Source organism: Phasianus colchicus, chromosome 4 (genome assembly GCF_987193195.1).
Source record: "Phasianus colchicus chromosome 4, bPhaCol1.hap1.1, whole genome shotgun sequence".
NCBI classification, from domain to species: Eukaryota; Metazoa; Chordata; class Aves; order Galliformes; family Phasianidae; genus Phasianus; species Phasianus colchicus.
In genome coordinates this window covers 54,476,667-54,620,845 of record NC_143439.1, presented here as the reverse complement: position 1 = coordinate 54,620,845, position 144,179 = coordinate 54,476,667, and the positions used below count along the sequence as shown (strand labels likewise).

Genomic DNA, 144,179 nt, shown 5'->3' with positions numbered 1-144,179 from the left:
GCACTCACACTGACAAACTCCTGAGGCTACTGAAAGCACTGATACGACTTTAATGTGAGTGGCGCATACTTTAATCTTGTTCCTACTTCCAACTGACCTTCAGGAGTGAAAAAAAAACAAATTAAAATCTTACATCTTCTCAGCACCAGTTTAGGTATTTGATCATCGTGCAAGGACACAATGTCAAAATAATATTGCTGCTTGATGGTGCTACTGTTTACTTAGCCTGTCTGGAGGTGTACCACCTGGAGCTCTACCGCTCCCCTCATTTCTCTTACCCTCTTCTCTACAAATAACCAAAAAGGCCGAGTTCTCAGGAAGGGCATTTGCAGTCTCTCCAAGGTTTCAAATTCTACTTATCTGCTTCAGAAGACATTCAGACGCAAATGTTAACAGGCAAGGTAGCACATAGAAGGGAGCTTGTGTGTGTTTTTTCTGAGATCAATGAAGATTTCTCTGAAAATATTGAAGTTTATGCTTAAATGAGTTAAAGCAGAAGTATTCTGACTTGATCAGTGACAGATGCTTTCTTTATAGCAGGGGCTTAGCAGACCAGTGTGAGAATCATTGCCATGTTAGGTGTTCTTCCCTATGACAAGGCAGAAGTTGTATAAGAGTCAAAATGTAAGCAGCTTAAAAATGAGATTCTTTTTCTATAAATAATCTTGAGAGAAGTGTACATGTTTCCTGATGGTTAATGCTTAATTTTCAATAGGCTTAATGCTACCATGAAATCCTGTTTTCCGCCAGATAATTATGCATTTGCTTAGAGTTAGATAAATCTTACCAAGACTGCTGAATGACATCACTTGGCCAAAGGAGCCGACACATGTTGGCTGTGCTATTGTTGTACTTGGTGAAAGGGACCAGCTTGCTGTAAATTGGGTATGGCGACATGATGGTAAAAGAAACACACCAGGTAGCAGCAATCACTTTCAAGGCGTGGGATTTTGTCTGCCAGACCCTGGACTGAAGAGGTTTGCAAATGGCACTGTACCGCTCCAAAGAGATGGCAACCAGGTTGAATGTAGATACGCTTACAGAGATCCCTGCATGTAGAAAACAAAGTAAAAGGTTATTCTTGTGTTTAAAATGCTTCTGCTGTTTTCAAATAATCTTGCTAACTTTCTATATAAAAGTAGAGAAAACACAAATACAGCAAGCTAGTCTTAAGCGAAATTATTTATAAATAACATGCTGATTAAATTAGTGAAGAGTGCATAGAAATTGGGTCTAGGTCTCCATGCCGACTCTCCTGCTCATTGCTCTAGTGCCAGCAATCCAAGAGAAAAGATTCATTCATTCAAACCATGAAATTCTGAAAACAGAAGCAAGGCACTTTTCCTTCTAATTCTTTTTCCTACTGTGTGGTTTATGCACCAGAGTTTCATTTGTGATGATCAATTGTGTTTCATTTCAAATCAGCATTTGAAATAGAGGGATTTTGCTGATGCTCTTTTAACAGAGTGCTGCAGTCCCTATTCTATTGCTTTAATTTTTTATTTGTCCTGCTAGCTTGGTGATCTGATTTCCTCATTCAACTGAATTAAATATTTCCATTTTAAAAAATTAGATGCTAATGGAGTTAAAAAAGTAGAAGAATCTTTATCCTTCAAGTATCCTTAATTTCACTTGCTCACACATTATGAAATATAATGCAGTGGTCTGTATTTCTGTCACTGAAGCATCTCAGTTTACTACTGCAGGATTATAGATATTTTTGCTTGATTTTACAACAATTCTTTCAGTATGTGAACTTTAATTTTTATGAATGCTCTGATGTCAGTCAAAATGTAAAATACTGGTGTCTTAATGTTTTGCTTTACACAAATCATATGTAATTGAATATGTCTTCTTACATCTTACAATTGAAGACTGAGAGCATACATGATAGAATGGTTGTCAGTGCCTATTTATCAATAGAAGCCTCTTAACCTGAGTTGCTAAAGGGAAATATCCATGTTCTGATTCTTAAAATAAGACACCTTCATAGCTGAGACGTGCAGAATCAGAAATATTTCATTGGATTTTTATAAACTTATAAATTGTGAAATAAGAGAAAGATGACATTGCTTAGGTAAATTTTTACGACGTTTATGGCAGTAATTCATTATAACTGTTTAAACACAGCCTTTAGTTGTACTGGTTTTATCTACAAAAAGATGTTGATTTCCCATTCCCAGTTTAGGTGCATACTTTCACATTACATAAAAGTTCTCAAGGGCGTAAGTTAAAGGTGCACAGTGCAGACTTTTTGAAACTCCTGGCTCAGCCTCCACAAACAAAAGGGGTACAGCACAGCATACAGTGGTGTGACTTCCTGAAGTCAGTCTGTAAGAGCTGCATCTGTACAGCCTGCACGTTGTGGTCTACTGCTGACCTCAGATCTGACCTGATCTGTTCTTACAAAGCCCTTGCTGTAAAATCCAGTTCTGCAAATAGTACCTACTTCTGCTTCTGACTATTTTTGTCCTTTCATGTACCACTGCTAACAAAAGATCTGTGTAGTGAGGACTATACAGACCGTCCTTTCTGATGGATGATCTGGACACTGCTAATAGTTCTGTCAGTGGTAGGTAAGCAACTGTATGTGCCAGGTTCCTCGTTAAAGATTATTTGTACAAAACACTTCTCACTTCACCTGATACGGTAAAACACTTCTGTGTGCAGTTAAAATTAACCGAGTATCTCTGTGTTTTGCTGGAAACCAGATCTATAAATATCTGCCCTATGGAGTTGTTTCTTGATGATTTTGGTAGCTGTTCAATGGCAAATAGAAGAAATAGATAGAAAGGTCTTTAATGACCTTCTCACATATCCCAGTAGTTAATATTCAAAACAAGAGTAAACTTCCAAGACTTACCCATGAAGTAAGTGGCAGTTTTGCAAACAGTGCTCCCAAAAATAAAATCTTTCAGCAGGTTGGGAATAAGGGTGAATGGCATGCAGAAGAGGCAGAGCATTAGGTCACTGACTGCCAGGGACAGCAGAAATGTGTTGGTGACTGTTCTCATCTGTTTGTTTCTTATCAGCACAGTGATGACCAGAATGTTCCCCAAAACACTGAGCAGAAATATCAAACAGTACAGCAGGATCCGGATTATCTGATGCAAATCTGAAAATAATCACAGAGAGAAATCAGGTATGAATTATACAGATCATAGACTATTATATGATTCATTCTTTAATCAGTAGGTAAACCCTTTCAAAAGCCTGCCTGGTTTTAGTCTTGCTGAGGTTTATACCTTTTTACCAATCAGTGGAACTTCTGAAATTCTTAAATGTATTTTGATCTACCTCAATTGAATAACTTTAAGATAGGACACATACAGTGCACTTCTGAAGAAAAATACAACTTTTGAAAAGCATGTTCTGTTCAAACTGCTTAATGTGCACTGCTCATTCACCACAGAAATTCCTCCTTTCTTGTGAAAGCATGAAATTATACAGCGATCAAAAACATTTTATTGCAGTGATGATTATTTCAATCCCATAGTGTTTTAATTTCATATTTAATATCTTTTACATATGATGTCAGACCACATAACTTCAGTGCTACGGATTTTCTCAGAGTCAAAATTGTGTTTCTCCATGTCCCTCATAGAGCTGTTTACATTTTGTACCCAATATTCCTACTGTCATTTTTCCATTCTAACTCAGTTTTGTTCCATCTGGATGTTTATCTTGGAAAACCAATACATACTGAAATCTTTTCTGCCTGTTTCTCATCCTAACTTATCAGCAAGTAGTTGATTTTGCATTCCCCCACAGAAAAAGCCTCTGGCTGTTTCACTCCGTGCTCGCTTCCAGCTAGAACTCAAACTGCCTGAAAGATCTATTTTCTATACCTACCTTTAGAAGAGTAAGGTGGATCATCCACACAGTAAAAAGTCTCATTTTCCAAGAGGATATCACACAGCAAAGCAGTGATATTGGTACTGTTCTCAAGGAAGCTAGCATCAACTATTTCCATCCTTCAGGATCCACAGGTTAGCTGCTATGAAGAAGGCTGGTTTGTAACTATCTGCCCATTCTTTCAGTGAACAGATATCTTCTGAATGAAGTCTTCAAGAGGAATATGAGAGAGGCAGAGGTGCAAGTAAGCTCTTTTACCGTCCGTCAGGAACACTCTGGTCAGGCTGAAAAAGATTTATGCCATACGAGGCAGTTTAGAAAAGCAGGGCAGGCACGCAGACATACATTCACACATATGCACACATGCACACATCCCCTCCTGTACTTTTTTAGATCCACCCTCTTCTGTTACTGGCCTACTGTTGGGATTATAAACAGACTAGAAAAAGATTACAGTGTTAACCCCTTGCAAGGTTGCTTCTGCTCACGTCTCTGCAATATTTCTCAGAGGGAGGTTGCTGTGCCACAGCCAATAAATCACAACCGGTGAATGATGAGAGTGATAAATCCGTCTCTCAACCAACACCACTTAAAATGTCCAGAGGAACTAAATAAACAGGCACAGAAAGGAAAAACAACAAGTTTTTGCATGCCTTACATGAAAGTGATTTTTTCTTCACATTTTTCAGAACAAACTGAAGACTGGGTATGTAACTGACTCAGGAAAACAGGAGCTGTTACATCTATCTCATTTAGCAAAGCGCTAACTTTATACCGAAGATTTTCGTGTCCCTGATCCAAAGCCCAGTAAGGCCACAAATGCCAGTGTTCTTGGATTGAACTCTATGGACATAACCCATTAGAGCTGTTGGCTAATATAAGCAGAAGCCTAGACATATTTTCAGTGCAAGGGCTTCTATTTGAATTGTAAACTCGAGCTGATAAAATACTGCACATTAGTTACGCATTAGTGCAAAATGTAACCTTGACTGTTTAAAAGAAGCCCTTTCCTCTCAGTTCTGCTTTGTGAATACGTAAACACTATCCTCTCTGGTGCTCCACAATGTCCTGGACTTTCAGCCTAGCAGTGGATTTAAGATTTCTTTTTAAATACACAGGACAATAATAGGTTCCTAATAGCAGGTTCCTAACCCCTTTAAGTTGATATACAATGACTGAAAGTCCTGGATTTCTTCTCCACCCTCTCCGACTTTGGCTTACAGTGCCATATCTGGAAGGGTTATGCAGGAGAGTAGATTGAAAAGTTCTGATTTCTAAATTATCTTTTCTGTAGCAATTTTATTATAGTAATTTCCTTTACATACTCTTGCAGTTGTATTGTTGTTGGTTTTTTTTGTTTGGTTTGGTTTTAATCTGAGACAAAACAGGATCAAACTTGCAGACAGGGTGTGCAAAATGTCTCATCAGAAGGAAACATTCAGTCCAGTAGAATTCATTTCCAGCCTCAAAGGTATATCACACAGGTAGGAAATTAATCCTACTTTTATCTTTCTACTTGTTGCTTTCAAAAAATTATATTGAAGAAATAAAAGTTGAATTTTGTCTCCATTTTTGCAATAATTGACCACTAAGCTTGAACTTTAAGTGCTGAACTCTTTGAAAAATCTTGCTTTCTTTTAGCTGCCTAATTCAGCTTTAATTTTTTTGTATATTTTAAGGACTGCATTGATGGATGCTATTAACCAACCACTCTCTTAAATGACAGATTTGCCTATTTAATTAAACACAGATTTCTTTTTTCAGATTTAGTTTTGAATTACAGCTCAGATTATTTTGAATAACAGTTCAGATTTGTTTTGAATTGTTCCAGTATTTCAAAGTATTATAATATCCAAACATCTGAGTGGCAGGTAAGGCAGGCACTGATTTGGTGGTGGTAATCCACAGGAAAAGCCCTGGATGCTTTCTGGAAAGGACTTCTGGATTTAGATTGCTTTCTCACTCCTCAGAGACAGCAAGATGCAGAAATTCTAGTCTAAGTTGCCAAAACTTCTGGTTAACAACTTCTCTTTCCTTTGAAAATTACTTCCTATAGAAGGAAAATCAATAACAAAACAAACTCAAACCAAATTTTGTAGCACATATCTGCCTTCCTAAGATGTGCCTTGCTTTCAGTATCTGTATCTGAGTCATTTCATTTAAGTTTTTAAATTTTAGAGCAGTCATAAGGCAGCATTCAGTCAGAATGATTTTGAGCTCTCTCATTTTTTCTGTCTGAGACCTTTGCATGTCAAAAGAAGCTATTATAATTATTTTCAATTATTATAATACTCTGACCTGCTGCAAACCACAGGCTGGGTAATTGTGTTTAGCAATTCCTTTACTGAATTAAATAACCTGTAATGGAGTTAGAGTCCTTCTGTAAGCAAGATGTCAAATTGTTGTTCTGGGCTTATTTTTAATGTGGAAAAGATCTTTCTGGTTTCCTGGCACCTTCTATTAGATCTGTGTTAGAGAAATGATTGGATGTGTTTTCAGTTTCGTTTGTGTTGACTGGTATTAGCAGTATTTCCTTCATTACTTTTTCCCAGATGTATTGCTGCTTGGAGTTGGATTCTTTCTCAATTCATTTTTCATCTACAGCTTTTATACTGGTTATACCACTGTACTTTTGGGGTTAGTTGCTGGTGTTCTGTTGAGTTATACATTGTTTTTTCCCTGTGCCTTGAGGAAGCAGCGGTGTATTAAATAGAAAGATGATGTTTTCTTTATGTTGTTAGATATAGACTGAGACTGAGAACTTATCGTCTGCTGGGCTTCCAGATTTGCTGGACTAGATTTCCAAGCGTCATCTACGAAGAATCCAGGGAAGAATAGGATTGAGTTGTCTCTCAGTGCATCATTACAGCGAATTACCATTCTGAGCCAACTTCTCCATAGCTGTCATGACTTTACCATGTCTGAAGAACGTGAGGTTAGTTATTCATTCCTTGTGTATAAGCTGTTTCATAGCTTCCCTGAGCACTGTGGCCCAGATCTAAACCTTTTCTACTTCATGTACAGTTTTTCATGGATGCTAACATATGATGATAAACCAAGGATTTTAATAATGAAATATTGAATTTTTGTGGGTTTTTTTTTTTTTTTTTCTTTCTCTGTTCCTTTCCTGATAATTCCTGTAATCCTATTTGCCTTTTTTATAACTACTGAAAATTGAACTGATGTTTACATGGAAGAATAATATTGTAACTACAGCAATCTCTTTCCTGCATAGTGATAACTAGCTTAGAGCTCTACAATATTCATGAAGAATTATGTTTGTTTTCTACATTGCAGTGATTTTTATTCTCCCTGCTTTATCAGAAAGAGCTTCCTGCATCTCTTCATAGTCAGCTTTTGCTTCTTCTCTCCTTGACTGATCTAGCATCAGCAGAAAACTCTTTCATCTCACTCTTTTTTCCTTTTTTTTGTGGTACATTTCTAAAAGTGGTGAATGGCTGAGGCAAGGCTTCCTATGGGGCTTCATTCATAATTCCTTTTCACATCTATTTTTTATGTTGTTCCCTGTTTCACTCTGACACAATGGCCTCCTACTTGTCTATGATGTCTCTTTACTACTGAAATACCACTTCCATGATTCTCCTGGTTCTTTCTGGCATCCAAATCCATGCCAGGTTTGATCCTTCAGCATAGATTAGTATTTCAAGACTATTTGCAAACACTGATTGCTGCATACGTTGAATTATCCAGGGCTTGAGAAACTCCTGCTGGAGAAGCAATGAAGATACAAACCCAGAAGTAATACAGCAGCTTAGTAACATGGGTTATGCCCTTAGCACAATGTAGACAATGTTCCACATTAAGGAAACAAAACACAAAGCCTGAAGCATTCATGAAAGTTAGGACTGCCATTTAAAAACTCTGTAGTGTAGACCAGGTGTTCAGAGGTGTATGTGTTGCTACAGTACCCACTAGATTTATTTCTGTGGATGCCAGGTTTATAAACTGGCTCTTCATCTCAAAGGTTTTCACTGTAACTCTGTTTGAATATTGGCATTATGTTTGCAAGAGGTCATATTTAATAATTTTACTATTTCCTTTAGAACTTCTGGATGAATACCATCTGGTCCTGGACTGAGCTGGATTCAGTATCTGATGGCTAAATTGCCAGACTAAATGAGTAAGAATTTGCTATAAACTCAACTCCCTTTTTGGAGTTGATTTCTGCATAAGACATACTAAAATCAAATGTTTTTGTTTTTCTAGGCATTTTTTGCATAGATTTACTCAAATGTACAGCCAACAGTTTCAATATTTGGACAGTTTTAAGTTGCATTTTGAACATAATTTCTCTCTAATACATTTGACTAATTGCATGATGATAGATCAGTCTGTCTCCGGCTGATCAGTACCATTTCATTGTCTCCCTACAAGCTTTAAGAAAGATAAAGGAAACTGTTTCAGTGAAATGCTTGCTAATCATGAATGTTATTTTATTATTTAGGAGAGACAAAACTTAAATGGTTGTTCTATCGTACCATTATTTGGGATGCTGGGAATTTTAGGCAAGAAATTCCTTAGAGTAGGCTGCCTTATTAACTACACTGATTTATTAATAAAATTGGCTTTGATAATTAAGAAATAATTTAGGTATCATAGCAGCATAATGAATCTCTGCAGGTAGTCTAAAGAAATGTATACAATGTTTTTCCCAATATTTGAAGTAGAGAAGGCCTGATTACTCCGACAACAAAAGGACCTGTTTGGTTTTTTTTTTAATTTTAATTATATATTTTTTTCTGCTATGTCACATGATGAACACACTAGTTTAGCAGCCAAAACAGGTAGTGTGTTCTATCATTTCCTGCTATGTGTACCATACTTTTCTTGTCCAAAATCAAACAGCATCAATTTACATTTTCCTCACAGGTTTTCTTGAAGGATAAGCATCTGTTTTCTTCATTGATTTACCAAAGACCTTTTCTTATTCTAAACAGAAAGTCTACTTCTAAAATTATGAATTTGGAAAAGCTTAGCTCTATCTTCTATGGTACCCACAAACAGTTTTGGGTTTGTTGCCAGGTCTTTCATTTGTCTTGGTAAATGAAATAAGATAAATGAATTAGAAGAAATACATATGGAAAGTCACTGTCTAGTTCTGTGCTCAGAAGAGTTATGCTGGCGTAAGGCTATTGATTCTGTGAAATTACTCTCACAAACTACAAGGAGATTTGAATAAGGCCACACTTTTGGAGAACTCATGAAATTCTCAGAAACACATCTATTTTATAACATTTATTTAAAGTATATTACATTCAGGTAGGCTTTTTTTCAAGGTGATCTGACCTTAAGCCCCATTAGGTTTTTGGAATAACTGCCGTCAAGACCAGTTTATTTAATCATCCAAACTTACCAATGTAAAGGTGAAAAACAAGCATGATGACACCTACAAGGTAATGATACAACAGTTCTTGTCAGTACTAAACTCCCTAATAAATCTCAAAAGCAGAATAGACTATTGAAAAAAAACCCTATGTGTAACAATCAAGAACTGTAGTCTTTAATTCTCCCGTGAAGACCCATAATAGTCATTATTTTTCTACTGCTAATATTTTTTGTTAGTAGAACTTAAAGAAAGGTACGAAAAAGGTTATTTATTTTAACTACAGTCACTAAGATTTTCAATTTAGAGACAAAAATTGAAGCCTAGGAATGTGAAGTGATTTGGCACAGGTCACTCAATGGACCAGTGTAAGTGTTTATAAAAGAAAATAATCTCTTCAGGCTCTTTATGGCCTTCCCCTGGATCTGCTCTAGCAGCTCTATGTCTTTCTTGTGCTGGGGGCACCATGCCTGGATGCAGTAGTCCAGATAGGGCCTCATAAGGGCAGAGCAGAAGGGGACAATCAACTCCTTCACCTTGCTGGCCACCTCTCTCTTGATGCAATCCAGTTGGCCTTATGGGCTGCAAGCACACGTTACAGGCTCATATCCAGCTTTTCATGGAATCATAACATCATAGAATTGCTCAGGTTGGAAAAGACCTTATCATCGAGTCCAACCACAACCTAACCATACCACCCTAAGAATCCTCCTCTAAATCATGTCCCTGAGCACCACATCCGAACTGTTTTTAAACACATCCCTGGGTAGCCTATTCCAGTGCTTAACAACACTTTCAGTAAAGAAGTGTTTCCTGATATCCAACCTAAACCTACCCTGACACAACTTAAGGCTGTTTCCTTGTCCTGTCACCTGTCACCAGTGACAAGAGACCAACCCCACTCTCACTGTAAGCACCTTTCAGATATTGGAAGACAGCAATAAGGTCTCCCCTCAGCCTCCTTTTCCCCAGACTGAACAGCCCCAGATCCTTCAGTTGCTCCTCGTAAGGGCATATTTTCCAAGCCCTTCACAAGCCTTGTTGCCCTTTTTGGACCTGCTCCAGCACCTCAATGTCCTTTCTGTACTGAAATGCCCAAAACTGAACACAGTACTTGAGGTGAGGCCTTAACAATGCCCAGTACAGGGGCAGGATTACTTCCCTAGTCTGGCTCACCACACCATTCCTGATACAAGCCAGGATGCCACTGGCCTTCTTGGCCACCTGGGCACCTGAATATGCTAGATCATATTCAGCCAACTGTCCCTCAGTACACCAAGGTCCCTTTCCATCAGGCAGCTTTCCAGCCACTAAAGACATCCACCAGACCCCAGAAGTCTTTCTCCACGGGGCTCCTCTAAGTTCTTCTGCCAGTTTGTACTCACAGGTGGGATTGCCCCAGGGTAACAGAGGTGTGTTCAGCCTTGGGAAAAGAAGACTGAGGAGGGATCTGATTAGTGTTTATAAATACCTAAAGGGAGGTAGGAGGCAAATGCATGAGGCCAGGCTCTTCTTGGTGGTGCTTAGAGATAAGAATCACCAACCCTGTAGGTATTCAAGGAACGTAAGAGGTTGTGTTGAGGGACGTGTTTCACTGAGAACTATTGGTGACAGGCAATTGGTTGGACAGTTGGAATGGATGATCTTGTAGGTCTTTTCCAACCTTTGTGATTCTATGATTCTATGAAAACCTGAACATAAGGAAGTTCCATAGAACATGCAAAAGAACTTCTTTGTGGTAAGGGTGATGGAACACTGGAACAGGTTGCACAGAGAGGTTGTGGAGTCTCCTCCTATGGAGACATTCAAGACCCATCTGGACACCTACCCATGAGATCTATTTTAGGGAACCTGCTTTAGCAGGGGGATTGGACTTGGTGATCTCTTAAGGTCCCTTTCACCCCCTGCAATACTGGTTCTGTGAGTTTGTGTCCCGACCCAAGTACACCTTACACTTGGCCTTGTTGACCTTCTAAAAATGTTAGGGGATGTGTGTCTCATTTAGAAGGCCTTTTTACTATTACTACTGGTTACAACATAGATAAAACATCAATAAATTCCTACCAGCAATCTCCAAAAGAAATAAAATAATCTCCTTGAAAGAATCCAAGTAGAATTTTTGATTGAATAAAAACAAAAGACTATATGATGTTCAGAATTTTGCTGTTTTTCCGTTGTCCTGATTTTGCATGGAAGGATTGGAAGGGTACTGAGATTGTGAGATAATGGACTGTGCTGCTCAAGTTCCAGGACTCCTAGGATGAAAGTGTGATTTTAAGTCAGATTTGTGGCTGGGTATTTTGCTGTACACAATTAAGTATTCTGTTGTTTGACTCTTGCTCTTTATATTGTGATAATCTCCAGGCCCTATTTATTTATTTATTTATTTATTTATTTATTTATTGCTACACTGAAACTCTGCTAGCTAGCAGTTTAGACTAATTATTGAACCAAGTAAGAGGAGGTACAGGGAGACCTTCATGAGAGAAGAGAACTTGCAGAAGTTGAAGTTCTGCTATTGGTCTTAACTTGTGGAATTTTTATATTTATTTGCAAATCAGCCAAATTATCTTTGCATTTTGGACTGCAGTCAGTTATTTATTTATTTATTTATTTTTGAGAAACAGAGTAACGATGTCAAATACTTGGATTTATTAAAACTATTATACTGAGCTTTCTTGGTAGCATTTGATAATATTTCCATAGAAAGTCACTTCAAATGTTATTCAAACACTGAAAATAAATAGCTGTTTCCAGAGTTCCACCACATATGGGCTGCTGCAAGATAGAATTATTGATCTTGCCATGCTTTTTCTATGTAATTCTTAAGAACACACACTCCAAGGAACAATTGCTTTAACAAGTTTGGACTATTTGCTTATGTTTATACAATATTACATTGTGCAGGGAGTTAATGTGACAGAAAGTATGTAAGTTTTAAATTCATTTTAATTGTTCAGTCTTTGCTTACATTACAAAACTGTTTAAAACTGCTAAGGAGAACATTCAACTCTCAAAAGAAGGAATAGGCAAAACCCTGAGAACAAATTCTGCTCAGAATTCTCTACATTCAATTTTTATTACAGCCAGCCTCAGTTAGTTTGGATGCTATGTTATTTCCCAGATATCCAGGGGCTTACAAAAAAGGCAAATATATTGGAAGTTGGATCTTTGGGATGTAATCATTGTATATGAAAACGATACACTTAGTTGATGTATTGTCAATTTTGCTTTTACAAACATTTGAGAATTTGTAACTAATGTGGATGATTACTTTAATAGTTCGTGCCCCTGAAGTCATTATCTTACATATGCAATTTCATGCATACCGGTTTCATCCTTTCTGTAATCACCGTCATTGATGATAAGCATTCTTAGCACAAACAAAGCAGTGTAAATGCAGTGGCTACTGCATTGTTTCTTGGATACCTAATTTCTTCTCGGTATTTTCCCTTTATTCTGTAGCATTCATTTTTTAGTCTTGTAATGTGGGGAAATAAATGAGGAAGGAAAAGTATTTCTGATGAAGCCATTAAAAAAGCTCAGTTACAATTAGTGTTTCATTTTACAACCTCTGTTTCTTTAAGTTTCTTGAAGCAAGTAAAGCTTCTTTTAAACATTATAAGTATTATGCCAGTAACGCGCTCCCAGATTCTATTCACGCTCACTCTGTCTTTAAATCTGGTGTGTATGTATTTGCTCAAACCACAACTGTACAGTGTTCTTACCTATTTATATTTTGTTTGCAGTTCAGTGAAGAAAGCCAGAACTGTCAACTTCAATTTCATACCTTGTAAAGAGAGACCTCCTCAAAGTCTCACCTAATTCTTAGTAATTACTCATGAAAGTTGTTAATAGAAGTCAAATGAGAATGCTCTGGCAAAAGAAAGAGGAAAGCATAATTTATTTTATTAAATACTAAAAGTAATTATTTCATGCTGAAAAATCTTGTTCACAAGATATTATTTAGAGACTGCAGGAAATTTCAGATTAGATCATGTGAGAGATATTAAAATCAAATCTAAAAAAACAGATCATAATATAAAATTCTGAATACATTTTGATTTTCTGTTTTAAGTAGGAGTAAACCATAGATCATGCTTTTGTCATGGATGTGTTAGGGTTTTGGTAGCCTTGAACTACCATATAACAATGCCAAAGTAAAGTGTTTTTTTAAGTAACCACAAGACTATCAAATGTATACATTTATATAAATGTATGCATTTATATAAACATATATAGAGCAGGTTTGGGATGAGGTATATATATTTGAGATGTGTGAATATATGTAAATACATACATTCTCTCCTCCAAATCGCTTACTATATCTGCTTTGTAGGCTATTCTAAGTCTTTGTGCCATGCCTATTCTCATTGTAAACCTTTACAGATAGACTTGCAGGAAAATATTAACTAAGTTTTGAAAGTATCTTCCTTAAATAATTGGTGTCCTCTCCCTTTATTATTTCTCTACATGTCAGTACATATGTGGGGAGAAGGACATCTCACTGATCTAAATCCTCAGAATGCTGCCTTTATTGTACATCTAATTTAACTTAAATGAAAAACTTTGTATGCGAATGTTGAAAAAAACCCAAGAAGGAATTTTTCTGCTGCATTTTAAATAACTACACACTATCCAGCAGAAATGTATCCTGCTGCAGGTCCCTGTAGGTACAAATCCAAGTGCAATTTCAGACAAAGACCAGAATTTTTTATCCACGTGGGTTACTAGCTTGTGTCTACATTCAAAGTGTGGAGCAACTTTTGTCCCATCTGCTCTGGAAAATATGTCCATTGGTAAACAGTGGGTAGGCAAGTTGGCTGCAGGGATTCTTCTGATGAAGAACCAAAGCAATTAAAGATAAAAAAAATTAGAGAGAACAGGCAGGCATCTGAGGAAGATGGACTATGGCAATATTCAGGGGTGTCAATTCCTGGAGCTGGATCAGGGAAAATCTGGCTGTAAAACTCTCTTTGCCTTAGCTGTCTAGTAACTATACCACAGTTATCCTTCTGACAGTATATATTCCTCCAATTAGACTCTTATATTATTACTTACTCATGTCCATGATTGGCAAGCTCAGCTATAGCAAATCTGTATATTTTCCTGAACTGTTTTATCATTTTCTCTTCTCTTCTCTTCTCTTCTCTTCTCTTCTCTTCTCTTCTCTTCTCTTCTCTTCTCTTCTCTTCTCTTCTCTTCTCTTCTCTTCTCTTCTCTTCTCTTTTCTCTTTTGTTTTCAGTGGGCAGAACTTTACCTGAAATCACGTTGCCTAGATTTTTTTATGCTTCACTGATCTGGATACAGTATTTGCCATTTTTGCATTACGGAGATTTGTATAAAAATTTATATTTGAGGAGTTAATGAGAACAAGGAGGTAGTCTGCAATTCAGTGGCTTTGCATATAGCATGCAGAACTGTCTTACACACACTTGCACTTTCACCTGCCCATTCTACTTTTCTTAGGTGCTTGCCTTGAATTTTTGTGCACATTCTTATTTTGAACTTACTTCCACGGTAAAAGCAGTAAAAGTAGTCTACCTAGTTGTGTTTTGTGCCTACTCAACTGATAGGCATAATAGGCAGCACAATATTTAAACTTTTCATACAGTTTTCTGCTATAATCTATTCCTGTATGTAAATGGAGAAACTGTGTTTAGAAATCAGGACTCCATTTTACATTTTGACTTAACCTCTTCTGGTCTAATACAGGACAATCCCAAGTATTTTAGTGTAAGATTCTTCAGGTCCCTGACACTGTCTGTGATCTATCAGACAAGGCTCTATTCCATAGTTGGTTAAGATATTTATTCAGTGTGCTGTGCTTCTTCTCAATGGTAGAAAGCATTTGTCTGTACAAAGAGAAGCATCATCAGTAGAGACAAAAGTATGAGAAACTATGAGAAACTTAGGACTGTTCTGCTTGCCGTGTTCAGTTCATTCAGTGTTTCCACCAGGTAATTTATCTTACTGGCACTTCTGGCTGTGTTTTTAACAGAGCAGCCATCAGGTTAAGGAAGCAGAAATCAAGAAGAAGGATATCTGAAAAATGTTAGCAAGGGAAATAAGGATCCCTGTGAGCCAGAGTGTTCTTTTTAATGATTACTGTATCTGTTTTTTTTCCAACCCTACACTAACCAACTGAAAAGAACTACAGAACCCTACAGGAGCTTTCTTATCCTCTTGGTTTATTCTTCACTTCTGAATCTTCTATTTGAAAATATAACAAAGTATCCAATCAGCTTACTAATCCTTCCTATTAATAATTAAGAACTTAGAAAGAAGATAAATTACCTTTAATTTTCATAAAATCTTAATTAGAGGAATATAAAAAAACTACCAATTACCAATTACTTGGATACTATTGGTATCCAAGAAGAGATCCTTGTCCTGTCTCTGAAGTTTATGGCTCTGCTCCTTAGTGATTTAGATATCTTGCCAAAACCAAATCCAAGCCCTGCTTGTGTTTATATCATGCGGTCTCACTGAAATCAATAGGTTTGAAAAGGCAACACAAAATCTTACAGTACCATACCTATGTACTAATAAACTGTGGCCTGAATATGTCAGTTGAGAAACTCCTGCGAGAGAGTTTAATGCATTTCTTACTTTCTGCCCTAGTGTTTACAGAACCTTAAAAGAAATGTCTAAACTAAAGGTACATGCATAGTGGGGAAATGCATGTGAGTATTGAAGAATGTCTTTTAAAAGGTTTGCCTGCATACAATCATTGTGTAAATTTCCAGACAGGCTTACTGACAGTTGAACATATAGGTTATAATTAAAATACATGTATGAAGTGCATATACTATGATGTTCATAGACTGTCATTTAGAATGTTTTTTTTTCTTCAAAGTTGTCTTTGACGAATAGGATCAATTTCTTTTGTAAGCTTATGAAATCCTGCATCAAATACAAACAATTGTATTTTAAAAGTCTTGTTAAGTGTGCACATGGCTTTTTAAGAACCAGAAAATGCAGAAAGAGGCTAGGTTGCTTCATTAATAACAAAACACATGGAAAACAAACTGAAATTAATAGCACTAGAAAAATTATGGACTTTGTGCAGGTTTTAAATGGCTAAAAACTGACAGTTACTATTATGACAGCAATGCCATTAAAAAGTGCCAGCAAAAGATGCTATGACCTGAGATACATAATCCTCTGGAGGAAGGATTAAACCTACATAAAGGCAAGGTCTGGTAGGAAATCACCTAAAATCAAGAGCTGAAGCAATGTGATACTCCTAAAGCTGGACTGATAATTCTTGATGTCATTGGCAGTCAAGTCTAGCTCTCAAGTTCAGCCATGTATTAGATAAAATATATTACTTTTCATGAACAATAGTCTGCAATAAGAGATGTTTTCTGCTCTTATAAGTGAAGACACATCTAGGCTTCCCACATTCTTCAGATTGCATCTGTGGTATTTGGGCAAAAAAAAATGTCATTACTCCACAGGGACTGATTATTTTAAAAAATTATTGAAACTTGTCAAAATGTACTGCCATTTTGGGGGCAGCAATTTAAATAAAGCTTAAAATTGATGAGAATGTGTCACTGACAGAAATTTCATTTTCCTTGCATTTGTAGTTTTTGTTAAATTTCTCTTTTATCAGCTATAAGGGATATATCCTGGTTCTGATTGCATAAGAAAACCAGTGGATGTTGGACCATAACTGAGATTAAAGCTTAACTTGCAATAGTCCAATATAAAGAGTGAGCACACCGAGTGAAGGACTGAATGTTATACTCTGAAACAACCTGTATGAATGAGAAACCCAGGGAGTAGCAACTTGAACTTGACACTTTCAACTCACAAGCAAATTTCTGCTAGCATTAAGGGCATGATGGCACTTCAAAAGAGATTAGACATCTAATTCCACAAAAAAACTTCTTAGCAACTCTCTGACAGTAGTGGCAAACCTCCTGTACCCCTTAGGTTAGGGATCACAGGAGACCTGTATCATTCAAACTATCTATTAAAAATGATTTTAAATAATAATAATTAAAATAATTAAATAATTAAAAAACAACAGAAAATAGAAATGCTTGAAGGCAACTCATGCATTCTTTTACTCTCACATGCCTTCCTCTTTGTGCTATTGGTGGTAAAACTATGCAGTTATGAAAGTTGCAGTTTGACTAAATTACAATCGTAGTGAGTGTTCATAAATTGGTGGTAGAAGCACGAAAACTAAAAGGAAATATACATACTAGAAAAAGGATGGATTGGGAAAAGTAAAAAATAAAAATAAAAAATGCAGCACTGAAAGTTTGGTGTTTCTTTGAGCAGTCTTGTCTTGATCTTTTCTTCTGAGTGGGTCAAGAAACAGTGATGTCACCATAGTGAGTGTAGCTCCCCCAGACAGCATTATCCCACTGTTACTCAGGAAAAAGCAAATCTCATCTACAGTAGCAAATGCTGCAGACTTTTAGAAGTGCAGCACGTGGGCTCTTGTCCATCGCTGGCAGAAATGCAAAGCTAATGGTGCTATTGTGCTCTTTGTATCTGTTGTAGTTTCTATGGAAACAAATAGGAGGCAACCTACATACATTCCTGGAAAGAAAGCACTCTTCAGAATTACGAGGAAGCATTAAAATGTACATTGTTTCATGTGGCCTAAAAAATGACAGTTTGTCATGTATGATTTAGTTCCCCTCCTTCTCTCAAAATAAACCCCAGTGGGAAAAGAGGGAGAGACTATGGATGAAATATTTTAGCTACTGACTTTGCAATTTTTACTTTCCCTTGCCAAATTCTTGATGTTTTCCAGACCTGCACTGGCAGATAAATACAAGCCAGTTGGGATACTAGTATCAGTTACAGCAAACTGTAGTAACTTAGTACAAAGCACAGTAAAGAAAGATGTATTAAATTATAGAGCAGTGAAACTGTACTGGAGGTGAGAAATGATGGTGAAGTTAGTGTTCAGGGTGTAGGACAAGGATGAAGAGGAGAAAGACCACAAAAACCAACCAACCAAAAGACCAAACCAAAAGAAAACAAACAAACAAACAAAGAAAAACAAACAAACAAAACAAGAAAACAGACACAACAGACCTGCCAAAACCAGCACCCTACCTTTGGTATGTGGCATTGCACATCATAAAACAATTCTATGTTGACTGTACTGCAGTTGCTTACTTCAAATTTAAAAGCAAATCACAATGAAAAAGCAGGAATGGCCCAATACTTAACACATCGACAAAGTTAAACTAGTTGTGTCATCTAGTGGAGATGGGTAAGGGGAATGCCATTCATGATGGGATTTCTGCCAACGACTGTTATTCAAGTGATATTTTTTAACAATGACCCTATATTTCTCAAGCTGCTATGCTTAAGCTCCTTGTAAGGAAACAAAAAAGAAGCAAGCACTTAAGCATGAGATTTCTTAACTGGATATGGTAAAGATGCACACAAAGCTGTTAAGAGCACTCAGAGAGATGCTGTAGAAATAATCTCTTCATATTCCCTTGCTTTCTAGCTCTGACTGGCATTCATAAGAAACAATTTTCCTACTCATACTAGAGACGTAACTGGCAGGAGAAAAAACAATACATAGGAGGAAGGAAAATAGATTGGAAATAGCTGTGAAAAACAAGGAATAGATAGTGACAGCCGTGGGAGCGAAGGTGACAAAGACTGGTTTAGAGTGGAGGTTGCCAACTGTAGAAAATCATTCATTTACAGCTGCGCATTATGCCAGGCAAGGGAGTAAGGCTTCCTTACACAATAATTGCACCTGCAGTGTAAAAGCCTGGACTTATAGGTATTGATCTCTGGAGCTTAATAGCACAAGTGCGGTGCTTTTTTTCTTGTACCTCTCTAAGCAGATGTTCCTACAGAAATAAATGATCCTCCTCAACAACAACAAATTTCTCCAAGTAAACCCTTCACAGAATTTTAGTCTAAACTAGCATCCAAAACTATTACACTTTATATTCTTGTTCAGTTGGAAGTGTAGGCCAGTATCCTGTTAACTCCCCAAACAAGGAGAAAAACAAATGTGATTACTGTTGCCATTAACTTTGCATATGTTTGGAGCAAAGAACTGATAGAAAATCTAATGTAAAATAGAAGAATTCAAGGCACTGGTAGACAGCTAGGCATATGATTTCCCTGTCTCTCTGTGAACTGGTGAGAGAATTGCCCTTAGCATTTCAATTTAGCAGTTGGTTATGGAACTTTCATCTCTGGCCTTCTAGTAGTGTATTCCTTTAAACTTCATTTCATCTAGAAAAGCTTTCAGAGAAGTCAAAAGAGGTTGCAGAGGGATGAGTTCAGATGTGTTTTTATACCTGTTGTTACATCTACTGATTTTTTCTCATCAGCAAGGTAACTGATTACAATTATCTTCGATTACAATTACAATTATCTTCATTTCCTTGCTTCTGCTTTGCTCACTTGCAAGGCTCACAGCAATGAAAAGGTTACCCTGATATTTCAGAATGTTACAAAATTCTGTGTTTTAGAGGGATATAGTCATCTTCAGAGCTGAAAATGAATACTGATTATTGACTCTGGAAGTCAATCTTCAGCTATTCCATGTTAACTCCTAGAAGTCTCTTAGATTGCTGATTAATGATTCTGGGGTTTTCTAAATTAATATTTTGACTTAGTAAATTAGGTTACCAAGCGAGAATTTGATTACATGGTGATGTACATAGGAATAGATTTTCCCAGAAGGGCTAAGTGGGCTAAACTCCTTGCATTCACACCAGCCATTCTGATGCACCTGGTGCTACACAGCTGTTCTGTTTAAATGAAGGCTGTATTGGCTCCTGGTACTGAGCTTCAATTACAGAGCACACAGGGGCAAAATATCCAAGATTGCAATAAAGCTTTACTGGAGCACATGTCTACTACCTCATATCATCCCCCATGAAGCACACATAAAAAAAAAAAAGGTTTGCTGAGGTTACTTTTCATACTATCAGTATATGGTATGAAAATATAGCATAGAATATTGAAAATAGACCTCAGGCATGTGACAGTAGCATTTTAAGCTCTCTCTCAAGCTTTACGGGTGTGAATCCACACTAGTGACAAGACACTTAAATCACAGCTGAAGTTTCTTTTTCAAGCTAATCTTTCTGACTGCTCTGACACGGGTTGGAAGCTGTGTCAGTTCCAGCTGAGAAACAGTTCAAGAGGATTCTGCCCTGAAGCTGCTGATAGAATCACTGGCTGAATTAGAAAGCTTGGTCCCTTCCAGTGCAAAGGCAAACGTTAATTAAGCCTTAAATAACGATGACAAAAACGCTGTGTTAAGTGACTATTGAGCCAGCTGTGAAATGCTTACAGCCAGTCCCCCAGGCCTGTTGGATGGTGACTACTGAGCAGCAGCAGCTACACATGCTGCCACCAGCCCACCTTAACTGGAGGGCCACTCAGGTATGCACATAAGGCTAAGGTGTTCACGCTGGCTGCAGGAATGAGGCCAAAGCTCAGCTGCAGCACCCAGTGTGAGGTGGCTCACATACCCAAGTACAGGTTAGGGGCTGACCTACTGGAAAGGAGCTCTGCAGAGAAGGACCTGGGCGTCCAAGTGATCACTAGATTGGCCATGAGCCAGCAGTGTGCCCTTGTGGCCAATGATATAAGGCCGATGATATCCTGGGGTGCGTTAAAATAGAGCATGGCCAGCAGGTTAAGAGGAGGTGATCCCCCCCTCTATTCTGCCCTGGTGAGGCTGCATCTGGAGCACAGTGTCCAGCTGTGGGCTCCTCAGTTCAAGAAAGACAATACTTTAGGAGAGTATAGCAGAGATGTTGAGGAACCTGGTGCATCTCCCTTATGAGGGAATGCTGAGAGACCTGGGACTGTTTGGCTGGGAGAAGACTGAGGGGGATCTCATCAGTGCTTCATAGAATTACAGGATGGGTTGAAAGGGACCTTTAAAATCATCCAACCCACCTGCTACAGGTAGGGACAACAGACAACTCCCTCTAGACCAGGTTGCTCAAAGCCCATCCACCCTGGCTTTGTAAACATCTAAATCACGGAGTTGAGTGGATGGTGATGGACTCTCTCCAGCGGTGTGCAGCAACAGAACAAGGGGCAGCCTACTGCAGGGAACCTGTTTTAGCAGGAGGTTGGACTTGATGATCCCCATAGGTGCCTTCCAACACTTGTGATTCTGTGACTTGGCTGGGGGCTGACCCGTGAGCCCTGGTGATGTTGCCCAGAGAAGCTGTAGGTGCCCCATCCCTGGAGGCGTTCAGGGCCAGACTGGATGAGCAGCCTGACCTGCTGGGTGCCAGCCCCACTCGCAGCACGGCCTTGGAATTGGATGTTTTTCATGTATTTGAAGCCCCTTTCAACCTAAACCGTTCCACGATTCTACAATTCTGCAAAATCCCTGGATCTGCTCACAGACTTTCCCATACTTCCGATTTATCTCCAATTGGGTCGTATTAGAAGGTGTCACTTAGGAAACACGTGCAGGATCGCGTTTCTCACTGCTGGACCAGAGGCACCCACCAGGGCTCGGCGGCAGCCCATGCCCGGGGCAGGGCGCTGAGCGGCTCGGCGGCCGCCACGTCCCCGCCAGCCGCGTCGGTCGGGGCGGAACCCTTCAGCGTGGCGCCGCTTTCCGCCCGGCCGCCGCCGCGCGGTTGCCCGGTAACGTCGGCGCGGGCGGGGCGCGGCGCTGCAGGGAGAGCGGCCCGGTGCGGAGGCTCGGCGGCACCGTGATGCTGGAGCAGGACGGCGGGCTCTCCCTCACCATAGCGCGGATCGTGCAGCGGCTGAAGGGCTCCAGCCTCCACTCCCAGCTGGAGCGACAGGCCCGGGTGAGCCCCGCACCCAGGCCCGGCTCCCTCTCCCCGCCTCGCCGCTTTGTTCCCGGCGTTGTGTCCCTGCTCCGCGCGGTCCCGGGGCCTCCCGCCATCCTTCCCCGCTTGTCCGGTCGCTGTTTATCGTTCCTCCCTCTGAGGCCGGAGGATTTCGCAGGCAACGTGCGGCTGCCTTCTGCCCATCTCGCCCGCTCCGATAGTGAACGGCTTTGGGTTGTAATCCGCGATTTGCGGAGCTTTGTGCCCCTCCGCTGCCTTCCTCCGAAGTGCCCTCTGGGGAGACGGGGCTTTGGTGAAAGGAAGTGAAAATAAATGGAAAGTGCACGCGAAAGTTCGTGTTGTAGCTGGGAAAGCAGTTGTTGTATTTAGCAACTGGTCTGCGCATGAGACCTCGGCTTCTCATGTTCCAGATGCACTCCTTCAGATTAAATTTGTTTCTGTTTCCATGACTGTAATGCCGTGGTATTGGTGCTGTACAGCCGTTGTAGTGCTTTACTGAACTCTTTGGGGTTTGATTTCATGGAATTTTGGATTTCATAGAATTTTGGGTTTTATTTAATGTTTCATAAACAATGTGTGAAGTTGTAGAGATTTGGTTCTGGGCAGAGCGCCCATTGTTTGCCTTAAATTTGTTTGGTTTTGAAATGAAGCATGGTTTTCTTCTCTGAACGTCCCTAAGGCTTTCTCCAGCAGGAGACATCACAGAATCATAGAATGGCCTGGATTCGAAAGGGCCACAATGATCATCCAGTTTCAACCTCGTGCTATGTGCAGGGTCGCCAACCCCAGACCAGGCTGCCCAGAGCCACATCCAGCCTGGCCTTGAATGCCTCCAGGGATGGGGCATCCACAGCCTCCTTGGGCAGCCTGTGCCAGTGCGTTACTACCCTCTGAGTGCCTTCTTTGTTTCTTTTGTTGTTAGAAGCACCTGCCAATTTGGTCCTTAATACAGCTTTAAATGCATTGTCTGCTGTGCTCTTGTTAAGTGGCAGCTCTCCAAATTCAGCATCCTAAACAGTGGGCCTGACATGGCATGTAGAGAATGAAGGGATTTCAGAACAGGAATCTCTTCTAACGACTCCATTACTGATGACAATAAAACTCATGTTCACCTCTGCTTTTGTTCTCTTGCCCTCTGACTCCTGGAGGCCTCGTTGACAGCCTTCAGTACCTACACATCTGTTTTGACAAGAAGGCTCAGTGTGTCTGGGACTTGGTGGGTGGTTATGGTATGCAGTATCTGCAGGCAGCCTGAGAACTTTATCAGTGCCCTTATCAGGACAGTTAGATGTCTGAGTCTCATTCCTCAAAAATATCCAGCATCTCTGAAAACATGAGTCACAATGGAACACAAGGTTTATTTTAATACCACTAGATATTTTTAAGATGTCTTGTAAACGTTATTTTAGCTGTTTTGTAAATTGATCTCTTCTTTAGAGTCTATGAAGGAGAACTCAGAATGAACAGTCTCTTTCACCTGTTAATAATTTTGAGCAAAACACAATTTCCTGATGTTATTTGTGAGAGATGATAGAAGAGTCCTGTGGTTATGAATTGATCCCACCAGTGCTCTGTTTGACGCAGCCTGCACCCATGTCAGGGGCTGTGATGCACCATGTCTTTAAAATAAGTTTAGTGTGGGTGCAAAATGATCTACTGTCACAGTTCTCATCAGATAATCACACTTTTGTCCTGAGAAATGGAGTCGTGTGCTTGTTAATGAAGACTGGAAAATGAAATGTTTGGTTGATTCCATAGGATGAGTTTTAATGTTGCTAGTGTGTCTATAGTTAATGCAACGACATGAATACAGAAAAAAAGTGAGCATGCTTTTTCACTCTATGCTCATTTAGAAGCCTTGCAGCCTTCCTCTGGACCTGCTCCAGGTGCTCTGCATCCATCCTGTAGTGCAGGCCCAAGGCTTGGGCACAGTATTCTGGATGGAGCCTTACAAGGTCTGAGTAGAGGGAGACAATCACCTTCCTCTCTCTGCTAGCCACACTTCTTTGGATGCAGCGCAGGGTACCATTGGCTCCTGTGCATCAGGACTCCCAGGTATGCTCTCAAGGAGCTCTGCTGTCTGTACAGATATCTGGGGTTGCCCTGACCCAAACATAACACCTTATACTTGACTTTGTTGAACCTCAAGCTTCTCAAGCTTGTCCCGGTCCTTCTGAATGGCATTCCTTCCATCTGTTGTATCAACTGCACCACTCAGGCTGGTGTCACCAGCAGACTTGCTGAAGGTTTACTAAATCTCACTGTGTCATTGATAAATATGTTGGAGAGCACCAGACCCAAGACAGGCCCTGGGGGACTCCATTTGTGACCTTCCCTTTCTGAAATGCTTTTAAGGTAAAATGTGTGGGTGGCTAGAAAAACTGAGATGTGGAAATCTTCAGGCAGGAAATTTAGTTTGAGATCAAATGGAATGATTCAGAGATCTGACATCACCTTTTAAATATGGTATATGAATAAATATGAATGTTTAAGAGAATATTAAAATTTTTTCTTTCTTTTAGATCTCTAACAGAAATCTGTCAGACTCAGACTTGCCAGGTGACCAGGGGCAAATGACACGTAAAGCTTTTTTTTTTTAACTAAAAGTAAACTAAAATAAAAGCCCTAGTATTTTTTTTTCCTAAAGAACTTTTCTAAAACAGTAGATGAGAATAAAATGAAACAAAGGTTCTAAATTAAGTTCTGTGAAGCAAGCAATACTCACAAAACAAGGAATCCATCCTGACATTTTCTGTGTAGACATTTCCAGATTTGTTTTTCTTGTAGGATGCTGGTGGTGGGTGTACTTGAAGGAGAGCTTGTAGCAGATCAAGGCAATGCTGACTAAATAAGCTGAAAGATGAAACTGGAGTGTAAAAGTCAGCCCAGACACCCTCACCCCAGTCTGGTAACTCAGATGTGTAGGGTGGAGGGAAGAGGGAACACATCTGGGATGTGGTAAAAGGTTTCAAGAGCTGCCTGAAGGTATCAGTAAGGTATGGCAAGGAGCTAAGCTGGAATACAGGATCGGAATGGCTGTCCAGAAAAGAGAACACCATCAGCACTCTTGGAGCAGACAGTAACTACTTCCAAAAGATCTAAAGGATCTATTGATCTGATTGAGAGGTAGTGACATTCATAAGGCTTCGAATGGTGGAGGGAAGAGAGGAGCACTGGGAGTGATGCCTCTTGCAGTTGGGATGCTGCCTGAGTGCTTTGAGAGGGAGTGTGTGAACTTTTTAGATTAATTCATCTGGTGTAAAAGTTTGCAAGATATCTGAAGGTATTATTTCATGACTTTTTTTTTTTTTCTAACATTAAAAAAGAGAAATTGATAATGATTCTTACTTAAGTAAAAGATCAAATTAAGAAAGAAAATGTTTCTGTGAATGCAGTATTTATTTAATAAAACTTAGCAAGTAAATATAGGCTCGTGAGTTGTCATGGATAACAAATGATTCCTTTTTGTGCACTGTATTTGACAAATGACTTGCTATCCCCTTTTGATAGATCCTGTCTTTGGTCTAATTGGTCCAACAGTAACATTGCAGTATCATTAATTTTAAATTGAATGCAATTATGAATACTGTGAACAGATTGTGGAGTTCAGAAACAATGCCAGTGATTCAGGTTTAACTCACAGATTTATTTATTGATTTTTTTTAGTAATATGAATTAAATATATTTTAACTTGTGTTTTATTTGAAGTACTAGATTTATATTGAAATGAAACAGAAAAACTTGAATAGTGCATTTTTGATGTTTAATTGATGTGTTTTGTGTATCTTGTGGGAGAATATAATGTTTGAAACTGTTTATTTCAGTAAGATGCAATTAGAAGCTGTCTGTTTCAACTGTTAAATTTTTGATGTTTTAATTTGTTTAAGAAAGCTCATAATCCTTTCAGCCTTAATTTAGCTACAGTAGAAATATGCAAGTGTAGGAAAGATGTTAGTGTATTCAGGGTTTTATACTTACTGAAGTTGGCTTAATTATGCTCAGAATTATCCTCCTTTTGGTTACAGAAGTGTGTAAAATAAATCCAGAATCACTCCCTTAAATGTGTAGGATTTTTAGGTGTTTAGAGAGTGTTTATACTGGAGTTGCTGCAGTTGTAATTGAAATGATTTTGATCAAGTCAACTTGATCCTAATTGAATCATTTATGGTGATGACTGCCGACATCTTAGCAGGATACTGTACCGAAGTCAAAGCTGTGCATGGAATGTAAACACAAAGGATTGCTAATGGTACCTGAGCCACTTGTAAAAAGTTTTGGCAAAATTTTTAAAGTCCAAAAGTTATGCTTTCTCTTCTGTACGGCTGAAGGACAAGAAGGTGCTGACAAGTGCTCTATTGATGGTTTTAGGAAGGAATGTCCAACAGTCAGTTGGCTCTTGATTTACAAGGAGTGGACAAAGGCTGTTGATGAAGGTGAACACCCAGCCCTTGAGCCCTGCTGTCCTATCCATAAAAATATGCACAATGCCAGTTAGACTGGAAAGGACACCAGCAGGCGTGAACATTGTTAAAAAATAATTTGTTATTGTTTGCTAAAATATGCTGTGTTTATCCCTGTCTCAGGATTCAGCCTTGGCCTGGCTGAGCCCATGAGTAGCATCATTTCTTCCCTGGCCTGGCTGCCATTCTTTACCTTCCATTGCTCCTTTTCCTTTACTCTGCCTGTTATGATCTTCCTGATAGATTAAAAAGAAGAAAAAGATAGATGCTCATTCATCAATACGTGTATATTAAAATTGGAGAGTCTGTCTGCTTCTTTGTACCTTGCATTTTGATCATGCAGGAAATTAATTCAATTCATCAGTATGTCTCATCAAGGTGTGGGGTTCTTTTTCCCCAGTAAGCCACAGTCGGCATTTTTATCAGTGTATATCATAGTAATGCTTTCAATATAAGAAAATGTTGTCAATGTGTTTTTCGTGCTACCAAAAAAAAAAAAAAAAAAAAACAAAAAAAACCAACCAAACAAAAAACATAGTGGACAAAAATGCAAATGAAATTTGGGCACTACATTATATCAAGCAGTTCAAAACAAAACCTACTAGAATACCTTGATGTTTCTTGCAGCAAGAATTAACAACTAGTAAGAAAAGTAATAGAAGTAACTTGTAATCACAGAAATGGTTTGGGTTGGAAGGGACCTTAAAGAGCACATAGCTCCAGTCCTCCTGCCTTGGGCAGTGGAGTCAGAGTAGTTATCCAAACATGAAATTCAAGTCTATGGGAGACCCAGTCTACTAATTTTGGAAGATCATCTCTGTCTCTGACTCTTTAATGCCCATAAACACCCATATAAAATCAAAAGATGAAACAATTCAGAGGGGATTTCCTTTATCCTATCCAAATGAGTCTTTTCTTTGGCAATATTATACAGCCCTTGGATGTATTCTGCAGTGTTACAGCTGGCTGCAGCCACAAGCTGGACTGTCTGCCAGATTCTTGTGTTTTGGGTATTAAATAGATCTGCAATCTCATGTATAATAAAAGAAGTCCTTAGCAACAGCAGTGTCTTTGGCTCTGTAGCAATTTTCTACACCTTGTGGTTTGTCCTTATTGATCATCTTTCTGTTTCAAAAAGCATGCCTATGCTCTCTTTGCTATTGCAGTAATGTACCAAATATTAAAGACTTCAATATCTGTAGTAAAGGGACTTAAAAGGAGAATTGCTGATGCTAAGTAGCCTTTTCATTTTTCAGTCGTTCCCCCCTTTTTACAGGGAAAAATAGAAATATTTTTAAAAAATGTGCATTGTGAACATATGTAGACCAACTCTTAGCAAGCTGTGCTGCACAGTAGATGAGCTTTTCTATGTATATGTATAAACTGTAAAACAGATGACAAGGATGCAGAGTTTGTTAGCTGAGTGTGATGGAACAAAAGCTTGCCATGCTGTCAGCAGTGTTGTCTGTGCTGACACACTTGCATGGGCATGAAAGCCTATTAGCAGCATGAGTTATCATAATAGACAGCAGCTGATATGTCTCCAACATATTGCTGAGTAGCTTTTGCTAAGCAGTATCCTGCATTTCTGGGGAGCTGAGGTGGCTGTGTGCTTCTAACATGCCTTGCTCTGGCATGGCTGGGAGGTAAGCTTCACATATCTCCCAGTGTTATTTTCAGGTCAGCAGCCAAGATTGCCATTCTGCAATCCTCTGTCTTTATCCTCTAGTGCTTATCAGCTGTTACCACATTTTGTGTTTGAAAATTACACATTAAAGCCACTTCAAGAAAATCCTGAGTTTTAGATTGTTGTTCTTTTGGAACTTTTTGGTCTCTTTGTTTTGTCCCCTTGGTTTTGCTGTAGAAGGAGGTACCGTAGCAGCAGCTCATGCTGTTGCTGAAGAATCTACAGCAGGATTATAAAGCTAATTGTTGCCCAGCTGACATCTGTCAAATGCACTTCATTGCACATTCCTGTATATACCTTGTAATGACAGCTGCAGAGGTGAATGTTTGGTCCAGTTTTTATTTGAAATTTGAAGATGGCACCTCTTATCTGATGGGTGAACTGTGGGAAGTTTGATTGGAAGCTGCAGAACATTTTCAATTTGATCATGTCAATGACCAATCCTTTAATGTGTAGAACCTGGCATTTGTGCAAACCGTGTAGGGTACTTAGGAATAGTAAACATGTATGTCACAGATAGTCCTTCTCCCTTTACCTGCATACAGCTTTTATCACAGACATAAAAACAAAGATATTGACTTAGGAAAAAGTTGGCTGATTTATTTTATTATTATTTTTTGACTGTAACAACTACCTTCAAGTTACTAGGAAGTAATTTACTGTATGTATGTAAAGTTAAGCTTGTATGTTTCTTATTTTATAACTAAATACACGCTTTCTTTATAACAAGTGTTTGATGCTCATTTATTTATTTATTTATTTATTTATTTATTTATTTATTTGCCATTAGATTAGCCTACACAACCCAGAAATTAAACTGGAATCACTAAAAGAAGATATTAAGGATTTTCTGAAGACATCAGGTTTGTATTACTTCAGATAGTTAAGATGTGAAATTGTTGGCAGTTCAACATGGTGATGGTGTTAATTCTGGATTGTGTGAGTCATTGTGAAAATATACACACAATAGTAGGTGAGAACTTTATTAAATTATTAAACAGGATAGAGAAAATAAACAGGGAAAATGTTCTTGTATTATGGCAGCATATGAACACGTGATGCAGAAATATGATATTGCAGTTTTACAGGACACTGGTAATGTATCCTTTTTATGAAAATTATGAATGAAACAAGTTCAGGCCATTTGGTAATTAGCATTTGTGGAGGTCCTCTTTGAAATTTTACCCTTTGGTAAATTTCTATTGGAAGTTGTAGGCTATATTACTCTATAATGTGAAGATTTGATTATAAGTGATGTAGGTTTGTAATCACCAGGAACACTTATAGTTGTTTTGAAAATATGATGGTTTCAGAGAAATAGCTTATAATTGTTTAACCAAAGCTGTATCATAATTATTTGAACAGCAGATGGAAATAAAGGATATTCAACCTTTTTTTGCAGACTTTAACTTGTAGTTTTACGTACCTTTATTAGGTTAAGGTGTCTCCCTCTCTTCCTGTCTGTCCAGTACATAGACATGAATTGAGACAGGACAGAAAACTCTAGCAACTCTAAAGTAATCTCTGATTCATGTTCCATAAGTATTAATTTCTTAAAGTTGTCTAACGTTTTTTGTTTGTTTGTTTGTTTTATTTTGTTTTTTAACAGGTTGGGAAAAGAAGCTTCAGAATGCTGTTTATAGTGAACTCAATGTGTGAGTTTAATTAGTGTGTTAATTTATTAAGTTCTATTTGCATGATTTCCTTTTCATTCCTTTGTATATAAAGGTGTGTGATGTGTTGCTGTTGTGTGCAGTCTGCCATATCAAGGATGCTTGCTTTATTTCTGTTTGTAAAGTGTCATTTCTTTCTCATCCTAGTAAAAATGCTGGACTCAGATGTATTTTCCCATACTTCTAAACATTACTTTAATAATTTTTTTGTTGTTTTACTTCCAGAAGTACCAAAATTCATAATGTAATTCTGTTGTAGCTGAGGTAGTTATTGCAAATGAATTATAAATTATTTTCAGATGTTTATAACAGCATTATGTGTTCAAATACCTTTAAGATTTTACATCTCTAGACATAGCAAATCAATGTCATCACATTTGTTATAGTTATAAATACAGTGAAATTTGAGAAATTTTCACTTTATTATTGTGTAGCTCACTTTGAATTAAACTTCTGGGAAGTACAAGTGCCTTTTACACTCTGGCAAGGCACAAAGGCAAATTAATTGATACACACAGCCCAACCTGCAATTATCTGATAAAAATTTTTAATGCAAACATACTCCTGCTAATTTAACTAAGCTTTTTATACTTAATAGTTTTGAATAGTCTGTCTTCAGAGTACAAGGGTCTTGGTTCAGCAAAGTACTGCTATGTGTTACCAGTTAAAATAATTCAAAAAAATACTACTTGTTTTTATTTTTGATAATCATATGCTGTGTTTTTATTAGTGTTCTCATGAAAGAAATTATGTTTAGGTTTACAAATAATTAATAAAGCAAAATAAAAATATGAACACTTAAAGTCTACTGTATTTTCTTCAAGGTTTCCTTCACCGTGTCATCCTGCAGCACCTCCTGAGCATATGAAAGAACCTTTGGCTTATATGAGGAAAGCACAGGTTGGTTGTTATCAATTTTACAGTTCTTATTATATCTTTGGTTAGACTATTTCAAATTTCTTTTAATTTTATTAATCCAATTTTAATTTGCAATTTCTGGGGTTTATACCTTAGGAAAAATAAAGATTTGTAATTGTATGTGTGTAGAGTTTAATAATAATGTTGTATATATAACATATTACATACATACCATAAATGCTCAAGTAATTCTCCTGCTATGGAAGAAGTGGCAGGTGGATGAATATTTTGAACAGAGATTACATGAGGCATATAAGGAAGGAGAGTTTATTTCTGTTGGGAAAAAGATATGTAGATATGGGTCATTTCACTTAGGGTTACAAAAATATTTTGAAGAGATATAGGTAGGCAATTTGGCAATGAAAGACAACAAGCTGCATAGATAATGAGAGCAGAAAGAAGAGAGATCTTCAATAATTGGAAATTGGAAGGGAAGGGTAAAGCTTTAGAGCTAAGGAGCTTAAGGAATATTGAGGGGGAGAATAAGAAATAGGACTATAAAGGATTGAACAAGGATTTTGGTATTGGGGAAGAATATTTCTACTTCATTGGATTTTTTCATCTCTGCATGCTATTTGAAATAAAATTTTGCATGAACCTTTTGCGTTTTTTTTTCCTTTCCATTTTTAAGAATATGATCCAACCAGAATATCAGAGATAAAGGTAAAATTGTATTTAACGCAGCTGTGTGTGGAAATATATTCTTTTACAAGCTATTCAACAAACTGTGTTACTTTTTCAGTCATATTGTTGCTTGTTGCAGTAAGTCTTACTGTGCTGCACTGCATTTTCTGTCTTTAGCATGTGGGTATAAAGATTGTATTAAACAAATTTTCTACTGTGATGTGGAATGTAATGCCACAATTTACTGTCTGAAAATAATCACTCATATCAATGAATGCTGACATGAAAAACACACAAATACATAAACACGTATATAAGTACTTGTGTGTTTGTCTGAACCAGTTTAATTAACTATTATTTCATAAAAGAGTATATAGTGCTTAGCACAATATTTTTGATACTGTGTGGTAAGGATGGTTTTTCTAATCGTTTAGGAAAGATAAGGAGAAGTTCTGTGTTTGTTCATTTCAAAGTTTCACTTACCTAGTTCAAAGAGTATCATGCATATTTGTTTTCAAATTCTTTCTTGAAATACAAATAGTTTTTGCAGGGAAATATTGATAAGTGGTGATGGTTAGAAAGCTGCATGAGAGTGTGGCTAGGGGATTAACAAGACATTATCCAAACAAACTGATGTGTGTGTGAGCATTTGATTTTTGAGATGCACTCATTTATCACTGTTGGTAAAAGGCCCATGAGAAAACAAGGGCAAACAGCTTAATTGAATCTTGGCTAGGTTTTGTTAATCTTTTGAATAAAGACCAGTAAACAATGTAAAAAGTTTATGAGGTCAATGTTTCCATGATTTTGTTTATTTAAAATATTTGAGAGTAGCTAAAGTGCAATTATTCAGATTGCTGATGTCTGCTAGAAGTAAACCAAAAGTGGAAACTTACTGATTTATTTCCACCAGGTATCAGAAATCTAATGAATATTTTGAAGGTAGAAGGCTGTTTTTGTTTTATTTGTAGGTGGATATTTTTGCTTTTATTTCTCTTTTAGCATCACAACAGTTGGAGAAGAATGTTTTGATACTATCAACAATATTTGTCCTAATAGAAAAATGGTTTCTGTGTACATTTTATTTGATTTTTATTATGCACAGGCATGGCTTAGGATGCTTTTTCCATTGTTATGAGTACACTGGCATTTTCTTTATCCTTTTCTATCTTAATTTTGTTCTACTTCAGAATTCTGGGAAGAAGGGTAATACTCTGAAAACCATATTATTTTGATATCACTTATTGGAATGACTTTGAATGAATCACTAATTAAAACTATATTTGCTTTTTTTTTTTTTTTTTTTTTTTACAACAGATATTAAACTGTTCGTGATTAACCCTTTTTCTTCTCAGATTGGTTATGTTTTCTGATTTTTAGCTGGCAGTCTCAAATTTATGTACCGTATTCTTTTCATTATATCAAAATAACAGATTTCTAGGGAATGAGAGAGCACTCATATCAATGAGTAATAGTGCTGTAAATCAGTCATGCAGTTGTGGCATTGTTCAGTGTAGAAAAAGTACTGCAATTAATAGTTATGTTTTTGAATATTAATGTAAACATGCTGCATGTTTTCTAATTGTGTGTGCTGTAGCTGGAGAGCTGTTCCTGCAGTTGAATTAAGGTAGATCATTAGGTTCAGCTTCATCATGCAGTCTTTGATTAGGTCTTTCCTAAACAAAAGCCCTTTTTCATTTCGGTTTCTTGAAAATTGACAGATGCAATATCTGTCAATCCTGTCAAACCTCTCTTAAAAGCATCAGATAATTTCACACTCTGGTGTTCTCTGTGCTAATTGGTCTGGTTACAGTTTGAGAGGATTAGGTCACCTACTTCCACTTTGCTAAACAGGAGAATTATTACTTATGCATCTTAATGCAGATTAGGCATTATTACTAAATGCTAGGATTTAAAAATTGAAGACTTTGCTAATTTGCTTTGCTGCCCAGCATGCATTGGTTTGAGTTGAAAAATCCTTAAATCTGTTAGATTTCTTTATTTTGATATCTGCATTTTGATGAGGCAAAATGATGCAAGCCTTAGCAGCTCTTCAGTTCTCTCTGAGTTCAGCTTTTTCTTGATTAAGGAGAATTTCTGCAAACAATGATATATAATTCAAGTGGGTGATGTAAAGATATAAGGACAAATAGAGATAAAGATAAGAATAAGTAGCTGAGTGCAAAGAAATGTTAGGAATTGTTTCTGACATCTCCCATGAAACTATATTCTGGTTTTGTCCTATATTGATCTTACAAAGCTCATAGCAAGCTAATAGATTACTAACACTATACTACACTATAGATTACTAACACGCTACACCTTCAATGCAATAACTCTACTCATCTCTGGCTGGGCAGTTGACTGTCACACCAAGAGTATCAGCCTCCATTGCTCTTTGGAATGAGCTAATGCACAGTCTTGCAAAGCTGTCTCACTGCTCTGTGGTTTTTTTGTGTCTTTTATATCTTGGCATATTGTATTTTTTAAGTTTTGATCTTTATTGTTTCACTTGATGTTTTTTTTTAACTAACACCTCTGTATTCTTTGCTTCCATTTGCTTGTATGGTTTAGTAGTCTATGTGTTTTTTCTCACTTCTCATTTCTTCCAGCAACAAAACCACCATCTCCAGCAAAATAGAGTACTGTAAATGCTTTGTTCCTCCATGAGCGAATAAATAGTTTGGTATCATGCTATTGTGTAATTGTAGCATTTTGAAGGCGTTTGGGTGCAGTAATACAATGAAATAACAAATATTACACAGAATTTTATAAAAATTACTACAATCAGGTGAATATTTTTTGCAGCCACTACTCAACCTGTTTTGTTTATAGAAGAGAAGGTAAAGGGATTACTTGATTTTGGGAAGAAAAGTTACTGATAAAAGATAACTATTGTGTTTGATAGAAAACGTCATAAAATCTTGTAAATGGAAGCTAAAATGAAGCAATTATAAGCAAGACATAATCTTTTTTTTTTTTTTAACTTTTTTTTTTTTTTCCTTAAGAGAACATTTGAACTTCTGCCCTTCCCTTCATTTGCTTCCTGTCTAATAAACTGCAGCCCATTTTGGACAGAAATGGAGCTTAAATGGTTAGATGGTATCTAACTGTTGTCAAGTTTGTGCCTAGAGCTAATTACAAATAATAAATAGAGTTAAATGAAATTAACAGTAGTCCTTACATTCATTTGGTTGAAGCTTGACTCATCATCTGCAGAAAATGAAATTAAATATAAAACCCACCAGTGCAGCTGTAATCATGGAAGCAAAATCCAAAGCCAGTTGACTAGGAAGTCAGTACTAGTTGGCATTAATTCCAGGGGAATTATCCACAGATCAGGCCACAGAAGTGAGCCTGACATCTAATGCAATAGTCAGAAAAATCTGATTGTTCTTTAAGCTGTCCATTTGCTCTTGTGGAATTTGTCATCTGTTGATGTATAAAGAAGTACTTGGCATATGTCATAAATCAGTGACTGTGAAATGTGTGCTTTTTAGAGATCTAAAATTTGAGGAGTTCGTTTTTCTGGTTCTTTATTGTGACGTAGATGATGAAATCTGTTTCCTCTTTGTTTCTATTTAAGCAACCATGTAAACTTTCCCTTAATGCTTCTGCAAGTGTCAGTGGTTTTTGTTATCATTTCTTTATATATGAGTTTAGAAAGCTGCTTATTCTCAGACAAGGCAAAATTGAAGAAGAAAAAAATTACATAATTTAATTTTTTTGTGTGTTTCAGGGAAGCTGGGAGAAGCGAATTCTAAAAAGTCTAAATAGTATGTGCACAGAACTCAGTATCCCACTAGCACAGAAGGTAATGTATTAAGAACTTTCTGTTGCCAAACTGACATATTTTTTCTTGAAACTAAGCCTGCTCTTGCATTTTTTGTAGTGTTCGTTTTACACTTGGTTATCAAGAGCTGCAGGACTGCTCTCCAAAATATTTTAGTACAGAATACAGAATAATTCTCTTTGAGCTGAACTTGATAAGATGGCAGTCTATAGGAGGATCTTCCTCTGCTGTTGCAGGAATTAATCTCTTGAGGGAGCAACATGTTGGAGAGCTAATTGCTATGTTCATTGCTTTTAACAGAATGTTTTTGTGTGCAGACACAGCTATATAACTTACAGCTGCACAGCCTTTGGATAATGTGAATGTATTTTGTTTGCTGGATCATATGTGCCCAACCTGCTGGTTGTATGGGTTTCCTCCCCCCCCTTTTTTTTTTTTAAATGATTTTCATAAAAAACATAAAGTTTGAATACTTATATAATTTAACTGTATTATATATTTTGTATGTGGTCCAAGACAATTCCTCTTCACTCAGTGTGACTCAGGTAAATCAAAGAGTTTGACACCCTTGCAACTGGTACTTAGGAGAGAAAGATACTGACACATCATTACTGGTTCTCTTTGACAATCTGCATTTGTTTCATTATTTATTTATAAGCTTTAATTTTAAAGACCACAGATCAGGATAATAATGTTAGAATGTTTCATTCTTTATTTATTTTCCTGTTACAATATATAGAATTTTTGATACAATAGATAGTACTTTGGTTTTCTCTACACTAGGTTCATCATCAGTGACAAAAATGCACTTGGTTTTGCTTTTCATGACTGTGCCACAGATGGGAGTTTGAGGACAAAGTCCAGAAGCTCCAGCTCTAGCTCAGTAATATGAATCTGACCACCAAATAGCCTAAAATTCATTAGTAAATCCATAAAACTGTTTAATTTCCACCTTTCCTTTTTTTCCTTGAACTGGAGCCTGAGACCTTATACACTTGTTAGCTTGGGATTAGTTTTTAGCAAAGGAATTTTTTGTTGCTAGTGCAGCCTGTTTTTAAAGGTGTAATATTCATTTATATATTTGAAATAGGCATGCTTTTACTCATTTTGTTAAAAAAAGAAGAGTTTCTTTCTTGGTGACTTTCAGAGGCCTGCAAGTGAGCAGAAAGAGCTGCTTAATAAATGGAATGAAATGGGAACTGATGAACCAGGTAAGATCAACTAAATTCACATGCATTAATTTTTTGTCCGTTAATAAGTCAAATACACATTATTTATCAACCAGAGATTAATATAATTAATTAATTATTAATAATTATTATAACAGTATTATATTATTAATAAAATATATTTAATTAATATAATCATTTCAAGGTAAACAGATTTCAGTCTTTTTTTCTAATTTATAATGTTTAACTGTGCGTAAGTATTCATATTATTGTCGGTTTATTTCAAGTTACTGTGCTAATTTTGAGTCAACACTGGAAGTTTATGGTATAATACTCCTGATTCCAATGGTTTAGAGATTTATACAGCAAAGACATGGCTCTTTTTAGTGTAAAATCAGGCTAAGAGGAAGAAAATATTCAGAGCTATGGATAATTAAGCTCAGACATTTTGCTAACAAAAGATAAAAATAACACCTGCACAGAATAGTCATGTTAACATTTGAGAGAGCAAGGCTAACCAAGTTAATTCACACCCAGGTTCCTCAGAAGAAATTATTTTGCAAAGGTAATGGTTTGTATCTCATGGAGTACTACCTACACAACAACAAATACACTTCATGGGTTGTTGATGACTAGTCCTACTTTTCATTTTACTAAAGCAAATTTCATTCAATAATCTACAGTGTTTTAAAAAATCTTTAAAGAATATCGTATCACTTTCATGTCTGAAAGTGGTTCAGTGTAAAAGCTTATGTGAAAGCAGTAAAAAGTTTTCTGAGACTAATGTTCACTTAAATACTTGGGATTTAGAAAGCCAAGGCACTGACTGATAGGATAATCTTGGAGAATATACAATAGTGCTAAGCATGATATTTGGGATGATGATGATGTTATTTTAATCTTAGTTGTAAGACATTATTGAAATTGCTACATTGTGTTATGTGTATGAGAAAATTGCATGTGTTTTTCATCTTTTAGTTTTAAGATACCATAATTGAAATCTTATTTCAGATCTAAGTCTCTTCAGGCCTGTTTATGCACCTAAAGATTTTCTTGAGGTAAGAATTCATGAAACAACTCAGCAATTGAATTGCATCCATTACAGGTTTTTTATGTGAGGTGGAAGAAGTGTTTTTTAAGTCTCAGAGAGACAAGTAAGCAGTACAATTTGCTATTATTCTAAAGAAGCCCAATTGGTATGATAGAGATGATTGTCCATGGAGTGAAACAATAGAAAGCTCATACACAGTATTTGCAGAACCTTAGATTTTTATTTTCTGAGTGATTGTCCATACACATATTTACACTCAGACTAAGTACTAGTACTGTAGACTACCAGGGTCCCAGAACAGTCTGTGAGGGCAACCCACACAAATCCCCTGCACTTGTGGATAGCATTTACAAACCTCTCTCTCCTACAAGGTCCTTCTCTCAATCAGATTAGCCTTTGCACTTTCTCCAGGTCTTTTTAAGACAGTGTCTGATTTCACTATTAATTAAGGTTAACATATTTTATGTGTGGCTCTAAAGGCACGTGGACACTTGTTTGTTAATTTACTCTAAGGATAGGACTAAAAAAGTGAAAATGCTTGTCACATACGTGCATGCACTTTGTATTTTCTTATTGCCAATGGGCCTTTAAGAATTCTAAAGTAGATTATTGAACTGTTCTTCTGTACCTTCTGTACCTAATGGTAATTTCTTATGTTATCCAGCACTTGTAGAAGTGATGGAGATATTCTTAAATCTTTTAACTGCTGCAATTCTAGTTCAGCAACAATAGAAAGACCAATGGTGAACAACAGTCTCTCAAAAAAGAATGAGCTGTGTTGACATGAACAGGTTGCAGTGCAGTAGAAGTGCATTTGTGGAGTGGAAGAGTTGGTGCAGCATTCACAGTGTGGATTTTTAGGGGTTTTACTTTAGTTAAATGCCAGTCTGACTGCTTCGACTGCCTGCCAGTCTATGACCAGAATGCATCAAATGTGCTAAAGGTACATCTTGGTTGTGATATTAACCAAGCACAGTAGTTGAGAGAGGTCCAGAGATTCTCTGTGAAGTCTCACTCTTGTTCTGAGAAAAGTTGGCCATGTAGGTACATCTACAGCAGGAGCTCATGCGTATGTCAGATAACTGGACAAGGCAGACAGTTAACCTGCAAAAATGATGATTCTGTAGTGATTAATACATTTCTAATATGTTTGCACTGGTATTTCAGACAAATTGGCATTTATAACAAGTGAAAATGGACACATTTTATGATTCCAGGTGTTGTTTACAAAACAAAATGCTGTTCTCTTTTTTTTTTTTTTTGATGGCTGTAGTTTTAAATTATATTTGTGACCTTCTGTTTCTCCGAAGAATAACCTGATTGAAGCTAACTTTTCCTCTGAAAGTAATTCCCCAACTTTATAAATGTTAATTAATTATAAATGTTAAATTGCAGTATATGAAGCTGCTAGACTGATTGGTGTTTGAAATTTTAGGTCACCTAGGATTGTGAAAAATCAAATATTAAATAGAAATGTTTGGAGTTGAGAGGCTTTGGTTTATAATCAGAAAAAATCATTACAAAAAAAAAGAGATAACATGATTGTCAAGGCTTTAAAATCAGAAATGATGGTACTACCCATCATTTTGCATGGTTCAAGTGTAGAATGTATGTATAAAACAGAACTTACTTTACCAGCTATATTTATAATAGGAATGGCCAACAGAGCAATAAATTTGCTGTCATCAACAGTACATAACGACACAGTAGGAGGTTTGGGATTAAAATATGATGGAAAATAAAATTTATGAAATCCTCAGTTGTATATCCTACCAGTCATACAGGAATCACATCATCAACAACATGACAGAATAGATTTTTAGAGTTCATATGATCTCCTCTTTTAGTCACATCAATCTAGATCAATCAGAGATTAATGTATTTTAATGTTTGAAATGATTCATTGTAAGTTTAGTGGAATGTCTTTTGTAGTGGTAGAAAAGACTGATTGTATTAATTATGAATTGCTTAATGCTTATCAATTGTAAATACATTTCTGAATCCTACAATAAACTTTATATTCACTTTATTACTTTTCTGAAGAGCTCCTCTTTTCAAGTTACTCATGTCAGAAAATTTTAATTAAACAAATTTTAATTTATTCTGTTTTCCATCACTGTACTAACAGTCAAGTTGTACGTTTAATCTTGAATCTGTAAACAAATCCATTTTCATTTTAGACTTATCTAGTGACTTTCTAGGTCACTTTTTTTTTTCCCTAATACTGTTTTCTTTCCAGAATTTTGAGTTTGTTTCATTAATCTTTTAATTTACAAGTCTGATGGTGAATTTTCATGGTATTAGAATATTTAAGACTGAGAATTGTAGAAATAGAATGTTGCAGAATTTCATAAAAGCTGGAAATTTACATTTGAAGGAATCTTTGCCAGCTTAACATTATAATATTAAAACATATATAATAAGAGGATATGTCAGATGAAATTATTTTCTATATTCTAGTTATTTACCTTGACATTAAGTTCTTCTCTTTTAAATTTTATCCTTACTTCAGATTTTTAATTTTGTAAAATATAAAATAATAAAAAATAATAATAAATAGTAGATAATAAATAAATAATAATAATAATAAAACTTAAATGGAAAAAAGTATTTGGAGGTTTTGTTATTTAGTAAGAAAATATTTTAATAGCAAATTGTACATCATTTTGATTAAGCACTATGTAGGATTTCCAGTGTAAAAGCATGAATAAAGATTCTTTCAGAAAAGCAGTAGTGCTGTAGAATATCCTGGATATTGTAGCCATCAGAAAGCTTCAAATAGCTTTGAGAAGGAAGCTAATTTTAGTGAAGAAATTTGTATGTAGCCAGCTCTTTGTCTCATTTATCAAAAATGCTTTCTGCTTTTTTATTTCATAAGTTGAGCTTACTTTTTGAAGTGGAGTATGTTTCTTCCCTGCAAAAGTTGGCTTCTTTTTTGTTTTGAAAATGTAGATAGTTTGATAATTTGGGCCTGTACATGTAGTAGCTGTGGGAAATGGTTTTATGCCAAAGGTACAGTTTGCAGTATTGATTTTGGGAACAGTTCTGAATGTAAATTTCCAAGTATGTGCAAGGAATGACGGAGCTATTGTGTTTAAGGTACTGATGAATCTTCGAAACCCAAATTATGAAAATGGAGAACAGCCTAGTTTCAGAAATCATCTGGGGCTAATTCAAGTTCCTCTAAACGTTAAAGATATTCCAGAATTGGTAAGTATATTCTTTCTTAACAATAAGTTTCTATAAAAGTAATTTTGCCTTGGTGATGAATAAGAACCTATACAATAATAGAGTATATTAAAATTGAGATAAGTTTTTCCTTTTGTAAATGAAAATCAACATGAACATAAAGTGGATCACTAGTTAAAATAAAACATAGAAAAGTTTTATGATAAGACATTCTTATTGGCAAAGAAAACACTTAAATGCTAAATTGTCAGTCAATTAGGAAATTTTCATTTTGTGCCACGCAGCTCTTGATTTGAAATATATGCTCATGCATGTTTTCTTAATTTTTTTTTAATGGAAAAGAAAAAAAGTCTAGCTATCCAATTTATTTTTGTCTCTGTTTTATTTGAGCTGCACAAGATCAGTTAACCTGACAATCAATTTCTGATTTTCTTCTTAAATTAATTTTCAATCCTGTTATAATTTCAGACTGTAAATGAAAGGAATTTGAATATAGGTCTTATTGCTGGACGACAGGAAAACTATTCTTAATGCCCCACTGATGAGGTTTGTCAGGATTTTGTGCCGATAGAAAAACTTTCATCTGGGTTGAGAAACAGCTCGGAATTAGAGATCATTAACCTAATAGTTTATTTTTCACTTTATTACATCCTGGTATAGCTCATAGGCATCTTGAAAACTGAAATTAGAGTAAGGATTGATGTGAGATTTTTCTCCTTTTAAAAACCTGAGCTCTTATTTCATAAATATGCATTTAAAAGAAATACATTTTGTGGAGAAAATGTTTGCATTTAGACTTCGAGAAGAATTCTTGTGATTTAGGGAATTAAACGCTGTTGATTTCCTTTTTATGGTTTTGTTTCTTTTCAGAAAGAAGACTTCAGTGAACTAGACTTAAACATAGGACAACTGGGTATTGATGATTCAGCACAAGTGCCTCCTGGTTAGCTAATGCTGTGCTTCACTCATTTAATTAGAACACTAATGCATAGAATACTGTACAAATATCAAATAATCTGTGTATTTCTTTCACAAGAAACCATATATGTTTGTTATGTTTGTAGTAATTTTCTTGGTAAAAAGTAGCTAAAATAGACAGCATTTCAAATACTGAGGGTCAGATTTAAAGAGATATAAAATAGTGAGCTTCACTTGAAAATAAGTTTATTTCAGGTATTTGAACACTAGAGAAAAAAATTGCCTGTTACCAAAAATACAGAAAATACTGAAAAATCTTGTCAAACCTGTAGTGTGACACTGTTAATATATGCACATATAAATGTCTTCTATTATTTTTCCTTGTACACAGTTATTCCAGTAGAACCAAGCATTAAAATGGTGTTTCACACAAAAATGAAAAAGACTATATTATGAAGTTATTTTTCTTTTAAAATGGAAATTTACCTAATTAAAAGTCTTAGTTCCTGTAGCACAGTGCAGCTTCTGTATTTTTGTCTCTCTGACCAGAAGTTGTTTAGTATTATTCCTTGAAAAAGAACATTGATGCTGATGCAATTTAATTTTAGTGCCTTCACATTCAGCTGATTTTTTACTGCTATAGATATGTAGAAAAATACAGAATATTTTACTAGGTTTTTTTTAATTTTCTTATCTAATATTTGCAATTCGTCTTTATTTCTTTATTTTCTAGAGTTCTTTGAAAATGAGCATGTACGTATCGGACAAAAAGGTGGGCATCTATTTCCATCTGTAAAATAAACAAAAAACTGAGTAGTAACAAATACATCTAGTAATTTTATATCTCATACGCCTTTAGAATTTTAACAACTTAGGCAGACTAGAACAAAACATAGTCAATAATAACATTGTAATTTAGACAAGGATGGAAAAGGAAGCATTGCAGTCTACCAGTAGCTATCAGATAAATAGTTCCACAGATATTTCATTAAAATTAAATAGGAAGCATAGACACGCAGCTTTTTGGTGATAACTTAGGTCACTGCTGAATTTCATTTTAAAATCAAAAGATTCTGGACTCCTTTCCCTGCATACACAGTTCTCATTAGTGTAATGGGTTTTATGTCTGCGTAAAAAAAAATGTTTTAATGGTTATTTGCAACTGCAGAACTTGTTAAATATTGCAGTACTTAACCGCCATCTATACACCTTTTTTTTCTGAAAATGTTGTTTCCTTGAAGGATGAGAAATGATCTGGAAAGGAATAAACATTTCTTAGTTCAGATTTGCTTTTATAAGCATACATACAATGTTTGAAATCCAGCAACACCCACTAATTACTGTCCCTTGTGATTCTTTTTAAACTTTATCAAACAAAAAAAGGGAGTTGATGCAATTCCAAAACTCCCTTTTGTTGTTTCACTAACCAATCAAGGATCTTTCAGTCTTCTCTTTTTGTGGATCTTATTTTGTCCATTGTCTGTTCTCTGTTCCAAGTGCAACTTATTAGGGTACAGTCCATCTCCCTCTTCATAGAATCATAGAATCACCAAGGTTGAAAAAAATCCTCAAAAATCATCTAGTCAAACTGTCCACCTGCCACCATTATTTCCCACTAAACCGTGTCAGTGCAGCATCTAAATGTTCCTTGAACACTTCCAGAGACAGTGACTCAACCACTTCCCTGGGCAGACCAATCCCAGCACCTGACCACTCTTTCAAAGAAGTGTTTCCCAGTATCCAACCTGAACCTTGCCTGGCCCAACTTGAGACCATTCCTTCTAGTCCAATCACTGGTTATGTAGGAGAAGAGGCTGAGCTCCTCCTCACCACACCCTCCTTTCAGGTAGCTGAAGAGAGCTATAAGGTCTTCCCTGAGCCTTCTCTTCTACAGGCTAAACAATCCCAGTTCTTTTCTATTTTGTCCCTTAAAAAATCTCCACTCAAGCTTACTGAGATTTAAATCCCCACACAATGTAATTTTTAATGCTCATCTCTTGTCTGTGTAGAGCAGGCTCTATTACACAGATTGTCTTAGCTTTGTATCTGTGCGAAGACACAGAATCTTGTAAAACTGCAAGCTAAAGGCTTGACCATGAATATTTAAGTTCATTCAAGGGGATACTTCTCCATGCTCCATTGGATGTTGTTTATGACCTTGCCTGTCATGGATGCATTGATTTTCTCTTATGTAAAATATTACTTAGTCTGAGGAGCTGCTGTTATTGTATTTTAATTTGTAATTCCATAATTATATTGAAAAACTCATCTTGTATGTGAAAAAGCTATTTTTTTCATAGTCTGTGTCTCAGTAAAAAATGGCAAGGTAAACACTCATAGATGCTGAGATGCGTCACAGTCTTTTCTGAAGTTTTGTGGGAATTGCAGAAAGTCTTGGAAGAAAAGGAGATCACACAACATCTGTGTTAGAGCTCTACAGGTTAAACAAAAAATTGGCAGACCAATCTATTCAGTACTTAAAAAGAGAAAAAAAAAAAAGAGAAGAATCATTTCAGTAGGTTTTTGAATCTGACCTCATCCTTCCATTACAAGACTGATATGGTGATTTTAATATACAGTTAAATTTAGAATAGCAAATTGTTTCTGATGGACTGCTGAAAAATTGGAGGATACAGATTTGGAAGCGTCTCACTATCAGAACACTATTGATCTGTGGGCAGTTGTTTAAGTTTTTTGTTCTTGCTATCTATCACAACTTAGTTTTTTAATCACACACTAGTAATCAAGCTGAAAAATCCAAAATCAATTTGAGTATCATAATTGCCTCAATGAAATTGATATTTTCCATCTTGAAATTATTTACATTGTGGTTCACAGTACTTTCTAAAATATTCAAATACTTTGTAAAAGTCAATCAGTTCACAGAATTATTCTCCCAAACCCATCTATAGATAGTTAACATCAAAGTAGGGCAATAAGAAAGCAGAGTAAGTGGCTATCTCATATTTGATATAACACTCATACTGGAGTATTTTGTGGCTACGTATGACTGCTTGTTCCACTTGGTGTCAGCCTAGAAGCTGCAACTGGCTTAAGTAAAAACATTTAAGTGCTATTCCTCTGCTGATGGCAGAATGTCAATTGTTTTCTTTCCCAAAGAACTACTTCAAAATTGAATTGTGGAAACCAGACCTTTTAGATATTTTCTCTTTAGTTAATGTTTACAACATGGTAAACTAGATGGTATACCCTGTTCCTGAATCTTCATGTTATATGTTTATAGGGCTAAACTGCACTGAAACTATCAAATGCTATAAAGTACTAGCCTTACTGTCTTGCATTTTTTGTTACTTGCATGTATGTGATTTATTTGTCAAATAGATTTTTGAATTCTTTTCTTATAACAAACATCACCTAAAACAAATATTTTCAAATGATTGCTTGCACAGAAAACTGTGATAAGCTACATAAGCAGAAAAAAGGAAGGCATTAAATTTCAATGAAATGTTTCTTTATAATACAATATTTTATTCCTTTTATATTTTTATTTTTGTATCCAGACTAATATCCATTTCAAATACATAGAAATGTTACAGAACTCTGTTATTTTTGGTATCAATTCAATTTTTAGTACTTATAAAATAGCAATTAAGAAATAAGGAACTTGATAGTCTGATAAACTTTGGAAATCTTAAATTACTGTTGTTTATTGCTTGCTTCATTTTTTACAGTTTTAGCAGAACAAGATAGTGCTGCAGCTCAACAATATGTTCGTCAGGGATGTCCAACGGCACTCCGAGCTGATCTATGGGCCCTCATTCTGAATATTTCTAATCAGCCAGAGGTAAGGGAGAGCAAAATCTGAAGGTGTGTGTGCAACCACATTTTTTCTGTTCTTGAAAAAGATAATGAAATATTCTACTGAGTTTTCACACTAACTGATACACATTCCTTTCAGAAACCTCAGTGTTGTGGTAAAGTCTTTTAGGCTCTTCTCTAAGTATATAAGCAAAATACTATGGAACAGACTATTTATTTGATCTAGCTAGCTTCTGAGCTTTTCCTTAATGGTGCTGCTTTTCTTTCAGAGGAGACAAGAAAGAAGTGTCATAAAGATGAAACTCTGAAGTTTTTCAAAAAGAAAATGCAAATGCCTTTTTCCTGGCTGTTAGAACCAGACATAATCTGCGTATACATATCTTGTAAATTGCTTCATATTTGTGGATTGTTTTCATGCCTGTTCATACAGCAGCATTTTTTCATTTTTTGTTTTCATACTTTGTGTTTTACTGAAGTCCTCAAGGATGAAATCTGTTGCAGTATTAGAAGACAGTCAATATATCTAGTATATTCATACCATAGGAAGTTAAATCCTTATTTAAGTCATTTCAGAATTGTGAATAATTTGATACAATATTTTGATTTCAATTAAAATAACATGCAGAGATGTAAGTTTAGTCACAAATGTGGAAATTTTACTGTATTTCATGTCCTTTGAAGATGCTGTCAATTTCTTACAACTCTGAGGCTGGTAACTACAGAGTATAGTGATAAGATCTTATCCTTAAAAATAAACCTGAATCCTGTTAATTGACAATTTACTTATCAAGTATTTGTGCAAAAACAAGTCTTTATTGAAATTATTTGGCCTGGAATTGGAATTACTTAGCTTATACTTTTTTGAAAATCTCGAGTAGACTTTTGTTTCTAGTAAATAAAGATTAAATCTTCTGTAGAAGAAGCTGTTGAAATAATAACAAAATATTGTAAATCTTAATTGAGATGCTCAACACAAAACTTAAATTCTATGAAATTATTAGATCAACCTGAAGTTTAGAAGTCTTTCTCTTTAAGAGAGCAGGAGTATTATCATGTGAAATTAATGTTGTTGGTTACACTGCATTTGTTTGTATCCTGCTAAGTCCTGTGTGCTCTCAGAGCATCTTTATCTTAATGTAGAAAGTGAAATAGTTGAACAATAATTAAAAAAAAAAAAAGTATAATGTTTTGATGACTGAAAGTCAATAAAATAATAAAAAGAATATTTCACATTATGTTCATGTAAAGCATGAGCTAATATGGAAATAGATTTATCAAAATCTAGTTCCTGAAATTGATGTGGACAATTCTCAACAGTCATTTTTCTTTTTAAAGTGGAACAAGCTATATTTTCACATTTTCCTTCAGGAGATATTCTACAGGTTTCAGAGCCTTGAGAATGATCTTATTTGGCTATACGTAGGGAATTATTGGTGAGACAGTGCTTTGTGGTGCAGCTGAGGTGATGTCAAGTGGCTGGAGAATGAGAAACCTCAAGAAAAAGTGGTAAGCGAGGATGGATGAAATGATGAGAACTGCAAGTTTGTCAACAGCTTCAAATTGTTGAAATTAAGAATTGGAAAAGAGAAAAAAAAAATCCCCCACATCCTTCCGCATAGAACAGAAATTATTGTAAGTGTAGAAAGATACACTATATTGGAGAATATCTACTAAAACACTGAGTTTACGAATGCTTGAATTGTATGCTAAGCTGACATTTTCCAAAACTGTTTCTGCATAATGTAGCATAGTGTTTGTTATTCTGTGCTATAAGTTATAATTGCTTTATGAATTTTGAGTATGAAACGCATTGAAGAAATATGCTTTCTGGCAAAGAAACTTAATAACTGCTCGAAGACTGGTGGGGTAGCACATGAGTTACTGTAGCTGTGTTATAATCTGAATGCCCATAGTTCACTTTATGCTTTGTTAGTGTTTCACAGAAGTATTGATACAACTATTGCCAGAGTATTAACAACCTGAGACCTTCTTGCATATACACCTTTATTTTTTTTGCAAAATATAGCAAAGCAGTTTTCAGATGTTTAGAGCTGTTTTTTAGTCTGCTGTGGTTTTTTTAGGCTTTATTGGTTTATCTAACACATCTTCTCCCTCTACCTCATATGTATTGTTTCTCTGCTAGAATTGAATGGTTGCATGGATTTCTTACTGTAATATTTTTGATCTGCAGCTTAGGATCTATTACATTTATAGATATGTGCATCTATAACTCAGAAGAGTCATGATTTCCTTCTTTTAATCTAAAATGTTAGAAGTGTTTTGTATAATAGGCATTGTGTGTACTAGCATCAAATATTGTTATTTGGAAAAACGTATTCAGTAAGGCTCAGCCTCTGTATAAAGCCAATACACAGCCAACTAAGGGATAATACTGGCAATCTAGCAGCATAATCGGCAACTGTAAGTTCTACGTACAATTATTTAGATGTTTTTAAACACACTGCCTAGCAATGAATTATTAGTTTTCATCTGTAATCGCATGTTTTAGAGAAACTGTTTAAAAAGCATTTTTTGAGGTTAAAAGTCAAACCTTTAAAAGCCTATCTACTACTATCACATAGTATTCTGTACAGACAGTCCAATTTGCTGTGTGTATATATATACGTATATATATATATAATCATATGACCTTGTGACTGTGTGATTCAGGTTTTCCTGTGGGACATCTGTCTCATTCATTGCACCAAATGGATTGCATGCAGTTACTAAAAATCTGTTGAATACTCTTTCTCCCCTTTTTTTTGTTACCCTATTCATCCACTGCATTCGCATTCAAACAGTGCTTAGGGAACTTTTTTTTTTTAAATTATTTCATACCTTTTTTTTCTTTTTTGTGTACTTTTGAGTTAACAGGTTGGAAATCTTAATTCTGAGAAGTCTAGCACAAAGAAATTAGTAATGCTTTACTTTATGCAGCTTTTACTGAGTGTAACTTTCTAGGTTTAAAAACATAATAACCAATTAGGTGCTAAGTTTGTAATAGGGCATTATGTAACTGCACGTAGCATCAGTAGAGATACTAGGCTAAGGATCAGTAGCCTTAGATTCCCACTCAGATCTCTCCTGTTCAAAAAGCTGAGAACCTAGCAACACTGTTGTCACTGTGACTAAGGATATCATAACCCAAACAGTTCTTTGATTCATTATGATGCCATAAGCAAAACTGCATTGAAACTGGTCTTGTAAACGTGATATGAGCACTGTACAGCATCCTTTATGAATCCTTTTTGTTCTTGTACAGAAGTCAGTTTGTACATCCAGTAAAGTCATTCCTTGCATATCAAAACACTAAATCTGTTCTAAGTCTGAATAAAGCAGCACATTCAATTTAATGTTAAGTTATTTTGACTGCTGAGATGAAAGGACCAGATATTTAAATGATTAGTTTTATTTGTGATTTAAAAAAATATTTTAATAATCGCAGGAAAATCTGTGGACCCTGGTAAGCCAACATAAAATATAGTTTAGTAGTTTGCTAGTTATGAAAGGAAAAGATTAGTGCAAAACACTGCTCTAGAGATAGCATTAACTGGTGCCTTGGTGTATGACCTCAACCAAGAGTATTTTTAGAAGACTTCTTGTTTTTGCATATAAACGTAAAAACGTGTTCTCCATGTCTAGCAAAAGATAGCTCTTTGCCTTCACATCACTTTCTTCTCCCACTTCCAAACAGCTTTTATAATTGCCTGAGGCACTTTTGGAGAAATTAAAACAAGGAAATTGTAACAGAAAACATTAGATTATTGGAATCTCTTTCTCAAATTTCAGTAGAGAGTGGTTGTTTCATCAAGTACCATTCAGTCATGAGTTTCATTTTGCCATTGTAGTAGGAGAAGTTACATTGTAGGTTTCCCTCATTTGCAAGATGCTTCTGTGCCACTGCTGGAAGGAAAGACAAGTTGTTAATTTTCTCTTCAAAAGAAGAGAAAATTGCCTTTCCCTTTCTGCTTAATGAGACAGAATGTGGCTATTCTGAATATTTTCCATCCAAGTTTAGTAATATTCTAAAACTTTTGTTGGTTAGTTATAAGCCGTTCCCAATAATGAAGGGCAGCTCCAAACTTTGTCATCAATTTGGGATGCATCTCACAGTAGGAAGTGTTGAGGAAAAATTCTCTGTTATAGAGGTTGGTTCACATTGTCTCTTCAGGGCAAAATAGCTACCAAAACACTTTCAAAGGACATTTATTCTCTAGCATAGAGTTTTGTGTCTTTCCAGTTCCTTGCTTGTTTATCATCCTAGAATACCCAGAAATAGAAAATATACATTTTCATGAATAAACAGGGACAGTTCTCGCAAGCAGTTTTATAAAACATGTGCTCCAGCTAAAATCATGAGCACGTTCAGTAGTATCATCCATGTTATCATTTTTTCTTTGAACATGTAGTGGATAAGTAGGCAGATAATGTGCATTTTGAGGCAGTCTTTACTGATAACACATGAAAAATTGTCAGCTGTATTTTGGGTATTATGTTGTCTCTAAATATTCTGCAGTTCAAATGTTAATGTGATATAATTTAACTAGTTATTATTCAGTAAAAGAAATGGTGGCTATATCTTGTCTATGATTGTTGGTTAGATTTTATTTTATTTAAACTTCTAGTCATGCTTTATAGAGTAATATTTTAAGATTCCTTAAAATTATAAAATAGAAAGCTGAGACCATTTCTTAAATTGCTACAAAGCCTGAAATATATAGATAATTACTTTTCAATTTAGAAATATTTTTCAATCTTTTCTAAAAGAATTGAATGGTTTGATTCTTTTGATATATTTTCATATTTGAATGCCAGGTTTTGCTTTTATTTTTCTGATGTTGTCTTGACATCCATCTGAGCTCTGTTTATGGTTGAAATTGCCTCTAACCTTCACTTGCAGAGTCAGTTCAGGTGGATTTAGCATTCAGTTTGTTTTTGATGTCTGTTCTTTCTGCTGTGTTTATGTACGGTTTCCTGGGAAACTGACAGATCCATCTGATATCACTAAATTAACTCTTCTCAATGCATTCGATGAAAAATTTGTTTTTAATGTTTCCCTTCAGTAGCAAAACAAGCACCAAGGAAAAAAAGCTCAGCCTTGTGCTATACAAACAACTTCTAAATGATGAAGTTGTTAATGTTCTCTGCCGCTGCTTCTGTTTTCTAAACAATACATTTTGGCTTTCGGAGTTGTAGCAGAACTTAGTTTGTTCAAGTAAAATGCAGACATTTGGGACTGTATTTGACTTACGTTAAGTAACTGGCATGGGATTTTATTGTGTTTTTTTAAAAGTTTTCTGTGAATTATGCCTGAGAACACTGTAAAGACTAAAAATAATGTAGACTTACAACAACTATTTAATGCAACCTGATCTTTTTGGCTTTTAACTCTGATGAAATGTAAGCATAAATATACAGCATTTAAATATACAGCATTAGTTACATATAGATAGCAACTTTAAAAGCTTGAATTGGCATATGAGCATTAATTCATGAGGCTTCACAGATCATGAAACATAAACACTCTTATCTCTGGCTCTGGGCAGGCAAGGCAAAGAGGTTAATAGATAAATCTGAAAAACAATGGGTGAAACATTTTTTATTTGGGAATTTTTAAGTAAAAATGTCACTCATTTGCTGTTGAACTTTGAGGGCAGTAACTTCAGGTACTTTTCCTATTGACTTTACAGTTCTCTGAAGATGTAACCTATCTGATCTAAATGCACAATTCCAAGGTGATTTCATAATCTGCAAGATTAGATGCTACTGAAGCATGATTTGTATTATCTTAAGCTAGTTAGATTGCAAGTGATAGTGACTAGAAAGACAACACAGAAGAGTGACTCAAGACATGATATTTGTATATCACATATATATATATGTACATATATGTATAACATATATGTATAAAATATCCTTGGAGGTATGATTCTGAGCTTGACCAAAACTTCCCCAGCAAGAAAGGGGAGCTCTGTTAATCAGAGTTCTCCAAGCTATGGTTTCCTGTTGGCAAGAAGCCTTTCAATTCTTGAAGAGGCTCAAGATGCACTTTTTTGGGGGGTTCCCTATGGATTGTCACCATATGAAGTAACACTGTTCTTGTCAGAGAGGCTTCCTTTTTCTCACTGGTATTCTGAGCTGCCTAACTCTTGCAATGTATAAGCAGCCTGTGTGCCTTAAAACGAGCAATTTATGCTTTACTGAATTTTACTCTAATCAACTGGCCCATAATTACATGGGAGCCTGATCAAGAAGAAGTTTATCGCAGCTTCTTGTGTTGTGCTGTCTAGTACAGCTCTCTTCTAAAGAACATGTAGCTCAGAGAGGTTATTTGTGGTAAAATTATTGATGAAGAACTGCTGATTCTAGTTCAGTGTTTATTGTGAGTTCTTTGAGTGATTATTTATAAATAAGTTAAACTTTTTGTGTCTCATTTTTTGGTTTGTAGAAAAGGAGATCATAATGCTTCTGTATGCAGATTATGCTACACAAACTGTCTTGCTGTTTCTTGCCTATGCAGAGCAACAGAATACTTCATTCTAATGTTGGAATGTTCTAATTGGACTTCATTCCAGTGTTGAAAGCGAGCTACAGAGCTCATCACCTTTCTGCCTTGAGGATCTGTAGTTTGGAATATTTTTGGATTATTAGATTTTAAAGAGAAGTTGACAGTCACAGCAAACCACTCATTTTCTTCCCATTCTGTCTTAGTATTTTCTTGAAGTTAAAACTCTTCTTACTATTTGGTTATGCATATTTGAGAAATTGGCTATACGTTTCCTAACAGATTTGAATGCTGCCTTGGTTATAAACTTCGTGAAATATCAAGCTTATTAGTGCTTGTGGAATACCTTTAAGGCATCTTACTTGCATACACGGCAGAAACAGTTAATTCCACAATATGCTGGGTGCTGTTTTTTTTTTTGTTTGTTTTTTGTTTTTCTTTTTGCAAGCATCATCTGTCATAATATGTGCAGGTATTTGAGACAGGAGAAAGAAAACCAGAAAAACTTCATATATTATTTTTTCAACAGTGCTGCGCTTATATATACTGATGCTTTAAAATTCTAACCTGAATATTAGAGTAGTTATCTGTAGCATTTAAAAACTGTGCTACATTCAGACTGCTACTAGTTTATATTTAGTAAATATTTGTGTCACCCTTTGTAAAGAATTAGTGTACTATTTATACTTACTTTTTTTTCCATCTCCTCATTCCCTGTGGTAGTTACCAGTACTTAAGAAATAATGCATTTATCCTCATTTCAAATTAAGTGTAATGTATTTCAAATTAAGTAATATATTAATTCTAATAACTTTCTAAGTGCATGCTATTCACCACTTTCCAGTTTTTGATCAGTGCAAAGAACAGGTGCTATGGCCTTGTCTGTACTTTCTCTCATTCTCTCCTTCTATAATGCTGTCTTCAAATTTCACCTTACTTCTCTCTTTTTTTTTTTTTTTTTTAAATCCTTACTCCAGTCTTGCATATTTTGCAAAGGAATCAGCAATATTATGTATATTAGTGTTATACAAACATCTCTGTGGTGTCAGGAGAAACACACTGAAATTTAAAAAACATTGTAATGACCTCAGGACTGATAATTTAGTTAATATGTTATTACAAATTCATCTAAAACAATTTGAAACAATAATATTCAATTGTTGGCATAATGGCAGAGATGTATTTATGAATTACATGATGATAGTGCAACATGTAATATCTCTTTTTCCCACTGCAAGCTTTTTCTAAGAAGAAAGGGATAAAATAAAAAACACAAAGAAATGTTTGTTCTTTTAATTTCTTGTTGTTTCCCCTTTGTTCATCTTATGTATGCATTCAGGAAATAATTCAAGTTTTAAACAAGTCTGAGTTATTTGTATTCTTCAAAAGATTTTTGATATATTTAATCATGATTTAATCTTCCAACATTTTAAAAATGTAGAGATTCATATTAGATTGATGTAAAATATTTGCTGCAGCTCAGTAATGCTGGAAGATATGACAGAACTCATTAGTGGAGAGATGCATGAAAATAGAGGTAAACAACTAAAGAAATAAGGCAGTGATTTTACCATAGAAACAGTTTTGACTGTTTAGTGACCCAAAAGTTGGAAGATGAGAATCTTTGGTTTGAATTAGTTTGTTCATTCTCACCCTGTTAATTACGTAATAAATGAATAAACATGAAAGGGAGTTCACTTTATGAAGTCTCAAATATATGCCTCATTTCTGGAGCCTTTTAAGTAGCCATAGAGTGCTTCCTAAATGATGTAGTGAGACTTTGAGTTTAATGCATGCTTTTCATTTTTGTTTTTATTATTATTAATAGAAATCATCTTTCGTAGTTTAAACATAAATTACAATTTTGTCTCCGACTGATGATGATAATATTTTCAATTTTAGGATATCTTGTATTATGAGCAGCTTAAGTCAAATGTGATTCAGCATGACCTTTTAGTGGACAGCCTGATTTACAAAGTAAGTAATCCATTAAATGATTTATGTAGTCATCACAGCAGTACCTTGTTTGCAGGATTTTTGTTTGTTTGTTTTCTTTCTTTTTTTAACAAAGAAAATGTTACGTAGTTTTAGTTTAAGAAGTGTCAGAGTGGTTAGAGTGAATTGTTGTAAACTCTCTCCTTGTTCCTGCAGTGGCTCTTGTGTAAGACATTTGTTTAAACTGTTGAAGGAGCAGTCAGAGAAAACTGTAACTTAATTTTGAGGAATAAATGATTTCAGAAGTAAGATAGCACTTGGGCCCAAATGATTCCATTTCAAGTTTCAATTCTAAATATTTTAATAATCCATTTAATATCATGGTTTTGCATTTTACAATATGGATTATATGCTTAACCATAAGCTTTTTCATTATTAAATGGTGAAACAGTGTCTTCTACCATTGTGTTAAGTCGTTCACCTTCAAACTGCTTCATTTTTTAATTTCAGGATGTAAAGCTAACAGCAAGCAATGATGACTACTATTTTGTATTTGAGGATTATTTATATCAGGTATGTAACTTAATTTTTTTATCAGAGAAACTAGAAAGTGTACTGCTGTGGCAGTATATAGCAGGACCCTCGACAGATGCGTGTTTGCTGCATTATGTGTATCATCCCTTCAGTGTATCAGTGCTGTAAACAAACCTTGTACGTTTGGACAGATTAAGCATGACATGCTTCTAAAGGACCCTCAATCATCCTTCCGATACAAAAATATGAAGTCAGCTATATTCTTTCTTTTTCTAGCTTTTTAACAGTAAAAATGATTAACAGGAGGTGTGGCACACAGAGATATCAAGAGTTGAGAATTTCCAGTTTAAAAACAAAAATCTTGTTTTACAGCTCTTACTGTGACATACTGAAATAAGCACAAAAGATATTTTATTGACATATTTTTAAACTGAACATATTGGTTCTGTGTAAAGTAATGATGTGTATGGTTATTTCTTCCTCCCATACTAAAGCTACTACTCACAATAGGGAATACAGCTAATTTATACAGAATTATCTTCGTTGCTGCCTGTCAGATACCCTTGAAAAGAAGATTACATTTATGAATTTCCTAATGTGTACTTGATTGCAGTGTCAACATAAATGTCATGCAGCAAACTTCACATTCCCTTGTTTTTTTCAGTTTCATTAGTCACACTTGTTAGGCTAGACTTACTTAATTTTTTTTTTTTAGAGCTACGTGAAACAGTTCTTCTTTGATGGTAGTATGTAAAACTGCCATTAATACGGAGAACCAACAAAAGCAAAAACTATCCTTGATATTGTTTAGTCCAGATGAGTAAAAAAATGTGTAACAATTTAAACATGGTATTCAATCATGTCTACATATGATATTTTTAACAGTGATTGTTTAAACATTAACATTAAAAATCACAACCTCAAAAAATTATAGTTATTTTACTTAAAATAGTTACAAAGGTAACATCTGCATCTGATTTTTTTTAAAAATAATTACAATTAAAAAAAAATAACTTCACAGTGACAACTCAGCATTGATCTATATCCAATAGTTTATCAAACATTTCTGAACTTAACAAGGGATTGTGTCATTATTCTTACAGCAGTATCATTTCTGTGAATGAGAAAAATAACATAGAAATAAACAAACTTGTACAATACTTTGTATCAGATGTTCTTGTTTTAATACTTGAATCTTACATCCCTCATAACTAATATGTGCAGAGAGCCTCCCCCAGAAGTTTCAGTGTAGGCAGAACTTGTGTTTGGGTTGGAGTCTACTTCTTATAATGTTACATGGTCTTAAAGACTTCCAGATTCTGAAAGTGGGCACTGTAATCCCACTCTGTGGGCAAGGGAGGCCTCAAATAAGGTTACATTCTTTCCCCTACGAGAGGACAGAATTTATGTCCCTTCTAGATTAGTTCCTCTTTCTCTCACCTCAGTTAACATATACAGAGAATTACATTTGCCTGTGTATTGTTATTGTCAGTTGTATTTTGGCAGCTGTGAAAATGACTGTGTATTGCACAAAAATAATATTTAGCTTAAACTGTTCAAGATAAAGAAAGTATTTATTTTTTAAAAGATGTTTGTATCTGACAAGTAATTTTGAGATTCATAAAAGGGAAATTTCTCAAATATGCCTTGCTTTCAAAAAAAAGAGTGGTCGTCAGGTGTCACAGTTTTGCGTGTTTCCTTTCGATAATGCTGATCTCTGGAAAATGTTTGCAATAAATTGTTGAAAGAAAACTCCATTTGTTTTACTCATAAGAAATTATGTAGTAAAACACCATATAAACCATCTCCACATCTTACACCTTGGCCACAGTTTAAGGAAAAACTGTTGAAAGCTGCAAGAACAGCGGGTTTGGTTATTTAAAAGTCAGCAAATTGTAGGTTGTTTTACTTCTGCCCTCTTGTGTCCATTCTGTATAGCACAATCTCTCATTGCATGGAAACAGGGACATTTTGAAGTAAAATAATTATTGTGTTTTTTTCAGTTGTGTATAGGATGAGATTCTTTATTGTTGTGGGTTTTTTTCTTCTAGGAATGCTTTTAATGTTTAATTTTTTACTCAATTGCTATGAACAGTAAATTGTTCCTTTATGTAAGCAATGAAAAATACAGATGTATTTTGTAAAATACAGTATGCATTTCAGAACTTAAGTATATGACATGAACATTCTCACTTGTTCTTTTGGAAAGTACTGAACAGTGCAAGCATTCTGCAAAGCTCATGGGAATGAGACAGGATATGAAGATCAGTCCTCTGGAAATGCATGTATATTAAAATGTAAACTCTTCATTTGCATATGCTCTTACTTGGAGTTCCCTAAATCATAGTAACCAAATGGGAAAATGACCTATTAGACATCAAAGCAGCCAAATGCATGCACTGCTTTTTAATTACACAGCCACGTTAATGACTGAGATTAATGGGAAGGCGGGGAACTAAGCAAAAACTGAAGAGAGTACTTTTGAAACATTACAGAAATGTTCCAACATGCTGATTATTCAGGTGTACATCAGCATGACATGACAGAAGGGAGTAAACTGCTGCTTAGAGGCAAAGAGGAAGATTGGAGGATGTGGATATTTTGCTGACAACAAATGAATGTGAAGATGATATCATAGCAAACTCCAAATGAGTCTGGAAGTTTTAGCAAGACAGTAAATGGAGCTGGTCAATAGCCTTCAACCATATTAGCGTTCTTCAGTAGCATCTTACAAGTGCTAATGAAAGTGGGTGCTTGAATCTCTATTTGGCATTTCTTTGTTGATTGTCAGCTGATTTTTTGATGCTGTCTTCTACAGGTATTACTCTGTTTTTCCCGAGATACTTCAGTATTGGAGCACTTTGCTTACAGCAGTGCTACTCCACCTAAATCGTACATACAAGGTAATAGGAGTTGTTTTAAAAAAGAATACAGTATGTGAATTTCTTTTGTGTTCATTACACCTGTTAGACTGCATTTAAATGAGTATCAATAAAGAACATCGCGCATCTAGATGACATCTTCACAGGTTCTATTACTGCAGTTTAGAAACTGATTGCATTATGCCTAGATTGCAGTGATGTAATTTTATGGTAGTTTTCTGTGTGTAATTATTCATTGTTTTTCCAAAATAAATTAAAACCCCATCTACAACAGTATAGTAGAATCGTGACATCTGTCATCAGCTGGGATAGAAATTTAAATACACATCATTGTCCTCAGCAACTTCAACAGATTTACTAACTGGAAGTGGGGGTAGAGTGTTATCTTCCCAAAGCAGTGAGTTTGGAAGGTGTTTGTAGACAGGAACAGAACACGTTGCTGAAGAATATTAGGATCTGTTACATGGACTGGAAAAGTACAGCTCTACCAAGCGGGCTTACACTGATTTTTTTCATTGCACTGTGTATTCCAGAGTTTTACCCTACCTTTGGATTTATATCTCTCTCTGAGTCTGATTTTTTTTTTTTTTTTGGTAACTTAATAGTCTTAAATTTATCAATTCAGTCCACTTGCCCTCTCAGCCAGCTTCTGCCATGCTTCTGAGCTCTGCTGCCTTGTTTTTTAGATTCTCACCTCCTTTGACTTTACACAGAGGTTCACAATTTTGTCTTTTTCCTTGAACCCTTCAACCATCCAATCCTTTTTTTTTTTTTTTTTTTTTTTAAATATATATATTTCATTTACATTTACCTTCTCCATTACCATTTTCTTCCTTGGTCCCTAGTTCTGGTATATGTAGTCTAGTGGATTGCAAGTACTTTTCTTTAGCATAAACTCTGCACATTTTGTTTTCCATGTGCTGCTACTTGTGTCACTAGAGCCAATGATTATTTTGTGATTATTTTTTTCTTCCTTTCTTATTGCTTTGTAGGTCTTTTCTCTTTCTCTTTGAATGAATTAAGCAGTCTACTTTACCTACTGCCAGAAACTAGCAAGGGGCTCACCTGAGAGCAGAACAGCAGTGGGTTCTGGGTCTCATTTCAGGCACAGAGCCACAGCAGCCCAGAAACACTACTATTCTATTTATTCCAAATCAAATCTGAAGAATGAAGTTGCTGAAATCTAAGTCTTTGCTGAGCATGTGCAGCGTATATCTGCAACGCTCGTAGGTCCTATTTTTGGCTAATTTTCCAAGAGAAATGTTTCATGCTAAAAATAATCACCTTCCAGTTTACAACTCCCAGCTACAGGGCAAGCAAACAATTGAAAGGAAAAGTAAAATTACTTCGTGGTTTAGTGAAACAATTGATTTCTGTAATTGGAAAATACTGGATTTTGTTTTCATGTTTAGGGGGCAAGAGCTTCACAGATTAATTCTGAATTTAATTCGGTCAATTTGTTCTATAGGAAAATATTTAAGTCCAAATTAATTCAAACCTGGCAAAAGTTTTTGTGCTGTAGAAAGTTCCTTCTGCATAGAAAGAACAAAATGCACAGAGTTCTGCAGGACCTGTGAATATCCTATAAATTTTCACATAAATTACTATAGTTGAATTTCTCATTTTAAAGCAGAGAAATAATGAAACATTTTTAAGTAATTGTAAAATGCTTAAAAACCTTCTTTATAGTGCTAAATAAACTGTGAAAATTTTTATAGCAGATTTAAAATGAGAAAGTCATGTAGTTACAATACTGTTGACTAATGTGCGATGTTCATTTTGCAGGGAAGAGAAAACTGGCAGGTTTAATCTGTGTAGTCAACGTTTGTCTTGACTTAATTAGTCTTTTATATCCAATAAATCACTTTTTTTTTCTTTTGATTTATCACAGATGTACCATGCATCGTTCTCTCTGTTGAAGACTTAATGAAGTCCTAAATATTTTTTTATCTGGTGTTCTTCTGCCTTTTAAAGTGACTTTCCTGTCCCTAAGTCAGCTTACCACAGCATGACAAACTTTTTTCTCTAACTTCACTGTCTTCAAGGACTGCAGCAAACACTTTTAGATCGCCTTAATATTACACCCCAATCAAAATTCTTCTTTTTTTCCCTTGTTTATCAACCTGCCTTGTTAGTGCTGCATTTTTGTTTTACATTTGAGAGTGTATCTGTCGTATTGCATTGCTTATATGCTTTTGGACAATATCAAATGATCAATAACACTTGTAGTTACAATTTTTATAACTGTCAAATCTATTTTTTAACTTATATCTTTACACCTTTTAACAGTTGTATTGCATTTTAATTGTTGTTTCATGATTCACAGGAAAAGTTGGAATAGAAGAGTTTGCTGTTTTCTATCCACCAAACGGTAAGAATGATACTATTGCCTCCTAGCGGTAGATTGGAAAGGTACAGGATATGTTTTTCTTCAAATACATGTTAACCTCTTTTTCTATTTCAAAGTGTGTTTTACTGTTATTCTGCCAAATTCATTAATTTAAAGGATTACGTTGGACTGAAGCTAATGCAGAAGCATATTCGGCCTGTTGTCAGTAGTGACATGAAGTTTGTCTGTATGTGTAGGAAAGAGGGAAAGCAACTTCTGGTGCAGCAGCTTGTACTCCAGTGACAGAGGATCTTCCACTTAGAGGATCTGAAAGATACATCCTGGTCCCCAGCTTTTCAATGCTCTGCACACCATGTTTGAAAGTTTCTTTTCCTTTCGAAATTAGTGTTCATTTTAGAAATTCAGATCTAACAAATCTATACAACTTTAAATCAGTATCACTGCAGTTGTTACATCAGTTGTTAATTTTTTTTCCAGCTCTTATTTTGATCATTTCAGTCCTGATCTGTTGAAACCCTATTTCTGTACCACATTTAAAATTCAAGCTGTTGCTTTCAAGGCCTCACATCACCAATCTTATATCCTTATTTCTGACCTTACCTTCTGTGCCTTCTCTGTCCCAGTGATGTCAGTGATAACATGTTTGTTTGTGCTCCCCTTTCTTCCATTTTTGCCTCCACATTTCTTTGCAGCTTTATAGCCATGAAGGTCCTTATGACCTCTTGTCAAAACAGTTCCCTCTCATTGGTCCTATGGAAAATTAATGAATGGGAGCTGAGATCAGTTGCAAAGGAGGAGAGAACTATCATGCAACTGCCAAGTCCTCTAAAAGTTTTGTCTGAGTACTATATAAGTTACTGGAAGTCTTGGCCTTTTTTTTTTTTTTTTTTTTCCAGCTCCCTCCTTGTCACTGCATGACATTTACTGGTTGTCATTTAACTGAAATTAGGTTCTGATTTCATCAGAGCTTATGCTTAGTAACTTCATGGAAACAGCTTTACATGGCTTTCTAGGAACTATAGCATGTGTTACGGCACACCGTTGGTGGTAGTGAAGTAAATTATCTAATTTATCTAATATCTAAGTATTATTACCTAATATTTAGATACAAGCTAGAGATCTAAGACTCTGGGTGCTATAACAAAGAGATATTTTATCCCTGTAGTGGGCAGAATACAATTTAGAAATGGGAGGAAAATACCTTTATAGCATGGATAAACATACATTTCTAGCATGGATAAAAAAATAATTTAGAAGAATAGTAAAAGAAGTCTTTGTTTTTTAGGTGTCATCCCATTTCATGGCTTTTCTATGTATGGTAAGTGTGATTCTTAACAATTGGGGATTTCTTTTTATTGTATCATATTTTAAGGCTGTATGTAATTTTCTGTAAGTATATTGCTCTCTCTATTCTATTTTTGTGTATATAAAAGCTGTTGTATGTGATTCTTCCAAGCTGCTTCTACTTCCTCACATTACAGTTTTATATCATATGCTGTTTGAGAGCTAATCACTGAGCTGTTGGCCTCAAAAGTTTGCAGAGTTCTCTTTTTCTCATGCTTTATGTCTTCTAGGTAGACCAATTTATCTGTCAGTCTTAAAAAGCATGAATTATGTGAAAGGCCTGCTGCTGTATTTGTCTTCTAATAGGATTTAAAGGACTGTTAAGTGATAGGTTAGCTGCTGCTGCTCTGCACAGAAGACAGCTTGATTATCAACAAGACTTCCAGGAAGAGAGCAGAAAAACCCCCAGTTCTCAGATGTAACAAGGCATCAAGGCATGTTACGTAGCAGATGTACTGCAGAGAGGTGCTCAGACACCATGAGAGTATGTGCTACAGGTTTCCAGAGCTGGTGGTGGTGGTGATGGTTTGTTTGTTTTTGGGGGGGGCGGTGCGGTGCGGATGATATAACAATGGTATTTGGGCAAGCAGAGTTCAAGACTATCCAGACTATCTTTAAAATGCCATGTTTAGCTACTAATAAAATTTAATGATTCCACTCCTTTAACTATCAGAGATAAAAGGCAATTTAAGTATGAAATAGAAATTTGGACCTGAATGGGGAATGTCTTCTGAAGTAAGAAGCAGCTTGGTTATACACTTCTCAAGTGTTCACTAGGAGGCTTTCAATTTCTTCCATGAGAAACTGCTTTTCAAAATGTTTGGATTTGACTCTGCCCTTTAGAACAGCGATATGAAACTGGGTGGGAGCCTCTTCCCTCCCTCCTTTCCCCTTTTACTTGGAAAGGGCACAAAATAGACAGGGTGTGAGAAGGAGAGAGACTAAAAAGGCAGGCAGCAGAAACACTGTAGTATGACTCCAAGCTGTGTGTGCAGCAGCTGGGGCCACGCAGCCGCTCCAGGTGGAACTACCTGGGAGCTGATGTAAATGTTGTATACTTTTGCATGTTTGCACACACAGTCTCATACAGTGCCACCTGTCAGGCACTGTTCTCATATCCTCCTGGCCTTTATGTACAAAAGCACTTTGCCAACTCTTTCACCTCAGTCTTCAATCCCTACACATACACACCAGTGAAACCCTCTGCTTTTCTCAACCCAATGTAAATACATATTTCTTTGAACATCCCACTTTGCCTTAGTGCTGCCACCTTTCATACACAAGCACCATTATTTCCTAGTAAGCCATCTTCTCTGATTTATATATGTAAAAGAATGAATTCACACATGCAGGTTCTAAGTATTTTAGGTTCTTGAAATATTAAAAACTGTGTGCTAGAATACATTGTATTCCCTTGCTTAACTTTGTACTTCAAATGGTAGATTATTTTAACAATCTTTGAATAGTTTCTATAGCATAAGTTTTGTAAATTGTGCTGATATATATTATATGGTTTTCACCATACTTCATGCCTCTAACCATTGAATTCTTTTCGCAGTTTACAACGTTGTGTCAATTATAATTCTTTTATCCTTTCAGTTGCTCCACTTTGTTTTCTGTACCATGAACCTTCCAAATTGTATCAGATATTCCGTGAGATGTATGTGCGTTTTTTCTTCAGACTCCATTCCATCTCTTCTCATCCCTCTGTAAGTTCATTAGGAATTAAAATCCAGTCACTTAATATTCTCTTTGCTATTGAACAATATTATTACCGTTGCATAATTTTCCTCTATGATTGAAATATATCCTTATAATGTAATAAAATATTTCAGGCAAGCTTGAGAAGGACGTTGGATATCTTTTTCTATCTCGATTTCAGTCGTTGCTACAGAACAGAATGCACTTTATGAAATCATGTATTTTGCTTAATAGGCTTCTTAATTCAAGCTGTTATGTAAATACATATTCTGTCCTGTTTTAATTGATGACATGCAATTACTCACTTAAGTGCTTTCTAGCGTAGATGGGCTAAAGGTAGTCAAAGGTACACAAATATCTTTTCAGTGAAATCATGTTAATGTCTCTTTCTTTAACTCAACCATCTTTGAGTGAAAGCATATGCTTTTTGTCATTATTAGATATTGGAGATAAATTTAAATAACTTGATTACATTTACAGCCAGCTGTTTTAACTGTAAGACAGTTGTAGAAGTTTTTGCTTATCTTCTATTTTTTAAGAGTAGAACATAGTAGATGTTTTTCTCTTCTCCCTCACAAAAGGCTGAATAGTTATTTCTCAAAGCATTTCCTGGTTAAAAGAAAATCCTTTCCTTATATTTAATATACTGTTTCGAGGCTGGCCATCGTGCTTTCAGTCATTAATAGTGGGGAAAATGGTTGGACAAGAATCTATTACCTTTCATGGTAATTTCTTAAAGAAATTTTAAAATGTGTTTTTATTAAACTTATTTATACCTATCCCCATTGCTGTTCATTTCTGTTATCAGAGAGACTACTCCTCACATCCTCCATTTTTTTGTGCATGTGTATCATAAAAGTGGAAATATTTCAAATAGGACATTCAAAATAGATCCTGGCACGCAGCTGAGAGCTGAAAGGGGCTATCAGAACATACAACATTGCTAATATACACATAAAATTTTAGTTTTAGTGACTGAAGACATTAGAGTTGCTCATGCCATGCTTACCTGAACTGTATATTGTATCATTAGTAGTGTTTTATTTCTTGAATTAAAAATTCATGCATACTTATGTGCCCGTACTGTTTTTTCAGATTTGACAGCATGAGTGTTAGTATTCAGGATATGATCTTGTTTCATTAGGGCATTGTGTCATTGTGTTTGCTGTTTGAGACTCTTCTACAAACTCATCTGCCTCAGCTCTTTTATCACCTTCGAGAAATTGGGGCTCAGCCGTAAGTACATCTTAGTAACTTGATATAAATGTTTTGGATTAATTGTCATTAAGATGCTGCTTGTCCTGTTGTATTTTAATTTAAAAACCATGAAAAATTATTCCAAACTGCAGGCATGAATGTGCTGATTTTCCTTGAAAGTAATTTGGAGTTCTTTGTCTAACATGCATACACGTACATTGTGCATTTCCTTCAGTATGTTCTATGAAAAAGAAAGGGTAATTGCTCTGTGTTTATATGAGAAATAGTAGGTGTTATTAGATTAGGTTTCAATAATTCACATGAGATCTGATTGAACTAAGGGAAGAGTAGCATATTTTTATTTTTATTTACATTGTGATATGCTCATTAGGGCAGAAGCTATTGAAGGAAGAGGAGAGAGTAGGTGGTTGTCATTCTCTGTAGTATATTCATGGCACCAAATGCAACAGAACATGAAAATCTTACTGTTACAATTAATATTCATAATAGTAGCAGAAACTGATGAAACATTTGGGGTGATAAAAGCTGAGGATCATTCTAATTTTATTGTTTGGTCAGAATATTTTGGTGATAGAGGATTTGTCTAATCATGGGAGAGAGGAAGATCTAACTACTACTATTTATTGCTTGTTTGCAGACTACGAATTTCATTTAAATGGATGGTACGAGCATTTTCTGGTTATTTAGCTACAGATCAGCTCTTGCTCCTGTGGGACAGAATCTTAGGGTACAACTCCCTAGAAATTCTTGCTGGTAAGGGAATTATTTTTACAAAATATGGTAAGTCCATGTAGATGTAAGGCAAATACATGTTAGCTCAGTCTATTTTGTGACAAGAAAACTTAGTCGTTCTTTGAATGCTGAAAGCAGATTATATGCAAGTCAAAGAGAATACCTTTTAGAAATTGTATAAATACCACACCTCTAACAAAAACATGAAGTGATTTTTTAATATATTTCTTTTTTATAATTGTTTTCTGTGATAGCAGTCCAAAAGTAGTGCTCTGAACAGAGCATAAGATGTTCTCCTACCTTCAGTGGTAATACTTGATGTGGCAATGATAAGATTTGAATTCATCACCTTTCACAAAATACAGCATTAATCTTATGGGAAGTACGTCTTCAGTACTTAGCACAACTGAGAGTTGTCCTGATTTGCTGTAATTCTTTTTTAAAACCTTGTGTTTTATGAGACATTGAAAGTTCTCTACTTTATAAAGGAAACTCTGTCCTATGATTTGTGCAAGGTAGAGGCTTCTAAGGAAGTTATACGTATCTTCAGTTGGATCACAATTAAAAGAATATGAATAAAAGAGAAGTTTTAGTTCCATTTGTAAGAGACAGCTATGTAGATATGTATACCTATATAAGAGATTACAAAATTAATTAACATTTTTTCAAGTTATATAGTGTTCACAATTAGAATTGTTGTCATTTAAATAAATCTGAATTATTGGCTTAGAAATGAAATAATTGTAAATCACCTTGTTCCTTGCAATTGAAAGTGACTCATCTTAAACACAAGCATTTTTACGCAAACTTTTCTGAAAGGATGTTTGTTGTCCTATCAGTTTTAGTGAATAGCCAAAGAAACTCAGACATTGAAATTCACTGTATATTATTATTCAAAATCAAACTAATTCTTCTGGGGAGAGAAGACTGGTATTTTAGATCAAGATGAATAGATTAATCCTAACCACTAATTAATAGGTCATCCACTTAAATATTGGGTTGTTGGCTTTTTTTTTCCTTCCAGTCCTGGCAGCTGCTGTATTTGCTTTCCGAGCAGTCAACCTGATGGAGGTGACATCATTGGCTGCAGCTGAAGTAAGGATAAGTTTCACTTTGAGGAGATTGAAATAGTTTCTGATGCTTTGCCAGCCACAGTAACCTAAGCCTCACATGGCACGTGGTACATAGTGCAAATGTTTCTGCCTGAATTCTTATCTTAGATAAAAACTAGATAAATTTTGAACATGCAGTACATAATATTACTTCTCTGGAGTAAATCGAAGTAGAAGTATATTTGTTACAAAAATGCAGAGTTATCAAGCTGTGTTGCGTAATTAGTGCTTTTTTTCTATTTTATTCTCAAAATATGGTAGTGCGATATATGGTTTTTAAAACTATTGTGGAGGTTTGTACTTTTTTTCTCAGTATATTTTACTGTAGCTACTTCTGTGCTTTTTAATATTACAAAGATTTAACAAAGTAAATTTTCTTAATATTGAATCTGAAAATTCATTGCAAGTAGTATCATTGTACAGATAGGAAATGGGAAAAAAACCCACTCATTAAGATGAAGTTTATTATTGTTTATCCATACTAGTTTGTTTTTAATATATTTTTTCCCAAAAATCTTGTAATATATATATATATATATTTTAACTTTGAGAGATTGTGATTGTTTCGATTTTTTATGTTTTGGTTTTTTAAACATACTTCTTCAGAAGACATTGACTCTTTGAGTCATTACGTTGGACTGGCTTCACAAGTACTAGCCAAGCCACAGGATGAGGATTCTTAATTCCCAATTATTTTTAGAAGCAAGTTGAAATGTTAGACTGCTTGATGCCCTATATACTTCAAGTAAGACTAAAGGCTAAAATAAAGTTACTTCATTTTATATACGTAAACGTATACTTTTTCTTTGAAGTGTTAGGATGAAAAATAAGTCAAGAGAAGTTTTTGACACACTGAAGTAAACCAGTGTAAATTGTTTCTAGTCAGATCTGAAACTAACTATTGTTATGAGTCAGTGTTGAATCTTTTTCTGACTACTTTAGCTGCTTTAAAGAAATGTGATTCAAATATCAAGTTTAACAAGCCTTTTGGGTTGTTTTCCTAGGCTGTTCTTGCTGACCTTTCAACCCTGAAGGTTATGCCACTTCTTCAAATCTTCTTGTTTGCTACTGTTACCTGATCTGCTTCAACAATACTGATATCGCATTTCCAGCCTCTTATAAGAAGCTAATGATCAACTATGCAATGTCTGCATAAAACCAAAATTAAACTGTATGTACAATATTCATTTAGAAATCTTAATAGAATTTTCTAACTGAAAACAGTAACTTCACACGTGAATTGTGTGTAGTGCATGCTGCTGACTTTCACTGCAACAATGGTTATTACTTGTACATTAAGAATGACAGCTTGTGCAAACAAATGATTATGAATCAGTGTCTAAAATGCATGTAATATGTAATAAATAATGTAATTCTTCACTTGAGTGTTGTAATATTAATGTCAGAATTATAAAAGCTCTCTTTTAATCTTAAATAACTTTTTTGAGCTCACAGCTTGGAGTATATCAGATCTGATACCATACATTGAGAAATTGAAGATACTTTAATTTTTCTTTCAGGCGTCTTCTAAACTCTTTCCCAGAGTCTCATCAAAGTCCCCATGTTGTAAAATATGTTCCCCTGTAGAAGGCTTGAGCATAGCTTCCTTCTGAACTTGTTGAAGGCAGTCCATGCATGAGCCAAAATATTCTCCTGAGTATGATGCCAAGAGTTCTTTCACAGTACCCCACACCCTTTTTAGGAGGGCAGCGTTATGCCTTTGCCAGTTTTCCAGCCTTGGTGATTCAACAGCTCAGGCTGCAGCTCAGAATCCAAACTCATATCAATGTGTGACGGATTTTCACTACACTGTCAGGCTGACTTGTTGTCTGTTAGCAAGTATACAATTTTTGAGGTCTTCCAGTTTTTTTCCATTGTCTTGTTTAATACTAAAGAGGAAATGACTAACGTGATTTGATTGAGCATATCTTAATATGTGGAAAAGATCAAAGTCAAAAGGACGTAAGGGGTTATATAGCCACTGAGTTTGCCATGGGACTTCTGTCTTCATCTAAGTTACGTAAGATGTGTTACTTTCAGAGTGACCTATTGATTTCCATGGAAATGACAACAGACATAAAGAGCACAATAACATTATTTGATAGAGCAAATTTTTGGCTACAAAGCACTGTTTTTCTACATAGTTACCACCGTTAGCTATGCATTTTCACCAGCAATGAATAAGAGCCTGCATACCATGCTCATAAAAACCTGCACCAGTGGAGGTGACCTGCTGTCACCACTGCTGAAATGTACCACCAACACCTCCCTGTATTTTCATCCGCTGTTTGTTCTCCATAAACATTCAACAAGTGTCAATGAATGTCAGTGGGTGCCGTTTTTTCCACGTGGAGGAATTCAGTGACACACTGGTGGAATTCATGGAGGAATTCAATGACACACTTCATATGCACTTCTGTGTAGAATGCCATTTTGTCAGACTGCCCCTCTGCTGCCATCTGTTGCATGGCAATGAAATATAACAGAATATTTGTGGTAAGATTCAACTTCTGCTGCCCTACCACCAACATCTGCCTTTGACATCATGGGCTGACATCATAAAATAGGAGGCATTATTTTCAGAGCAGCCCATGTACATATATGTATTTGTCATTTGTGATACGTATTGAATGTGTGACAGTGAAATAGAAATCTTATCATTTGTTCAGCAGTTACCTGAAAAGTGGTCTTAGCCATAGTCTCACCTTAGTTTGAGCTTTATGTCTGTAGTTCTAATTATGTCTATCCGTATAATACAGGAAGAAACCAACTCAAGTTTTATAGATTGCTAGTATATTTATAAGGCTAATTTTAATAAAAGTAAAGCTTTGGATTCAGCACAATCACTGCTTATGAAGTGAGGTATTTAATAGGTTTGACATTGAATGAGTTGAAATTTTCTTCTGGATGACAAAATATATATTTTCATTAATATTTGACATAAGTGGTTTAACATTTTTACCAGAGGCTTTTCTAGACATTTAGTTTTCAAAAAGAAGACACACATGACAACTTTTATCTTTACAGACAGTATTACCCTATTTTACATATGGGGAATGGAGGCATAGAAAGATTAAGAGATTTGCTAAAGATTACAGAGTAAATTCCTAGGAGATGAGTAGTCTCTCCTGAATTCCTGTTTATATTTCAGGAAGCTCAGTTTGTGTATTAACTACAGGACCTTATTTCAGGACAGCACATTATGTACGTCTACCTCTAAAAATTGAGCATTTTGCAGTTTTTGAAATCTGTGAGGCTTGGTACCAACTTAGGAGTCATAATGTTACAAAGCATTCACAAGAACTGTGGCTTCGTAAGGTCATTACAAGATTACCGTGGCTTTGGGAGAATTAGAAGTGTTTACTAAACAGCAAATGAGATCCCATGAAGGCCTGGTGACCTTCTGTTCCTTCGCATTGCTCAAGTGTATGGTGTAGCATCTGACCATTATTCTAATCCATTACTTGTTGGACTTTTATTCTCATTCTTCTTCTTCTTCTTCTTCTTCTTCTTCTTCTTCTTTTTTTTTTTGTCTTCCCGTTTTCAATAGTTTTGAAGGGAGTATAACTAGGAAAAGATAGAGACTATGGGATTATTGTTCAAACAAGGAATTCTGTGGATCTCAGAATGTGGTCTGTTTTCTTGTGACTTGGCATCTCATTATTCATTCTAACAGTCTCACTTCTCCCTTCTGTCCCCTCTACCTTCCCCACTAGCATACTTGCTCTTCCTTCTGTTCTTTACCTTTGTTTCTCCTGGTGTCTGGACAGGGGATCTTATTCTCTAGCGTGGATCAATGCACATCATTGTCCAGACCAGTTGTGCTACTGCTCCCTCAGCCTGGGATGATGCTGTGCCTCATGCTTCAGGCTTGGCCAAAGGCTTCACTGCCTACATGCAGCTCTTGAACCAGGGATTGTATGGACCAGCTGTGGCAGTGAATCTCTTGAAGACCTATGCTGACTTTTATTATATGTTTTAAGTTGTCATTTTTGTGACACAGACACAGATACACGTAGGAAAAATGAGTATAACTTCTTTAGAATGAGATTAATATAAGATTAAAAACAAATTGGATCCTTTCCTCAGATTTCAACTGTACTCTCTTAGAACTTTCTTGAAATCTCTTCTTAAAAAATTGCTTTTACTGGGGTTCCATTGTTTTCATGCTCGCATCAGTTTCTCCTTTTAGTTCCAACAAAATATTGTTCTTCAGTTTCTGGGTGGTATTTGTATTTTTCATCTCTCTTGTTTAAATAACACTCCTTCATTTCAAATATTTATAAAAATAAAATGACTGGCTTAGATACTTCTACTAGGCAATATTCCTTTTTTAAGTGTTAACTCTGAAGAGCAGTTCAAACCTGTTTAAGTCCACAGTCTTATCATTTGACTTCCAAATTCATACAACTCCCTTTTTGTTTATGCCATTAGAAACAAGGGTCAGATTTTGATATAAAACCATAAATAAATGGACACTTACATTGATTTAAAGAGACTTAGCTGAACTTTGAATAGCTCAATTTAGCCAAATTGTTTTCCTCACTCTGCTTCCCCAGTATGAAATCAACATAAAGAGGTGTTCCAGTACAAGAACTAATTATTTCAGTATCTCCAGATAAAGATCGATTTTTACTGTTTACCTTTAGAATTCTGGCTATGATCTGTCAAAGATTTCTTGTAATTTCAAATAAACTGTTAAAAAAAAAATGCAAAAGCAAATAGGCTTTTCTAAAAATGTAACCAAGTTATCTTGTTTCAGTACTTCCAAAAATATATTGAAACTTTCATCTTGATGGCTGGGTAATGGAACAGCTGAATAACTAGAACAACCTCTACTTTTTACTGGATTTTTTTGGTCACAGGAACAAATTTTATTAGGGAACAAATATTATTATTGTTATGAGAAACGCAGTATGGAGATTGTAAAAAAGCTAGATATCCCAGTAAAGGGAAAAGGTTGGAAAGAGACATTGCTGCAAGATGAGTGTCTACATATTACCAGAAACCAGCAAAAAATTATACCCAAAACTCTATTTTACTCTCTTCCTAACACAAAGAAATCTAATGAATTTTCTGCAGTTCTTCCAACAAGAATGAAGGGATTTTACTGAATAGTTTGCTGTGTAGAGATCAAATATGGAAATGTAATGTAGTAAACTGCTTATCAGCCCTAATTGAGAGCTTATTTAAAAGCTACTGAAATATTTTGCGAAACTGTGGGATTCTATTCTTGATTGGAAAGGAGAAGAGACTTTCTCCTTTATCTGATCAGTGAAATGCTTCTCTGCTATTCTGTCAGGTATTTTATGTTAGGAAATGGGGGAGGGAGGGGAGGATGCAGGAGTGGTGAGAGCTGCAGGGCTCTTCCTTTTCCCTCCTTTCTTACAGCCTTTTCCTGTTCACGCCTCACTGCTGGCACACGGTGCTGCTTTCATCCCCAGAGCGGACACTGGAAAGGCAATCAGTTCAAACCAGGGTTTGAGATTAGCAGAGCTCTGTATCTCATGTGGCTGGCCACAGTCAGCTTCCTCTGGCTGCAGATAACTCATGGCAAGTGGCTGCTAGGCCAGGGCACAGCAGGGCCTGGGCTGGACCTAGCAGAGAAATCACCCCAGTATGAGAGGGGAAAAAATGTCTCCTTTCTCTGGTGGCAGCTTGCAGAGGCTCCAGGCTCTCTGCACAAGGCCACTCCTGTTGCAGGGCACCATGCCTGCCAGCAGCTCTGTGGGAACCATTGGCTGCCATAAAGAACAGCAGGAACTGAGAGAGCTCTGGGATGGAAAATGAGTTCTGCTGCTGACTGAAATTTGTCATAGATTTTTATTCTTAGCTTTTTTAATGCCTTAATGAAAATGCTGGAGCAGGGAAGATCGGTTCGACCTGGTGGAATGGTTGCGCTTTGCTTCAAAACAGTGTTAAAATTTCTCATCTTAGTATTTTTTTTTTGTTGGTCAGGTCATAATACCAAATGACTGCCGTACAGACTCTAATCACGCTTTTGGGAAACATTTCAGGATGCTTGTGTTTCTGAGGATGTCACGTGGTGCAGCAGCATCCAGCAGACATCAACGGGGACAGAGTGAATATCTGCTTAAAACACGGTGTTTGCCTTTGGTTCAATGTGCTTTGCAAAACAGCAGTGCATAAACTGCCGTAATGTGGTCTAATCATGCTAAATACTGGCTGGAGATCAGTCCTAAAATGGTGGCAGGATGGGTAATGTTGCTTTTTGGCAAACCATTTCATTTATTTGTTTATTTAAGACTGCACTCCAGCCCAAGGAGGTTTACCTGTTTCTGCACCGTACATCAGACATTACAGCCTGCAGAAGATGAGCTTCACGTTCTGTGAGGTTGTCTTTCATAATCAGTGTGTTGTTTTAGATGCTGAACTACTGATATGTGCTAGCAATTATCTCTGGAGAATTAGCTTTATGGAGGACCACAGAGCTTTGCCAGACGACATTGTGTTTGGCTGAACAGTTTGAACAAATTGTTTCTTTTGGGATTATGACCAAATAAATGGAATATTTAACAAAGGAGTTTAAATACTCAATTTATGTAAGACAAAGCAGGCAATCAATTTCCGTGCATTGTTTTAAATGACAAAAATGGAATAAGATAGTCAAAGACAAAATCTGCTGTAGCAACAGAATATGTTTAGTGGATATCTGACAGTAGTTTATTCCATGAGTGCTACATTCTGTAATTGTTTTCTTGCAAAGTTATTTTTAGTATAAAGTTATGCTCTTAATGAGTCTAGTAATAAAGAGTAAATCATTACAAATATATGCTTAAAAATCAATTGTACTTAGTTTGCTCTCTGTTTGGAATTATTATCTAAAGTTGTTTGATTATATGTCTAGTGTCAAAACATCATCCCTCTCCCTCTTTCTTTTTTAGATCTTCTGGGTTACAAAAACATAAGCATTGCTTTGAAGCCCAGTTCTGGTTCATTAGTGTTGACTGGAAAACTGGCAGTGTTACAGCTTGTGATGGAAGCTCTGGGTTCATGCTTACTCCACAGCTTCCTACATAAGGGCATATTCAGACATTCAAATTTAGTTTGTGATACACTGGAGATATTCTGACTGCCACATCTTGGAACAATCAATTTCTCAGGCTGGAGTGAGAGTGAATTCAAAAGAAACCTGTTTGAGACCTTACTGAGAAAGAAGCTTGGCTTTAATGGAAATCACACACAGCTGTGTATGTAATAACTTTCAATCAGGTAACTGAATTATTCCCATTGTTACATGCTATGTAAAGTTCATCCATATTTCTTGGCTTATGTTGAAGGAGAGATCAAGACACTAGTTTGTACAAATAAACTTTGTTTTGTGTACAGTAGATGCTAATGCAATGTTCTAGAACATAAGGAAAGCACAAAGTAACAGTATATTTTCCAGAGAATGAGTAGAGAACAGTGAAATCTGGATAAAAAATGAAACAAAGATTATCTTACGTGATGTGTAGAAGAGCAATTTGAGATATTAGGAGCTTTAGACTTTTTTCTAGTTTGTCAGATATTTCCTGATCTCTGCTAATGGTGAAATTCTCCTTTATATAAAGGTCTTTATATAAATAAATATTTGTATTTTCCTAGTTCAGGAGCAGAAACTGTAATTCTTCTAGTTATTCTAGCTGTCTTTCCAACTCAAGGCTAGCATTCTTATAACTAAGCAATCAGTCTTCTCTACTTTTATAAAGGAAAATGCCATCTTTTCTTCAGCAGTAAAAAGAAAATTAAATGTAAAATGTTACAGAATACAGCTCTTTATGGATATGTTTCTTTTTCACAAATTACAAACAACTTAATGAAGAATAATGAAGAATAGCCTCAATGTTTTGTTCTCCTTTTGTAGAATTTACTGTAATCTCTCAGAAAACTGGACCCAACCCAACTGAAATTACTGTTTTCTCAGTGCAAAAATAAGTCATCTTTTCAATTAGCTCTAGACTGAAATTTTGCCCCTTTTTAGAAAACACCATGGTGAGAATATTAAATAGCAAGCGCAGGGTAAATATCTCTTTTCTGACTTCATTCCAGACACTTAGCCACAGAGATGGTTATTGATACTGCTCAGGAAATTGTTCCAATGCAAACAGGTTAAGACTGCACACTCTGCTTTTGGTGGTTCTGGGCCATTGAAAGGCAGGGTTATTATGGGACAGAAACTTTCTTCAGAGACTCAGGGCTGTATTAATATTTTAGTGAGGATTAAAGCTGGACACTAGAGCATTTTATTTCCTTCATACTATTATTTTTTTACTAACCCCCTTATTTCTTCATGAGCTTATGGGCCACCTGTAGTCTAAAAGGTGGAGCTATTAGGATTTAAGCAGTGCACCTCATCTCATGCTCTCCCTTCCAGCTTAAGACTCCTGGGATGTGGTAACTGCCCTGCTCTAAGGAGCAACACCCACAGTCATAGTTGATGGTTTGCCACCATGCTTCTCCAGTAATTCTGGACAGGTGCCACAACTATCTCAAGTCTGCATAATTCAATAGAAACCTAATATTTGGGGGTTTGTAGCTAAAAACTGTTTATTGAATTTATCTTTCTTCTTCAGATTACAAAAACATAGAGATTGTGGTACCAGTCCTGGAGTGATATTGAAACTTTTGAAGGATCACAAGTACTAGTTCCAGATTAAGTGGAACATTGCTGGTGTTAGCACACCTAATCCCACTGGGAATGCATCTCTGGAGCCAAACACTTCTCAGAGTCCCTCTTTGGTCTTTCAAGATTGGTTCTGAAGATATCCTCTGAACTAATAGGAGTGTAAATATAATGACAAATAGAAAATCATCAGGAAAGGTTTACCCATTGCCACTGGATGTGCAAGCAAGCTGTAAGCATTCATCCTTATGGATGTTTACCAGGTATATCGCTTTCAGTAAGGCCTTAAAGTTACTTATTCCCACGTCCTGAGGATCTGAGGTAAGACATGGAAAAACACCAGGTTCATTTTCTGCTGTTCACAGGAAACTCACCTGACTCCTGTCCAGTCCTCTCATTTTGGCTGCAGCTCCCCCAGCCCTCCTGCTCCACCAGGGCTCCACTCCTCTCCCTGGGCTGCAGCTCCAGCTGCTCCTGAAGGTTCTGTCCATAGGTTGCAGCCTTCAGGCCACATCTGCTGTTGCACCTCGGGCTCCTCCATGGCTGCACACAGAGATCTGCTCTGCATAGTGCCCATGGGCTGCAGGGGAACAGCCTGCTCCACCCTGGGCCTCTCCTGGGCTGCTTGGAACTTCTGCTCTGTGCCTGGAGCAACACCTTTCCTTCTCCTGCACTGACCTTGGTGCCTGTGAGGCCGTTTGTCTCACAGTTTCTCACCCTTCTCTCCCAGCTGCCACCATGCAGAAGTTTTTCCCTTTCTTTAATCTGCTCTTGCAGACCACAACCAGTGTTGCTCATGGCTCAGCTCCAGTAGTGGCAGGACCCCATTAGAGCCTCTGGAAAAGGCTCTGATCTGACATGGGACAGTGCTGGGCTCTGCTCACAGAGGCCGTCCTGCAGCCCTCCTGCTACCAAAACCTTGCCATACAAACTCAATACACTCATTTAGATATCTAACTTTTAGCTGAACCCTTCCCTGTAATTTCCCATTAACTACCACAAACAGTTTACAAAAAAAAAAAAAACCACCTGTTAAAACTTACTAAGTACAGGTAAATAAGTCATATAAAGGTTGTATCAGAGAAAGCTGACAAACTTTGTCACTGAATGCAGAACATTTTTGTCCTACCCCTAACCAAAACGCCTAATGTCATCATGAAGGCAATACAGGGAATAAAAAAATCTAAATTCTTTGAAGGTCAGTCCTCAGAACTCGAATGCTCAGAAAAGCTTAGCACACTGCACACAGCCTTCAACTATCACAACCTGCAAAGCAAGCAGGAGCAGAAATAAACTGTACGTACTGTTTCTGAAAATGTAAGTTTTATACGAAATTTTGCTCTCACTTTTTTTTTTTTTTAATTCTTCTGAGAAATACAGCTGTTTGTTGTGAGTCATAATGCCAAATGCCCAAGGTTGTATTTGCAAGTAGGAAGACCATCTGTTTCCAGTTTCCAGCTTTCTTGTAACTGAGGATACGGCCTCCAATGCTTTTTTTTTTTTTTTTTTTTTTTTCCTATTACCTAAACCAAAGAACACACACAAATAAATAAATAAATAAATGAAATAAAGTGAGATGAAGACAAAATAGCTGTATTTTATTTTCTCAGCAATGGTTTCTATATCTGCTTCTGTCCTGGGTGATTTGAGACTAGCTATCTCTGCCTGTGCGGAACGATCTTATTTATGATGTGACACAGCACTCAGTACCTGGCTGCACATGCCATTGCGGTCTGATGGATCTGGGAAGAGCTCCTGTTTACAGGATGTGCAGCTTGCCTTCAGAAATTCCAGGAAACAATCTGATTGCCGTGACCTCAGAGCAGCCATTTCAATTCACTACAAACATCTGATAATAGAATTGTATTTAAACAAGATATATGATTTCACCAGGTTTTTTATTACTTTCTACTAGTTACAGATCTTAGGAATATAATCTCAATTTCTGTCCTCTGAATGAGTGATCGGCTGTTCCACCTTTCAGTCAACAGCTGCTAGAACCACCAGAACCACATCTGAAGTAAATCTCCAGTCACTTCCTTCTTGCCTCCACATAAGGGCAAATATATTCTTTGTTCTTATCCCAAATATTTACCTAATGAGGTAAATGATTTCCATTTTAAACTACTAAGCTGACAGCATTTTTCTCAGACCTTGTTCATTCAGACAAAGAACAGCTCTACGTATTAGGAGCTAACATGGCTTTGGCTCTTTATTTAGACAGAAAAAAAAAATCTTAAAGTTGCTACGTAGATTAGTGATAATCCAGCATTTCTCTTGGTTACAGCTGATCAGAATACCTCTCTCAGCTGGAACAGGCAGACTCCATCCTGAATGGTTCTTGTTACAAGTGAGTAGAAAAGCCTTTTTCTTCCAGTGAAACCATACCCAAGCATGCCCCAGGAGGCAGTCTTCACTACTTGCTGTGAATATATGAGCACATGCTAAATTACTATGATAAATTCGTTTTTTTTTAAATAAATTGTGGCTTCTATTCTAACATTTTTTTTGGTCAGCATGCTTGTTATAAAAAGCAAGTCCTGTAAGTAATGGCTTTTATCATCTCCTGATTCTTTCCTTGCTTGCTCTCTAGCAGAAAGGAATAGGCAGTCACAAAGCACCTACTGTCTCAAGGCCAGGTAAGGGGAGGTTTAGATTTACTGAGATTTTGAGATGGTAAAAGAAATATTATGTACATGCTGGGATTCTTTTCTTCATGTGGCAAATGATTTGCACTTCCATCCCTCTGAGATAGCCTTTTTTAGTGACTCATCTCTATAGCTACTGCTTCTGTGTTGAAATTGGTTGAATTCTTACAAGCTTGAGAACAGAAAGATGGCAGCCACATTGTTTTACTGTACAGATTGGTTGTGTAATATTGCTGCTCATTAGACTTTAAGAACAGTTAAACGGATCATTTAAAGTCAATCTGAACTGCAAACAAACTGATTATGACTTTACTGAGGATGCAAAATTGTCACAATTAAAGCCTTCTTAAAATTTAATAACGTGCCTGGACTTTTACTGTCTGGCAACAAATCTTAGCTGGAAAAAAAAGAGAGGGTATAGTGAGATAAGTACATCAGATAAGGAAAGGGACACATCTAGATCTCAAAGGTTGTCTCTTGGCAGTCCTCAGCATACTTCTGATCACTATAATCTGTAATGTATTAATTCCATAACTGTTTTTGTGTTACTCTTGAATGTCCTTGTAGCTGTCAAAACATGTAACAGCCCATCATTTTGTTGTAATCTAACTGTCATGCCAAATAATAGTGAGATAGGAAGATTCCTGCTCGTCCATCACTAATAAGGTTGTGTCCTGGCAGGCTGTTTGGCTCCTGCTACAGATTCCAGAAATCAAAGCACTGCCTCAGATATTTTAGTCATTCATTCTGCCCATTGTTTTCCTTCAGATTTGGTATCACTACATGCCTCAAGTTATTGTGTAAACAGATGGAATCGTTGTTTGTTTTTGAAATAAACAAAACTCAACCACATTCTGAACAGCCAACATCTTCCAGCTGGAGTGGCATCTTTGCTCTCATAAAAACAACAACAACAAATGCAACAAACTGCAACAAACAAACAAACAAACAAACAAAAAACAACCACAAGCAAAGCTTCCCTGCTAATGGGAGACTCAGCTGCAATAAGTATTCAACTGAATATTCTGTGCTTTCCAATACTTTTTTTTTTTTTTTTTTAAATATATTTGTACTTGTTTTATTCTTTAGTGTCAGAGAAAAAAACCCTGCAATACTACTGATTATACTGTGATGGAAAAAGAAAACACCATAAAATTAGGAGACGTCCTCAACAATTTCTCAGAGAGCTACATGCTTAGTTTGCAGTTAATTACAGTTCCTTCTCACTGATTGAAAGAGATGTTGTTATTTTACCAGCATTTTAGCCTAATTCCAGGCAATCTGCTCACTTCAGAGAGACCCAGGCTCTTGGATAAGATCATAAGGGCTAATACACTCATCAGACAAAGAGAACACTTAATTCACTTCCATTCTCTCTGTTCTAATTTCATCATTGGACCTTGATAATATCTGTAGCCCATAATTTCTCAGCCCATTAAGGGCTGGGAATACAGGACCACAGAATATTTATTTATTTTTTTCTCTTGAGCTAGCAACCTTCCTTACACAAAATATAAACTTCAGTAACTCATAAACAACTGTGAATGGGGTCCTTAACTCTAGAACTCCATCTTCAGTCAAGATTTTATCAGTGTAGGAAATAAGAGAACTGCGAGGTTGTGGTTAGTATGTTTTGCATTAGTTGCTTACAGATACAAATTACTTTCTCTACTCAAGAAGGAGGCTGAATTTTACTAACAAGCTTGTTCAAAAGCGATTGTTTCTGTTCACACCAGTTGTGTAGAATCAATTGTTCTCTAGACAACTTATAATAATCTGGAGGTCATAAGTTATTTGAATTTACATTGATTTACTGGCAGTTTATATTTGCAATGTTTTTTAATAAATTAATCTGATTGTCTTCATTTATACCCAAGCTTTTGCTTGCTATCTGTAAATCTATCTGACCTTCCTTCATTTATTTTTCAATCTGCACTTTGGTTTGCCTCCCAAGTTTCTTTCTCATCTGTTTCTGTACATGGTTAATATTTTTCCTTCTGAGTTTTCATATGCACTCAGAGAATTCTCATAATGTGGAGAGACTGTAAATAGCACCAAAGAGAACATATATATATATATATATACGTATATATACATATATATACATATATATATATATATATAAATATATATATATATATATATTTTTACTTTGCTCTGCTGTTCAAACCTATTCCCAGGGCCCTTTTGGACTGGCCAAACATATCTATTGGAAAGCACTGCATTAAGCAACTCTGAAGATTATTTCCTCTCCTTTTTTTCTATTCAGATAAATCAATGTGTGCAGCAAAGCAGGATGGAAGGAATTTGCTGATTGCAAATTGCTGATGGAAACAGCAACCCAAAGCAGTAAAACAGAGACCATTAAAACAAAACAAAACAAACAAAACCCCCTAGCTTTCTGCTCTGAAGATCAATGGAAGACAGGACCCAGAGAGGATCCTGGGTTATCCATACAGCAAAGCACACTCTGAAAACCTGACCAAAAACTATACAAGTCCACTATTACTGATCAGGACTGAAAGTAACATAAATGGCTAAACTCCAGATCTTGAGATGAGTTTGCCTTCTGCAAAAATACACAAACATATGTACTTGTGTGACACTGTGACAGCAATGTACCAAGTATCCCTGCTGTCTGACAGGAAGGTTGCTTTACTTAAAACAGAAAATACAATGAAACACCTTTAACTTAAAAGTATGCAGGGACAAATGATGCCAGCATTGAAGTCTTCCCCACGCCTCCTGTATTCTTCCAAGGTTGGTGACCAGGTGGAGATTTTGGTAATGACTCTTCGGGGCATTTAGAAGCTGATAGGGATCAGTGTCTTTCATCATGTCTCTGTGATTCATCAGGATTTGTTCATAACTCTTTTTCTTCTGATCTGTGTGTCTTGCAAAACTACACACAGATGTGCTGGCCTTCATGATCTGCGAATTTGGATGCCATTAGCACAGACCCTTTTATTGCCGCATGCTTAGCCAGGTATGTCTGCACCCAGACATTGCCATTCATTCCCCATTTGCACCAACTTCAGCCTTTCAGTTATATCCAGAGGCAGAGAAAACACTCTTAAATTGTGTTAATTACAAGTGAGGTAACCCTGAGAACAAAGGGTCTGCTTCTGAATGGAAGGGGTGACTTAAGGGAAAAGGATGAGATACTCCATGCCCTGAGAGGCTTTGAGGTATTCCCTTGGTATTTCCGACCAAGATCAGCCCTCAGATCTCACAGAGACCTAGCAGCAAAGTTTGGAAGAAGAGCCTATAAGCTGTAGGGGAAGGCTGAAATTGGGCCAGGTCAGCAAATAAGATGTATACAAGTCCATAGGACTGTACAGGAGACTCATGTGGAGGTGCTGAAGAAGCTGGCTAGGGTAATTTAGCAGATCTTATTATCTTTGAAAAGCTGTGGCAATGAGATTTACAGCTAGTGGAAAGAAAGAAAAAAAAAGAAGCAAACGTCACATCTATCATCAGAGCAAGTTCATGGAACTGCAGGACAATCGGCCTTACACAGTGCCTCTCTCTGAGAGGATCATGAAGGAAATCTTTCCGGAAACCATTTCCAGGCCAGTAAAGGAGAAGTTGATTTGGAGAAAACAGCACAGATCTACCACCAGGTCTGCCTTTTATGATTCAGACTGGTTATTAGGGCCAGGTTGGGTGTTAGGAGGTTCTTCACCAGAGGGCGGTGGGTGTGGAACAGGCTGCCCAGGGCAACGGGCACAGCCCCGGGCTGCTGGAGTTCAAGGAATGCTCGGACAATGCCTTCATTGGGTTTGAGTTTGCGCGGTCCTGCATGGAGCCGGGAATTGGAGCGGATGATCCCCGTGGGTCCCTCCGTACTCGGGATGCGCTGCCATCAGAGCAGCACGCCTTGGTTTCAGCGAGGCTTCTCACACAGCACCCTGTAACTCCCCTGCAGTCCAATAGGGGAGGTACGGACTGAGCGAGCAGCGGACGGAAACCAGCCCGGATCACTGTACACAAAGCAGTGATCAACAGTCCAGAATCAACGCATCCATTCTACTGATGTAGGGCATTTCTATGGGATGCCAACAGTCCGCACCAGCGTTCGCAGTCACACAGTTCGCACTCGCCTCTTTTCTGTACCCTTTATGAATACCCGTCTTTTTGCACTGTACAATTACCCAATCAGTGACATTAACAGCCAGTGTCTGCGCCTCCATCCGCGGAGCTCGCTCCCTGCAGCTCCCCGAAGTTGGGGCGCAGCGCCGTTCTGCACAGTGCCGGGGCGGGACGCCGCCGGCTGCAGCCCGCAGCAGCGCTGGAACTTCCCGGACGCCTCACAACAGCTCCACGTGCTGCCCACCCGCTTCAAAGTACCGCGTGCTTGTAGCTGAACGAGGTTCAGCTGAAGCGCAGCACGCAGGCCACTCCTTTCCCTCGGAACTGCCCTCAGGTGACCGCACTCCTGGGAGGGCTGAGGAGGAGCGCGCGGAGCCGCACAGACTTCCGCAGGGCGCGGAGCGGCGCCTCCCTCTCTTCCTCTCCCTGCGGATGCGCCGCTCGCGCAGAAGCCCCGCCCCGTGCTCCCCGCGCGGCGCCAGCCTCCCCCCTTCTCCCCCGGCACCGCCTCCCGTGACGTCACGGCGTGGTGACGTGTCGCCCGCTCGGCTCGGCGGCGTTGGCCGCCGGAAGCGGCGGGAGGCGGCGTGGGACCGGCGAGCGGCGGCTGCGGCGCGGATAGCGGAGCGGCTGCAGCCCTTTCCTTCCTTCCTCCCTTCCTCCCTCCCCCCGCGTCTCGTACGGCGGCGTAGCGATGAGCGGGAGCCGAGCGCCCCGCGGCGTCCCCGCGGCGCCGGGCTGCCTGCTCCTGCTGGGGCTGCTGCTGGTCGGCGCCGCCGCTGCGGAATGCGAGCTGGAGGCTGCGGACGTGCCCGGCGGGCGGCGGGGAGCGCGAGGAGGCGCCGCCGCCTCTTCCTCGTCCTCCTCTGCGGCGGAGACAGGTAACGGCTCCGCGCGGAAGGGGGTGCGCGCTCCGGTGCCGCGCTGCCGCCCTGCCTGCCTGCCCCGGTGCGGCGCGGAGCGGAGCGGCGGCACTGCGGCTCTGCCCCTCCCCGGTCGGAGCTGCCGCAGGATGCGGGCCGGATCCTGCCGCACGACGCCGCCGCCTTCCCGGCTGCGCTGGGCGGGGGCTCGGCCGGGCCGGGGTGCGGTGCCCCCGGAGCCACCCCGCCTGGGGGCCGCCCGTCCGGCTGCGGGCACCGCTGCGGCTTCTCCCGCGCCCCTTCCTCCGGAAAGGAGAAGTGTGGGAAGCGGCTGTCTGCGGGTAATTTTATTTATTTATTTTTAAGAAAAAGCGGCAGTGCTCCTGTTGCTGTACTTGTGGCGAATGGTAATGCCCGCACGCAGTCAGTAGTTGCAGAGGAACGCTGAAAATAATGGTATTTCGGCAGGTCGTGGTGCCTCCTGGAGCTGTTTTGTAGTGGGTAGCGGGAAGCTCTGCGGTCCTCAGACCGTACTCTGAGGGGAGCAGCGTTTGTGGACAGGCAGCACTTGAGCATTCTGAAGTTTGCCATCTCATAGCGTGCTTCTGAGAGCCCTCTGCCTGGAGGAGCGTGGAAGGTGCGAGAGAAGGAGAATACACTCTGCTTTGCTTTAGAAAGCGGTGTGTTTCTATCAGACCAAAATCCACTGTTCTGCTGAAGGTAGTATTGGCTAGAGCTATAAGCTCTCAGTGGTACATCAGTGGTACACCAGTGGTCTGCTTGGAGGACAGGGCACTTCTGAACTTGAAGATGTCCGTTCTGTTGGCTTGCTGCGCAGACTGAGGAAGTGCAAACATCTGCAGTCTGGGAGGCAGGAGCCATTCCTCCTAGGGGTGTTGTGAAAATGCTGTGTTGGAACAGCTTTTTTTTTTTTTTCCCCCAGAACATAATTAATCGGGTTGTAGGTGGTATTAAGCGGTTCTTGCTATACATAGTGCTGATGCTGTCTACACTTCATGCTCAATCAATCAAAAGTGTCAGTTTGGGTGGAGAAAAGTCTTTTTTTTGTGTGTTCTTTGGACTGTAAAATCAGTGAGAAGCTAGTCAGATACTGTGGTGTCTCCACCAGCAGTATATCCAGGGAGAAAATAAATGTGAGAGATCTAATACATTAGGAGTCAGTTTGTTGTGTTATTTATGTAACAGTTTGATCGGGAGGACACACGTTTCTTAACAGAGGGAGTGGTGAGGTGCTGGAACAGGCTGCCCAGAGAGGTTGTGGATGCCCCGTCCCATGTGGTGTTCAAGGCCAGATTGGATGGGGCCCTGGGCAGCCTGGGGAGGTTGGTGGCCCTGCATGTGGCAGGGGCATTGGAGCTTCATGATCCTTGAGGTCCCTTCCAACCCTGGCCATTCTGTGATTCTGTGAACACATGTTCTTAAAAGCTGTCTTAGAATCAGTTTTAATGTTGGAGAGGTTTTTAACAGTGTTCATTGCTTGCAGATACAGTGTATGGCTGATAGCTTGAGCTGGTTGCCTGTCTGATGGTGGACTCAAACAACTGCCAGCTGCTCTTTGCAGTGCCGAAGGAACTCTGAAGGTTGTGGGAGAATCCTGTGACTGTACAGGGATTGATTGTAATAGTTATAGTTTTAATCTTCTAAGGAAAGAACATACAGATGTGAGAGCAAGTTAGGAGCGATGCAAGCAGTATCTGGATAGGCTGAAAATCAAATTCGGTGTGCTTAAGAGGTAAAATCCAGAAGAAAAGTTAACAAAGTACGTAATGTTAAGCTAGAAGGAGTCTATCAGGTGCTCAAATAAGGTGTAAGTGTACAGTCAGCACAGCTGTAGGAAAAAATCCAGAATTACAGTTGCTAACTGAACAAACAACATAATGCAGCTGGCAGGAGCAAATGCTGTCCTGGGATATGTTAATCCAGTTTGAATTGCAGAAAACTCTTTAAAAAACAGAACAGTTTATTGTTCTTCATTGCTCTTCTGTGTTTAGTCTTGAGTAATTAAACAAGCCAACAAGGACAGAGGAAAGTAGCACCACGGACTGAGAGTCTCAGAATCTGACTGATGTACTTCTGTGTTTGGGTGGTGGAAAAGGCTGTGGGAGGATTGTGTCACTAAATAGGTAAGCAATAGTTCACACGAGGGTATTGATCAAAAAACCACAACTTTTTCCATCTGCTCTGTGGCTAAAGAGGTAGGTTAAGAGGAAGTGAGTTGTAGTGGGGGAGATTTAGGTTAAGTATCAACTGGAAAGCATTTACCAATAGCATTTAAATTGCATAGATAGTGTAACCAATTCCTGTCACTGAAAGTTTTTGCTGGGTTAGAGGAGAAGCTGGCAAAGTTGATCTAGAGATGTAGTGACATGTGACAGAGACGGGTGCAACTGATTTTATAGCCAGGAAACAGTTATACTGTTAGATATTCGAAGACTTAATTTGTATCGTTACTGTTGTGTCTTGTGTGCTTCCTTTTAAAATGGCAATTTGTAACGTACATACAGCTGTCATTTACATTTCAATTCGTAGTTAAGAAAATCAGATCTGTAAGCCTTTTTGCACTAAATGGAGAGCTGAGAGGCATCGAATGTTTGTTTTGACTCTACTTCTTTATGGTGTTGTAGAAAGTTGAAGGGATCACCTATTCTAGTCCTGAAGATAACTTTGGATTTTCACATTCTGATTATTAATTGACTTTAACTAAATTGCTCTGCAATATTGAGCAGCATTATTAGCCATTTTTCTGAAAGTTACTGAAAGATCTGTGTCTTGCATGATAATTATTCATTCGTGAGCAGGCATGCTCATCCCAGTGCTCAGAGCTGGCAAGGAGAGAGAGAGGCCCTGCTCCCTTTCTGCTGCGTACCCCTTTTGCCCCCTCCCTCCTCCGTGGCGATGAGCGCTGTTGCGTTAGTTTGAAGGAATGTGAAAGGAAATGCAAGCAACAAAAACCAGTGTATTTCTTATCGGACTCTTTCATGGCACGCTCTAAGGGCTAGCAGCAGTGCGGGGGGCATGGCTGTGCGGGTGGGTCAGCAGTGGGAAGAAGGGCAGTGAGTCATTAGACGAGCCGTACTGTCCGTGTATGTGCATCCTGAGGTGACTGTGGGACTGCTGCAGTGACCTTTCTTTAGCTGGAGTAATCCCCTTGGAACTTGCTGTGGTTGTGTGTGAGGCTTCATATGGTGGAGGAGTACAGAGTGTAGTGGTTTTGATCATGTAGCAAAGTGATCTTTGAGTCTTTTGGCATGTCCTGGTCTTATAAAATGGAACTATGAGATCTGTCACTTCCTCAGCAGCAGGCTGCTTTTTAAGGGTGATTGCTGTTTCTAGTAACAAAAACTGAGTATCCCAAGCCTGTTCTTTTCTGTGACTTCTATTTTATGTTTGTAGTTAAGTCCTTAACGATCTGGTCCTGTATTTTCTATTGAAAAGACAGAAATTGGAGTCCTTTGTCCACTAATGATGCCGACCTCACGCTGATGGTTACTGACTGCATCGCAGAGCAGTTATCTACGGTTATTTAAGTCTGTATCACTGCTCCATCAGCAGGTTTTTGAGTTGCTCTTTCAGCTGTAAGCTTTCTGAAGAAATCTCTGCTTTTCTGGAGACCTCCTACCAGGCTCAGGCTAGCTACTCCTACGCAACCCAGGCATGACTCATTTTCTTCTAGCTAACCTCAGTGATAAAGATCTATCCAAACTGTGTTGAGCTGCCTTGCGTCTGTCAAAGGATGGCAACCGGACCCAATGGCAGAGGCAAACTATAGTGTTAAGATTTCCCACGATTATACTATTGCTATGGAAAACACTGAAAAATGTAGTTCCCTTTTTAAAAAGTTTATATGAAGTAAGCAGTTTGATATGTATCTAATTGATTTTAGTTTGCGTGCTGTACATTGTACGTCCCTTAGAACTCAGTATCTCTTCTCTCTCAGCTCTAGGGGGAAGGGAAGGATCATATTGTAAAGAACTGCAGTGCCGTGGAAAGGCTAGGAGAATCACAGCTTTCAGATTTTTGTAGTTTTGAGTGCATTGTGTGAAAGTCCAGAGAAGTGAGAAATCTTTTATGTAAGAGACTTGCTGTGTAATGAGACTTGCTGTGGAAACCTTGGTGTATGAGCAGTCTTCATTAGGATTAGTCTATTGCATCACACCTGTTAAATGCTTTTTAAAATACAGGAATTTCAGATGTTTATCTTGACCACATAGGGTTTGTGTTGAGGGTAAATAATCATTGTGTGGTGTTTAAAATAAGCACCTATACATCTTCAAAACATAGGTAAGTTCCCAGTCATTACATAAGTTGGTTTTCTACTGCCTCTGGATACTGCGAAGGCTTTCCTGTTGCCACGGAAACTATCTTTGCATCTCTGAGAGGGGGGAGGTGAATAAAACAAGGATGCAGAGTTCTCCTTTAGAATTGGCATAAATGGAATGCACTCATTGCCTGGGTGCTACACAACTTGCGTTTGTTTGCTTGATTTCAGTGAGCGCTACACACTTGACTGAGGACTGTTTGTTGCTTTCTTTAATGCTTTTTTTCTTCTTTCTGGACCTTCCTCATTTTCCTTGCAATCACAAAAACACAGTATTTATCAGAGGTTTGTTAGAGGAATACTTAATTCCGTATCATCAGTAGTACTCCAAAGTTTTGCCTAAATTTGCCTTGGAAATAAAAAAAAAAAAAAATGTGCCTGGCAGATTTTTAAAAAATGAAAAACAAAAAATTTAACTCATTGATGGAATTGTTGGCTCAACAGAATTTTACTTGGGCAATAAGAACCACTGGCCCTGTATTTTACATCTTATCCTTGTGTTATGAGTTAGATAGCTCATGAGGGAATGTCCCCTGCATGTACACACCTGGCGCTGCTGCAGGTGAATCTTTGCTTCTCTGGGACTTCCTGGGTGTGGGGCTGGAGGGGAGTGGCATTGCTGTAGCTTGCATTGCAAAGTGCGAGCAGCACTGCAGGAATTTGGTAGACCTGAAGCGGATGTTAGGTGGGGTACAGGGAATTGCATGAAGCTTCAGCTTGTGCAGTACCAGAATTTATAGGGAAGATGACTTACATCCTTTTCCTGTAGGCCCCACGTTCTGTTACCTCCAGCTGGTTTTGTGTTATGAAGCACCTCAGACCTGACAGCAGCCCAGCCTTCTGCTGCTGTCTCCAGTTAAAATCTTAGTAGCAGATATATTTGTTTTCTTTGTGGCTAATTGTTTTTCTGTAAGAAACCGTCATGTGCTCTGCTTCTGAAACTGAGATCAGCAGCAAACAGTGGTTTATATGAAATGATTTAAAGCCATGTATGAGTGAACACAAACTTTGCTAATGTATTAATTCAAATATTATTTCTTACTGAATAAAAGCCTGGTGAAGACATTTTAGGTTTCTATATTTGGGATAGTTTCTGCTTAAAACAGTAAGCTTTCCATACAAGGAGGTGTAATGTGAATTCTCCTTTTTACTTTGTGGTTTCAAACAGAAAAGAGGCTGTTAGCTGGAAAGGATTCTACTCATTCAGGAATGCTACACTAAAAAGGAACTGTTCTTCTGTTGCATCAGGTGGCTGTGAACTGGATTAGTTAAAATTAAGAATTCTATGCAAGACAAATATGTTATTTAGAAAAGGAATTTTAACACCAGCATTATTTTTAATCTTAATAACTCCAGTAGACTGACTGCCATTGAGATTTGTCATCAATAACTCGCTAACATTTCATGTTTTTTTTTCTGCATCTGTAGCGCTTTATGAAGGAGGGAATGGCTCAGTAAATGCTTTTGTTTATACTGCCATCTGTTCGCATGTTGAAATATGTTCAGTGAGCTTCACTGGGAAATTCTCTAAGTAACTTTTGTCTATATTTTGATGCTTTGTCTCAACCATAGGATTTTACTTGAAACTTATTCCTCTCATGGACATCCTTCCAAGCTTCAGTAAGCAAGTGAATTTTCAAGTTGTGTGCCTAACCTAAAGCATATACAAATATTTTATATTGTTTCTCTGCACTTACAGTCTGAGAATGACAAGCTTGGTTTGCTTTATCTGAATTTGAAATGCTTTCTAGTGTTTGAAGAACAAGCAAGGCATATGATATTGTTAACAAGTAAACAAAACCACCCAAGCCATGTGGTCTGCAATTTTTGAAACAAAGCTAATCATTCTGAGTAGGAGACTTCCTTCTAGTGTGGTTTTAATTCTAGATTGCTATATATAGAAGGTTGCACGATCACTCCTTACTGTAACACCATATGCCTGTATAAAAAATACTTTTGACTTTTTTCATTGCCTAGACTTAGATGTTTTTGATATGAAAATGAAAGTTTGCCTTTTTAGTGCTAAGTATGGCTTACTGTTTTGCTAAATACAACAATTAGCCTATATGGTATCATGTAGCTCTAATAATATATCACGTGACATGAAGGAAAAATATCCTTGTCTGCTTGTGATTTTTTTTTTTAGGTGCAAGGGAAATGCATTGAGGCAGCTGTCTTCCCAATGTGTGTATGTTTCCCTTTCTTTGAGAGAGAGAGAGAGAGAGAGTTTCTCAGTACCCTTTTGAGAGCATGTCTGTCTCAGTTTCTTCTATCTGTTCCATGTTCCTTGGCTACATCTCTGGACATGCTGTTGGGATACCCATAGGGAGGGTGTTATAGATATTGCTGTAACAACTGAATGAGACAATTAGAGGAATCCTTTTATTTTAAGTATATGAAGCTGTGTTCTGTATTCTCTGTGATTGCAATCTAGCACTGCATCTGAAATGTCTGTTTTGGTCTTATGAAATAGTAGTCCCTGTAACTGGTCTTTCCTTGGTTGTGTTGCAGGCAGGACTGTTGCTGTGAAAGATGTGGCTTTTTATTGATTTAAACTGACTTCAGTACCTGCTTATTCCTTTGCTTGTTGCTTTCTCTTTTTCCCTGCCTATTCTGTCTGTCCTGACCTCTTCCCTAATGTTATTGTGGCTGGAGGTGAGCTAGTTTACGGAATGGACTGCATGGGAGATTGGTGCTTACTTTTTTCCCAGTAGGATCAGGTCCTCACTTCAGTTCACTGCACTGCTGCACAAGAACGTCTGTGAGAAGGTAGCAGCTTTGGCAGAAAGTATTGCTGGCCACTTGAGTAGAAGCCTATGTGTACCATGTTTTCTGTTTTGGAATTAAATCTTTCTTTCAGGAGTTAACTCAGTTTTTACCGGTTGTTTGTATGAGAGAGCTCATTACTCAAAACCAAAATCACATGCTTGGCCTAACTACTTAGTTGCATAAGGCAAAACTAATGAAATGTGATTCTGTAAATACTGGATAATGAAGACATTGCCTGTTCTGACTGAGCTGTAGATATTTAGCAACTTGAAAGAAGAAATGAGTCTGAGCTCTAAATGCATTTGATTTGCCACTTTTAGTATTTCTCATAATGAATCCAAGTAGAACTGGTTTGTTTCCTATATTTAATAAGCGTCTTTCCTAAAAGAAACTATGCATCCTCAAGCACTTAGATGCTGTCTTATGCTGCCTCGTCTTTGCCTGTTTCTAGCATCCTCTGAACAGTAGGCAAGACTAATTTTTCTTGACATTGAAAAATAGTAAGACTTCGTATTTCAATAAAATGGAAGTGCTGTACGCAACTTTGACTGTGATGAGATCAATAAAAATCGGAATCTCCTCTAAGAGTGATATGCATCTGTAGGTTAAATGTTAACTGTAATGGGAATGAAAATGATGCAACTTCAAATCAGTAGATAATAAATGGAGCACCAGCTCAGAGGTGAGTTGAAGTTGGACATGCAGCAGAATGATGAAGGGGGACCTGGCGTAAACTGCTCTTGTCCACATGGATCTCTGAAGGTATTAATTGATGGCTGCATGTTGGGATGATGACATGTGAGATTGTGTCTGACGTGCAGGGGGGAACAAACAAAAGCCAACAAAAAACTTGGGAAGGGGGAAAAAAAGGAAGGAGGAACTTACTCAATTGGATACTTTCATGCCCTAAAGTAAAAACTCAAATTGAATTTAACTTGGTAACTGGATCTCTTATTAGCTGTCATAATTTTGATTTTGAGAATAGTTGTGGATTGTTCTGTGGAAAAAAGCCTGCTTGTTGGTCAGAAAGAAATAATGCAAATTCCGAAGAAAGGAAAATAGTAGATACACCATTATTACTTGTGAAAGGGTATGAAAAACTAGAAAAGGTCTGGATAAAGCTCACCAGAGTTCTTGTATGTGTTTTTTTGTATGAAGAAGCATCAGGTTTCTCTGGTTTTAAAAAGCCTGCCTGCAGCCATACTTCCTTGGGAGCCTAAGCCAATATGTGTTAGGCCTCCAGCCTGTGCTCCTCATTCTGAGTGACTTCCATTAAATAAACTGACATCTTCTGCTGGAATAACTGCTGAAACTGTTGAAGTGAAAATCAAATGTAGGGGGCTGTGGCAGCAAAGGAAGGAAGGTTGCATGGTGATGAAGGCTAAGGAGCTGGAGGAAGGGCACTGCAGGTGGGTTTCAAGTCTTAAGAGCTGTTGCTGAAGATGTGATGGACCTGTTGGTAATCATAAGAGGCAACTGTTAGATGGTAGTTATTTTCCTGATAAAAGACTTGGGGCATTCATTCAAAATCAGTTTGAAATAGACATCCCACCTGCCCCACACTTTTTTGGGGGAGGAATGAAGGGGAACACAGCTCTGTTGAAGAGCTGGAATTAAACTAGGAAACACACTGCGGCTATGTTATCTGAGATGAGACAGTTTGGCAAATGCTTGCTTCCATTGGCATTTCATTTTTTGTTTTATGCAAATACTTAAAGTGATTGCTAATGTAGAAAGAAGAAAGTTAAAATGCTCAAAGGAGAATGTCATAATGTTGTGTATTGTGTCATAATTCATATAATAAATTTTTGGGGAGATGTTCTGAAGTGGAGGCTGTTGTCTTGTGGAATTTTTGCTGGCACTGACTTGGTAAATTGATTTTATTGAACTGTTTTTCTTCCATTGATTTGTCTTGGTTTGCGGTCTCTTAAATGGTATCTTAAAGCTGGATTTTCTTTCCTGCTGGGGGTTAATAGAATTACAGTGACTTTTTCTTATTTTCTCTATTGTTCATAATTTCCTATGTCCAAAAAGCTGTCAGCAGTAGATTAACATCCTTGCAGAAGTCAAAGTACAAGACAACCATTGTCTTATTACCTAAATAATTGCTTTCTATATTTTTAAAATGTCCCCAGCCACTCTTATTTGCAGGATGTTGAGGAAAGACAACTTTGTACATCTTGTGGTCTCTTGTCCCCCTCCCCCCCACCATCTCCCCGCCCCAAAAAGGTTTCAGAAGCTTATGAGAATGAAGATGATAATTTCATTTAGAACATTCACAATTGTACAAGAAACAGTTAAAACATCTGATCTGGGACGTATTCTGGTCTGAAAACTGACTCTAAAGAAATATTTCATGAATGTGTTCAGTTCACACTGCCTTTTTTTATTGTTCTATGCATGCTAAAAATGAAAGTGGAAGTGAAATTCGTCTGGTAACAAGGACGTATTGCACGGCATTACTGAAAGCATGGTGTTCAAAACAAAAATACAGTTTGTTGTTCCAAGTCTGTATTGTACTCTCAGTGACAATAAGGAGACAGTTCTGGTCAGGTTAGTAGGAATGTAGTAAGAGACTTGACAGAGGGAAGGAGCATTTATTTTGTTATTAAAATATCCAATTTTGTTTTCCTTGACAAGTTTTATGTTCAGTATTTTAGAAAATACAGTTGAATGTATGAAGTTCTTTAGTACTTCTTGTATATAGATGACAACTAGAAGCATCAACTCTAAACTGCTGTAGAAATCAACAGTAAGTGTGCATACTGTGATCACCATGGAGGCTGCCATTTGTACAACTGTTTAGGTATTTCAGAACCCCTTTTGTGAGGCTTGGTAGTGAATTTAAGAACTTGAATATATAGAGAAGTCTGTGTCATTTGGAACTAAAGCATACAAGGTTGTTAGTCCTCTGGTTTCCTAAAGGATAATATACTTATTGGATACTTTCTTAATGTTTGTATGTGAAGTAAGCATAAGTTTGAAGCGTGGTACAGGGTGAATTATGACATTCATAGTGATGATGAGTGCAAGTACCAATACTAATAATGAAATTGAAGTATTGCAGTTTTAAGTGTTAGGAAAATAACAATATTTACTTCAACCTAATGACTTATCCAAGAATTTTAAATAGCTATATTCATACTTGGATGAATTCATACTTGCATGAATAATGAGCCTTTGGCTCTGATATGTTCACTTGTTTTATGAAACAGCATTGCCCGATGATCTTAAGTTTCTCGTTGACTTAGAAATATTTTCAAACTCTCTTCCTCTTTGGTCTGTCTCAAAGTTGTGAGATAGTAATGTGTAAACACACATTACTTCAAAGGATGAGTTCTAATTAGCTGTTTTGTTAAACAGAACCCCTTGATTTTTACTCAGTCATTTTCTGCTTGTACTTCATTTGAATTAATAGTTGTAATAATGAAATCAACCTCAGTTATTTTTTTCTTGACCTGAAAGATTTTAAAGATAACTTCTATTCAGATATAGAGGTCTAATTAATTCTTTTGTGATCAGAAATTATGTTTCATTGTTGTTATGACGTCATACCAAGGGTGGCTTTCAGGTCTCCTTCAGCTCTTGTCTGGTTGCTTTTTCTGTTGGAGGAAGTAGGCAAATGAGGATTTGCATTTGTCAGATCATGCAGAAGGCTTTGCTGTTAGCGTTGCTTCCAGACAGGGTTGGAATTGTGTGGGATGCTTCCTGGTGATGTACAGGGTCCAGGGCAGAGGGAAGCAGCCAGACCAGCAGCAGGTACATTGCACACTGGGTATCTCCAGCAGTAGGCCTGCTACCCTTGCCTTGGCTTCTTTGCCTGGCTGCTGGTCATGACAAGAGCTAGTGGTGCTGTACTGGACTTGGAGAGTGCCGTAGCATTTAGGAGCTGGTGTTTCAGGCCGTTCAGGATGGAAAAAATATACTTGGATACACTTCACTGTACATAGTTTAATGCTTAATAATTTTCATTTATTGATTAGCACTTGAATTTGTAGAAGTAGGGGCCCATAGTTCTTCAAGTGCTTTGTTGTGCTGTTACTTGAATTTTATCTTTAAAGTTTATCTTCATTTTATGGCTCTTGAGGTGTTGATATCCAAGTTATCCAGGCTTCTTCTATAACAGAGCATGGAGAGCAAACTTATTTTCCTATGAGGTAGCAAACCCTGTTTGGGTATGTGAATCACACCATTAACTCAGTGTCGGATATCCTGTTGAATATAAAGAGACAAGAAAGTGTGCTCTCAGATCTATACAGAAATTTTTCTAGGAGCAATGTTTAAGTCTCCAACTTGTTTCGGGCATTATTTGACCTTAAACCATAATCTTATATCTAACCTTAGATACTTCTTGAGACAAGGGGGGGGGGGAAGCTGCCTTTAATGTTTTAAATTTTTAAATGTTGGAGAATGAATACTAGTGCTCAAGTTGGATACTAATTTGATATTTACATTCACAGTGCCTTCTTGAGTGCACTAAAGTCTTGTTTCCTGCCATTTAGCTTTAAAATGTTGCAGGATTAGGTTACAGTCAATCAGTAATACTAGCTAGGAAGCTATAATTAATGTGTTAGGGAAGGGGAGGTGGTGTTAACTCCTTCTCCCCATCTTTCATATCCTCGTTAGCCATAATTTATTACTTTCAGAATGTTTGGGACTTCATAGTGGATGATGTGCTAGAGAAGATGATCTATGCTTGAAGTCACTTCAACTTTTGAACTGTTTTACAGATGTAATTTGAATATTTGGATTACAGTGCATGGCTTCTCTTTTTTTTTTTTTGCGTGCTACAGATATATATGCCAATATCTGTATTCTATAAGGTGTATCAGAGGCAGCAACTACATTGCCATCAGTTCGTGTGGTTCTGGAGCTCTAACAGAAAATGCTTTGGATCTGTAGATAAAAGTGAAGCACATATAACAGAGAACAATTCCACCTCTGCATTGATTGGATCTGGGAACTTCAAGTAACGCTTTGTACTTCAGAGCAGAATGTTGTGCTAAATTGGAAATTGTGATATTCTCGCCCACAATTGTTCGGACTCATGCGACTGTGATTGGTTTAGTCACAAGGAGAATATTGGTCTGCCTACTCTATCTTTGCAAGCTACCATAGCACTGGAGTTGCTCTTAGGGATTCATTAGTATTCATAGGCACTTCACGTAGGAAGGATGAGAGTTGTGGGCAGTGTCTTTTTTGATAGCATAGACTTCTCTTTGAGAGATGTCAGAAAGCTGGAGAAAATCTAAAATATTCAAGAAGGCTTGGTGATATTTAATATGCTGCTTGTTTGAAGGCTACAGATGCCTTGAACTTAGGGGTCTTTTGTAGTCCTTCAAAACGCCCGTTTTCTGTGCTTTTCTTGGGCGTCTCTTTATAGAGAACTTCTAGCTGTTATATATTACTAATGCAAGTTGCAGTAAGTCTGTGTTGATGCTTAAATTCTGTAAAGTACTTCTGAGTGCAACTGATTGTGCTTCATATAATTACAGCTTCCTGAAATGTGCAGGCTGACTTTCTTCTATGCTGATTGGTTAATAACCATTTAGATGCAGTGATTTGTCTAATATAGAATGACTTGTTTTGTCATGTAGTTCTTAAGTGATTTTTGTTTTCCTTTAGCAATACTTTGGATGTCTGCTCAATGCTACTTTGGTCACATCTGTTACTTGCCTCAGTTGAATGCCCAGTGAAATTAGTTGGGGGAAAAAAATACAGAAGTAGATTTCTGATCAGCTTTTGTGTTGTTTATAAGTTGATGATGCAGTTCACATTAGGAATGAATTATGAACGTGAAACACAGAATCACAGAATGGCCAGGGCTAGAAGGGACCTCAAGGATCATGAATCTCCAACCCGCCTGCCACATGCAGCGCCACCAACCTCCACATTTCATACTAGACCAGGCTGACCAGGGCCCCATCCAATCTGGCCTTGAACACTTCCAGGGACGGGGCATCCACAGTCTCTCTGGGCAGCCTGTTCCAGCACCTCACCACTCTCTCTGTAAAGAACTTCCCCCTGACATCCAACCTATATCTCCCCTCCCTCAACTTAAAACCATTTCCCCTTTGTCCTGAACGCATGTCCCCTTGTCCTGAATACTTGGGAAGTCTAGAGTTCATGTTCTTAATAAAAGTGATGCCAATCTGTTTAGGTTAATTAAATCATTCTTATTGTCTGAGCTTACTCTGACTTTTTGTGGTGTTGTCCTGATTAATGACTGCTTGTGAAAATTGTGCTCTTCTTTTGTTTTATTGTGTTTAGAACTGATGGTTGACTCAACACCTCATGTTAGGAAGGGTTTTGCATTCATTCTAGCACATAGTATATGTAAACAGACTTGCTTTGTGATGTCATGATAATATCCACTCTGAACTGCTAGAACCGTACTTGTGTATACTGATTCTAGTAAGTAACTTGAGTGAAGCATTCCATAACAACAGTAATGTAGTCAGCTTTCAGCAGAAGGTGACTCAAGATTAATTCCTCCATAGGCCTTAACATTTAATACAGCACCCAGGCATCACTATTGCCCAGCCACGTGGTAGAGACAAGAGAAGTAATAGGAAAAACAGAAGAAAATAAGGATAGTGAAGGATTGCTAGCATAGTCTTTTGAATATTAATCAGTAGACAGATGATGGCTGAAAGTGGATAGAGAAACTAAATATACTTTAATGAATATTGTCTTTAGTCATATTATTGTCTGCTTCCTTCTTACCCCCTGCCAGCCATTGTTGATCCAGGAGTGGATTAAAAGGTTAAAACCTTATCTAAGAACATAATCATTATCTTACAAAATAAGTGAAGTAGCTTATCTAAAGTCTTGAATTAACTGTCTACCTGTGGCTTGAGGAGGATTTTGTTTTAGCACATGATTTCAGCATAGTGATTCAGGAAGAGTCCTCCAAACAAGAAGTATTTACCGGTTGCTTTATGTCCTCAAGTGTGAAGACTTGCATCAGACACCTTGGTTTTTTATCTTACCTATAGTAAGCATATTTCTGTGATGTGCATCTCCCTTTGGAAAAAGTTTCGTGTTTTGGACACGATGATCTTCAGTATAATTTGGTGTCATAAATGAGCATTGCACCATGTAAAAGCAATTTTTATTTTTTTCTAGTAGCTTTTCAAAATAATATCAATTTGAAAAAATAAAATCATTCTCTAATTTATTTTTCTCTGTTTTTCTATCACTCTGCTTGCCTGCTCTTTGCATATGGAAATTTCTTTTGTTTGGAATACTTCTTTGAGATGAGTAGAACCAAGCAGAGTACTTGAGTAAAGGAGGTATAATTACCTCTGCATTGTTCCATTTAGTAACTTAACAGCTGCTTATTAAGCAAATAACTTAATTGAGTTAATACCAATTAGCAAACTTTGCGGTAAGAAAGTTTTTGCTAAAGCAAATTCCAATGTGTATAATTACCTCAGGTGACTTTCTGTGCAGATCAGTCAGTAATGGTTGGTTTTATACTTCTGCACCTTTTCTTCTATGTCTCCCTTCCTGCAGCTCTGGCTTGGATTCCTCTTGAACTTGTTGTAGGTGGGCTTTGTTGTTGACATACGTGATCAGTAGTAAAATTTAGAGGGAAAGAATAGAATAGTTTACTTGGATTCAGTTCTGCAATTGAACTTGCAGCTCTCCGGTTGCAGCTGATGAGGAGACAGAAAGCCTTAAGCTTTGTCTTGGGTATAAACTGATAAATCATTTGAGTACAAAAGATTTATTCTATAGCTAGTGTTCAGTTTTTGTCTGCAGTATTTATAGCCTATCTATGAACAGTCATTTCTTTGGTTGAACAAGTTACACTGTCTCTTCTACTGTGTACAAAAACTTACTAAAAGGATGTGGTACCATTTATTGGCTGTTGACTTCAACTTCTAAAGGAAAGCCAATGTTTTCCAGGCAGATCTGAATGTAGCTGTTGCTTCCTAGGGCATATTTATGCAGTATTTATTCTATTGATAAGAAAAGAAAAAAAATTCAAGTACTTTGAGGCTGATTAAAGGGAAGATAATAAGAGGAAGTGTAGCTATTCCTTATTTGGTAAACAGTTGATGTTAAGAAAGCAGACAGATGGAGAACATGCTATCAGGAAGCAATTTGACTCTATGTAGCCAAGCTCAATTGTGGGCCCAAATGGAAATACGGGAAAGCTTTCTTCATTTCTACTGATTAAATTGTGATGTTGTGTGTATTTTTACACAAATACTTGATAATGTGAATTGCCTTCTAGTGATTTAGTTAAATTCTGCATGTAGTTAAGACAACATTGTTTCTTTTAGCTTTATCACGTTCCCTTCTGTTTCCTAATGGAAAGCCTCCATTTAAAAAAAAAAAAAAAAGGAAGAAAATAAACACATATTCATGTGAAAGCTAAATTTTGTTTTTGCAAAGAACAATTAAGGACACTGAGACACTTGCAGGCTTTTTTCTTTTTTTTTCCCAGTATGATTTAGTTCAGTGGAAAAAAAAAGTTCTGGGTATGATAAATGTAAGTGGTGATTACTTCATGCATTTACCTTCTAACAAATCTGCATCTAACATCTTTACCCAGAAGGCTTGATTTGGAATGGGGGAAGACAACCAAGTGCTTTTGAGTGAAAAATAGATCTGTGATGGACCGAATTTCATTGTTTGAGGGAATGCTTTGCTGAGACCCTTGAGCGTGAACTCCTTGGTGTGAACTCTAGTGGGACTGCATAGCACCAGGCAGTCTTAGCAGCCTGCTTTGGCAAGCTTGGGAGGCAGGGCTTTTTAGTTCAGGTACAGCACTTCTAAAACAGATGAACTACTTCCATGTTACAGTGAGACATCTCAAGGTGTTACTCAGTCTTCTCTGCACTTCTGTTCTCTGCCCATGAAATAAAGATGTTCCTGCCTTGCTTACGCCGACTTAAGTGATCTTCTTTCACAGTGAGTGGAAATCATCTTTGTACACTGAGATTTGTCTTTTTTTAGTTAATCCAGCCTGCCTGGAAATCAGCTTTTTTTTTTTTTTTGAAGCTTAAGACCTGAAGTGGCAAAGGAGAAGTGAACAGTTGTGGATTTATGACCATAAGAATTTTGATTGAAGCTCAGAAGATGTGAAGCCTGGTAGTTCTAACTAAACAATTCCTCTGCAATATCCTATTTGAACAAATAGATTTTAGAAGTTACGTTTTCTAACTCTATTTGGAGGAGTGTGTGCATGCTTGTGCAAAAATTACTTTTGTTGGTTTAGTGAAAAAAAAAAAACAAAACAACTGATCAATGGTATCTAGTTATGCATATCTACCATTGTTGATGAAATAAGAAAATGACCAGCGAGACCTATTAGTTGATAGGTGGATGGTTGAACTGGATGGTCTTGCAGGTCTTTTCCAACCTTGGCATTTCTGTGATTTTCTGTGACCAGAATGAGCCACTATAACAGTGACAGGCAATGAGAAGGGTAAAGATGTTGCTATCACTGCTTTAAGACAAACAAAAAGCCCTAGAAGGTGAGGAACTGATTTGTTTTAGTAGGAGGGGATGAGAATAGTGGGTTATTTATTATGCTATAATAGGACTGATGTGTCACTATATGTGACATACAAAATGGCCATGGCTATTTCTTAAAGAAGCAGTAAGAATATTAACTTGGTATCAGTATCCAAACTAGCTGACAATGAATCCTAATTATCCCCTTTCACAGATAGAAATTGATTAGAAACTGGAATGAAAGCCTTATGACACTGGACATGAAATATGGGGAGCATGGAGGAGACCTGGAAAAGAAAAACAAAAATATGAGCAAAATGTGGAGGGGATATCTGTGTGTGTGTTGGGGGTTGAAGGGGTGGAGTGACACAAGCAAGAAATGCGGCAACCCAATTTATTTTAGGAAGGGGTTACATTAAAAGCAGAAAGAAACAAGTATAATACTTAAATACGAGTAGAAAACTGATAGCTTATTAATGATAGGAATAAGCATTATACGTTATAGTTTGTGTTGGTAGCTGCAGCTATCTGGAAGCGTGTGCAAAATCCTGTGAACTGCTTTTTGTGCTAAATACAAAGTGTAGCGTTTGGAGCACTAGATACTTTTGTAGCTTGTTCGAATGGTGCTGCTTTCCTGGCTGTGAACTGAGCATGCCAAACCACAGACCGATGGCTGTAGCCATAGACGGCTCAGTGATGTGCTAAAAGCGATTGTTTGCTCTGCAAGTCCTGCCCGAGGCGTGTGCAAGCTGAGCTAAATGTTTGCACCCATAGAAACAATCTCAGGACTCATTTCAAACATCTATTGTCGTCTTGTTTTCTATTGTCTTCCCAATTAGTTGATGACACAGCTGAGGCTGTGGTTGTGCTGCAGTTTGCTCTCCCTCTGCCTTACGGTAATGCAATGGATCTGGGGGTGGTTCAGCAGCAGAGCTTTAATCAGGAAGGAAGAAGCCTATGGAAATGATGGGTTTGAGGCATTTTGCAGCTGCACAGGTGGCAGCAAGACATGGCTGATCGCTTGGCTTGATTTCCTTGTTCCTGTTTGAAACTTCTCCGAGGTGTGGCTCCTCACAGCTGCGTATTGGTGTGGGTGGATGATGCTGCTGGCTGCAGGCACTGCAGTGCAGGCAAAGCTGGGGTGACACTGGCAAGCTGGGATTGAGATGTTAGGGGTAGCTGAATGAATTCTGCTCTCTAGCAGTGATCTGAAGAATAAATTTCATGTGAACCTCTTGCCCTGGCTTGTCATTTCCAAATTGTCATCAGATTATTTAGACAGGATTGAAAAGTCCCATTCTTCCTCTGTTACTGGTTTGTCTGTGCTACTGCAGGTGGTTTTCTTAAGTAGGTCAGTGGGCATGTGCTCAGTCTTTGATATATGAAGCTGGCATGTATTAATATGATATGTAGCAATACCTGTGGGATTGGATAAAAAAAGTATTTTAGAAAATAGGTCTTTAGAGGGCACTCATATCAAGATGTCTCTGTGGAAAAACTAGCTAAAATCCTGCTTGTCTTCATTAGATCTACCTAGTTGCTGGGTTTTTGTTACTTAGTATATCTTTGAGTTAGCAATTTCATACACAGTTATGTGTCCTCATAGAGTCACAAAATGCCTTGGTTTGGAAGGGACCTTAAAAACTATCTAGTTCTGACCCCCTTGCCATGGGCAGGATTGCCACCCACTAGATTAGGCTGCCCAGGGCCCCATCCTAGCTGGTCTTGAACACCTCTAGGGATGGGGTGCAAGGGTACTGGAGTCATTTCAAATTAGCCTGCAGGTAGAAAGCCCTGCAAGTAAGGAAATAGTGTGCTTGCATTCATGTAAGGAGTGTGTCACTCATATATAGTGTTCCATGTTAGAATGGGCAGAAATTACTTGTTTTTAGACTAAATGGGATACATGCTTTTAGTGTAAAAGTATGGGGACCATTGAGTAAAAGTATGGAGACTATGCGTGTTCTGTAGTTGGATATTCCATTTGCCAGCTTACTGGTCTGACTTTTCAAGGTTTCTTCTGTTTGTTTGACCTCTCCTATGGGAAAGCACAATTAAGTGTTCATAAAAGGAGCTTTGAACTGTTAATTTTTCTACTCTTCTCTGCTGATATTTGCAGAATTGTCATTGCTGAAAGATTGAACACTAGTCTGAACATTCAAATTATAAAGTTTTTAAATAATTGCTGTGAATTTTTACTTTATATATTTGAAATAGTAGGTGCTTAATTTTTGACTTAGTTTAGTAGTCTTGCAGTCATGTCTTTACCTTGAAAATCATGGTATAATTAATTGTCTAGCTAAAAGAATTCTATTAATCAGGTCTTACTAAAACAGAAAATCTTTTGTAAGGGATAAGTAAACCAATAGCCCATGTGATCTCACATGAAACAAGGGAATTTAAAGAAGTCCAGTGTTTAGATTTGTTTATTAAAACTTGGTTTGAAATAATTACTGTTTAAAAAAAAGAACAAAGAATCTTTTATGAAATGCAGAGATTAAACTTTACTCTAATTTATATTCCCTACTGATTTCTGTATTCTCCAAGCTTGTAGATTAAAAACAACAACAAAAAAAAACCACCCCAAAAAAACAAAAAAGCAAAACAATGAAAATTCAAGTGTTTACATTAATAAATTAGTAAACTTAAATCATGCTCACATGGATTTTTGCATACTGCTTTGCTGTTTGATTAAATACGAAATGTTTTATCTTTCCCCTGAATAAGCTCTTCCTGGCAAAGGTTAGAGAAAAGGTTTTTAAGTGCATTAAAGCCCACCTTTCAGTAATGCTCGAGCTGACAGCTTGTACAGTTACATGGAACAGCTGGTGTTGTTCACAAAAGATTGGAATTAATTCTTATAAACCCTGAATTGGCTTCCTCTATAGGGTGCTGCTGCAGGTGATTACAGTTGGGCTTTCTTATCAGTGTTTTTCTTGTTTAGGTGGAACTTCTTTTTGTTTAAGAACCTGTGTGGGAATAAAATTGGGTACCTTTTAAGGGTGTTGTTTGCTTTAATATTTAAAACAGATCTTAATACTTAATGCAGATCTCCTTAATTCTACTTCAGTTGTTCTGATTTTAGTTGCTTCTCTGTTTTAGTGCATTTAATTTGCAGCAATTTTTGCAGCTTTCCATTTTGAAAGTGTGGATCAAGTCTAATGGTCACAGATTATTTTTTTGAATATATATGATGTTTTTTGTGAGATACTTCTGCTACGCTTCTCTGTAATTCCTTTCCCTTCCCCCTTCTGTTGATTGTAAGTTAGCTGCAAGCGTCTTGAATCTTATTTTGATCGAGATTGCAGTTGGAGTGCAGTAACTTATGTAACACTTGTTCATAAATTACCTTCTCTGCTCATAGAAACAGTGAAAGAGTTGTTTCGAAACAACTCTATTTTCTTCTTCTCTTAAACTTCTGCAAAAGAAATTAACCCTTCTTTTAGCCTACAAACTGTTGTATGAATGTTAATAGAGCTATTAAATCTTGATCTCTTTTCACCTTTAGAGAATCTCAGCTAAGTTGGTGAAAGTAAAGGTGAAGCTGTTTATGTCATGTACCATAAAATCAGCGAATCCCCTTGGAGCAATGAATAATGCCAGAAACTTTCTTTTCTTTTAATTATTGCACAAGGCTGTTTATTTCTGCTACAGATATCTCACTTATATAATACAGGTCCCCACTTATTTGGGACTGGATCTGGTCATGTTTAAGTACAGCTTTAGCTTTGCCTTTGCAAGGTTGTTTACACAAAATGTCTCCGTTTGCAAGGAAATGACAGATGCTAGTTGAAAGGTACCCCCTGGAATTCAGTCTTGTGTTATAAAACAAGAGTGTCATCAGAACCAGAGCTGGTCATCTGTAGCTCTCTGGCCATCTCCTGAAGATTCTGCATCTTCTGGATAGCTTGCCATAGTACTGCAATGCTCTCCTGGCAAAAAAGACTTAGTTGCTGTATAACTTGGCTTTCTTAGCACGTATTTGACTGTTGCACCATGTCTACCACTGCAGAATAGAGTTTACCATCTGCTGTCAAGTGATTGCAGGCTGTTAATCACCATAGCCTCCTCTTCACATGACTACTGAACAAGCGTAGCTTTCTGAAAATAAGTAGTCTCCTTGAATTTATGTAAGATTGAAACATTTTGTTTTCCTAAGCCTTATAAAATTGAACAAGTATGTTAAACCCAAGATTTGAAATGCAGAAGTTTTAAGAATGTGTGCTAGTACTGGAATCAAAATAAGCCTCTGAAAAAAAGGTTAAAATCAGCTGCATGCTGCCAGTGTGTTTGCGTGTATACACAGTCAAACAATACAATATTTTACTTAAAACAAATTAAAAAACAAAACAAAACAAAGCAGGAGTGACCTGGATATGTTAGTGTCACAGAGTTGTAGGGTTTGGAAAGGACCTGCTAAAGCAGTTCCCTATAATAGGCTATATGGGAAAGCATCTAGGAGGGTTTTGTGGAGACTTCTGAAGAGATATTCTGTCTCTCTGGGCAGCCTTTATCATCCTCAGGATAAAGAAGTTCATTCTCATATTTGTATGGAACTTCCTGTGTTCCAATCTTTGCCCATTGCCCTTTCTGTTGCTGGGCATCATTGAAAAGAGCCTGGTGCCATCACTTAACTGCTGCCTATTCAATATTTATAAGCATTGATAATATCCCCTCTTAGTTTCTTTTCCAGGCTTAACAGTCTCTCAGCAGCAAGTCTTCAACTTTCCCTCATAAGAGAGATGCTCCAGGCCCCTAATCATTTTTGTGGCCCTCTGCTGGACTTTCTCTAGAAGTTTCCTGTCTTGAACTGAAAAGCCTGGAGTTGGACGCAGTACTCCAGATGTGGCCTCACCAGGGCTGAACAGAGGAGGATAACTTTCCTTGACCTGCTGGCTATATTCTTTTTAACACACCCCAGGGTAACACTGGCCTTCTCGGCCACAAGGGTGCACAGCTGGCTCACAGCCACCCTGTTATCCATCAGGATACCCAAGTCCTCTGCAGAGCTGCTTTCCAGCTGATCAGCCCCTTACCTATACTGATACATGTGTTTATTCCTTGACAGGTGCGGAATGATAATTGCTGAGCTAGCAGGGCAATAAGTGACTCATGTAGTTTAGTATAGGCTGATATAATATAGATATTGGAAATGAGAAATGTAGGATAGCTGTCTGCTTAGACTATGGTGAGCATACCAAGTTTACCATTATGATGTTGAACTTCAGAGCAACAAAGGGCAGCCTTTCTTTTCTGACTTGGATTCACTTTTCATGCAGTGGCTGCATATGCAAATATTGCTATTCTTTGGTCTGTCTGGAGCACTTCTAAGGCTTTGAGTTCATCTGCATGGTGGAGGATTTCTGAATACCTGAGTGGGTTTTCTTGTCTCTTCTCAGTATGAAAACTTTCCAACACTTCTTAAAACAACTGTTTTCTATATATTTTGTGATACTTTTTCTGTGGGAAATAGAAGGTCTTGTGTGATTGAAATTTGCTTCTAGGGGAATAGAATCTTAACTGAACACTGAAGTAGAGTTTCTTTCATGTTTCTGACTGGCTTTTGATTTCATTAAGGGCAGGCGGCCTTTCTTACCTTTTGGAATTTATTTTCATTTTGATGATTAGAAATGATGGATTGCCTGTACTTGTTGATGTTTGATGTTTAAAAAGAGTAATGTATTGGAAACACTTGCATGGGAATTTGGCACTGATCCACTTTTTCTCCTTGTGCCTTTTGCAGCGAGTAAGTATCAGAAGTGTAGGTAATTCAGTGTATGAGATCCAGCTCCATTTACAGCGTGTATCCAGTGGAGTTTAAATAAAATCTGGTATATCATTTGTCAAGCTCCAGTCTTTTGAAATCTGGCAGATGCATGTCACTATTAGTGTTTAAAGTATATTGTAAGACTCTTAAAATTTTAGTTAGCTTTATGTATAATTGTCAGGAAGTATTCTTGAAGAGTCATTATCTGGAAAGAGATTACTGTCCTTCATTTGATCATCTACCTAACTTGCACTGGGGAGAGAGGAAGAAACCAAAACATTAAACTTAATTTTTGAGTATTCTTTTGCAGGTGGTTGCAATCTCAATTGTCACAGTGTTAAAGGTCTTCATACTTGCTTTGTGCTTTTCCTTGAGCTCTCTGTAAATACCTGTCTGGCTGTTTCTTCTCTTCAGGAAATTCTTTTGTTATGAAATCAACAATTTAAAATGAAAGCCTCCAATCCCTGGTGCTGTGTAGACAGGTGTCAGTTGGCTGGCTTTGGGACAGATCCTGTTGTGTGTGTTTAGATCTTGCATTTTGAAATCTTCCTGCGTATTCTGGTTCTTACGTTTTGGAAAGTGGTCAAAACAATTAGCTTGAATGAAGGAATACGTAGAGTTCTGTTTTGTGTTATGTGCAGCCACACACCAGCTTGTTGCAGGTGACTGCGTGTGTGTCTTCATCTCAACTTGATGGTTGTTATCTGCAACAAGTGTTCTAGGGCACAGCCTTGTCCTGTGGATCTCAGTAGTGAGGGTTTAAGATATGGGACGAGAGTTTCTCTCAGCAGTGTGGATGTTGTTCCATTACATTTATTCTGTTTTTGTTTATTGCTCACCTGCTGTGTTGCTGGCTGAGTTCAGCTGTATGAGAGGTTTAGAAGCTGTGCAGTTCTGCTTGCTTCTGCTTTGGTTTCTCCTTTGCAGTTGCAAGTCTTTCATGCTGAATTAGTTCCCTGAGCCTTTCTGCAGCATGGTTGCACAAATGTGCTTTTGTTGGTACAAGGAAGAGAGCAGTATGGGGCAGGAAGGCGGGGGTACAAACAGTTTGGAATCGCTTTAGAACTGTGCTTTGACTTATTCTTTAGAGCTTATGTGGAATGATTGCCTTAGCTCTTTGCTTCCTGGTTGCGTCTGTGCTGTTGGGGAACAACTGATGGAGAAATAGCACTTAGCTAGCAATGTGTGTTGTTTAGGCAAACCTAGAGAATTCAGGAGTTTTACACGTTACTATTGTGTATGGCTTCTCAATTTTTTTCTGGAGGTGTAAGCCTACTGCTTCAAATTTATATTGAAGGTGTGCATCTGTTTTTGAAGGGAAAAACTATTTTTTTGCTAGAATGCACCTTTTAGCAATCAGTTTGACTACAGTATGTAGCTTATTCTGAGTCTTGGAGGTCTTAGGGTGATCCAGGTTTCCTGTTTTCTTTTTCCACATGTAGTGGTTGGCATCTGCTCGCAATATTAGAGCTGGCTTCTTTTTTAATGCCCAGTTTAACATCTAAGGGATAAGTGTTGGCTGACTATGCTGTTCACTACTACTTCCGCAGACCCAAGAATACATTTATCAAAACCCTGTCAGCCAAAATATACATCTGTGGTTTATTCTAACACTCTCATAACTGCATGTGTTAAGTTTGAGCAGCAAGACAATGATGTGTTACTATTAACATATATGTGAATATCTCTTCCTTCCTTCCCCCCTCCACACATTCTAAAACCTTAAAAATGAAATGAAGGGGCCCATTTGGATCTTATCTGCATCACATAAACCATGAAGGTGAACTGGATAACAGCCCAGTTTATCACTTGGTGGAATTTGTCATAAGAAAAATATTAGGCAGTGTATTAGCAGGAGCAGAACTGCCAGTTATGCAGTGTGGTTGTACAATCTAGAGTTGGATGTGAGTGCTAACTGCAGAGCTGTTTGTGTAAGCTTCTGGAATTAAAACGTCCTTTACTTGCTAGCAGTGTGCACTACTAAATCTTCACCTAGGCTAATGGAACTACTTAGAGAAATTGATATTTGTATGTGCTCAAAATTAGTGCTGGAGGGAATTGTTTAATTATGACCTTATCAATTAAAGGAAATTAATCTACAGTCAGCACCTTTGTATTTATGAAAGTATAAACATGGCATAGGCTAATAAATTTAATGCTCAAACACTAGAATTCTAACAGATTGTTTACAATGAAAAAAAGGTTTATTTTATTATAATATTACGTTTTGGTAGTTTAGACTTCAGTTGTACAATTCTGATATGCTCTTTTAAAGTATAAATACATTCTGACAACATGTTGTTACAGGAACTGTGAGGGATTTGATGATGCTACAGATGCTGCTTACAGAGGATTAAATTTGATTCCTTGGTTAGAACAGTTAATAATATATGTACTAGATCAGATGGTGTAAAAGACTTGAAGTAATTCAGTAATGTCAGCAATGTCATACTTATGTGCCTGATTCATGGATATAGGATATGATTACGAATCACATGTGAAAACAAATATAAGTGTAATTATTCTGGTTTTGCTTGGATGTAAGTTCATGTGTATTTTTAAATGAAAATGATGACTAAAAACAGTTCTCTAATTTATAATTTTAGGATGCTGAATTCTAATCGCCTAAATGTGAAATGGTTTGGGTCTTAGAAGGTATTTTTAAGTTTTTGAACCATATCTCTTAACACTTGTCTTTTACATAATTTTGAATAAAAAAGGTTTAGTAGGTTGGGAATCCTTTTCAGGTGATTTTGCTCTCTCATTTTCATTTGATGGTTTGAACTACACTTTCAACATAAAAAGTTGGAACTACTTAAGTTATGAGTGATGCCACAGCAATGAGGTTGTTCTATTCTGCAGATCATTGTCCTCTACTGAGAAATGCAGTGGTCCATGCTCTGCTTAACTCATGAACTGTATCCTAATACAGATTGGTACATCGAGTACTGACTGCAAGTTTTCACTGGAAGGCTAAAGATCAGGCTGTGAGATTAATTCATAGCAGAGGTGTTAATAAGTATGCAATTCTAAGCAAGATGATGAGGTTTAATACAGAATTTAGTTACCAAAAAGTTTGCAGATACCATGTGAGCATACTTTTAGGCAGTTGCAGGTCATCCTTACATCTGATTTTCTGACCAAATTTATAAAGTGGCTTAAATGCTATGCTATTCTCGTTTTTTGTTTGTTTAGAGCTGACAGATTTTTGCGTGCATTCACATAAATGATCAAGAATAAAGTACATCTATTTCTAATTTCTCATCCTTAGAAAAGGAGGAAGTTGTTACAGTAGGAGAAGTTAACTAGTTAGACCTAAAACACGTAGAAAGCTTAGCTAACCATTATGTACTTAGATATGCTATGCACTAACAGTCATTTAGTTTATATGAATATGCACCTGTAGTTTGTGTAATCAGCTTAATTGGTATTCTGTTGACACATGAACTTGATTACTAAATTCATAGTCCTAGTTCTTTTATAACTGTGGGTTCTAAAAGTAAGTAATGCAAGGCAAACAACAACTGTCGTGTCGTTTTGTTTGAGTTAAGGTTTGTTTCCTCTTGCAGGTCTGCTTTATGAACGTCCACCATTTTTGAACCTATGTGAATTTGTTTTCTTGAATATATTCTAATTTCAGATGTTAGTAATTGCAGTAAAAAGTATATCATGCATTTTAAAAGGTGTGTTAAATAGTGTGCATATCTGAACTTGAAACAATTAAATTTCTATCTTTGTTCTTGTATATAATAAAGCTTACTAAAGTGAGATACACCTCTCTAAATTGCTAAGAGGAGATATTAGACATTTGCCTTTTTTTCTTTACTGTTCATGTATGTATAGGAAATATTGTTTATAGATCAGGTTGGAAGGAGAAAAAAGGGAGAATTGTCATTAGCTGGCTTAGGATACATTTCCATCTCCTGGTGTTGTACTGCTTTTTGGGGCTAGCAGGAGTTCCTCTTTCAAGTCGGCTGGCTTTGAACATTTTATACTCATGTGGTCCAGCTGCTGCTTCTGCTCCCCTTGTGCAGGGGAAGGTGTGCAAAGGAGATGAAGGAGTACAAATCTGTTGTCCTGACTTCTGTCTAGTCACAGAGAAGTACTGTTTGCTGGAAGCTAGAAGTTTGCTAATTAACTTACAATCTAAGTGAAATGTTTATACTGATACTTAGTTTTTGTTAGAACAATCCATAACATGAGTAATGTATTCAGAACTCTATATGATAGCTTCCTTTTTCAACAGGCATTGTTGGAATTGTTGCTTCTGTATCTGTAAAAGGAAAATTAGATTTGACATGAAGTTTAATTCTCTTGTATTCCTTTTGCATCTATTCGTTTGAATAAACAGTTATTGCCAGAAAGTTCTTAAATTGTGCAAGTTGCTTTTTGTATCTTAGCAGGTGATCAAAAATTAACCATGTCTGCCCTGCTGTTTTTTTCACTGCTTTTGATCTGGTAAAGATTTGAGAAGTGACAATTGAAACCTACCTTAAGACTTGGTTTTGGTAGCACTAGAATTCCTTCTTTAGGTAATGAGCTGTTAGTTACTAGTTTTCATTGTGCTACTGGGAGGAAAAAAGAAATTATTCGAATTCCCAATTACTTTTTGGTGGTGTGGTGAAAACAGAAGTTGATGGTGATTTGTCAGGAAAATAAAACCCAGGTCTGTCTTCATCAAATTTCTACCTGTGTCAACATAGTCAACCTTTAAATACCAAAGATAATGAAATAGCAGAATAACTGGACGCTTCTCAACAGTGGCAAAAACAGATTTGAAACTGATACAAAGATCAATTGTGCATAAATTGAAGGGATGTTGATTTATCTTAAGGTTGTTTAAGGTGTCTTTTCTTGTTAAATGAAGGTTATTTAGTTGATTTTAAAGAATGCAGCTCTTTCAGAGCAGAACTGCAAGTCATCTCCCAGCCTCTCCTTGTGTTATTAATTACTAATGTTATACTTCATACGTATAATGTTAAATAATTATACTTTATATGTATATTTAGAAACAGTATTCCAGTTCCAGGGTTTGCAGACGTTTCATTTTTTAATTTCATCTGTACTGTATAAGTTAATAGAAGCAATTGAAAAAATTATCTGAACTTCTAATATGTAGTGGCAGAAAAGGCTAATGTGAAGCTTTGCAGAGCTATAAAATTCTTCAAAGACAGCAAGATGTTCTTTTCTCCTTTCCCATGCACCCCTTCCTCTTTTCCTGCTGTCGTTAGTATTATTGCATACTGCTTTTCAGAAAACTCATTTAAGTAACATGAATGTTTTGATTAGAAGATAAATGTATTCTGCACTCTTTTGTCAAAATTGTCTGTTGTTTTAACATTTTTTAGTGGAAAGATATGCTGCAATGATGAACTTTATTTTTTTTTCTCTCATCATTTAAATAAATGTCACAAATAACATTGTCAAGTTAACTGTTATCCTGCTCAGCCTACTTGTCATATGGAGGAGTTTAATTATTAAGAGTAGGAGTGATTTGCTTTGGGAGTTGTTAATTGAAAGATTAAATGAAGCTCAATCTGAGGCTCTCTCTTCAAGCATTTGAAGATTTTAATGACACCTTACGTAAGGATTTAAGATAGAAGTTGAATGTTTGTTGCTTTTATTGTAAGTAGGTGTTTAAAATGTGGTGATATTTGTGAAAACGGTTGCTTTCAAGACACTGGTAATCTCGTGTGTTGGTCAGATTTGTACCCATGTCTTTAAAAATTGTTGTTTTGTTTTTCTTTTCCTGAGTTGAAGAAAATGGAGTGTATTGAAGTGCAGTGTAAAACTAAATCACAAAAAGAAATGTAAGCTGTAAGGTAATAGTAATTGTAGTGAGAGGAAGATGCATTTGGTGGAGAGGTGGCAGGGAGTGTTGTGGCCACCTGCTTTGACTCTGAAAAATGCAGAGAAATCCCACTTCTGTCATCACAGCTTGAAGTACAGTTATTTTGAGCTTGGAGTATGTGCTTAAGAAGCTGATGTTATAGTATAGTGTTTGCCTTTTGTGTGAGGCTTCCCTTTATCCCAGATGGCCTCTTAGTAATGGGGAACTGTAAAGCTAGCAGAACAAGATACATTCCTGAATGTATCAGAAAAAGGCAGTCATGGAAACATTGTAGGCTTTTATGGGACTGCTCAAGGCTAGTGTAAGGGAAAAAAAACAATAACTGTTCCTTCTTGGTGAGTGCTGAACAAGCATGATGTGTTGTAACCAACTTGTCCAAGTAATTCTCAACAACAAGCTCCTTTGAGCACACTAATTTGGAAATTTCAAGGCATGCACCTGATTTCACGTACTCTTGAGAATCCTGAAGATTTCTTGTGTCCCTTTACTCTTAAGAGGTGCCTCGAGCTACTGAGGAGCCTTTACGGTGCTTTTGAGACTAGATCAAAACTGCAAGCATCTGACAAGAGTCCCTGTGACACACTTTTGGGCACCATTACAGCTCTGATGCTCCGGAGTCCATGTGCAGAATAGGGGCAATAACTGCAGGGCTGCCTGCTTGTTGGTGTCTTCATCTTCATTCTGCAGTCTCTTACGCTGCCAACGGTTTGGGGAAAAGTAAATGCAGGATAGATGACAGGCTGTGTTGTGATCTTATACCCTTTTGCTTTGGAGCCGTGTGTATTCCTAAAATAAAATTCATGGGCTTTGCTGACATGAACACTTGAAGATATGGGTGTAATTAATTTTCCTTACCGGCTTGTGTTGACAATGTCACTCTGTAAGCTGAAGTCCTGTTACCGTCAGGAAGTGGGATGGAAAAGCTGCGATGCTACAGCTCAGAACTTCAACTTGAAGTTTCTCATGTAGCTTTGTCTTATTTTAGCTCATTTTAAAAGGGAGAGGGAGAACCAAGAGCTAATTTCCCCTTATTTGTAAGAACAGACAGCTTCCTGTGAACTGGATCTCTCTGAACTCAGTTCCTTCTCAGACTGGCTCTCGCAAGAGCAGTTAGTAACAGGGCCTGGTGAGGACTGCTGTTTCCTGCCCTGTCAGGGCTAGGAGGCAGCCTCTGACTTACTCAAGACAGGATTAAGGTTTACACCTGAAGCTTCTGCCAAGTTTCTTGAGCCATTAATTGCATGCTTAATATTTCAGTGACAAATTCCCTCCTTACCATGAGCATAATGTCTGAAATTTCTACACTTCTGATCTATGTTGAAGGCACGTCCTCACAATGTGGTGTGCTTTGTGTGCTTCTTGTTCTCCTCACTTGAACATCATCTTTTGCTTTTATTTCATTGATTCCTGTTGATTTATTCATTAAAGATCAAATTTAAGTTACCAGGTACACTCACTGAATGAATACTTGATACTGTCTTTGTATTCTTTTCTGTGATAATGATTTTGAACTCAACTATTTGTGACAGCATGTCAGCCTAGCACATACATATAGTAGTCCAGACTTAAAAATTAGGTTTGTCCTTTAAGTGTAATAGAGGGTTTTGAATCTTAGAACACCATTGTGTGGAGTGGATTCCAAGTGAGAAATGAATTACCAAATAGTCTTTTCACTTGTTGCTGCTGGGCTTTTTATTTATGGTGCTTGCTGTATTGTGAGGCTTTTTCTCATGTCTTTCATCCTAATTGGCTGAATGGGTGAAGTTTCTGATAACCACAGGCTTTGAATTGCTTCTGCTTTGCCATTGGGGCAAAATGCTATATTTTAGAGCCTTTTTTGGATTTGGTTAGGGTTCTGTAGGTATTCTTATGAATAGTTGTGGGTTTGTAAATTTATTTTTGTATTTTTGAGGTTGTTCTTTGCAGAGGGGGTTGACAGTTGTTAGTCTGGTAATGTTGCTTTTAACTTGATTGCATCAAAATAAGCTTGGAGGTAAATCTGGATTCTGTTTAGGGTGGGTTATCTTTTTCTGTTGCACTTGATGTGTTCCTGTTGTATGTTTCTCAGACCAAAAAGCAGCAACTGGAATTCTGCCTTTAAGAGAGAGACCAAGTGTTCCTGGGACCAGAGCACGGAACATTTGAAGCATAAGTAGCAGCCTGTTTACTTCTCTGAAGAGCTATAGCTTATTCAAGTGCCTTCATGTTTAAATAAGCGAAAAAGGTTTGGCTGGACATAAAGAAAAGTTCTTCACTTGTGTGGGTTAGTTAAACAGTAGAACTAGTTTCTTAGAGGGGTGGCTGGTACTTCATGCCCCTCAGTATTCAAGAGGCATTTGGATAATACCTTCTCAAATGTGCTTTAACTTCTGGTTAGCACTGAAATGGTCAAGCAGTTGGTCTCAATTTTTTGATGGCCCCTTCCAACTGAACTGTATTTATAAGTACTCTGTTTAGGAAACTGATCAACCTCAGTGTGAGAAGGTGTAGTCTGAGGCTTGTGATCTGAAAAACTGGCCTTTCAGCTGAAAAAACTGGAAATGCATTTGAGTGCTTTCAAACTGTTAACTATTTATTTGATATTTTATACTATATAAGAATTAGGACGAAGTACAAGTTAAACAGGTTAAAACTGTCTTTTAATGTAAAAAACAAAAACTTGAAGTGTTGCTTCTTTCAAGTTGCATTCCAAAGCTGAAAACTGTGATGGGTTAGTTTAATATTTAGTTACTTGTCTTTTTTTTTTTTTACAGCTATTTCATGCATCTCTGAGATTTCTTTTTATTTTGTGATAGTGCAGCTGTGTTGGATTTTTTAGTTGAAATGTGGACACAGATGGAACTGTCAATTTTTCTGTAATGAAACTTGCATATGAAGTAAGAATGCTTTGGACTCGTGTCTGTCTGTAGTAGGATTAGCTTTGCTAATGTGTCCAAGATCTCAGTAATTACTTGTTTGCCAGCTTTGTACTTCAACTTTGTAGCTTTATGTAAGTAGAGTTTTCTATGCGTTTCTTAATGGTTATTATTTTTTAATGTATAACAGACACAAAAGCAGAATCATGCCAATTTAATTGGTATGTTAAGGTTTTTTTCTATGTAAACCCTAGATCCTATCAATTTGTATATGTTTTATTCATGTTACATATAAATGAACCTTTAATATCTTTTGTTGCAACATGAAAGCTTAGTCTTCTGGTAGGTAGTAGAAGAAGCAAAAGATAATCATGCTGCCTCCAATTGTATTTTTATTGGTGTGCCTAGCTGTAGTTTATTGGAACTGTGACTTTTAATAATGACAATATAGTGGGAAATAATGCTGAACTTAAAAAAACAAACAAACAAAAAACATTTCTTATTCTTCTGCATCTCCTATCATCTGGTTCTGAATGCATCAGAACTACTTAAACTTTCTATTAACTAATGAAAAGGTCTGTGAAAGGTAAATCTTTAATGATGGGTTGATTGTTATACATTGTAGAATTAAGCAGTATTTGTCATGTCATGTAGAAGGTGAAGAACAGATACCTGATTTGACATAGGTGGAAGTAAAGCCATTAGATGCACACAAATCATGAGCATTCTGTAATAATCATGGATGAAAAGATGCTATTTTTGACCTGGAATCTTGCTCTGTGGTGACATTGCTTTTTTTGATCAGCGTGTACAGGGTTATGAGATATCAAATATTTTTGTCAGTTTCATTTTCTTTTTGATGTGCTTTCTTCACTTGCAATGTGTGTATTTTGCCTGTGCATACTACCTGCAGTATCACTGCAGCTTAGCTATCATTCCTTTGTTATTTGCTTATGAAGCTGTGATTGTAGGACATGACAACTTATTCTTGCTCTCATCCTCCTCCACTTTGTTTTTGCCAGGCTTTCTGGAAGGACGTTGGAAATGAGACAGTGGCTTTCTTTGGTGCTGCAGTGATAGATCACGGAGAGTAGCTGACAGATAGAAGTAGAGATAGTTACAGGGTGGGGGATGGAATTGCAGGAGTCTAACTATCCCAGCCTCTTCTGTGAGGCTGGTTAAAGAGAACGTTTTTCTTTTCATTTTTTGGTAAAAATTTGCAGTCTATCCATAATCTGAAGGCTAAGTGCAGTCAAATACATATGCACATACAAAAACTCACATCCTGTGTCTTGCTTGGAATCATCATATTCTAGAGAGACAGTAACTAATATTTTCTGTTCTGATTTGTTTTTCCCCTTTTAGATCCCTGCAGTTCTCTCAGTCCACCGTGCTTTACTGAGGAGGACCGGTTCAGCTTGGAAGCTCTTCGCATGATCCATAAGCAAATGGATGATGACAAAGATGGTGGAATTGAAGTAGATGAAAGTGATGAGGTGAGAGGATAGAAAGCCCTCACTTGTGCACCTGCAAGGTCTGTCCTTTTTCTCCCTGTTTTACATAGCTGCTCTGATGTTCCAGAACTCGAGTAGTTGTTCCTTTTTTAAAATTTGGCCCTTTTTTATGGCCAAATGTGGAAGGTAAGTCTGGTTTCTGGAGGTGTCAAAAATGGAATACATTAGTCCATTGTTCTAGCCTAAAAGAAAAACTTTAAAAGCTCACACACAAAGCTGATATTTTTGTGATTAGCATTAAGGGGCAGGCCTTAGTTTGGCTTGCAGTTAGGGTAACTAAGAGTTGATTTGAACTACCAACTTTAATTTTAGTTTCTTAAGATTTTTTTCTCAGGGTATTGCTGGACTTTCCTGCTTACCTCAGATCTCTTTCAGATGCTACAATACCTACTAAGGACATTCTAAAACAGTCTTTTGTTGTCACATTTTATATGTTGTTTATGGGCAAGTAGTAAGAACCTTCTGCTGTAGGTTAATGGTCCTATTATATCCTATCAACTAATGAAGATTTGTTGTTCAGACCTGCCTTAAGCATGGTTGCTTATGGTTGTGCTTGAATGAGTTTGGTAGGCATTCTTCTGCTGACTTAGGGAGAGATCTTGCTTTTGTACTTATTTAACTTGACCATCTGGATCTGAGATTTACTTTGGAGGAATGAAGATAAATCCATGTAGTTTCATTGTTCTTGCTTCTCCTGCTTTCTGATGGGAGAAAGGAAGGGGAATGAATGTGTCCCCTAAAAATGGTATTACCATGTGGTTTTAAGGTGAGTGGGAAAAGTCTGATTTCTCATCTCTTATTTTATAACTCTGTAGGGCAGGTTGTTTTCACTGAATGAGATAAGTTGTGAATTATGTTGAAGGTTAATATGGTTCTCTTCTGTATGGTTGTGAAAACTGGCAGTGATGCTTGACAGGAATTTTCTGAAGGAATGCTATTCAATGGGGAAAATGATCCCAAGTAAAATAACATACTTAACATTTGAGGAAAAAAATTCACCCTGTATTTCAAAATATGCCATGGGGCATCAGTTAAGCACTGCTCATCATGATGTTCAGGATATGGACAATCCAGCATGTAAACTGAACTTCTGGTGGTTGTGAGATTTCTGAACAGCTTTTCAGGATTGTATGATTCTCTAGACTTGCACTGCATTTGTTATTCATGGGAGTTAAAAGAAAATGTTGAAATACTTATGCATTGGAAACTTTCTATTGGCTTTCTATTAGCTTGCCCTTGTTTCCAGTGGGCTTCATCTTTATTTCTGAACTTAAGTTTCTTCCTGAGCTGTTCTTGAAGAGATGCTATTATAAGTGGCATGCAAGATTTCTGAAACTGTATGTTCAAAATACTCATTGTGCATAAATTAAGATATCTGAAATGTAACCCTTTTTCTGCCACTTCATTTATTAAAAATATTGAAGTGTTTAATAAAAAAAATTACATGAGTTTTTTTCTTCATTTAGTTTCCTGCAAATAGTGTGTATTTGCACAGTTGTACTTTCTTCCAAGATATTAATTTCAGGTTTGCTAATAAAAATTGCATTTTAATTGTAAATTAAATTTGTGATCTGTATGTTTCTGTAGTGCTTGTAACCAGATCTCAATCTTTAAAAATTTGATAGTTTAACAATATATTTTCTTGGTTACCTTATTACAGTAGATACAGTAGAATATATACAAAATGTGTCCTAATAGACACTGCTTCAGAAGCAGATGTTTTCTGTAACTGTAAGAGTGGACAGTGCTGCTTGTTTTGATTAAAGATGAGAACAGATAATTAATAAACCACTTTACTGGAAATAAGTCTTGCTTAAATACAGGTATTAACAAGAAGTTTGTAGATTTCCTACTGTTCTGTGCTGCATGGTTTTTCTTTACAACAAGACTCCTGGAAGAGCATCATAGTGATATTCACCATGTTTTTTATTTGGCAGGAAAAATACAACAAAGCACGTTAAATTTCTGCTGAACTAACACAATGTTATGATTACAAGTGTATATTTACAGAAAGGAAGGAAGTTCTTGTAAATAAGTTATTTTGAGTGAGAAAAGGTAACAGGAGATAAAGCCGTTAAAGTATTTTAGCTATTTCAATTTGCTAATTCAGTTGAGAACCCCTAACAGTAACTCCAGGAATCTTTTTTAAAGTTTCTCATGTCCCCTCTTTGCTGTAATTTTTTTCTGTAAAATAGCAGTCTCGCGTAAAACCATTCCATAAATTTCTCTAGGAAGTAAGGAAGCTTGTACTTTTGTTAAGAACAAACAACCAAAAAAACCCCACTTTATTTCCTTAAAAACTTGACTGTAACTGGGGGCCTTCTGGAAGCTGAAAAAAGCTTGTAGTTAACTTGTTTGTTGTTCATGTAGGAAGCTTGATTTAAACTTTTTCTAATTTTTATTCCATGGGATTTATTAGATGACCTCAGTGAATGTATTTCAGTGACTAAGAAGGATAGAGGGGATCTAGTTAGTGCAGACTGGTTAGATTTTTTTCCCCTTATCTGTTAGATAGATGTGTTAGACTACTTAGTATAACCTAAGGACTTTTAAAGATAGAAAAATTAAAGGAAAAAAGAAAGATTATTTGGATAATAGATTACGCTTTACTGTCTAGTTATTAGTTTCTCTAGAGTAAGATACCAGCATGAAAACCAAAGGATGATGCAGTAGAGAGTGGGGAAAAAGGAAAGATGGAAAAAGAAGTCTGTATTAATTGTTAGGGTAGGTGAATATGAATTTATCAATTCCGACTCCTGCTACTAATATTTTACTATTTATGTACAAAAGGTTGCAATTGTTTATGTTGGTTTAAATATGTAGGCTGTTGAAGGGTAACTAAAAGGGAGGACATATTGCTGATGGAGATTTTAGTCATCTGCCGTGGGAGGCTATCCACTTCAGGAAGCATCTGTTACACCATGCATATACTGCCTGTTTTAGAGGTGAGGCTCAAGCAGTAAGACAGACTTACACGCTTGTTAATTCTATAGCTTTTTCTTCTCTTTCCAAAGAAGCTCTAGATGTGGATCCTGCATCGAGTAATTTCCTCAAGAAATATTACTGTAGGAAATTGATAAGTTGGTGTTTTTGAAATACTGACGTCTAAACTCTGTCTACTACGCACAAAAGCCAGTGGCATGAATTTAGAGCTTGTGTGGAATCTTTGGGTTTAATATTTGATTTAATATCTTCATATTTTATTTAGAATACACTTGCATAATGAAGAAGAAAGGAAAACTGTCTCCAGTACAGTGGTTGAAGCAGAAAAATAGCTTGTATGATCTGATCAGGAATAGTAAAACAGTGCTTTGGCTGTAATAAATTTGATAGGTGAAGATTTTTTTTGAAGTAGAAGTGACCATTTCATAATGCCTGCATGCTCTGTACAGCTGTTATTTGAGGGTTTGAGGTCATATTTGCATCCAAGACACAAATAACCCAAGAGAGATGGAAGAAGCAGTGTCATGAGAGAGTATGTTTCAAAGGTGATGAATTGGAGTAAAAAAACCAAAAGAAGACAAAAAAAAAAAAACCCCAAACCCAACAACCAACCAAAATCCAAAACTGTCAAAAAATCCAGTAGGAAGTCAAAATGAAGGAGATAGAGTAGTCAAGTGTTAACAGTTCAGTGGAAAAATCAGTAATTTCTACAATTGGGGTGAGTTGGGAAATGTATGCCTTCCTGCACTCTGTCTTTGGTGCTCATGTGTGATTAATGTTTTTGTTGTAGAGGAGAATCAGCTCATGCTGTTCACTTTTACTGTGTAATTAGTTTGCTAGTGATATGTTCCTGGCTGTATAGGCTTCTTTTCTTTCATCAATTAAGATGATGCATGCACACATCACTCTCTGCTTTAGAAGGTTACTAAACTAAAATATTATGCATTAATATTACTATTTTAGAGTCTGAAGAAATAAAATGCAACACACTACTTCAACTTGAAACTTTCCAAATTACTCCAGAGAGAGCTGTTAAGCTGTGAAGATAAGTTGGTATAAGAATTCTGTGGATGTCTTTGTTCTTTAATTCCTTAAGTAAAATTCCTTAAGTAATTGTGTGTTTCTGTATATGGGGAAAAAAAAAACAAAACAACAGCCCATGTAATTTACTGGATTAAATGACAACTCTGTTCATTTCAATAATCTGTTCTGGTCGGGGGGTAAGGACTAAACATTTCAGGGAAGTTGCAAGCAATTCCATGGTTGGAAATCCTGAAGAACTAAGTGTCAAGTTAATGTGGTGCTAACACTTTGAATATTTTGGGTTTAGGAGCATTAAAGCATGAGATGGAAAAGAACATTTGACTGATGTTATTGAACTCATGATGTCTCTAAGTGAGCAACCCCTTCTGTGTTCTTGAAGATAACCAAATCTATACTCAGTATCTCTGTTCTTTTTGACTGTTAAATCTTGAGAGAAGTTTTAGCAAAGTATTTTTTGACGGGTGGATAAGTACATCTGTATGTAATCTTCTTAAAATGTGTCTGGTAGAGAGTTTGGATGGGCATTTGATGGAAAGTATGGATATAATTTACAAGCTAATATGTTTTAGTTTTTAGAGGTATCAAGGCAGAGAGCTATTACATGTAGTTCTGAGCCTGCTCTGAAGACATCCATCCAAATGTTTTTAAACTTACAGACTTTGTGTAATGAAGTTGGAAGGCTTCATCTCCCTTTGTTTAGTGTCTTGGGACCTTGTTATGCTCCAGGATCTTACTGCAGGTGTTGTCATTTCAGCTGGGAGGAGTACAGCTATAACCTGAGCTTCTGTTTCTTGTTTGCATATGTACACACAGCAAGATAGTAAGGAAACTTAGAAGGACGTTTTGTATTCTGATTTTGTTGTCATTTTTATAATAAATGTCCCTACACTGATATTCATAATTATGTAAAGTAGTCAGTGCTTCAGAGTCAGACTGTTGGGCAAGGTGCTCTGTTGTAGAGATGTCTACTTAAGCAACTCACACTGCAAATGCTTCAGCTGCTTTGCATCTCAAGGATATCTTGTGAGTTCATTTTACTTCTCTGTGCAAAAACATTGTGTGAAGAACATGGATCTTGCACGAGTATGCCCTATGTACTCACTAGCATGACTGACAAAACTCTTCCCCCAAAGCCATTGGCTTACTCTTGAGATTACTCTTAAGTTTTAGTTATCATGTTGCAGATGTGTGAAGAGGTCTTGTTTACTTTGAATGTTATTCAACTGCTAATGTGTTTGTCTCAGGTTGATAAAATGGGAACTGCCTTTTTTCCCTGTAGCTACTTGGAGCACGTCCATGCAGCAGTTCCTTCCCATGGCAGGCAAGTTAGGAGCCTGCTTTGCCCCCAGATGTGATGTTCGTGTCACTGTCTGTCTGCACAGGGAGTCCTGTGGAACAACAGTGGGTGCTATCACGGGTACTGTTGCATAAAAACTTGTTCAATGGTGTTTTGAACCAGATCTTCCTCATGCTGTGCCTCTGTGGAGCTACTTAAGCTAGTATGTGGTTGTCTGCACCTGTTTATGAACGTTGCAGTCAGGCAGTCTTGCTACAAGGAAGTGTGCTTGTGGAAATTTCAGCTTCCTTTGAAGGGCCTGTGACGTAGAATAATTAAAATTTTCTTTTGAACTGCATTAATCGTCTTTTTTGGTAGAAATTCTAGGTTTAGGATTATAGGTAATTCTAATATACAGTAGCTTCTGCCTTCACAGCTATGGGAACAGCTTTGTTTCTCTAGTAATGTGTCCAATAGGCTTTGATACATTGCCTTATTTCACATCTTTAGAAGCTATTTCTACAGGGAGAAATGGTGAATGCTGTGTGCCATGTTCTCTTCAGACCATTCTTGCCGGGTGCCATGTATCTGATAGCAATAGAAAATACACAGCAACAGGGCTTCCCAAAGACTATCTAATGGTGGTTGCTTTTAGAACTGGCTGTATCTGAAGATAGGGTTGTAGTTAAAAACTTCGATTTTTTTTTTTTTTTTTTTTTTTTTTTGAGTGTCCTTTGAAGAAATAAAATGAAGGAAATAATAAAACTGGAGGGAATTATATTGTAGAAATGAATAGTTGCTGGAGGGAGATAGTAACACTGGATGTTACTAATTGCTCTTAAAGTAAGTGTGTCAGTTTGAGTCTATTTTAAGCTTCTGAAACTGGAAATCATAAACTTGAGTCTTACTGTAGAACAAGGAATAAACACAGCAGATAAATGCTTCTTTCTGTAGTAAGTGAAAGTGGTTAATTTAGGTTTACCACTGTTTTGCAGAAGAATGCAATTACTCATTTGCTCCTCAACAGGCGAAGGTATTTTGAAACTTCAGTACTCAAACTGCCTGGCATCTTTTTTTTTTTTGTGGTGTTATGCATGGCTCTAGTTTGTTAATGCTATTTGCATGTCAGACCTGTATTGGATTTTGGTTTGTGTTTTTTCTTCAGAAGGATCAAAATTTTATGATGGTGGTGGTTCTTGCTTCAGGCTAGTGTTTGGTGGCAGGTTGCCTGCAATTTGAGTTAACTGTTGGAGTACCAAAGGTTTTCTGAAGAGGAATTTGGTGGCTCGCCCGACCTTGTAACTGTTACAGGACTCCAGCTTCAGTTTGCTTCAGGGCGAACGTTTTCACTATACCTTATTATGCTGCTGAATTCTGGGCTCTGGGGTGTGAGTTTTTGTAGGAGTACAGTTATCTCCAACCTTTGGGAATTGAGGGTTTGAATCTAATCTAGGTGTCTGGCTTTTTCTTTTTTGACGCACTTTCTACTTCAAGTACTTATAAAGAAAAAAATCATTTGTTAATATGTATTTTTATGTAACTTATCTGTTTTCTTGGTTTCAAATTTATAGTCTTTTTAAAAGGCCTTTTTTTTTTTTTTTTGAGTAATTCTGCTGCTTAAGTTAATCCTTAGCTGCTTTTTTTTTTCCTCAGAGCTTATTCTTTTAACTTCTGTTTAGAGTTATTTTTTCTAGCCTGTTCTTTGTGTACTTAATGGCCAGGGCAACAGAAGAGAGATTAGCTGCTGTGACGAAGAATAGAAAAATCTGCCCACCTCTCTCTCCCCCCCTTTTTTTCTCTTACCAGAATTGTTCTGTTTTTAGGGCTTTCTTCAATTTAAGACAACTCCTCCTGAAGAATTTCCATATTAGGCCTTTTTGAAATAATGGTATTTTAAACAACAACAAAAAAGCATATTTGACTGTCCTATCTCTTCCTAATGCAATGCATCCCTTCTCTGAAAAGTGGCGTTGTCTGGTCTAGATGTTCTTGCTGTAACTTTGTCATTGTGACCATTTTATGTTAGAGGAGCCTATGAAGGAAGGTGTTACTGTTATTGTCACAGCATCTGAGAGGGATAAGGTAGGTGGGACTGAACAGGTGAACAGAATTCCATGGAGAAATTCTCAGAAGTGCATAACCTGTCCTGAGGAGTTATTACATATTGATTATTAAATGCAAGCTAGGAGTTTGTGTGTGGATACTTCATTTAAAACAAAACAAATTTAGATTTTCCTTGAGTATTTAACTGATATTTTCCACTCTCCTTCTCTCCTATCTGAAAGCTTTGTTTTTTGTTAAGAAAATTTGAAGTTAGGCTGTTCTCAGCCAAAAGCTGGTGTAACTGACTGCTGCTGAGCTGATAGTGAATAGATCTGTTAACTCCTGCTCCCTCTGCTGGCTTTGTAGCCCAACAACATGTTGTTTTGGTGTATAGGCTTCCTATTAATCATTGCGAATGAAACAGCTATGTGTAATTTTTTGGTGCTTGGAATGTTGCTACTGAGGCATCATTAGTAAGAAGAAAATTGTCTCTAGGATGGTTTCTGTCTTTCAGTTTTAAGTAGAACAAATTTTTGTTACTCAAAAGGCTGTAGTAATGTTAGTACTCTTCTCATCCCTCAGGCAGTTTGCTTTAACTGCTACAGCAGAATTGGAGTATTACTATCCGTAAAGGACTGATACGTTTTCAAATATTATATGCTCTTGCCTTCCACAGGTGAAGAAGATTAAATCTATTCAGAATGGGGAAGTATGCAGAGTGATTGACAGGGTACATACTTGTCAATGCTCTAAGGCTAAGGTATACTAATAATGGTGTCAATACACGAGGAACTGCTGCTTCAGTTTTTCTAGGATTTAATAATTGCAAATCAAGTCTGTAAAAATATTAAACTTTTTTGACTTGCCTGAATTTTGTGCTGCTTGTATAGGGAAGAGATGGTAAAGATTCTCTTCTGCCCAATTTATTTACAGTTTTTGTTTAGAAATCAGTATTACTTGAGAATTAAAGATGTTTTCCTGTTTTCTTCAGTTTCTAAGGGAAGATATGCAGTATAAGGATGCTTCTAATAAACATAGCCACCTGCATAGAGAAGACAAACATATCACTATTGAGGATCTATGGAGACGATGGAAAACATCTGAAGGTAGGTAAAAAGGAATAACTAGAAATCATGGTGCTTATTGAAATAGACATAATTCAACCATTTTCTACCAAGTCACTCAGAGTAGTAAATGGATGACCTTTTGCTTAAGCATCTTCAGGAATTGGTAGTGGTACCCTATAGCACAGAGAATAGATATTCATATAAATCCAATTGAAAACTCACTTAGTCCAGCTAGAGTTAATTTCCACTTGCTCTGCGGAGTGTATTGTGAATAAATTAGGATAGCTTAAATTCATTGATACGAGGTTGTGATTATGGAAGTACCTGTTGCAGGTATTAAATTCCAGATTAGCTTGTTTTTAATTTAGTAATCCCTGAAGGTTGCTATCCTGGTGTTTTTAAACATTATGCACTTTATACTATCCTGGTGTTTTTAAACATTATGCACTTTACTATAAAGTAGAAATTCCAGTGCACCTCCGCTCTATTACTTTCTTTGGGCGATGAAACCTAATTCTCAGTATAAAATTTTGTAAAGTCTTTTAAAACTTGGAATACAGGACATTGAAATAATGGTCCAGCATACACTCCTTCAGTTTGGATGAAATATCAATATCAAATATCAAATGGTAGCTGTTTTCATTGCTGAATATGGTCTAGAGTATAATGATTAAAATGAAACTCTAGAGATTGGGGATGTTAGAGTTCTTAAAAGCAAAATACCTTTTTTAACATTTTCAAAAAGTACTGTGTTACTGATAAGAGCTTTAGGGACCTTGAAATTGCTATCAGTTGAACAAGAATAAGTAGGTACAGGACAGAAATGGAAAGAGGAACGTGCTTTTCATTCATTCAGCTAACATGGGCACTTAAATGTGCATTTACCATTGGTTAACAGTTTGTTGTAATAAATGTCTGTATTTTAACCAGTGATTTTTTTTTTTTACCTAATCTCTTCAAGTATTCTGCAAGTCTTCCTTCACAAAAGATCGTGTGCAAAGAAAATACTATAGCTACATTATTGGAAAAAATCATCTCCCTAGTATCGTTCCTAGAATTAATCTCCCTGGAATTACTACATGTAATTCTGGCTGTAATAATACTCTGTAAACAGGTAGTTCTGATATAATTTGTTTCAGGTCTCGTGAACGTAGTGAGCAGTGTAAGACTCAAAAGATTTTGCGGGTACTGTCAGATCTCACTGTCTCTTTACAGTGACTTTGTTCTACATCTCCTTAAAGATACTGTTTGACCACTGAAAAAGCCCCCTCTAGAATGAAACTCCCAAGTGGTACTAATGGTGTGGTGGTATAAATGATGCTTTAGGAAAAGTGAGATTTAAGCTAAAGCTATTTAAGCTTTATGTTGCTAATTGAAATACAGCTGATAGAGATGCTTTCTTATTTTCTTTATTTTCTCTTTTAATTTTTCCTCATAAGCTGAAAAGTTGTTTAGGTGTTTTAAATCTTCACTTAAATTGCTGTAATTCAGAGATTCCCAAACTCCTCTTTCTGTGATCATCAACCTTTTCACTACTTTCAGAACTTAGAATCAAACCTAAGCAGTCTTGAAATGTCTCTGAATTTCTTCTATAAACATGCTTGGTTTTGGTGATGAGTAGAAAGTGTGAATCCTCTCAAATCTATTTTCATTTAACTTGGGAAACATGGAAGATATTACTTTTCCTTCCTAGACATTTTAGGAATTCAATTGCTAGTTTGTGGTACCAGTTTAATGCAATTTGACAGCATTAAGCAAGATTATGGAAAGCAGTGTAAGTGGTGGTATCAGTAGGTTCAGACTTTGCTGAGGTATTTGTATGACAGTTACAGGCTTTAAATAGTGCCCTTGGCATCTCTGCTTATTCAGAAACTAAGAAATAATATGTCTAGAAAACGTTCATACAGAATAAAATTGTACTTTCCTTCCCATACTTATTACTTTGTGTGGATGTTTGTATTCAGTGTTTATCAAATAGCTTACGGTTGCTTTTTAAGATGCAAGATGGACAAAGTTTGAAGCAAGAAAATCTTTAGAATATTGCTATTTAATTACTGCTGGCATGATGTCCCTACCTGGCTCAATATGTAAGACAGTCTGTGCTGGTGCAAGTTCAAGAAATTGTGGGACTGCTGTTTTTTGCTATCAAAAGAGGAACCATGTCATAGCTTAAATCAGCATCTCGGCTATTGTTGCTCCATTGCCAGTTAGTTTTGGTGAGTCCTTAGTACAAAACAGCTATCACTTAGTTTAGTTGATGATACTGATCGTTTACATTTTTTAATCTCAATCTTAAGCTTCTGGAGACGCAATTCTTTTCAGAGGAGTGGCTAAGAACTAGCATAGCTTGTTTGCAGCATAGAAAACACTGGTTTCTTAAAAGCCTTGTGATTTCTATTAGTGCTGATCTGTTCTTTATGCTTATATATCCATTTTCATTGTGGTTCCTGTGTCCGTCTTATGGCATTTGGCTGGTTTTTAAACTCATCATCATTTACACATTTACTGAGTACATCATCTATTCTCAAGTATCAGGCTTAGTAATTGCTCAGTTAAAGGTGAAGAGTCTGTGTCTTTTTTAATAAGGGTCATTATGAGGCAGTAGCTGTGCAGCAGAGGTGATGATGGATGAACTTATGCTGTGGTTTTTGCTCTTTCCTTTCTCTATCCTGTCTTGGGGAATGGACAGGGTGCTGCACCCTTGCCAATGTGGCATTGCTCCATGGGGCTTCATTTTTTTTTTTCTGTAGCAAAACAGATCTATTCTGGTCAAACCTGGAGTTAGTGACTTGTTTGCTTTTGTTCAATTAATTGTAAATTCTATAAAAAAGCTAGTTTTGCCAACTGTTTTTTTGCCGTTATGGTTTATTTGGTGTTTAATCTGCATTGAGTGCATCAGGTGGACTGTTCTATAATACAAAAAAGTTTCTCCCCTGTCCTGTATTTTTTCTTTCAAGCTCTTCTATGGTAAAAGAAGGTAACCTGAAGTACCTTCTTTATTAGAGGAAAAGATTTTTTTTTTTAAAGGCTTTATTTATGTGTAATCACCTGTTTAAATCTGAGGTAATATTTCACAAGTGTTGCAGCAGCTGGGACTAAACTGCATGCCATGAAGATGTTATGGTTGCCTTGCACTTTCTAATTCGTTTACTGTCTCAGGTTTTAAATACTGGAGGCTGGAAGCATGTGTGCACCCAGCTAAGGCTGAGTTATGTAAGGCTACATGCCATTTGGAGCAGGAGGGTACAGTACTGCAGACAGGCATTCTGCATGAGAGGGAATTAAACTTGTGCTTTTAATGCTACACTGGAAAGAAAGGGTCATCATTTACTTAATTTTAATTTAAATTAAAAATTGTAAGAACTGGTTGCTCAGTATTTCACATAATGCAGCTGCTGAAGGTCTTGCTACAGTAAAAACCTTGGACTCCTTCCACATGCTTGATATGGAATCACTTTGATTTTTTGTCTGTATTGTGGTTTTGCCTGATTAGTCTGTTCTCAGCTTTCAGAATATGACTGTCATTCACTATTCCCTGTAAAGTAATGCTGTTGTATGTATTCTGATCTGTGTTGGAGGCCCATAAGAGTACTGGGTCTGATACTGTAATATTTTACTTTACAGCTGCCTCTCCATGGCACTGTGCTTTGTGATAAGTTTAACATGAATAAAAGCATATTTATTGCCTGATCTCCTAATGAGCAATGGATATGGGTTAGCAAGAAACAGCTTTATACAGGGTCATCTTGCTCCTTTTACTTTCAAGCATGTTTTTACAGCTGTTTTTTAAAAAGAAACTCCAAAATTGGTATCCAAAATAGAACAGCTGAAGCAAGTCTAGAGGCTAGGTGCTGCATCGGGGTGTAAACACTGTGGCTTTTACACCTGCCTGCTCAAGGCATGTTGCTGACATGCTGTCTCTCAAGATAGCTACTTGGAGAAATAGGTATGACACGGAAGGTTACTATGATTACCCCTTAATGCCATATGCGTTTAACTTTGAGTCGTTCAGTTGCTGCTCCTCCATTTGCTATCTACTGTATTCTTTCTGGGTGATGAAAATAAGTAAAAGTCACTCCCTCAGCACACTTGGAGTTGTCACGTTCTAATTGGCAGTGCTGATGGAGGTGAACTGCAGCTGCCTGCTTGACTTTGAGTACACTCATGTCATCAGTTCTCCTGTATCGTGTTTCAGCAGGCTGTTGCTGCTTCTGCTGAATGAAGGCCAGCTTACTTCTCACTACTGTATGCTGTTGAGGGATAAATTTATATGCTGGTTGTAAGGTCTTATTGGAGACAAGTCAGGCGATACTTCTGACTTCTATATACTACATAGAAGACATGAATAAAAAGAAAGCTTGAATGTTTTGGCTGTTGTAAATCAATTTTCCAGAGCTTTGCTGTGGTGCTTCAGGGAAGGGAAGTTGAGGTCCCACATGCAGACCTAGTGTTAGAATGTCACTCGTGCAGAAATAGATTAGAAGCAGGCATACAACAATTTCAACATTGAAGTACTTTTGTGTAGGATAAAGCTTTGGGTTGGACACTTGTTGCGCAGCATCATTTTGGAATCTGGAGTAAGTTGCCTAACGTAAGGTTGGCTTTATAAAATAAGTTAAACTGCAGTTTATTTTTGTATTATGCTCTTTATATTAATACTCTCAAACATTACAGGTACCTAAAGGAATTTCTTCCTAAGTTGAAGGAAGCTTCTGTGGTGCTAAAAGGAAGTGTCGAGGACATATCTATTATGGAATGCTTATTTCTGGTTTCCCAAGAGAGTCCATTGGTCTGCCCTCACCTCCTAGTCTGCCATCTAGTTGAAAGCTGTTTTCTGGTTTTAAATAAAACGCAGATTAAAAGTAACTAACTATTGCATAGAAAGTAAAAGGTCAAAATCTGGCAATTTCTACAAAGAAATTATGTATTTTGGAAGCAGTTTCTAAATGCAGAAGCTGAGCTTCATATGGGATACAAGTGTACCTTTTTTAGAGCCTAAAAGGTATCTAAGTCTGCCCTGAAGTTTGGGTGTGATGGTAGTACCTTCTTGTGTTACTTAGGGCAGCTAGCTTGCTCTTGTGATGTTAAGGAGAGAGAATATGTGATCAAAGTTTTGTTACTTTTCATTTATCCTAATGTTTTCCTGTTTATGCACTTCTAAAAACTCATTTCTTTCCTGTGTACTGAAAATATTGTCCTCTGTCAGATTTGGACTTGTATTTTTTCTGCACAATTTGTTTCTCAAAGCATCTTATTTTTATGCTACTACTAATTATTTACGGAGGAACTTTGAGCCCTGCAAACACCTCTAAACATAAATGAGTTAGGTTTCAAGTGTCTTTTCTCAAGGTTAAGCTCAATGTGTAAAATTTCCTAACTTCATTGTTCAATCCATTGTTGTCACTTTACTCTTTCCAGGTTATTACAATCCTCTTTTCCCTGCTGTATGGTTAGAAACACCACACAGTTCTTCAGACTTGGAAGCAATGTGTCTGTGTGCTTTTTTTCCAGCTGCAGATTACTTTCACTCATTAGTTAATTGCACATCTTCTTTCACAGCCATACTTGTTTGCCACTGGATCAGTTAATCAGTTAATTGCTTCTTACTTGCTTCTGAGTAAGTGAATGTGGCTTGACAGATCCTATAGGGAATTAGGAGCTTGTTCTGCAGTTAAATTTTTAGCTATGGATAACAGATGTTGAGAGAGGGGAACATAACCAGTTTAGGATCAAGGATCAAGCAAAACAGCTTTTCATATAAGATGTGAGGAAAAGATGGCAGTGTTTTTCCTTAGCTATTGTGTGGTCTATACTTTTTTTGTCTATAAAAATGGAAAAACGATCAGGTTTAGGACTTAGCCAAAGCTAGTGCCTGGTATTGTATTGTTTTATTTTGCTTTAGATGCCATTCTTACTGACATCTGGATCAGCCCCCCCCCCCCCCCCCCCCCCCCGAATCTTTGTTGTCTTATTCTTTTTAATCTCTTAATTAAGAGACTGACCCTTGGAACTACTCTAACATTTTTCTTGTACTTTTGGAAAGCTGTTGACTCCTTTGCAAAAGACTTTTCTCACATCTCTTTTTTTTATGGGGGGAAAATAATCTTAATGAACTGTTTATTGGAAACAGGAAAAATAAATTGTAAGTATGGACAACTTAGTTGCTTGTCTAAATTGCAAGGCTTAATTATCTTCTCTTTAACATTGACTGAGTATACAAATAAATTAAAAAAAAAAAAAACAAAAAACACAAAACCAGGTATTTCCTGAATCTGAGGATTCTAGCCAATCTAGTGATAAAATGAAGTGAAATAAGATTGATAGACCTAGACAAGCATGAAACTTCGAAGCTTTCACTGCGTGATTTATAGTTTTCTAATCAGACAGCTAATTTGCCATGGGTTTCGGTAGAACTGAAACAGGCATTCTGACTCTTTTGATTCAGTATGTTGGTGTTGAAGGTCAAAAGAGGAAATATTCATTAAAAGGAGGAATGTTTGTTCCTTTGTTTGTTAAAACAAAGCTGAATTTCTTGTGGACAGATTCAAAATATGAAATCGTAGAATAAGAGTTGACTCCATGTTCTGATTAATCTTAAAGTTGAGAGAGTTCATTTAAGTAGGCACATGTGTATAACTTAATGGCAGTCACTTCTTTTTTTGTAAATGGGAAACTATATGAGAAGATCACAGCAATACAAGTTTTCATTTAATTCAGAACTGATAGACCTTGCTGCTTTGTGGATTTTTTGTACTAATGGAGGTATCTGGTGCAGTGATGGGTAATGAATAGGAAAGTGACTTATTTCCTGATTATAACTTACTAGATTGTTTTGGGAACTTTCTTCAGTGTTCTGTGAAGGAGATGTCTTTTTGTCTCTGCAGTGGAACAAACGTAACTTAGTCTACTATAAGCAGCTTCAGTATGTGTATTTCTTCCATAAAAAGTATATTACCAATTTTTTATTAAAAACAAGAACCAATTTTACTTTGATTTTAACAGTATGATTGCAAAATACTTTCAGGAGAAGTGAAACTTGTTAATTTTTCCATTTGTAAACTCAGTGAATTGTTGCTTCTGGAACTTCACTTTCTCTACTGTCAGTAGTGAGGGGTCTCGTGTGTAGTAGCTATTTAAGATGACTTTTGCTGTCTAATCCAAACAGTGCTTTGAGTTGGTTTGTGAATGTAGTACTTCTAGGATGCAGTTAAGGACAATCTTGGGTGATCTTGACTAACCTTTCGAGATGCTTAGAACAACCTGTGAACCTGATGGTTTCCTACTAAAGGAACAGTTAAGAACCTTTGCAATATAAAAACTATCTGTAAATAGAGTTGAACTATCTTTTACCAAAGTTTAGAGTATTATGACAAAATGGAATCTGAAGATCAACACCTGGAAAAAAGATTTGGTGCAAAAGCAGAGGAAGAAATGGGATATGAAACAATTGCTTTTTGAATTCATCAGTGTGAAGCTCTAAGTTGTGGCACTGGACTGTGCTGGCCTGAAATGTTTGGGGGTTAAAAATGTATGGATAGTATTTTTAGTATTTCTTTATTTACTAAGGAGAGTTTATAGCTATGACAGGTTATATAGACTCCCGCCGTTATATACTTGAGATTTTTGAATCAATTTTAACATTTTTCTTAGTGGGAATACCATTGTATATAATACAGAAGTCTTGGACTTTTGAAGGAGTTCATGCATTTTGCTGTTATATATCTACTGTCTTTCAGTATTCTCTTTCACTCTTCCTGTCTTTCTCACTTCTTTGCTCCCCTTTTGTGGTTGGTTTGCACAAGCCTCTATGAAGATCAGAGCAGGTTCTTGGGACGGGTTTTATTATTGCTATAGCACCTGCAATGCTGTAACATTGGTTAATGTGAACGTTGGTTTGTCTGCAGTTCTTTTTGGCTAAACTCTCATGCTTATTGTAACTTGATTTTTTTCTACTGCTTGTCTGCAATGCCTTATTATTGTTGTTTGCTAAAATTAATCAACCTTTTTTCTCTCAGTTCATAACTGGACTCAAGAGGACACTCTTCAGTGGCTGTCAGAATTTGTTGAACTGCCCCAGTATGAAAAGAATTTTAGGGAGAGCAATGTCAATGGAACAACACTTCCCAGGTGAATACTTCTTGTGAATTAGTTTCAAATGAATCACTGTAGGCTGCTGATTTAGCCATTAAGTGGGAACAACTATATGCACCTGAAGACTAACTAGATGTGGTCAAGTATAAGAAAAGGGAATTGCCATGGTGTTTCTAAAGGCTGACTGATGTTTTTCTGCGGAAGTAATTCTAGCTACAGTTTCCTTCCTGTTGTTCCTTTATCTTAGTTTTATTTTTTTTTCTGTTGAACTTTTTATCAATGACTACATAATTATCTGTACATTAGCTCACTTTCTTTTGGACAACTTTGAATGTATTGCATGGGTAAATATCAGAACTATCTGTGGAAAACATTTTCTTGAGCATATTTACTACTATATACTATACACAATTTACTATTTGAGTATTGTGTATATTTTGAGTTGCCACAAGTTTATAGATAAATCATTGCTTTTAACTACACCAGATGGATTCATTTTATGAATATACCAGAAGGGATAGCACTATGATTTGATTGTTCTTCCTTAGCCATGTTGTTTTTCATAACAAAATTTGTTATTGTCATAACAAAATTATTTTTGTTATATGTTATTAAGAGATACAATATGTTATTAAGAGATACAATATGTATCTCTTAATCTGATTGCATGACCATAATCCATATAACAAAAATTCTGTACAGTGTGGTTGCATTTTCTTCAAGAAGTGATTTGAATACAGCTTGTTGAAGTATGTAATGCGGTGTTTTGTCATTAACAGGATAGCAGTAAATGAACATGCTTTCATGATCTCTCACCTGAAAATAATTGACCGGAGCCATAGACAGAAACTTCAACTTAAAGCCTTGGATGTTGTTTTATTTGGACCTCTTACACGTTAGTAATTTTTTACCTTATCTTTTTATTGTATAAATTAAACAGCAAGGATGTCCAGTGACATTTGATAGTGTAGGTAGAATGGCTTACTTTTACTTACTTTTATTGTGGGTATACTGATTGCTTGACATGCAGTATAAAACTGGACAATTGATTAAAATATTGTCAGAATGAGGGATTAAGGACAAAGGCCCACATACGCGTTAAAGACTACATAGACTGCAAGTTGGCTTTTGTGATGTGTCTTCTAAATATTTTTGACCATGCTTTCTAGACTCCTAGCTAATGTTAGATTTATCTCCAGCGCAAGCTGGGATAGTGAGATGAGTGGGCATGATTCTTTAACCCCAAAAAGAAAAAAAGTGGGAGATGGTGATTGTTCATATCTGTTGCCGGTGTCTTTTGTGCAGGCTTAAGTCGAAGTGCACTTGAATGTAATACTGCAGTTCTGCATCTGACTCATTTTGGCTCATGCAGACTTTGTCTTCATCAGTGGTCTACATGCTTGCTTGTATAGCTGTAGGTCAGTTTTGCTTATGTGCATATGGAGTGTCCCTTAATTAGTTAGCCCTTAGAGCTTGGTAATCAGTTAAGAGACTACTGAATTACAGATCGGGTCTGAGCTCACCTGACAGATCTGAGCTGGGGATTTGCAGGGAGCAAAACACTTGTATTACGCCTTTAATGCTTACTGCTCTGTTGTAGCAGTCTTGAAATGCTTAGCTAAGCAACCCATGTGCAAAACTATAAGAATACTGCAAAAGTGTTTTTTCTGTTCTCTAAAGCAGCTAAGTTGCTCATGAAACTACTTACCCCTAAAAAGAATACAGTTATTTTACAGGGCTTTACTTTAACTAATAAAATGTGACATGTTTGCCTCTGTACCTGCAGTAATGTTAAAAGCATCACATATAAAGGGATTTTTATATCAAAATACTTGATACTTCATAACCCTCGTTCTGCAGGGTGTTTTTCTTCATAGTATGCTATTGGAAAAACTTGTGTAAAGCTCTAGTTTTTGCCTGAAATCTGAAGAGAGGAAAAGAACAGATCTGGTTAAGCCTTAAAATCTAAATGTTTGCTTTTAACCAAAGGAGCAATGTACTTAATAGTGATGCTGGCAGAGCATGGAGTCTGTGCTGCATGAGATATATTGGAGCGAATTAACCAAGTGTTCTGTTTGCGAAACAAGCTGCTAGTTGTGTGGAAAGAGTTACCTGAAGTGTTTTTGTAAGTTTGTTTTATAAAAATTCAGGCGGCTGTAGGAGAATTGAGTAATGTATGCGTATCTCGGATATAGTACTTTCACAGTTGAGATTTTGCTTTTAAAAAGTGCTGCTATTAGTTGTCTTATGAAGATCTCTTTTATTACAGTTATCCTTTTAACTCAGTACAGGACATTTCAGAGGGCACAGACTTAGAGGAGAACTTAGTCAAGTATAACTTAAAGGTCTTAGGAACCTGGTAAAGTGTGATTGGAAAAGCTCTCACTTTAAAAAAGATATAGACTACACAATGTAAAAATACAAACAAACTTTCCTTAATGTAATATGTTTTAGCATAGACTAATCAGATTTTACTAGAACACAATTTCTTATGTGTGGTAAACGAACAGCAGTTGTTGGAGATAACTTAAAGTATGAAATGAGTAGGAATTATTCTGTTTAACATCAGGTTTATTCACAGCCTATAATATGCAGGAAGGAAAAACACCACAGCAATTCATATACGTACACAAAAAAACAACTAACTCATTAGTGTGACTTCTGTATATGTGGAGTAATTAATGATCATGTTATTATCTGCACAGGTCCCCCTCACAACTGGATGAAGGATTTTGTATTAACGGTTTCTATAGTTATTGGTTTTGGAGGCTGCTGGTTTGCATATACACAGAACAGAACCTCAAAAGAACACATCACAAAAATGATGAAGGACTTGGAAAGTTTGCAGACAGCAGAACAAAGTCTTCTTGACTTGCAGGAAAGGTATAAAAATAAAAGAGTTAATGTCCTTGATTTCCTTTTGAGGTGAAGTATAAATACAGACCATTTATACTTGTTAAAAAAAGCAAAAACTTGCCTTAAGCTTTCTTTGGATTTTGTTTTTTTTTTTTTTTTAAATAGGAACTGTAATCTCAGTGCTGATGGGGATTTGGGTAGATAATGCTCCTGGGTACTTGAAATTGTGATAGAAAGTTAAGATGTGAGTAGAGAATAGTGGTTCAGTCTTTATCTACTGATTTAGAAGTAGGTATTGTTATTTTCATATAACTAGTTAACTTCGGAATCTATATTTTCTGATGTACGTTGAAGTGAGAACACAGAAGTATCTCATCTGCTTTTAGCTTTTAAGATTGAATCAAACCCTGACTGATTATAATGCTTATTTAGTGTTATGAAAGTTGTTAGGCTGCTTTTGGTATGTATGTAACTCAATTTTATGGAAACTGATACTTTGATCTTATTACCTTTAGTGAAGGCTCAGCAAGAAGTTGACGTGTTTTGTCTGACACTATGAACATCTCATTGTGATGCTGCAGATTCATGCGGCTTGTTCAGTTTTTGTCACAGAATGGCTGAGGTGGGAAGGGATCCCTGGAGGCTGTTCAGTCCAACTCAGAGCAGGTTGCCCAGGACCACATCGAGGTGGCTTTTTGAAGATATCTGAGGAGGGAGACTCCACAGCCTTTCTGGGCGTCTTGTGCCAGTCCTTGCTCACCTGCAAGCGCAGGCATTCTTCCTGGTGTCCAGAGAGAGTCTTCTGTTTAAATTTGTATCCATTCAGTTTGTATTGTTGTGATGTTGAACACATTTTCTTCTCTGGAGGATGGTAACTTCTAACAAAGAAATGCTGTGTGTTTTCTCACTTTTTTTTTCTGTTCGATTGTGAAGGCTTGAGAAAGCACAGGAAGAGAATAGAAATGTAGCTGTGGAAAAACAAAATCTGGAGCGCAAAATGATGGATGAGATCAATGATGCCAAACGCGAAGCTCATCGCCTAAGAGAGTTGAGGGAGGGAGCTGAATGTGAGCTCAGCAGGCTCAAATATGCAGAGGAGGAGCTGGTGCAGGTATCTGCAAACTGTATTTTAATGCTGACTTAAATTTGGTTCTTGCTTTATTAGAACTTTAGGGTTGTTTAAAACAGTCTTTCTTCAATACTAGATTTGAATGGAGAAGTCTAAAAGTACTTAAAGCGAAAGTCTGTCAATTGTCATTATAGTTTCAGGTGTGTTTTATTATGTAGAACTTTATGATCTTAGGAGCGTATGTAACTAAATTCATGGAACAGGATTATAGAAGTTTTACTGTCTTGTTATCAGATGGGAACTAGGGGCTTTGTCTTGTTCTTCTTAGTCATAGCAGGTCAGATGCATGTCGTGGGCGAGTTTAGGAGGAGGTATAACATTCCGAGCAGCCGTTGTATAGTTTCAGAAATGTTTGCTGTACTTCCTGAGAGGGAGTGACACTTGCAAAAGATTTGTAAAGCCTGAGTGTGTTGCTGTGGGATAAAAAGATGTTTGTATTTCACATTCTTTTGCTGTCAGTTCTAATGATAATCTTGGTGATGTTTTCATTTCTTATTGATTGTCAGGTGCGCATGGCTTTAAAAAAGGCTGAGAAGGAATTTGAGCTGAGAAGTAATTGGTCTGTTCCTGAAGCGTTGCAGAAGTGGCTTCAGTTAACGCATGAAGTTGAAGTACAATATTACAATATCAAAAGACAGCATGCTGAAATGCAATTAGCAATCGCCAAAGATGAGGTAATGACTTCACTGTTTTGTAAAGACCAATATTTTGCTAAATAAATTTAATATTAAATACAGATTACTCAGGTAAGTGTCTGGATATCTTTTCTGCTTTGAGCTGATTTATACTATCCATTCATTTTGCATATATATTGCTGCATGCATTAAGTATTTAATTTGTGCATTTCTGCTTTTTAGGCAGAAAAGATAAAAAAGAAGAGAAGCACTGTGTTTGGAACATTACATGTTGCACACAGCTCTTCACTGGATGAGGTGGACCATAAAATTCTTGAAGCCAAGTAAGACTATTACCAGAATATGGTGTGTTTTTTTTTCTTGGAGAGAAGTGAATTGTGAATTCCTAGAACAATTGAATAGGAGTTATGGAACTTAGTGTTTTTGCATTTTTATGTGAATAGATTAAAATACATTGATGTTGGGAATATTTGGACAGTCTTAATGGACCTTGAGGTATTCTAGAATGACTGCACAGGTGTTGCTTTGTCAGTAAAAATGTAATGTAAATGTGTGATTTTTCTTCAGGAAAGCACTGTCTGAGTTGACAACCTGCTTGCGGGAGCGTCTTTATCGGTGGCAACAGATTGAGAAGATTTGTGGTTTTCAAATAGCACACAATTCTGGGCTACCAAGCTTGACCTCTTCTCTCTACTCTGATCACAGCTGGGTAGTTATGCCCCGAGTTTCCATTCCTCCTTATCCAATTGCAGGGGGAGTTGATGACTTAGATGAAGATACTCCTCCAATAGTTTCACAGTTTCATGGTAAGTGTTTAGTCCAGTAAAAAGGAAGGGGAAAAGCTTTGGAGGGATGGGATTTTAAAGTCAAGCAAATAATAGAGTTAAAGCTAAAATAATAGAGTTGGAATAAAGTCAGAAATAAAATTTGAGGTAACTTTCAGATGTCTTTCAAGGCTTGCATAAACTGAAAATGGAGTTTTGCCATAAAGCCTTTATTCCCTCTCACTGCTGGGGACTGGAAAGGAAGGGGGAATGCAGGATTCAAAGCCAGCTAAGGCTTTGAAAGTCTGCTTGTTGAACTTACATGTTTTGTCTAAGTTGCAATTTGTAATCTATAATGTTGAATTTCTCTTAGTGCACCTGTTCTTTCTGATGACAGGGATGGCATTTGCTTATGATCCCTTCAGCTACTGGGTAGATCTTACCCTTTGTTTGAGAGACAGTGTGATACATGTCTATTCAAACATTCTTCAGTGTCTGAAAGAAATTCCTGTTGTTGTCCAAGGGAAGCTTTCAGGGAGAATATTTATGTTGAGATGCATTGAGTTGTTTGAGTGTGAAGCACAGAGGCCAAATGCTGGAGGGAGGAAGATCCAACTTTGGTTAAACAATGATCAAAATATATACACTGGGGATTCAGACCACCCTGATATCTTGAGTCATTATGTCAACATAAGAGCCTTTTTCAGGGAAGTTGTGATTAACTAGGCTCTGGAGATGAGTCAAAAAGATGAGTTCCCATGTAGCTGTTCAAGAAGCTTCAAGCTAAGAATTAAGTAGGGAGAAAACATTTGTCATATGTATGTTTTTCTTCTAGGGCTGGAGTTCTCTGAATAAATTAGAATTAGTGTTTTAAAGTTGCATAATGGGACTTTTTGCCACTTAGCTGGTTTCAATCCATATGCTTTGGGCACACTTTCCTTCTGATCTTACCAACCTTCTTGCATGTATTCTACAGGCCTCTTTGAAAACCCTTGCAACACTATTTCTTCTGCAAGTTCTGATCACTTTCTAAAGAATACTGTCTCTATAATCTTTACCATGAGGACTTTGATTTAAACCTTATGAACAAATTTCTTTGGCCAATGGATGCAATAATATTACAAAAAACTTTAAATGAGCTTTCTGAGCTTTGGTAAGGCATAAGTCTGCTTTCATGAAAGTGATTTTAAAGTTTGCATTCAGTGAAAAACAAACAACAAGAAAAAATAAAATAAAACAATCTCAGAATTGGAAATGCTTTGGGAGCAGGGAAACAAAATATGATGTTGCTGAAATCAGTTCAAGAGTAGTAAAATTATGTGATAGGTTGATAATGGTTAAAATTATTCCCATCCTTTAGACAAAAATGACAAATGTACACTAGGAAAGACAGAAGCAAAACGTCTGATAAAAGGCAATGTACGGAGAGGTCAGTTACAGGCAGTGCTGTTTTAGTGTATGAACCTAAACTGAGCTTAGTGGTCTGGGCTCGTGACCTGGCCTGACGTCCTTTGATCTCTTCTTAAGATCTGTTTAATCAATCCTGAACTGAAGAACAGAAGGGGATTAGGAAAAATGTGATTGAGAATGGAATGAAGCCCTTACAAGAAAGGGGTAGTGAAACTTGCTGTTTTCCATTGGCTGATGAGGGTTCTGCTAGGTCCTCAACATAGTGTGTTTCATTTGTACTTGAAAACTCTAGATGTTAAATCGTCATAGCTTAATCCTTCATAATCCCATGTGTATGTCCCTACAAGCAAACAAAATGCTTGTAATTCCTCTCAGCGATGGTTCAGTCTTGGTTTTTATACCGTCAAGTAGAATGGCATCTGATTTACCTGGACACACGGTACGTGTTTCCTTAATGGATTCTGTAGTTTCACCACAGTAAACTTCCAGGTTTGTTTCATAGGAATATCTTTGTAGTGACAAAACCTTATTTCTGAGCTGTCAACACCTGCATTTCAGGTCAGCAGGGAATTCCTCAAAATAAAATCAAAAGTTTGAGTTACATGACAACTGTTATGTTGGAACTTGAAAGCTGTTCTTTATCCCTCAGCCCAGTAGATCACAAACTCTGAGTATTGGTGAAGGTGCAGCTGTTTGCTATTTTGTGACAGTTGTGACTTGAAGCACTGAAAACAGGAACTGAACCTTTTCTGAGATCCCAAGAAGGGGAACTCTAATCTAGTGGTTGCTAAACTGGCATATAAAAAAACAAACAAACAAACAAAAGAGTTTTATTAAGGCTAGGCATCCTTGCTCAAAAAAAGAAACACCCAACAAAACAAAAAAAATACCTGGATCTGCGGTGTACTGAATTAGATAAAGATCTTGAACACCAGGAACAGTCTTATCTAAGCAAAGTGGTGCATTCTGTGGGACAGTTTGAAGAGGTGTATGAGGCTAATAACAGCTTGCCTGAAAGTACGTTTGTAGTTTCTTTGCATAGAAGTATTGCTACTTAATCAACTTCCGAAGGAGAAATTGGGTGAGGAAGATAATAGTTTGTCCCTTCATATTAGATTCTTGAATGGTCAATTCTTGTGTTGCTGTCTCCATCCATTAATATTTTTTTTCCTGAAATTCATAATTTGCATGGCAAAAGAAAATATTATAAAAAATTCTTGAGCTTGAAATGAGGCTTAATTATATATTTACTATCTTTTAATTTAAATGGAATACTATAAATTAGTTTTCTGTGTCTAATGTTAATTCTCAACTAATGCAGTATAATTCAGTTGGCTGTTTGGCTAGATACACTTAACTTGCAAAACTTTCATATAATCTTTAAGCTTCAAATCACTACACAAGTAAAATGCAGGATATTGCCTAACATACTAATTTTAAGCACTGCTGTTCTTGTTTTATAAGGGTTTAGGAGTCTTGCTCTCAATAGAGGGTAGCGAGCCAGTGGTACACGCAGACAGTCTTATTTGGCAGATGCAAAACTTCTGCAGTTAGATCTTAGTTAGCTGCTTCATCTAACTGTAAAATATATAAGGCAATGTCAGTCTGTCTTCTCTCTAAACAGTTGAGCAATGTCCTCTAAATAATTGGGCTATATCGAAGTTGCTTAAGAATCACTGTGGCTGAAGTAGACACCTATTATTTAGTCTTCAGAGTAGATATTATTAACATCAATGTCACTTGGGGGATTTTGGTTTGCTTTTTCTTTGCCTCAGGGTCCATTGTAAAACCTCCAAGCACACTGGCAAGAAGCAGTAGCTTGTGTCGATCAAGACGCAATGTTGTGCCATCATCTCCACAGTCTCAGCATGCTTTGCACTCCCCTGACCCTGACATCCTTTCGGTGTCGAGCTGTCCAGCTCTTTATCGAACTGAAGAGGAGGAGGAAGCCATTTACTTCTCTGCTGATAAACAATGGTACGGAGACTAGCAAACAGCACTTGGAAATACAATAGGATTATTTGAAACTATCAGTTTAGAATCAGAGATTGAACCAAGTCAAAAATTAAAGTAATCTGTAGGATAATATAAATAATACAGTTCACAGGGAGCAGAGAGTGTTCTTGTCTGGTATGAATATGTAAATAGCTAGTATGTCATATACAGTTAAGTAATGTTACAATCCAGGGTGCACTGAACTAACCCTGATTCTCCATTACAATATGTTACTGGCTTTTACATCTGAAACTAGGATCAAAAGCAATGTCAGCTACTGGGCGAAGAGAAGATGGATGGTAACACAATTCTTACAGCATGTTGAGCGTGTACCTACTCTTGTTACATGGCCTCATAGGAAAAGGTTAAATTCCTTTTGGAAGGAGCAAATGAGCTTGTTGAAAGGTAGGGACACTTGTCCTGAAGGAACTTCTTGTATATGATAGACTTAAATCTCCTCCTTTCATTTCATAACTTTTCTTGACTTCACATGCCAGAAAGATAGTTTTTGTTCTTTTCAGTGAGATACGAATGACTGTTTCTGGGCAGATCCTGTTACCCACAAAAACCCACAAAAAGTTAACTAACTTAAGTTTAGGTAATAAAATGATGTAATTCAAGTTGTAAGTTAAAATGTCTGACCTAATGTTTTTTTTTTGTTAATTAAATACTAGGGAAAAGTGGGTGGTGCTTTTAGACTAATGGTGTTAATTCTAAATTTATTTCCTTTAAATCCCACCATGCAATTAAAGTTTCATTGTTTTCTCCTCTGTTTGCTCTGACTCAGGGAAGTACAGGAAACAGGTTCGGAATGTGACTCGTTAAATTCATCCATTGGAAGGAAGCAGTCTCCTCCGTCCAGTCTTGAGATGTACCAGACACTTTCTCCTCAGAAAGTATCCCGGGAAGAACTCTCACTTGAGGAATCATCTACAGGAGACTCTTCTTCTCTAACTGCAGATATATCTAGGGGCTCTCCTGACTGTGTAGGCATGGCAGAAACTAAAAGCATGATTTTTAGCCCTGCAAGCAAAGTTTATAACGGAATTTTGGAGAAGTCCTGCAGCATGAACCAGCTTTCAAGTGGGATCCCAGTTGTAAAGCCTCGGCACACCTCATGCTCTTCTGCCAGCAGTGATAGTAAACCCAGCCAAGAAGCTTGTTCTGTCCCTAGGATAAGTAGCATCCCACAGGACCTGTACCAAAATGGTGAAAAAAACAAAAAGCCATCAAAAATAAAAAGCCTCTTTAAGAAGAAGTGTAAGTGAGGTGGGCAGAAGTCTGTAGTAACATTGTAAGAACTCTTTTTTTTTTTAATCTTTAGGAATGTAATTCCATTTGAGCATTCTGTTTTCAAATGGGATGTTCTCTAGGTCAATTCTATTTAACTGACTCTCTTGTCAAAGATCGTGCCAGCTGTCAATGAGAAATCATTAAAAATTTCAGACAGTTTACATTCATTTCTGCCTATTTATTTCTTTTTTTTTTTGCCCCTTTTGTTTATACATAAACCCTTCTTAAGCCACTTTGGACTTAAAAGCTTTAATGAACTAGTAAGCCTTCCCAGGCTTGCCAAAGTTTATTGTTTACCGGAGCATCTTCCTATCTTTCCATAGAGCTAGGACGCTTATCTACTGGACTTCAAGAAAAATAAAAAGTAGAATTAATTGCACTACTGTTTTACAGACTGGAAAAGTCTCTCTGCAAGTAAAACTGAGAGACTTGTATTTGACTGAGAAGACAAAACTTTTCACTTTTAGATTTTTGGGGTTTTTAAGTAGAACCTAGGATTTCTAATTGACTTGATTTCTGGAAATGGAAATGCCGCGCTTTTACTATGGGAAGCTTTGTTAATGCATTTATTATTAGAATGGTTCAGGTCCTGCTGTTAAAAAAAAAAAAAAAAAAAAAAAATTCCCAGGACTGTCACTGTGATTTTACTTCACTGCAGGCTGTATGATAAATTTATATAGATGTGTGTAATTTAACAAGAGAAGAAGCTCTTGATTCCTTATGCAAGTGATCGATATGAAACTTGACTGGGGACTGAAAATATTCACCCTCTAAAAACAAGGAGGGGATTAGTAGCTTTTGTTTACAGACTGACGGACAATGGACATCTGATTTGTGAAAGTTTGTACTGTGGCTAAGACAATAAATTGGAAACATTGTGCTTTGGGAATGTTCCAATTTTAGCTGATGCTTGTTTCAGACATATTTCAGAGTTCTGTTCATTCAAAGCTCTTGTAGGCTACATTGCTTATGCTTACTGCTGTGTATAAGTTATTGTTATATTTTTTTGGATTAGCAATTAATGTCTTAATGTCTTCCTTTTGTAAGATTTCATACACTTTATTTTTGTATAGTTTGAAGATTTAGCTGTTCAGACATGTCTGAAGTAAATGGTATAATTTTATAATGCATACTGTTATACTAACTCATAATTTTAGATATAAAGGTGAGACTCGATGTGCTTCAGAAAGTTTTTGTTGAGCTTTTATACGGAGAGATGAAAATATTATGAGGTAGCAAGGAAGCCTATTTAGGGCAACAGTAGCTAATTGTTTGAAAACTTTTTTTTTTTTAAACAGTAGGCAACAACAAATGTACTGCTTGAGTAACAGTGCCTTTTATTCAGTTTGTCTGAAAATGTTAATACTGAGCAGGAATTTATTTTGAGGTACATTCCAAAGAAATATTTCTTGCTCTAGTGAACACAAGCAATTTATCCAGCGATCACTGAATTGTTTCAGCTCTTCCATAGGGGTATGCTAGTTGCCTCAGTAACGGGTGCCACTGCCAGCAAGCAGCCTGTGATTAGTGGCTCATTCCTCGCCAAATGTTCATGCTGTACTGTATGAAAGAATTAATTCACTGACTGCCTAAATTTTTTGCTAGTAAGGAGCCTTTAACAAAACCTGTAGCTAATTGAAATTGACTGATATGTGCTTCTTTTCTGTAATTTTCTATTTAGGTTCCATTGTACATAAATGTTAGTTCTGTCCTCAGTAAGGAGCAGTGATGTTAACAGAAGCGCTTACAGAGGGTAGTAAAATGTTAGAAGGGGAACAGTAGGAGATGGGATGGGGGTGTTTAAGTAATTTAAAAGTTCTGTCACACTGATTAATTCTTTAAGAGAACAGAAAGAATCCAGAGTTTTGCTGTTTGTCAAGGAATGATTGAACATCATTTATACAAAAAAGCTTAGGGACAATATTTGTGAAGTTTGGAGAAAAACTTGATGGAATAGAAAATAATGAAATTATATTGTTCAGTGATGATTCAGAGAACAGTTACAACTGCGAAAATAGTCATCACAAAGTAGCAGTGATGTCCCTGAACTAAAATTGCTTTCTCTGTTCTTGTTAGACTGTACTAATGCACCTATGTAAAAAGACTTTTGCCAGGGTGAACCACCTCAATTCTGAGTATTTAGAGTCTGTTGTTAAAAGCCTCATGAAGTACTTGAAAAATGTGAAAAGGGAAAATACATAAAATTAAGGAACTTATTTTGCCTCCAAAACAGCATAAAGAAAAATACTACCAGAAAATGTTCAATTTTTGTCTGCACTTGAGAAGGCTATAGTAATAATTGAGTTTTAGTTAAGATTTGAGGCTGGATAGTAGATACTGCAATGTGAAGTTTGAGGAATTGTCTCTACCATTACCAAAGAAGATGAAGCAGCTTTTTGATACTAGAGTGTAAATATTTACAGATGGAAAAAATAGTCTGGTACTGGGGAGGAGGACAGTGCTTCCTAATCATGCAGCAGTAGGGGTTGGAAGGAACCTCTGGAGATTATTTAGTCCAACTCCTTGCTAAAGCAGTTTCCGTAGAGAACTTGTGTGAAAGTCACGCAAGCTCAAATACTGAAAAGCCAAATTAAATTTGCTGTAGTGTGTGTAACTGAAAAGTAAAACAGTGGTAGATTCTTAATTGGCTGTGACTTTTTAATAAGTGTTATCTATCTTAAAATACACGATTTTACCAGCTTCTGAAAGAAAAATATTATAGTATTCTAAAAACGAGATTGTCATAGTGATAGGTTTTGGAGCACAGACTGCTTTCAACGCTCAGTTTATCACTAGCTGTCCTGTAACTCTATAGCTGCTACTCAATAAATATAATAACTAAAAGCTTAAGTTGATATGATCAGAAGCGGTAAGTATCGTATGTTGGAACACAAACTGTAATTGATTTAAATTCATAGAGCTTTCTCCGTTATTTAGTTGAGCCCTTACAGTCTAATTTGTCCATAATCTAAATGACTTGTGTTCCTGCTGTTATGACTACTGTCGAATTGTTTTTCTTGAAACCTTTAGTGTCTTTTTTTTTTTTGCTCTACTAAAAAAAAAATAAAGTAAAATTGTGAGGCATCTGATGAGGTACAGAAAGGAAGGATATTGAGATCGTAGACACTAGGGCAGATCCTCATTGGTAAACATCAAATCCAGCCTCAGCACTGAAGTACCTGACGTGTCAAGATTATATATTTTAAAAGGTCCTCCAAGCTTTACCTCTGTTTGCTTAATGTAATTTGAATAAGCTGGCA

The 144,179-nt window shown here is 37.0% G+C and overlaps 3 protein-coding genes across 7 annotated transcripts in view; 2 read left to right on the top strand and 1 right to left on the bottom strand.

Moving 5' to 3' along the window:
- Positions 1-3,593, bottom strand: part of CCKAR (cholecystokinin A receptor) — a 5,465-nt gene extending 1,872 nt beyond the window's left edge. Inside the window, exons 1-3 of the mRNA XM_090140110.1 lie at positions 3,527-3,593; positions 2,864-3,115; positions 788-1,049 (exon numbers count right to left, since the gene is read on the bottom strand). Of these exons, the coding sequence (XP_089996236.1) occupies positions 788-1,049; positions 2,864-3,115; positions 3,527-3,593 (581 nt within the window). The remainder of the gene's footprint in view (positions 1-787; positions 1,050-2,863; positions 3,116-3,526) is intronic.
- Positions 3,594-21,797: 18,204 nt separating this feature from the next.
- On the top strand, positions 21,798-66,950 carry TBC1D19 (TBC1 domain family member 19). Of its 2 annotated transcripts, none has more exons than XM_031588448.2 (21): positions 21,798-22,000; positions 28,941-29,013; positions 29,760-29,805; positions 30,648-30,723; positions 35,105-35,179; positions 36,306-36,369; positions 37,339-37,385; positions 40,478-40,588; positions 41,438-41,510; positions 42,219-42,257; positions 45,178-45,290; positions 53,673-53,747; positions 54,216-54,278; positions 57,058-57,142; positions 59,448-59,492; positions 60,757-60,789; positions 62,415-62,524; positions 63,661-63,752; positions 64,372-64,487; positions 65,491-65,561; positions 66,583-66,950. In XM_031588448.2, exons 1-21 carry the CDS (start codon positions 21,902-21,904, stop codon positions 66,655-66,657), a joined length of 1,581 nt encoding a protein of 526 aa, XP_031444308.1. In that variant the 5' UTR covers positions 21,798-21,901; the 3' UTR covers positions 66,658-66,950. The 2 variants fall into 2 exon arrangements, with proteins under 2 accessions (XP_031444308.1, XP_089995710.1); XM_090139584.1 differs by having other exon boundaries at positions 64,372-64,514.
- A 14,513-nt stretch (positions 66,951-81,463) lies between these two features.
- STIM2 (stromal interaction molecule 2) lies at positions 81,464-141,816 on the top strand. Of its 4 annotated transcripts, XM_031588450.2 has the most exons (13): positions 81,467-81,825; positions 114,225-114,355; positions 122,671-122,785; positions 130,762-130,873; positions 131,617-131,732; positions 133,543-133,720; positions 134,627-134,804; positions 135,329-135,496; positions 135,680-135,780; positions 136,025-136,263; positions 139,407-139,608; positions 139,883-140,031; positions 140,414-140,591. In XM_031588450.2, the coding sequence occupies exons 1-13, from the start codon at positions 81,639-81,641 to the stop codon at positions 140,449-140,451; spliced, it is 1,914 nt and encodes a 637-aa protein (XP_031444310.2). In that variant the 5' UTR covers positions 81,467-81,638; the 3' UTR covers positions 140,452-140,591. The 4 variants fall into 4 exon arrangements, with proteins under 4 accessions (XP_031444309.2, XP_031444310.2, XP_089995709.1 ...); XM_031588449.2 differs by lacking the exon at positions 139,883-140,031 and having other exon boundaries at positions 81,464-81,825; positions 140,414-141,816; XM_090139583.1 differs by lacking the exons at positions 81,467-81,825; positions 139,883-140,031 and adding an exon at positions 95,345-95,389 and having other exon boundaries at positions 140,414-141,816.
- Positions 141,817-144,179: the final 2,363 nt, after the last annotated feature.

What these genes read in the sequence shown, in the direction of transcription:
- TBC1D19 (XM_090139584.1), top strand. Translation starts at nt 21,902, where the DNA reads ATGCTGGAGCAGGACGGCGGGCTCTCCCTCACCATAGCGCGGATCGTG. An exon ending in GTTTATAGTGAACTCAATGT is followed by an intron (nt 29,806 to 30,647) that starts GTGAGTTTAATT and finishes ATTTTCTTCAAG; the next exon opens with GTTTCCTTCACCGTGTCATC. An exon ending in CTTATATGAGGAAAGCACAG is followed by an intron (nt 30,724 to 35,104) that starts GTTGGTTGTTAT and finishes TGTGTGTTTCAG; the next exon opens with GGAAGCTGGGAGAAGCGAAT.
- STIM2 (XM_031588449.2), top strand. Translation starts at nt 81,639, where the DNA reads ATGAGCGGGAGCCGAGCGCCCCGCGGCGTCCCCGCGGCGCCGGGCTGC. An exon ending in AAGTAGATGAAAGTGATGAG is followed by an intron (nt 114,356 to 122,670) that starts GTGAGAGGATAG and finishes TGTTTTCTTCAG; the next exon opens with TTTCTAAGGGAAGATATGCA. An exon ending in AATGGAACAACACTTCCCAG is followed by an intron (nt 130,874 to 131,616) that starts GTGAATACTTCT and finishes TGTCATTAACAG; the next exon opens with GATAGCAGTAAATGAACATG.